The sequence below is a fragment of the Lagenorhynchus albirostris genome, chromosome 19 (genome assembly GCF_949774975.1).
Source record: "Lagenorhynchus albirostris chromosome 19, mLagAlb1.1, whole genome shotgun sequence".
NCBI lineage: Eukaryota > Metazoa > Chordata > Mammalia > Artiodactyla > Delphinidae > Lagenorhynchus > Lagenorhynchus albirostris.
In genome coordinates this window covers 59,334,592-59,472,278 of record NC_083113.1, presented here as the reverse complement: position 1 = coordinate 59,472,278, position 137,687 = coordinate 59,334,592, and the positions used below count along the sequence as shown (strand labels likewise).

Sequence of the window (137,687 nt, the reverse complement as noted above, 5' to 3'; positions counted from 1 at the left end):
AGGGGTGATGAGTGGTTACTCTCGCAGTTCTCAGAGTTTGGTCCGTGGAACCCTCAAGGTCTGTGACGTCAAAGGCACTCAGACGCCACTTGCCTTAGTCACAAGGTGACGTCTGCTCTGATGGCCTGGCCCGGGCTGTGCTCACGGTGTCCCCACAGCTGACGCTGTCCTTGATGAGGCAGCAACAAGATACTAATTGTACTGAATCTCGGCTCTTGAGTTTTGTCTTTTTAATGGTCTTGGTATGAAACGGGAGGAGCAGGTGTGTGAGCCGAGGTGCACCGCACGGGGCCAAGTCTCCTGCAGGACGCGCCCACGAGACCAGCTCAGAGTCTGTGCTGGTGATAAAGCTGGGGCTCTCACGTGGAAATCAGAATTGTGCACAGCTTGACAGCTTCACACGGTTTGACTTTGCTGACAATTGGTGGTGACGGGGCGGAGTGCTGTGTCTGTGTTTGATGTTGTGGGAGGTGCGTCTCCACTGGGAGGTCCACTGGACCCCATGAACTTAGATTTTTCCAAACAGCCTGATCATGCCTGGGTAAAAATCCTTTCAGTGTGCAAAACAGACCAACGGATTTTAATGTAACAGCGGAGGAAAGGGTCGGGGATATGGTAGCAGAGTCCACCTCGAAGCTAGTCTCTAGGGCCTGCTGGGGGGTCCGACAGGGCTACTAAAATGCCTCTGCGTTTCCAGCCACACATGTATGGGGCCAGATTTTCGTCGCGTACTTCAACCAAGATAATGTATTGACACAGGTGCGAATCCCATTGTCTGCCGTTAAATAGCCAACAGTAAAGCAATTGAAGCGCTACAGTATCCTTCTCCTTACTTTGGAAACTATTATTTTTCATAAAAACATTATCTCTGTTAACATGTAATGGGTTTATTACTGTTATTTTTAAATAACGTTAATTTAAAAATTCTCAAGTTTTTTTTTTTTATGTTGAGCCTTCTTTTAATTTATTTTATTTATTTTTGGCTGTGTTGGGTCTTCGTTTCTGTGCGAGGGCCTTCTCCAGCTGTGGCAAGCGGGGGCCACTCTTCATCACGGTGCGCGGGCCTCTCACTGTCGTGGCCTCTCTCGTTGCGGAGCACAGGCTCCAGACGCGCAGGCTCAGTAGTTGTGGCTCACGGGCCCAGCCGCTCCGCGGCATGTGGGATCCTCCCAGACCTGGGCTCGCACCTGTGTCCCCTGCATCAGCAGGGAGATTTTCAACCACTGTGCAACCAGGGAAGCTCTCAAATGTTTCTTTATTTTTGGCTGTGTTGGGTCTTTGCTGCTGCGCGCAGGCTTTCTCTAGTTGCGGCGAGCGGGGACTACTCTTGTTGCGGTGCGCAGGCTTCTCATTGTGGTGGCTTCTTTTGTTGTGGAGCACGGGCTCTAGGCGTGTGGGCTCAGTAGTTGTGGTGCATGGGCTTCGTTGCTCCACGGCATGTGGGATCTTCCCGGACCAGGGCTCGAACCCGTATCCCCTGCATTGGCAGGCAGATTCTTACCCACTGCACCACCAGGGAAGCCCCTCAGGTATTTCTAATACGGTAAATACCTATAGATACAACCTACATGGATCAAAGCTCTTTGGGGTCCTCAGTAATTTATGAACATAAATGGGGTCCTGAGATGAAAAGATTTCAAGTTACTTAGACGGGAGGTGTGGATTAACGTAGTACCTGGCGAGTCCTGTTCCTGATAAATGGTCAGTGTCCTTTCTTTGGGTTTACTTTTGGGGAAACTGACGTTCAGAGAGGAAAGCTTCACCCGTGACACAGGCAGGGCCAGGTGCCTGCCTTACTCCCGCCCGGCGATGCCCCCCCCCTCCTCCTTCCTGCTGGTGACTCCTGAGCCAGAGCAGGGGTGCAGCTTGGAGCCCTCCGTCAGAATCAGCCCCCGCCCCTCCGGCGGCCCACATCTGTGAGCCCCGCGAGAGGAGAGGGCAGCTCACTGCAGTGCCTGCAGAGGTGGAAGGAGCCCTGCCTGCCTGCAAGGGACCTGCATCCATGTCCCTAATCACAGAAAATCACTGCCGGTGCTTAATTCTAAACAGTGAGTGTCCGCTGCAGAAACCTAAGAAGGTGGAGAAAAGTGAAAAGAGCTCCTTTTCACACACAAACTACCTTCAACGCCATCACCTGCCTGAGTTTCCCCGACGGCCTCAGAGACAGCTGCTGGTACTGTCCTGGGAGAGTGAGGACCTGTGCGGGGCTGTCCTGGGCCACAAGTGCCCGGCGGGTCCAGACCAAGGCTCACCTATACCAGCTGTCAGGAAACCCAGGCAGAGCTCGCTTTATGGCGCTGCCAATTGCAGGTCTGTGGTGACCCTGCGTCGAGCAAGTCTATTGGCGCCATTTCCCCAACAGCATTTGCTCACTTCGTGTCTCTGTGTCACATTTTGGTAATCCTCGTGATATTTCAAACTTTTTCATGATTATAGTTGTTGTTGGGATCTGTGATCAGTGATCTTTGATGTTACTCTTGCACAAAAGATTACAGCTGGCTGAAGGCTTAGAGGATGGTTAGCGTTTCTTATTAAATTTTTTCCTTTTCTTTTTTTTGAATTTTTAAATTTTATTTTTTATACAACATGTTCTTATTATCCATTTTATACATATTAGTGTATACATGTCAATCCCAACCTCCAATTCATCACAGCACCCCCTCCCTCGCCCCCCTCGCCACTTTCCCCCCTTGGTGTCCATATGTTTGTTCTCTACATCTGTGTCTCTATTTCTGCCCTGCAAACTGGTTCATCTGTACCATTTTCTAGGTTCCACATATATGCGTTAATATATGATATTTGTTTGTCTCTTTCTGCCTTACTTCACTTTGTATGACAGTCTCTAGATCCATCCACGTCTCTACAAATGAGCCAATTTCGTTCCTTTTTATGGCTGAGTAATATTCCATTGTATATATGTGCCACATCTTCTTTAGCCATTCATCTGTCAATGGACACTTAGGTTGCTTCCATGACCTGGCTATGGTAAATAGTGCTGCAGTGAACATTGGGGTGCATGTGTCTTTTTGAATTATGGTTTTCTCTGGGTATATGCCCAGTAGTGGGATTGCTGGATCAAATGGTAATTCTATTTTTAGTTTTTTAAGGAACCTCCATACTGTTCTCCATAGTGGCTGTATCAATTTACATTCCCCCCAGCAGTGCAGGAGGGTTCCCTTTTCTCCACACCCTCTCCAGCATTTGTTGTTTGTAGATTTTCTGATGATGCCCATTCTAACTGGTGTGAAGTGATACCTCATTGTAGTTTTTTTTTCAATTTTATTTTATTTTTTTTAATATCTTTATTGGAGTATAATTGCTTTACAATGATATGTTAGTTTCTGCTTTATAACAAAGTGAATCAGCTATATATATACATATATCCCCATATCTCTTCCCTCTTGCATCTCCCTCCCTCCCTCCCACCCTCCGTATCCCACCCCTCTAGGTGCTCACAAAGGACTGAGCTGATCTCCCTGTGCTATGCAGCTGCTTCCCACTAGCTATCCATTTTACGTTTGGCAGTGTATATATATACATGCCACTCTCTCACTTTGTCCCAGCTTACCCTTCCCCCTCCCTGTATTCTCAAGTCCATTCTCTAGTAGGTCTGCGTCTTTATTCCCGTCCTGCCCCTGGGTTCTTCATGACCATTTTTTTTTAATTCCATATATATGTGTTAGCATATGGTATTTGTTTTTCTCTTTCTGACATACTTAACTCTGTATGACAGACTCTAGGTCCATCCACCTCACTGCAAATAACTCAATTTCGTTTCTTTTTATGGCTGAGTAACATTCCATTGTATATATGTGCCACATCTTCTTTATCCATTCATCTGTCGATGGACACTTAGGTTGCTTCCATGTCCTTGGTATTGTAAATAGAGCTGCATTGAGCATTGTGGTACATGACTTTTTTTTTTTAAAACATCATTATTGGAGTATAATTGCTTTACAATGGTGTGTTAGTTTCTGCTTTATAACAAAGTGAATCACCTGTATGTATACATATATCCCCATATCTCTTCTCTCTTCTGTCTCCCTCCCTCCCACCCTCCCTATCCCACCCCTCTAGGTGGTCACAAAGCACCGAGCTGATCTCCCTGTGCTATGCGGCTGCTTCCCACTAGCTATCGGTTTTACATTTTGTAGTATATATATATGTCCATGCCACTCTCTCACTTTGTCTCAGCCTACCCTTCCCCCTCCCCATGTCCTCAGGTCCATTCTCTAGTAGGTCTGTGTCTTTATTCCCGTCCTGCCCCTGGGTTCTTCATGACTTTTTCTTAAATTCCATATATATGTGTTAGCATATGGTTTTTGTTTTTCTCTTTCTGACTTACTTCACTCTGTATGACAGACTCTAGGTCCATCCACCTCACTACAAGTAACTCAATTTGGTTTCTTTTTATGGCTGAGTAATGTTCCATTGTACATATATACCACATCTTCTTTATCCACTCATCTGTTGATGGACACTTAGGTTGCTTCCATGTCCTGGCTATTGTAAATAGAGCTGCAGTGAACACTGTGGTACATGACTCTTTTTGAATTATGGTTTTCTCAGGGTATATGCCCAGTAGTGGGATTGCTAGGTTGTATGGTAGTTCTATTTTTAGTTTTTTAAGGCACCTCCATACTGTTCTCCATAGTGGCTGTATCAATTTACGTTCCCACCAACAGTGCAAGAAGGTTCTCTTGTCTCCACACCCTCTCCAGCATTTATTGTTTGTAGATTTTTTGATGATGGCCATTCTGACTGGTGTGAGATGATATCTCATTGTAGTTTTGATTTGCATTTCTCTAATGATTAATGATGTTGAGCATTCTTTCATGTGTTTGTTGGCCATCTGTATGTCTTCTTTGGAGAAATGTCTATTTAGGTCTTCTGCCCATGTTTTGATTGGATTGTTTGTTTTTTTGATATTGAGCTGCATGAGCTGCTTGTAAATTTTGGAGATTAATCCTTTGTCCATTGATTCATTTGCAAATATTTTCTCCCATTCTGAGGGTTGTTTTTTTGTCGTGTTTGTAGTTTCTTTTGCTGTACAAAAGCTTTTAAGTGTTATTAGGTCCCATTTGTTTATTTTTGTTTTTATTTCCATTACTCTAGGAGGTGGATCAAAAAAGATCTTGCTGTGATTTATGTCAAAGAGTGTTCTTCCTATGTTTTCCTCTAAGAGTTTTATAGTGTCTGGTCTTACATTTAGGTCTCTAGTCCATTTTGAGTTTATATTTGTGTATGGTGTTAGGGAGTGTTCTAATTTCATTTTTTTCCATGTAGCTGTCCAGTTTTCCCAGCAGCACTCATTGAAGAGACTGTCTTTTCTCCATGGTATATCCTTGCCTCCTTTTTCATAGATTAGTTGACCATAGGTGCGTGGGTTTATCTCTGGGCTTTCTATCCTGTTCCATTGATCTATATTTCTGTTTATGTGTCAGTACCGTACTGTCTTGATTACTCTAGCTTTGTAGTATAGTCTGAATTCAGGGAGTCTGATTCCTCCAGCTCTGTTTCTTTCCCTCAAGACTGCTTTGGCTATCCGGGGTCTTTTGTGTCTCCATACACATTTTAAGTTTTTTTTATTCTAGTTCTGTAATAAATGCCATTGGTAATTTGATAGGGATTGCATTGAATCTGTAGATTGTTTGGGGTAGTATAGTCATTTTCACAGTATTGAGTCTTCCAATCCAAGAACATGGTATATCTCTCCATCTGTTGGTATCATCTTTAATTTCTTTCATCAGGGTCTTATAGTTTTCTGCATACAGGTCTTTTGTCTCCCTAGATAGGTTTATTCCTAGGCATTTTATCCTTTTTGTTGCAGTGGTAAATGAGAGTGTTTCCTTAATTTCTCTTTCAGATTTTTATCATTAGTGTATAGGAATGCCAGAGATTTCTGTGCATTAATTTTGTATCCTGCTACTTTACCAAACTCATTGATTAGCTCTAGTAGTTTTCTGGTGGCATTTTTAGGATTCTCTATGTATAGTATCATGTCATCTGCAAAGAGTGACAGTTTTACTTCTTCTTTTCCAATTTGTATTCCTTTTATTTCTTTTTCTTCTCTGCTTGCCATGGCTAAAACTTCCAAAACAATGTTGAATAAAAGTGGTGAGAGTGGACATCCTTGTCTCGTTCCTGATCTTGGAGGAAATGCTTTCAGTTTTTCACCATTGAGAATGATGCTGTGGGTTTGTCATATCTGGCCTTTAGTATGTTGAGGTAGGTTCCCTCTGTGCCCTCTTTCTGGAGAGTTTGTATCATAAATGGGTGTTGAATTTTGTCAAAAGCTTTTTCTGCATCTATTGAGAGGATCATATGGTTTTTATTCTTCAATTTGTTAATATGGTGTATCACATTGACTGATTTGCATATATTGAAGAATCCTTGCATCCCTGGGATAAGTGCCACTTGATCATGGTGTATGATCCTTTTAATGTGCTGTTGGATCCTGTTTGCTAGTATTTTGTTGAGGATTTTTGCATCTATATTCATCAGTGATATTGGTCTGTAATTTTCTTTTTTTGTAGTATCTTTGTCTGGTTTTGGTATCAGGGTGATGGTGGCCTCGTAGAATGATTGTGGGAGCGTTCCTTCCTGTGAAATTTTTTGGAAGAGTGAGAAGTATAGGTGTTCACTCTTCTCTAAATGTTTGATAGAATTCACCTGTGAAGCCATCTGGTCCTGGACTTTTGTTGGTTGGAAGATTTTGAATCACAGTTTCAAATTCATTACTTGTGGTTGGTCTGTTCATATTTTCTGTTTCTTCCTGGTTCAGTCTTGGAAGGTTATACATTTCTAGGAATTTGTCCATTTCTCCCAGGTTGTCCATCTTATAGGCGTAGAGTTGCCTGTAGTAGTCTCTTAGGATGCTTTGTATTTCTGTGGTGTCTGTTGTAACTTCTCCTTTTTCAGTTCTAATGTTATTGATTTGAGTCCTCTCCCTCTTTTTCCTGAGTCTGGCTAAAGGTTTATCATTTTTGTTTATCTTCTTAAAGAACCAGCTTTTAGTTTTATTGACCTTTGCTATTGCCTTCTTTGTTTCTATTTCATTTATTTCTGCTCTGATCTTTATGATTTCTTTCCTTGTACTAACTTTGGGTTTTGTGTGTTCTTCTTTCTCTGGTTCCTTTAGGTGTAAGGTTAGATTGTTTATTTGAGATTTTTCTTGTTTCTTGAGGTAGGCTTGTATTGGTATAAACTTCCCTCTTAGAACTGCTTTTGCTGCATCCCATAGGTTTTGGATCATCGTGCTTTCATTGTCGTTTGTCTCAAGGTATTTTCTGATTTCCTCTTTGATTTCTTCAGTGATCTCTTGGTTATTTAGTAATGTATTGTTTAGCCTCCATGTGTTTGTGTTTTTTATGTTTTTTTCCCTGTAATTTATTTCTTATCTCATAGCGTTGTGGTCAGAAAGGATGCTTGATATGATTTAGATTTTCTTAAATTTCTTGAGGCTTGATTTGTGACTGAAGATGTGATCTATCCTGGAGAATGTTCCATGCACACTTGAGAAGAAAGTGTAATCTGCTGTTTTTGGATGGAATGTCCTATAAATATCAATTAAATCTCTCTGGTCTATTGTGTCATTTAAAGCTTGTGTTTCCTTATTGATTTTCTGTTTGGATGATCTGTCTATTGATGTAAGTGAGGTGTTAAAGTCCCCCACTATTATTGTGTTACTGTCGATTTCCTCTTTTATAGCTGTTAGCAGTTGCCTTATGTATTGAGGTGCTCCTATGTTGAGTGCATATATATTTATAATTGTTATATCTTCTTCTTGGATTGATCCCTTGATCATTATGTAGTGTCCTTCCTTGTCTCTTGTAACATTCTTTATTTTAAACTCTATTTTATCTGATATGAGTATTGCTACTCTAGCTTTCTTTTGATTTCCATTTGCATGGAATATCTTTTTCCATCCCCTCACCTTCAGTCTGTGTGTGTCCCTAAGTCTGAAGTGGGTCTCTTGTAGACAGCATATATATGGGTCTTGTTTTTGTATCCATTCAGTGAGCCTGTGTCTTTTGGTTGGAGCATTTAATCCATTCACGTTTAAGGTAATTATTGATATGTATGTTCCTATTAACCTTTTTCTTAATTGTTTTGGGTTTGTTTTTGTAGATCCTTTTTTTCTCTTGTGTTTCCCACTTAGAGAAGTTCCTTTAGCACTTGTTGTAGAGCTGGTTTGGTGGTGCTGAATTCTCTTAGCTTTTGCTTGTCTGTAAAGCTTTTTATTTCTCCATCAAATCTGAATGAGATCCTTGCCAGGTAGAGTAATCTTAGTTGTAGGTTCTTCCCTTTCATCACTTTAAATATGTCATGCTACTCCCTTCTGGCTTGTAGAGTTTCTGCTGAGAAATCAGCTGTTAACCTTATGGGAGTTCCCTTGTATGGTATTTGTTGTTTTTCCCTTGCTGCTTTCAACAATTTTTCTTTGTCTTTAATTTTTGCCAGTTTGATTACTGTGTGTCTCGGCGTGTTTCTCCTTAGGTTTATCCTTTATGGGACTCTCTGTGCTTCCTGGAGTTGGGTGGCTATTTCCTTTCCCATGTTAGGGAAATTTTCGACTATATAATCTCTTCAAATAATTTCTCAGGTCCTTTCTGTCTCTTTTCTCCTTCTGGGACCCCTATAATGTGAATGTTATTACGTTTAATATTGTCCCAGAGGTCTCTTAGGCTGTCTTCATTTCTTTTCGTTCTTTTTTCTTTATTGTGTTTCACAGCCGTGAATTCCACCATTCTGTCCTCCAGGTCACTTATCCGTTTTTCTGCCTCAGTTATTCTGCTATTGATTCCTTCCAGTGTAGTTTTCATTTCAGTTATTTTATTGTTCATCTCTGTTTGTTTGTTCTTTAATTCTTCTAGGTCTTTGTTAAACATTTCTTGCATCTTCTTGATCTTTGCCTCCATTCTTTTTCCGAGGTCCTGGATCATCTTCACTATCATTATTCTGAATTTTTTTTCTGGGAGGTTGCCTATCTCCACTTCATTTAGTTGCTTTTCTGGGGTTTTATCATGTTCCTTCATCTGGTGCATAGCCCTTTGCCTTTTCATCTTGTCTGTCTTTCTGTGTGTGTGGTTTTTGTTCCACGGGCTGCAGGATTGTAGTTCTTCTTGCTTCTGCTGTCTGCCCTCTGGTCAGCTTAACCACTCTGCCACCAGTGAAGTCCCTGTAAAGTATTTTTAATTACGGTTTGCACATCATTTTTTATACATGATGCTACCGCACACTTAACAGACTACAGTGTAGTGTAAACATCACTTTCATATGCACTAGGAAAGCAAAGAATTCATGTGCCTCACCTTATTGCCATGCTTGCTTTACTGCCTGTGATGGTCTGGACCCAAATCCGCAGTATCTCTGAGGTGAGCCTGTATGATTAGAACAAAACCTCCTGCCAACCCGAAAACCTCTCCACAGGGTACAATAGAGAGGACAGTTTCATGATTGAATAAGCATGAAACTGGAATGGGCTGCTCATCACACCCACTAGGCTGTTGCACACACGAGGGAAGCTTACCCTTTCATTTAGCCAAGAAGGTTCAGCCCATTAGACACACGTTCCCAGGACAGACAAGAATTAGTCCTTATGTAGGAGGCCTTGACAGTGCCATTTGTCACACACAGTTCATGCCAACTCCGCCTCTAACTGGGGGCATCTGTGTTAGCTAATTGCCTTTATCTAAAGGGACAAGAAAAGTTCCGGCATCTCTCAGGAATGGGGTTTCAGCCTGGAGCCAGGCTCCTGCCCCCATGGAAGCTGGGGGTAGATAGGGAGCCACCTTCCTAAGGCTCACATTCAAAGAGGCAGCTCCCAGGTGCTTGAGAAAGATGGTCCTGGGTCGTAAAACCTGCAAGAGGCTTATGTAACTGTTTATAAAACGACATCCATTTCAGAAGAGGCAGAGAGAGAATTTACAGGATTTTAAAAATGCTCTAAGGAAAGAGAGGGGATGGTCCCATTCCCTTTTTGCACCCGGAGAATTAATTTTTTCCCTATTTTAATCTGTTTGCCCTCACACAGCGCCCCCCAGGTGACCTGAGAAGGGTTAGGAAGTGACATTCCCACTTGCATCACGGTGTAATTGGGAGCAAGGGGGTAGTGCAGAGGAACAGGGGCATGAAGTGTGTGTAAGAGCAGGAGTGTTAAGCCTGCGGGGGCCCGGCCAGTGTTGTCTGTCTGTCTGTCTGTGAGCAGTGGGCCCCCCGTGATGGGGGCTGGGAGCCGGGAGTGTCTTGTGGAGCTGGAGGGCCACTGGGTTGTGCAGGGGGGAGTCGGGAGTGAGGGGGGATGGGGCAAAGCCCACAGCATCAAAAAGATACCTGTTCCCCAATGTTCACTGCAGCACTATTCGCAGTAGCTAGGACATGGAAGCCACCTAAGTGTCCTTTGACAGATGAATGGATAAAGAAGATGTGGTACCTATATACAATGGAATATTACTCAGCCATAAAAAAGAATGAAATAATGTCATTTGCAGCAACGTGGATGGACCTAGAAATTATCATACTAAGTGAAGGCAGAGAAAGGACAAATTTCATATGATATCCCTTATATGTAATATCTAAAAAAATAATACAAATTAACCTATGTACACAATAGAAACAGACTTACAGACATAGAAAACAAACTTATGGTTACCAAAGGGGAAAAGAGAGGGGGAGGGATAAATTAGGAGTATAAGTTTAACAGATACACATGACTTCGTATAAAATAGAAAATCAGCAAGGATTTATTGTATAGCACAGAGAACTACATTCAATATCTTATAATAACCTATAATGGAAAACAATCAAAAAAATGTATAGCCAAATCACTTTGCTGTACACCTGAAAGTAACACAATATGGTAAATCAACTATACTTCAGTATAAGTATCTCTTACCCTGTGTTTATTCTGATTATATTGTAGAAATGTATTTTGTCTTATCAGTTCTTATTTTTCTCATTTTTTAAATTGAAGTATAGTTGATTTACAATGTTGTGTTAATTTCTGCTGTATAGCAGTGATTCAGTTATACATATATATATTCTTTTTTTAATATTCTTTTCCATCATGGTTTGTCATGGGATACTGAAATATAGTTCCCTGTGCTATACAGTAGGACCTTGTTGTTTATCCATTCCATATATAAAAGCATACATCTGCTCACCCCAACCTCTTACTCCACCCCTCTCCCTCCCCCTTGGCAACCACTAGTATATGTGTGAGTCTGTTTCTGTTTCATAGATAGGTTCATTTGTCGTATTTCAGATTCCACTTATAAGTGATATCTTATGGTATTTGTCTTTCTCTTTCTGACTTCACGTAGTATGATCTCTAGTTGCATCCACGTTGCTGCAAATGGCATTATTTTGTTCTTTTTTATGGCTGAGTAGTATTCCATTGTGTGTGTGTATGTGTGCTTGTGTATGTATGTGTGTGTATATATATATATATGTATATATATATATCACATCTTCTTTTTCCATCTGTTGTTGGACATTCAGGCCATGTCTTGGCTATTGTGAATAGTGCTGCTATGAACATAGGGGTGCGTGTATCTTTTTGAATTAGAGTTTTGTCTCGTTATATGCCCAGGAGTGAGATTGCTGGATCATATAATAATTCTGTTTTTAGTTTTTTGAGGAACCTCTATACTGTTTTCCATAATGGCTGCATCAACTTACATTCCCACCAACAGTGTAGGAGTGTTCCCTTTTCTCCACATCCTCTTCAGAATTTATTTGTAGAGTTTTTAATGATGGCCATTCTGACCAGCATGAGGTGATACCTCATTGTAGTTTTGATTTGCATTTTTCTAATAATTAGTGATGTTGAGCATCTTTTCATCTGCCTATTGGCCATCTGTATTTCTTCTTTGGAGAAATGTCTATTTAGGTCTTCTGCCCATATTTGTGATTGGGTGGTTTTGTTGTTGTTGTTGTTGAGTTGTATGAGCTGTTAGTATCTTTTGGCAGTTAAGCCCTTGTCGGTTGCATCTTGTGCACATGTTTTCTCCCATTCTGTAGGTTGTGTTTTCGTTTTGTCTATGGTTTCCTTTGCTGTGCAAAAGCTTGTAAGTTTGATTAGGTCTCACTTGTTTATTTTTGTTTTTATTTCTATTGCCTTGGGAGACTGACCTAAGAAAACAGTGGTACAATTTATGTCAGAGAATGTTTTGCCTATGACCTCTTGTAGGAGTTTTATGGTGTAACGTCTTATGTTTAAGTCTTTAAGCCATTTTGAGTTTATTTTTGTGCATGGTGTGAGGGTATGTTCTGAGTTCATTGATTTACATGTGGCTGTCCCAGCACCACGTGCTGAAGAGACTGTCTTTTTCCCATTGTATATTCTTGCCTCCTTTGTTGAATATTAATTGACCATAGGTGTATGGGTTTATTTCTGTTCTGTTGATCCATATGTCTGTTACTGTGCCAACAGCATGCTGTTTTGATTACTGTAGTTTTGTAGTATTGTCTGAAGGGTTATGCCTCCTGCTTTGTTCTTTTTCTTCAGGATTGCTTTGGCAATTCTGGGTCTTTTAAGGTTCCGTATGAATTTTAGGATTATTTGTCCCAGTTCTGTGAAAAATGTCATGGGCAGTTTGATAGGGATCACATTAGATATGTAGATTACTTTGGGAAGTATAGCCATTTTAATAGTATGAATTCTTCCAATCAAGAGCATGGGATATCTTTTCCTTTCTTTGAATCATCTTCAGTTTCCTTTATTAACATTTTATAGCTGTCTGCGTAAAAGTCTTCCACTCCCTTGGTCAGGCTTATTCCTAAATATTTTATTTTTGTAGTTGTGATTTTGAGAGGTTTTTAAATTTTTGTTTTACATTCCCTTCTGATCTTTCATTGTTAGTGTAAAGAGATGCAACCGATTTCTGTACATTAACCTTGTATCCTGCCACCTTGCTGAATTCATTTATCACTTCTGATAGTTTTTGTGTGGAGTCTTTAGGGTTTTCTATATATAAAATTATGTCATCTCCATATAATGACAATTTTACCTCTTCCTTTCCAATCTGGATACCTTTTGCTTCCTCCTCTTGTCTGATTGCTGTGGCTAGAATTTTCCAACTCTATGTTGAATAGAAGAGGTGAGAGTGGGCCTCCTTGTCTCGTTCCAGATTTTAGCAGGAAAGCTTTCAGCTTTTTACCATTGAGTATTATGTTGACTGTGGGTTTGTCATAAATAGCTTTCATTATGGTGAGATTTGTTCTGTCTATACCCATTTTGTTAAGAGTTTTTATCGCGAATGGATTTTGAATTTTGTCGAATACTTTTTCTGCATCTATTGCCGTGATCATGTGGTTTTTGACTCTTGTTCACGTGGCGTATCATATTGATTTTGCGTATGTTGAACCATCCTTGTGAAACTTGTGATGAATCCCACTATGAGTGGGTGGGCATGTGCTGTTTTGAGCCATAGGGGACAAAGTCCCCGCCTAACCAGGGCCTCCCAGTGACCCCTTCAGACACCTGTCCCTCTCTTAGCTGGAATCATCAGTGACAAGACCACCAGCAAGAGCTGGAGGGCTTTGCTCCGCGGTGGTGGAGTGGCCGCGGCCAGCCCGGGCCGAGGCTCTGGAAACACTCGCGCTTTCACTGAAGCCCTGTCGTTTTCTCTAGACCGATTGATGATCCTGCCACCCCTGCCCCTCACCCCACCTAAGGGTGTGGAGGAGACAGCTCCGAATGCCAGTGGGAGTCCCGGGGGTGCCCCCTCCCAGAGCGGCCACCCGTGCCGGTTCTGCACGGCCTGGGTCCTCCCAGCCAGCCCGGGGCCTGTGCACCCCTGTCCAGGGAACGCTGACCGGCTGCGCCCCTCCTCCCCAGACCCCGCTCGATGGGGAAGTGTCGTTGGCCAGCACAGCAGCCCCGACGTACACTGCCTTTAACTGAGCGTTGATACGCTGTCGCATCTGGCTCACTGCAGCTAACGTGCGGCCTGACGGGATGACGGACGTGTCACCTCCCAAATGCCCATTTAACTTGCTTTTCACGGCAGGTTCGGGGGAGGAACATGAACGCACATCACCTGCAATGCTTCAAACCTGTGGCTTTAGGAAAAAACACAGGAGTCCCCTGGTGGCCTAGCAGTTAGGACTCGGTGCTTTCACTGCAGAGGCCTGGGTTCGAGCCCTGCTCAGGGAACCATCCCCCATGCCGCACAATGTGGCCAAAATACAAATAAGTAAAAAGGAAATATGCTTTAAAAAAATAAAGAAAGCACTTAAAAAAAACAAAAAAAAAACACGGAGATGCTGACGGCTGTTGACTCTTGGGGACTTGGGGACACTGGCCTTTGAAGGGCCTTCCTCATCCATGGGGCAGGGTCCAGGAGGAGCTGCCCAGCTGTCCACCGCACCCCCCACCCCATCCTCCAGCCGCTGCCGAGTGCCAGGCTGTGGGTGGAGCGATAATAAATGCGGGCTTTGTCTTCAAGGAGGCTTCTGCCTGACACAGCAGGTAAATCCACTTATAAAGGATGATTATTCACGGTATAAATTATAAGGCCCCACATGAGCTTCGCACAGCTGACAGAGTGCCACACGCCGGGGGCTTAAAACACAGACGTCTGATTCTCTCCTGGTTCTGGAGGCGACAAGTGCGGAATCAAGGTGTCCAGAGGCCCCAGGGGTGGGTGCTTCCTTCCCTCCTCCAGCTTCAGAGATTGCTAGAGTCCTGGGCTTGTGGCTGCATCCCTCTCGTCTCCGCTTCTGTGCCTCCTGGCCTCGCCCTGTGTCTCTGGGTCTCTCCATGTCCCGGTCTCTTCTTATATGGACACCAATCCCTATACTGAATTCAGGACACACCCGAACGTAGAATGACCTCAGTTTAACCTGCTGACATCTGCAAAGGCCCTATTTCCAAATAAGGCCACATCCATGGGTGCAGGGGGTCAGGACGTGGACATACCTTTCGAGGGGACATAATTCAGCCCACGACCGGCCCCAAGGGAGGGCGTTCCGAGGAAGGAGAGGTTACTCCGGTCCCTTTGTGAGAGCAGTGGGTAACAGCACTTGGGTCCTGAGGAGGGAGCAACACTTGGGGGTGGGGAAGATCAGGAGGGGTACCCCAGCCGGAGGGGACAGCACACAGGAAGGCGTGTGGAAGTGAGGGGCGAGGCTCAGGTTCACGCGGCTGGGGGCAACCAGGGACAACTGCGCCGGAGTCTGCCTTGCAAGAAGCCAGACCCCAGGGGCGTGGGGATGCAGCTGGCCAGGTGTCACGCGATGGGCCCCTGGGCAGGGTCACTGCTTTCTGGAGAGACGACGGCCATGACTCGTGTCCCTGGGGCAGGCAGGGGCTTTCCTGGGCGTCATCTTAGGGACGGTGAGAGGAAGCAGGACAGGCCACTCAGTGGGGCTGACAGGGTTCAGTGCTACCAGCCTCGTGATTCAGAGCTGTCGCCTCCCAGCTGCCACGAACACACGTAAAACCTGACAAGTCAGACGTGCCTCCCGGGATCGTGGTTGCACAGAGCTCAGCCTACACATGGCGGCACGCTGGCCAGCCTTAAGGCGGGGGTTTGGACACGCGCAGCAGTGCGGACAGCCCCGGGTGTGTGCCAAGTGAACCAAGCCAGGTGCCCGAGGCCCGGGAGGAGGGATTCCACTTCTAGGAAGCGCGCAGAACAGGCAAGTCCTCAGAGATGGAGCAGATGAGAGGCTGCAGGGGTGAGCGGATTGGGGCGTGAGTGCTGGTGGAGGGGGTCTCCTTCGGGGGTGATGCAACGAGCTGGAAGTGTAGAGGGGGTGTCTGCACGTCGGGGTGAATGTGCAAGCTCGGTGTGGATCCTGGCTAAGTGCAGCCCGATTTGGGTCTCTGTGCTGTGGCACGGAGCAGCGGGGTCCTGCCTAGCACTGCCAGTGACAGGCGTTTAACCCCTTGGACCCTCTGTTTCGTCCTCTGTAAAAGGAAGTTGGGGCAGGAAGCTTCAGATGGGAACAGAGTTCCCAAGCCCTGACCCAGGGACCTGTGCTCTGTGGCAGAGTTTCTATGAGTCTGCAGTGAAATTAGAGCAAAATTGGGGATTTCATGAAGTCAAATTTGCTTCACGTAAAAGACTGTTTTGTTCTGAGATTATGTCCTCCTCCTAACATTTTTATGTTAAAATGTGTTTTTATGAAATACTGAGATGATTAAACAGTAGTTTTAAAAAATGAATGTATCTGGGGAAGGAAGGAAGGAGAAGAGAGAAGGAGAGAGACCAGAGGTCATTGTGAACAGTTTTTGGTTTGTGAATTTCCAAAGCCTGGGGGCCCTGCTCTGGGGGCCTTGTCCTCTCCAGCCTGCAGCTCCGAGACCCACCACTGACCCTCTCGGATGAGCCACGTGCCAGGCCAGGTCGGAGGGGGTGGACCTGGTGGGCAGAGCAGGGACCCTCAGCTGGGCCACTCAGGGGCCCATGGACAAGCAGTCCAGCCTTGAGCTTGGGCTGGAACCAAGGAGGTCCCTGGGATTCCCTGAGTGACACCCTGTGGAAGGAAGGGCGGCAGTGGCCCCGCCAGGTGACACGGGTCCCAGCCTGCCGGGGCTGGGGGCCTGGAGCCCTTTCTGACTCCTGTGGGGTGAATGGGACGGTACTGCTGGGAGAGTGGCGTCTACCCCTGACCCTTGAGGGTGTGGTGGGATCCTGCGAGACCTTCCCATTTCACAGACACGGCGAGGCGAGCTCAGGGAGTGAAGCTGGGCGAGCTGGGCCTCTCACCTGCGTCGTCTGCGTGTCCTCTGTGTCCTCCTCCTATTCTCCCTCCCCAGAGCCCACCTAGAATCTGTCGGTTCAGGACAAGCGTTGCCCCCAGCTCTGCTTCTGTCCCCTTGGGGACAGGGTTGTTCATTCTCCCCACCACTCCGCCTCCACCTGCTGGCTCAGGGCGCCCGACTGCTCTTCTGCCTGCAGAGGTGGGACATGGTCACGCCGCCTGCCCTGGAGCTCGGGTTCAGAAGGGCTCTGCCGTGGCGCTCTGTGAACTTCACTACGGAGTTCCTGCTGTGGGCATGCCCTCACCCCGTTGGGCTGGCGAGGACACCGGGGGTCCTGGAGGTGAGCTGCTCATGGCCGTGTGGCTGGGAGGCACCAAGGTGGGATTGGGTGTCTGAGGCCAGAGCCCGTTCCTATCATTTTTAGACTCGATGACCTCCAGGTTCTGTTTTTTCACTTCAAAGTGAACATAAAAACCTTGTAGGAATGGGCGAAGGGTCTGAAGAGTCACTTCTCCAAAGAAATACGAATGACCAACAAGCACAGGAAAAGATGGCCAACATTAGCCATCAGCAAATGCAGATGAAACTGCAGTGAGGCACTGCCGCACACCTGGGGGACAGGACAGCTCAGGAGAGTGTCAGAGACAGCGAGTGTGGATGAGGGCGGGGAGAAAGCAGGCCCTGTCGCTGCTGGGGCGGGCGGAAACCGGTCTGGTGTTTCCCCAAAAGGTTAAAGACACGGTTAGCGCGGGACCCCGCGATTCCACGCCCGGGTGTCTGCCCAGAGAAATGGACGTGCACATCCACACAGACACGTGCGCGTGGATGCCGGCAGCAGCGTCGTTCACGTAGCTAAACAGTGCGCGTCACCGAATGAGCAGCGGAATGCGGTTCAGGCACGCGGCGGAATACTACGCTGCCTTAACGGGAGAGCGGCACCGACACAGCCTGGACGCACCTGGAAAACGCGCTGAGAGACAGAAGCCAGACACGAGGACACGCATGAGTGATTCCGTGCATGTGAAACGGCCGGGACGGGTGAATCTGCAGAGACAGAGTCCATCCGTCGTTGCGGGGGGCTGGGGGGGCGCCGTGGAGGTTGGGGGTGATGAGACTGTTCTGAACTTGACGGTGGCAGTGGCTGCACACCTCTGCGCATCTGTGGCAAACTGGTGAGTGGGGCACGTAAGCGGGTGAGTTGTATGGCATGTGAGGTGTACCTCGGTAAAGCTGCTAGAAAACCACTCGTGGCGGACCCCCCCGGCCCTCCTGAGGCCGGCTCGGCACAGTCCGCGGGGCGCCGGCGTGGCCTGGGCGGAGCAGGGCGTGGGTGCTTGGCTGTCCCTTCGGAGGGTGGGCGAGGCGGCCAGCGAGCCCACAGCCCTGGAGGTGGGGGGCTGCCCAGGATGCTGTGGACACGGGCGGCCCTGGCTCCTCCCCCCCCCCCCCCCCCCCGCCTTCGTCCCCTTTTCTCTCCATCTCTCTGGCTCTTCCTGTTTACCCTGCTCTGTTTTTCTCTCTTGGGCTGAAGAAACGGGCTCAATCTCCCCCCCACACCAGGGCCTCAGGGTGGGTTTGCTGCCAAGGTCACAGCCAGGGTCGCTGCTAAGCACAGAGGTGGCTGAACTTGGAGCCTGGAGGCCCAGCTACACGCATGGCATGGGAGCCCACGCGGGGCCCAGCTTGGAAACAGGCCTATGACACGCGGTAGCCGTCATGTCATCGTCGGGCGACAGAGCGCCTGGCCCGGCCCCAGCTTCCTCGGCTGCCGCGGAGCACTTCCCTCAGGGGAAACCAGCGCAGCCTGGAGTAGCAAAGGGATTAAATGGAGCTGTTTTCATCCGTCCATCTGTGTGGAGCCGGGTGATGTGAAGGAGGTGGCAGCCCTGACTCTTCAGGAGCTCCCAGGGAGGAGGGAAGGCCACGTCTCCCTGAGAGCCTCAGGGGGCATCGGGTTGGAAGGTGTCCCCCAAGTTCACGTCCACCTGGTGCCTCAGCCTGTGCCCTTGTTTGGGAGAAGGGTCTTACAGATGGGATTAAGGTGAGAATTTCACTGAAGTCATCCTGGATTAGGGTGGCCCTAAACCCCGTAAGGGTGTCCCTAAAAGAGACAGAAGAGGAGAGACACAGACGCAGAGGAGAGAAGGCGGAGGGAGGGCTCGGAGGGAAGTGCCCACAGCCGGGGACCCTAAGACCTGAGCAAGACCAGCATGGGGGCGAGGCCGGCAAGACACACGCTCCCCAGAGCCTGCGGAGGGCGTGCCCGCCCACAGCCTCACCTGCCTTGAGGCCCCCAGCCTGCGGTCCTCTGCTCTGGCCGCCCCAGGACACTCTATGCAGGTGGGCGGAGCGGACCAGGGTTGGAAGCAGGCGGAGGCAGACCCGGGGAGGCCTGCCGCTCGCCGCTGCACCGAATACCGTTCAGACACCCCCATCCCAGAGCCTCCTGGGGCTCAGTCCTCGGGGGGCGGCCCTACACGCCCCTGCGCAGCTGCCCTGTCCCGGGAGCAGAGTGCCCGGCCACCGTCGGTCCTAGGACACCCCAACCACCAGGCCCCTCTGTGTCCCGCGTCCTCACAGGCGTCCGGCAGTTTCTCAAATGCCCATCAGCACCTCAAGGCTCCCATGACTCAGCGCCTCGGCCCTTAAGACGGTCTGGTCGTCTCTCTCCCGAGCGATTCACAGCCGCTTACACGGGGCTCCTTTGCTCTGAGGGGGTGCTGGACAGTCTGCCACCAACGGGCCGTCTACGGGCGCTGCTGCTGGGCACGACGGCACCAGTGGCCTGTGTGCGAGGGCACTTATGCTCCCGGAGAGGTGTCGTCGCAGAGGCGGTGGCAGGGTGCGGTTTCTCCACGGGCGTCCCCCTCCCCAGGCACGGTCCCTTGTCTGGAGTGGGAAGGGCGCCCAGAGGTGGTGAGGCTGCTCTGAAGGTCTGGGGACTGCGGCTTGCAGGTGTGCAGTCAGCATCTGTGGGACACACACACACACACACACACACACACGGGTGCTCAGGAAGAAAGGCACAGGTATGACGGGGCCACTGCTCAGAGACCCTCACAGGACGCAGACCCTTGCGGGGAGTTTCAGGTCCCATGGGGCTGCTGTGCCCCAGGTGTCCCCCCTTCACCTCAGTATCCTGCTGTGAGCTTTTTAAATTGGGGTGATTTATACACAGTAAACGCAGTTTCACCTCTACACGTTTTTAAACTCTGATACCTTGCTGTCATTTTCTTTTTTTTTTTTTTTTTGGCGTAAGGCGGGCCTCTCACTGCTGTGGCCTCTCCCGTTGCGGAGCACAGGCTCCGGACGCGCAGGCTCAGCGGCCATGGCTCACGGGCCCAGCCGCTTCGCGGCATGTGGGATCTCCCCAGACCGGGGCACGAACCCGTGTCCCCCGCATCGGCAGGCGGACTCTCAAGCACTGCGCCACCAGGGAAGCCCCATCAAGGACATTGTTAATTTAAACTGGTTTCTGTTGCTTTCCTGTGAGACGGGGGTGGGAGGGCCAGGGTGCCCATTGCCGTATCTGCCAGTTCTGCTGCCTCGGTCCGTGCTAAGGTCCACTTGTCACACCCGCCTTGGCTTTTGTGCCACTCATGCAACTTCGGTCAAAGGAGGACCTTGCTGGCCCTCTGGAAAGGTTGGGGGCGCCCCTGGCGCACACTCAGAGCCGCTGGTGTCAAAGCAGAGGAGGTGTGTGCGTGTCCTTGCTCCTTCCCAGCTGCCCTCTGCTGGGTGGCTGGAGTGTCATGGAAGGCGAGCGTCATTAGGGAGATTTCTCTGTGCTGACTCACGGGGTCAGCCCTGTCACCTGGAGTGCTGAGACGTGATTTCCATGGAGCTCAGAGTGGCCTCGCTTTCGAGCAGGACCTAATGAGGTGGCAGGTCCAGCTTTGACTACCCTCTGCGTGATAAAGGGCATTCGTGTCAGCTGCAGGGGGCCTGCAGGAACTCTTTAACTGTCAAAGACCAGCCTGTAAGGGATGTCCCTGAAGAGGCCCTGGGCGGCGTGAAGGTGACATGCAGGGAACCCAGAGAACTGGGCAGAGTGGTGTGTCCCGGCCACGCCCGAGGGGCTCCTGTAAAGGTGCTCCGTCCACGAGATCACGGCTCACCCACTGCAGACGAGAGGCTGGGAGCATGTGCATGAGTGTACGAGGACCGTTCGTCTGGCTAGAAGCTCTGCTCCCACCCAGCATCGAGTCACAGCCTCAGAAAACACCTGACTGTGGACAGGGGGCGGGGGCAGCAGGTGTGCTTTCGGTCTCAAGCGCCGGCCAGCTGTGCTATCCCTCTCTGCCCTCCGCCTCCCCGCCCCACACTACGTTTTCCGCCTGGCCCTGGTGGGTCCGCCTGGCCCTGGTGGGGCGGGGCCTCACTGCGGGCGGTGAAGAGCAGCTTGAGTCCCCTCGGCAGGCCCGCACGCGGAGCGGAGCAGGGCGTGGCCACGCACGGAGCGGGGCGTGGCCACGCACGGCCCAGGCGGAGGCGGGGACGCGTGGGGAGCAGGCTTCGTTCCTCAGCTTCCGTGGAGAGGTTGGCGTTGTCGGCTGCGTTTCTTGCCGTGGGCCTGATCAGAGGGCTGTTAACGACAGAATTCTAAGAGTTGCACCTGGAAGTCAAGAAGGGGCTGCTGGGATCATCTGGATTCGGGGTCCGCTGGGGCCTCTTCACATTGTGGATGGAATCAAGCCATCGGGGCTGCCGCGTTCAGAGACGTTACAGACCCACCAGCCCGGGGGGTGGGGAGTCGGGCTTCATGCAGCGTACCCCGCTCCCCGCCCCCGGCTTTCTTGCGTCCGAGGGGCGACCCCAGTGGCAGAGGTGGCTGGGCTCCCGCGTGTGCAGGGGCAGGACCTCTCCCAACCGAGCCTGCGGGGCGGGGCTGTGGGCGTCGTCTCCTGTCCTTCGAGCCGCCTTGTGGTGTCGGGATCCTCCCTGGCCGCAGCCTTTGCTTTGATTCCCACTGAGTTAGTGGCGTGGGTCCCGGGGTGGCCCCTCCTGGGTAGGGGCGGGGGTCAGGTCACATGTGTGTCCCTCAAGAATTTGGTCCTCAGACCCTGGGTGTCTTTTAAAGCCTTTGCATTTTGGGGTTCTTGGAAATACTGGCTAGCGGCCCTGTCTCGGGGGCGGTGAGTAGTAACTGAGAGCTGGTGTTAGACTCGTGACACCCAGTCAGCCCTGTCCTCTCTTGCCGTGCAAAGTCCTATACTATTTTGAATCTCCAGACACGTCTGCATCTCAAGCTTCTGTTTTGAATTATCTGTTGTCGCCCACTGATGCGACCTCACAGTGTCATGGGGACGTCCCGGTGGCCGCTTCCCTCTGCAGGTGCCCTGGTCGGCTTCCCTGGGACGGGTCGGCCGCAGCAGCACAGCGGTGGCAGGATTCCAGCCCCCAGCGCCCAGCCCCTGAGCACAGCGCCTGGGCTACTGTGCGGCAGTTTGCACGTAGGGAGGGGCTTGCTCGCCCCCTGGGCATGTTAGGTGCGCAGGGACCCGATGCTCAGGCTGGTTCCATCGGGGCATTAGTTCTCGTGCTGCCAGGCTCTGGGGTGAGGGTGGGGATCAGGGGCGAGCGTGACGGTGGCAGCCGTGTGGCAACAAAGGAGCCTCGGGCCTGGTCGTGCTCCCGGAGCGAGGGTGCCCCGTCACACCGGTCAGGACTCGGGGCTGCGCCGCCCGCAAGCACAGCGTCAGGGGCGGGGTCCCCTCCTTTCCTCGGGGTGCTGCCTGGCACTCCTCTCTGGGACGGCGGCTGGGGGCGGTTCCCACCCGCGAGCCCCTAGTTAAGTAACGCGGCCGGACTCCTCGGAGTCCCAGCTCGCTCTCCCAGCCGTGTGCCCTTCGGACTCTGCCCAGGGTACCTCCGCAGTCTGGGCATGGCTGCCGCCCTCGGCAGCTCTGCTCAGCAGCGTGGCCTGGACTTAGCGGGGCCGGGGCTTCCGAGGATCATCTGGTGATCAGTGAAGGTAGAATGGTATTGGGACGGAGTGTCGGAACGTGCGGTTCTGAAGGGCTGAGGTCTGGGCTCAGCCCCCTCCTCACTGCGTCCTGCCCCAGCTGACAGAGGCTCCTCGGCACGGCCGTCCTGCGCCTGCTGGGCTGACCATAAAGGCATGAACAGTGTCTGACCACCTGCCCTGCAGGTGTTTCTCAAACTGGCCAGAGAAGAATCTGCTGGGACCTGATCAAGGCCGATTCCCAGGCCCTGGCCTGTTCAGCCCGTCCGGGGCCCCTGGAATGTGTATTCTCCACTGGGGCTCGGGTGATGCGACGTGGCTGCCCCAGAGAAGCGTGCTCTCGGGAACGGGGACCAACCGTGTCCCAGGGAACTGCTCTCCTAAGTCGTCCCCCGCGGCTGTCCCCACACGGAGGCGCCGAGGCCGGGCTTGGCCGTGCAGTGGGGGGCCTGGGCTCTGCTGCTCAGAGCTGCTACCCGTGAGAGGCAGGCGAGGGCAGGTCTGCGAGCAAGGCTGGGCCGGAGCCTCAGAAGGGAGGTGGCCACGGCAGCCGTGTGCGCGCTCAGCGGTGGTGCTCCCAGCACCGGCTTGATCGATGTCCTGTCGCGCCCCCTCCCGGAGCCCACGTCCTCCTGTGAGGACGGTGATGGGGGAGGAGGGTAGAGGCTGTACCTCCAGGGCTGCTGCACGGGCAGCTGTATGACCCGCCTGATGCCTGCCGGGACTCTGCCTGGGCCCCCCGCCTTCTCCCGTGCGCCCCCGCACCCAGGGCCCTGCCCTCGGGGCTCCTCCCTTGCTCGCCGGTCATCTCTGTTGCGCCTTCGGTGGAGACCACGTGGCTCCAGGTCCTCGGGCTGCAAGCCGCCCTCCTCCACGTTCTCCTTTTGCGTCTGGGACCCGCCTCCGCCTCCCACCCTTTCTGGGTCCTCAGGAGACAGAGGGCGGGTGCCCTGGCCGGCCGAGAGGTCTTGGCACCTGGCGGGCCGGCCCATGTAAACGAGTCGCTGCTGACCCCTGGTGGCAGGAACGTCTACCTGCAGTGATTCCTAGTGCCAGGGTTTCCCCAGCGGTGGACGGGCAGCACAGGGCGCAGGGTGCGCGGGGCTGCAGAGCCCTGGATGAGGTTTGCACACAGGACTCGGGGTGGGGGGGGGCGACCCAATTAGGAGGAGTTGGGGTTGGACAGTGGCCTTGAATGTGGACCGAGTGCTGTGCATGCTGTGTGTACAGTGTCACCTGATAAGAGCTGGCTTGGGGAGGTGCAATTGGCACAGCGTTGGGGGGCGGCCGAAGGCAGGAGCCCAGCAGAGAATGGGATGGAGGAGGGAACCCAGGAGGTGGGCAGGCGGGGCTGGCTTTGCAGAGGGCTGTGACGACTGGGGCGTGGTGGGGGGCTGCAGTGACCACGTGCCCCTCCCCGGGCCGTGGGCCAGGTGCCCTGGAGGCAGTGGTCAAGGTCGGCGAGGCCCGTGGGGCAGGGAGAAGGGGGTAGGAAGAGTGACCACTATGATGGGGAAATGAGCAGGGTGTTAGGACGGAGGGTCAGGGAAGGTCTCTAAACAGCGTGAGAAGGGCAGCCCCTGCAGGGAGCAGGCGGCGCCGAGACGCTGGAGCAGCATGAACAGGCCATGGGGCGACGACCAGGGCCTGGCGGCCACCTCTGTGCCGCAGGAGCCGCTGTGACCCCACCTGGTCTCCCAACCACCCGACCTGGCGGTGAAGAGTCGTGTTGGCGGGGGACAGTGCAGTCCATCGGGGCGGCCATCCCCGGAGGCAGTGAGATGCGCTGAGGTTTGGAATCGGCCTGAGAGAGAAGTGAGGCGAACTTGTGGACCTGGGGGCCAGGATGGGCAGAGGCGGGTTTCGTGGTCGCAGCTGCTGTGACACTGAGGGTTGATGGCCACGTCTGCGCAGGTGTGGGGAGAAGACGCAGCAGGGAGAGCGCAGCCTTGGACGTGTCAGGGCCCTTGAGGGACATGTAGTGGGTGCACTGGTCTGGGCGGGGGCCATGGCTGGGCTAGAGAGACATAGGGGCCCTGGTCTGGGCGGGGGGCATGGTTGGGCTAGAGAGACATAGGGGCCCGGGAACCCGTGTGGCTGCCCAGGACCGTAAGTGGAGTGAGCTTCGGGGATGGGGGCGGGGGGCTGGTCTGGGAGCATCAGGGCTCCCAGAGAGGTGGGAAGGAGGCCAAGCGCTGTCCCTGGGCTGCAGCTGGGACGGTGGTGGCAGGTTCTCGGGGAGAACATGGGGTGGCATGAGAGGAGGCAGTGTGTGGGAAATGGGGGTCTGAGGAGGGTGAAGGTGGGCTCCGGGCTGTGGGTGGAGAGCCTAGCACTGGGGACCTTGAGTGGGGCAAGGGCCGCAGGGTGCTGGCCATGCACCGGGGTTGGGGGGAGAGCAGGGGGCATGTGACCCAGGACCCAGCTGCAGGACCTCCCTGGCACAAAGCTTGGCCTGGCCAGCAGTTCAGGCCTGGGGTGGGGGTCGGGTGGGTGTGGACACCGAGGCCCTTTTCTGTGTGGCGCTGTCCTCCACTCACGTGGTGCAAGGGTGGGGGCGAGCACAGATGCTTCCCCTGCCTTCCCGTGTCTCCCCCATCCTTCCCCTTTGAGCATCTGTGCTTATCAGCACACAGGGACGTTCCCCCTGCCTTAGGGTGAATGACATCTGCCGCACTTGGTGGTGGGACTCAAGAGGCGGAGCCTCAGACTCTCCGGGGTGCAACAGTGAGCAGAGTTGAGGGGTCTGGGAGCCTCCCTGCCCCAGTCCAGGAGAGCAGAGCCAGGAAGGTCTTCACAACGTGGGGCATTTACCAGGAAAGCAGCTTGGCTCCTGGGGCCCCCGACTGTCCAGCAGCCCTGGTCACACCCTGGTACTCAGGGCCAGCTGGGGGCAAGCGGGAGGGGGCCGTGTCCCATGTACCTGTGGGCGAGGTGTGGGGACTGTTCCTGTCCGAACACAAGCTCCTTAGCCTGTCACCCCTGAGGGCTGGGCGGGAGGAAACCTGCCTCGATCGAGCAGGTGAGTGAGTCTGGGTGGGTGGCAGGAAGCACATCTGATGTTCAGAGGCAGAGAAAGGTGAGAGGTCAGGTTTCACTTTCATCTGCAGTAGGCGGCCTGGTATATCGGAAGAGACATTCTGTACTGCAAACAGGGACACCAGGCTGGAGGGTGCCCACAGCCCCCCAGCTGCCACGTGCCAGGACCACAGTTGGGCTCCTCCTGCTTGGGTTTGGCCCAGGTCATGGTCAGCAGCAGCAGGGCAGACTGGGGGTGGTGTGGCCCCAGCCTCGTGCCCACCGCAGCCCCCAGGTCCCAGGGGTCGCTCGCTGTGGGCCCCAGTGCCCGCTCGCTGTGGGCCCCAGTGCCCGCTCGCTGTGGGCCCCAGTGCCCGCTCGCTGTGGGCCCCAGTGCCCGCTCGCTGTGGGCCCCAGTGCCTGTCAGCGGCTCACTCTCCCACTCTCCCTTCTCCCGCATCAGCCTCGGCAACTGCAGGGCTTCATCCTCCCCACCATGCTCCCCTCCCTGATTCCTTGGTGGCCTGTCACTGAGCAGGTGGAAGAGCTGTCCGCTGGCCAGGATTAAGCTCCTCCCTTTGGTGTCTGGTGGCCAAACCAGAGCTTCTGGCTGGATCCTGGAGGGCACAGTGGACCCAGAAGGGCAGTGCCTGCTCTCCCCGTGCCCCAAGGGGGCCCAGAGCAGTGCCATCAGCCCCGGGTGCGGGGCGAGTGGCTCTTAGGGCCACTGCGGGACTCCGGCCTGCAGTGTCCTGTGTGTACTTACAGGTGCTGCTGGCCCTGCCTGTGCCCTCCCCGCAGGGCCCCCCCCCCCCCCCCCCCCCGCTCAGAGAACTAGACTGCTCCACCACTGTGCTCAGCAAACTGAACTTCTTTATTAAGTGCCAAGGTCCAGGCGGGCGCTGCCCCCTGCAGCCTCTCGGACGAGGTCTGGGCCTGGAGCGTCCCGGGTCCCCCTGCAGGGCAGCAGCGCCGGGCGCTCACTTCACGTGCTCGGCCGCATGCGAGGAGCAGTAATACTTCTTGTGGGCGATGAAAGTGGACAGGCTGCTGAACCTGATGTTGCACAGGCGACAGTACCTGTGGTTGCCGTTGGGCACGGAGGCCGGCGTCCCCTGGCTGGGCGTCTGTACGCCTTTGTCCGAGTGGGAGGGGGGTGCCGGCACGGCCTCGGGGGACGTGGCCGGGGGCGGGCCGGGCCGGGGGCTGCCGGCGGGCGGCTCCCAAGGGTCCTGGCCGTTGAGGCCGTCGCGGGGGGCGGCGGGCGAAGGCGTCCGGGCCTCGGCGCCAGGGCCGGAGCCGGCCGGGGGCTTGCCCAGCAGCAGGCCGTGCGCCAGGCGGAAGTGCTCGATGAGGTCGCCGCGCACCACGCCGTTCGGGGGGCAGTAGGGACAGACGATGGCGGGCTGGTCCTCGGGGGCGGCGCGCAGGCGGCGCGGGGCAGAGGGGCACGAGAACTTCTTGTGCGCCAAGTACGCCTCGAGGCTGTGGAAGCTCACGCGGCAGGCTGTGCACTCGTGGTAATCGGCCAGGGCCGGTAGGCCGGGCGCAGGGCCAGGGGCGGCGGCGGGAGCCTGGCGCCGCGGCTTTTTGCTCAGGTCGATGGGGCCTTCCGCCGGGTCTTGGCCGCTTCCACCTCCGCCTCCATTTCCGCTTCCGGGCCGCGGCGCCGGCGACGCAGGCGGCGTGGGGGCGTGGCCTGGCGCGACGGGCTGGGCGGGTCCGACCGGGGACGGGGCGGGTCCGACCGGGGGCGGGGCGGGTCCGGCCACGTGCAGTTCGTAGAGCTTGCGGCGCCTGCGCGTGCGCACGGGCGGCGCAGCGGGCGCGGGGGTCCCGGCGGGCGCAGGCCGGCGCGGCGGCGGGTCGTGACGAGAGGCGCAGTAGTACCGCTTGTGCACCGTATAGGTCTCGTGGCGGCTGAAGCGGATGTTGCAGGCCTCGCACAGCGTCCGGCGGGGGTCGTCGTCCTCGTCTGCCCCGCTGCCCGGGCTTGGGCTGCCTTCGCTGCCCCGGCCGCCCGCCTCGGCCTCGGTCTCCGCCTCGGGCGTAGCCGCGCCCCCCGCCTCGTCCTCGCGCGCCCCGGGGCCCGGCGGCGAGCGCTGCTCGTCGGCCTCGGCGGGCGGCGGGGCGGGGGGCGCGCGCGGCGGGGCTGGGGCCGCCTTGGGCCGGCGGGCAGGGGGCGTGTCGTCGGGCGGGCGGCGGCCGGAGCAGTAGAGGCGCTTGTGCACATAGAAGTTGTTGACGTTGTTGAAGGTGATGTCGCAGTCAAAGCACGTGGCGCCCTTGGGGGCCCCCGTGAAGAGGCCAGCCGGCGCGCCCACCCCCGCGCCCGCCTGCAGCCGGCTGTGCACCAGCTCGGACATTTTGGCCAGGATCTCGGAGGCAGGCGGCGCTGTGGGCAACTGCGGCAGGAAGAGTGCGCCGGGCCCCGGGCTGGAGCCGGGCGTGGGGCTGGACAGCTCCGCCTTCACGCGGACGGGGCTGGGGCCGGCGCTGGGCGGTGATGGCGTCCGCGACAGGGCCTGGGGCCCTGGCTCCGCCTCGGGCTCCTCTGCCGCCTCCACCTTGATGCTCCTGGGGGTCGCCGGGGGCTCGCCGCCACCCCCGTTCTGGGGGCCCGGTCTGGTCTCTCCGTTGGTGGCCTCTGCCAGGGCCTTCCTGTCCAGTCCCGGTGATGGGGCGGGCACCAGGCTCAGGTCTGCAGAGGCCAGGGGGCCGTGCAGCGCCGTGTGCTGCTGGAAGGCGGCCAGACTGTCTGCGGGGAGACGCCAGGGGCCACACTTCAGGCCTGGAGCAGGACCTGCCTGGGCCAGACCTGAAGCTGGGGAGGGCGGGAAGGGAGAGCTGGGCTGGGCACAGAGGTGGTGGAGCGTCGAGGCCGAAACCGACACCCCCCCCCCACCCCTCGTGGCCGAGCCTGCTTCCCCCTTCCCAGTCCGCAGGGTCACCAGGGGCTCACCTGCGGGGAGCTTGGCAGTGGGGTGCCCAGCTCCTGATGAGTAGATCTCAACCTTAGAGCCCGGCTGGCAGACCATGTGGTTGGTCACTAGGTGGCTGTAGAGGATGTCCCGCGTGGTGGAGATGAAGCCGCAGCTGTGGCACACACCTGCAGGTAGGCTGTGGTGTCAGAGCCCTGCCGGTGGCTGCGTCCCGCAGACCCCGCCGCCCCCTTCCTGGCCCCGCTCACCCGTCAGCGTGTCTGTGTGCACCTTGAGGTGCCGCTCGCAGTTGGCCTTGGTGGTGAAGGCGGACAGGCAGATGAGACACACGAAGGGGCGCTCTCCTGGAACATGGGGCCCGGTAAGGGAGCCTGGCCAGCCGAGGACTACGGCACGGGCACGTGTGGAGGGCCCCTAAGCTCTGCCTCCTAGGACCCCATCGGGGGCCCAGCCCCCAGCCGACCACCCAGCCGGTCGCAGGCGGGGCAAGTGGCCTGGGGCCCTGTGGGAGGCTGCTCGGCGGGGTGGGAGGACCACTCGGGCACGTCCACGGCAGTTGTGCAACCCCAGGAACAATGCAGTGAGCATGCGTGGCTTGGGCGGGGAGACACGCCGTTGGGGGCGGGGCTCACCGCTGTGGCTGCGCATGTGGATCTCCAGGGAGCTGGCGCTGGGGCAGCTTTTGCGGCACTGGGGGAAGGGGCAGACCCGCTCGTTGGGGTAGGTCTCCTTGGGCTTCTCATCGGGGGCGGCCACAGCGGGGGAGCTGGTGCCTTGGCGGCTGGCGCAGTAGTACAGGAGGTGGGCTTGTAGGTTCCGCTCGCTGCGGTACCAGATGCCGCAGTCCTTGCAGGGAAAGACGTCTTCTGCGGGCGGGAGAGGCGGGTGCAGCCTGAGGGGTGCCCCGGCAGCAGCGCTGGCCGCCTAGCACCCGGGGCAGGCCCTGGGCCCTCTGCAACACGAGGGCTGTGCCCCGGCGTCTGCCAGCTTGGGGGTGGGGTGGGGTTTGTGACCTGGGCTGTCCCTCTTCACTGCTTTGCCTTCTCAGGTGTCCCTTGGTAACTCCGTGTCCCCTCTCTACGGATCTTCAGGATGCCATGGGGACTTGCATCCTGGGGTGGGTGGCCCCTGGGCTGCGTCTGGACAGGGAACCCCATAAGGAGACACTGTGGTCTCTTGGGGGCGCCCACGGAAGAAGCGAGGCTGGGGTCCGTGACCTGATTGTCTCTGTGACTTGGCGGGGGCGATGGGACTTGCGGGCTGGCGTGGAGCTGGGTGCCCGTGGAGGAGGACGAGGAGACAGGTGTGTGCGTGTGAGCAAGTGTGTGGGCCGCTGGGTGCCTGAGTCCCCAAGCACTGGGGCAGCAGGGCGAGAGGTGAGCGTGGCTCTGGGTAGGCAGGGGGCTGAGGCCAGGAGCTGCAGAGCAGGAAGAGCCTCCCGGTGCACCGCCCTTCCCCGCCCCCCCCCCATACACCTGTGTTACTGGTCAGAACTTCCTGAATTCACTACATTTAACCCAAGTACCTTTGCGGTTGGGGGTTTGGATGGCGGGGGTGGATTTGCCAGCTGGTGAGCATTCTCTGGTGGGTGCTTCAGCAGAATGATAAGGAATGTTTTGTTGTTTCTGTCCCTGCTCCTTGGCCAGCCACCCCTAGGCTGAACCCAGGGCAGGGGGGAGACCTTGTTCTGGGTCTCGACCTTCACACGGAATGGACACCTTTTGGGGGTCGTGTGCGGGTTGGGACGTATTTCTCAGCCCGCTGGTTGGTAGTTACTGAACACGTGGTCTGCCTGCCCCCCGGGGGCTGCCAGGTTTCTACCTTCTGCCTCTCTTAAGGAATTTAGTGCCTGTCTGTCAAGTGAGGTGGGCCCTCCTCATGCCCCTGTGCCTGAGGTGTTTCCGGCTCAACTCTTCCTACTGTGTTATTTCTGGTTTTCAAGTTCCCTTTTATTTGGAGGTTGAGGGGCAGCGCTGAGGCCTTGAGCTGGGATCCGGGTCTGAGGGGCCAGCTGTGGGCTGCTGTTGGTATCTGCAGGGTCAGTGCTGGGGACTGCGCTGCTGCTTGCGGCACAGCGAAGGGACTGGGAGCCTCGGAGGCCCGTGTGGGCCCCAGCCCCGGCCCTAAAACTTAGCAAGGACGGTCGTCGCCCCACCAACCCAGGGCTGACCTCGGGCCAAGTCCCGGGTGGATGCAGCCCAGGTAACCTGCACAGACACCTCAAGACCGGCATTACCTTTACTGCTTCCACAGATGAGAAAACAGGCCCAGAGTGGTGGAGTCTCAAGAATTAAACCGGGTCTGATTGACTTTGGAGCTCGGGTTCTGAAAGCCCTTCTAGACCACCAGTAGGGGAGGCCCACGTGGGGTTGGTATAAACAATGCTAGCCCACCATGCCCTCACAGACCAGTGTCAGACCCGAGGGGAGGGAAACCGAGGCCCAGAGAGGCTGCTCCTGGGCGGGCTTGAGAGGAAGCCCTCCAGCACCTGGGGCTCCCTGCAGCACCCCCCCCCCCCGACCTACCCATCCAAAAGAGACAGAGAGGCAGCCCCCTGGGCACCAGATGCCATTCCCTGCCCTGGTGGGGTGGCCGTCCTGGCCTCTGAGAGACCCTTCTATCCAGCACCCTTCTTTCCTGAAACCTCAACGTCAGACAAGACCCCTGTTTGCTCACCACCACCCTCTCAGCTCCCCTGCAGGACCCCGTTCTCCCTGAGGCAGTGGCCTTGCCCTGTCCGGCCCACCCACCTGTGCTTGTCCCCACCCCTCTGGTGTCACCCTCCTCACTTGGCTGCCAGTGTCTGGGTCACGGTGACCTCCATGCTGCCTGCCTTTGCTCTCAACACAGCTGGGACACGGCGGGCCTACCCTCACCCCTGGCTCTAGTGTCTTGCAGGTCCTGTCTCTCCCTGGGGCCTCGTCCTGCCCGGAGCTCCCCAACTCTTACCGCACCCTGAGCCCCAGCACGTGTCCCCCAGTCGCCTCCTGGGCTCCACTTAGTGCCCAACAGGCGTCTTGGGTCAGGCTGCTCAGAACGGGCCCTCCATCCTGACTGCGATGGGACGGACAGTGTCCGCCCCGCGGCCGTGCTGCAGCCCCGGCCTCACGCTGCCGCTTCCCCCCCCGCCCCCACCCCCGGCAGGCCCTGTGCCTTTGCTGCCTGAAAGCCCCCTGCCGCGGTCGTTTCTCTGAGAAGGAATCCCAGCCCTGGTCCGGGGCCACCCTCGGAGTCTGGCTCTGGCCACGGTGGCCGTCTCGCTGGGCCTGGGCTGTCCGCTCAGCTGCTCTCCCCGGCGCGCGTGTCTCCCAAGCACCCCAGCCACTGCCCACATCACCACTTGCCCTCCTTCGTGGATGTGCCGCCTGCCCCCTCAGGGCGGGCAGCTGTCCCCACCTCGCTGACCCCAGCGCCTTGACCGCCTGGTTCGGTGTGGACGTTGAACAAGGATTTGAGAAACGGTGAATCTCATCGGTTCTCAGACCCTCTGCTGCTTGTAGGGAGGAGTGACAAACGTGGTCCCTCCACTGCAGCTCTCCACACTGGCGGCTCTGCCCCAAAGGGACACTTGACCACGTCCTTCACAACTGGGAGGTGGGGATGGTACCAGCGTCTAGTGAGCGAGGGCAGGGCTGCTGCTGGGCACCCCACGGTGCATGTGTCCCAGACTCCACCCCTGCCCTGCGCGGCCTCTCCAGCTGGCAAGCTCGAAGGGCCTTCCGGACCCCGCGGAGCGTGTGCTAGAGGCGCTGTGGTGAGAAGCCCGCTCTGCTGCAAAGCCGCCTCCCCGTCAGCATCTGGGAGCTCACCACGTGGCCCCCTGCACGCTGACTGCACCCTGGAGCCCCTCCTGGAACCCCACTGCTAGGCCCCCGTGCGTGCCCCCGGGGCACACCTCTGCTCAGGTGGCAGTGGTGACCAGTCTTTGCAGATCCTGAGCTGGGCACCGCCTGCAGCTCTGAGCCTGGGGTGGGGGCGGGCAGGCAGCGGGTTACTCACTGTTGACAACTGCAGTTGCGAGGATGGATGCCATGCCCGCCTGCTGGGGCAGGAGCTGGATGTCGGCGGCGGGGGAGGGGGCCAGGCCCTCGGGCTCCACCGGCTCCTTCACAGGCTGGCTGGGGGCACTGTGGGGCTCGGCTGCGAGGAGCACGCTCAGCCGTCCGCCCGCGGCCACTGGCCTGGTGAGCCTGCACCAGAGGGCGCCATCTGCGGGGGGGAGGGCGTCTGTGACGGGGCGCCGGCAGCCCCAGGCCACCGCGCCTCTGCAAAGACCCTGCCCATCTTATCCTCCTGATGCCCGCTGCGCCGCCCCAGCTTAGGCATGGGGGTTCCGAAGCCGGTGTGGTGGCCGGGGCGAAGCCACACCCGGTTCGCAGCTGTGGCCGGCTGGTTTCCGTGGCGCACCTGCCTCCTCAGGGCGACTAGGTGTTGCCTGCTCTTTGGGCCTCCCTGCCTGTGTCCGTCGGAGCGCGACGGCCCTCTTAGGGGAGAGGGGAGCAGAGCGGCGGGGAGGGCTTGGGAGCTGCTCACCCACGCCCTAGAAAGGCCTCCCAGCTCCTTGCTACTCAGCCAGCTTGGCTGTTGCCACGGTGGCCAGTGGGGGGCAGCCTTGGCCAACAGGACCCGGGCTGAGCTGCCCACGGGACCAGGCCACCTGGCTAGCATCTGCCCGGGCAGATGAACCCTGTTGACCAGGCGAGCAGGGGGGACAGGCCAGGCACTGCTAACTGGGCCACGTCCCCGCCAGGTGTATGTACCCCCAGCTGGGCACCTGCTGCCAACCTGGGCCCTCCCGTGCTTTCCAGCTGCTCTCTGGGTCCTTAGAGCACCCCAAAGCAGGGAGGGTGGGCCAGGGGGTGAAACAGGCACACAGGTGCTGTGCTAGCCAGGTCCTCGGGGCCAATGGCAGGGCAGACGGAACGCGCAGGGCCCCGGATGCTGACCTCAGCACCTGCTCTGCCCTGGAGGCCCCCAGGTAGGGAGGGGCTGGGGAGGTGCTGGAGCAGCAGCCCAGCTTGCCCCTGCCCACCTCCAGGGGCCTTTGGCTCTGTCCTGAAACAAGGCTAAGGCTGCCCACAGGACATTTAGTCCAGTGTGCTCAGGAGGCGATGGTGAGGGTGACACCCCCAGAACATTCTACCAAAGCGGAGCCCCCCCCCCCCGCCCCAGAAGAAGGAGGTGGATTTCCCGCGGCCATGCTGTGGTGTTTGGCTCCCCACATCCTCCCCGGGACCTGAGCTGCCTCATCTGTAATGGGGGGGTCCCCCCACCCCACCCCGCCCTCCCAGGGCCACTCCTGGAAAGTGCAGGTTTGCAGGAGGGACGTGGAGCTTTCCTCGGCTTCACAAAACAGAGGCCCCAGAAGGTGAGGGGACCTGTCCCAGGCCCCCCAGCTGGGTTTGGACATGGCCCTCCTGACCACTCCTGGAGGGAGTCAGGCCGCACAGGGCCCTGGTCCAGTGGGCACCCCCAGGTGGGCCCACCAGGCCCTGCCAGTGTCCACTGTCCCTGTGGTCTCCCAGAGGCCCTGAGGGCAGTCCTGGCCTGGGCCCGCTCTCCCCGACCCCCGGGGCCGACGCCTGTCCAGCCCTAGGCAAGCATTAATGGGGGCACTGGGCGTGTGGTGGCGGCGGTGACCAGGCCCTCGGCCCGGCCCAAGCAGGCTGGTTTCCCTTTAAGAGCCGGCCCAGGGGGAGCCGTGACCCCCCACCCTCCGGAAGGCAGTGAGGGAAACGCCAGGATACCAACCCTTCCTGTAGATCTCCGAGTTGGCTTCGGCCGCGGTCAGGGCCCGGGGCAGCGTCCTCAGCCAGCAGGCCTCGTCCTCCAGCAGCAGGGTCAGGGCCGGGCTCTGGGGGCAGGGAGGGGGGTCAGCAAGGACTCAGTCACGCCCTCGGACACAGTCAGCAGGAGAGAGGAGAGGCTGGCCGGGGCAGCGGGGGGCTCCCTGTGAGGGATGCCTGAGAGTCTGCCCCGTGGGCGCCCTGTCCAGGCTGCGGGTCCTCGCCAAGCGCTGGCGACACGCATGCATGCAGCAGGGATCCAGTGCCTGCCTGCCGCGGGTCAGGTGCTGGTTTCCCTTGGAAACTGAGGCCCAGAGAGGTGGAGCAACCTGCCTAAAGTTACACAGCCAGTGAGTGGCAGAGCGGGGAGGCACACCCGGACCTCCGTTCTTGCTGCCCCTCCCTGGTGGGGCACTGGACCGGACGCAGGCTCCTCCCACACACAGGCCCCCAGAGACCTACAGAGTGAGCTGTGGGACTGTCTCAGCACCTGGCCTCCCTGCGGCTCGCAGACCGTGGTCAGCCCCTCGCCCAGACACGCTGTCTCCTGGTCTGCGAGCCAGGCCTCTGCAGCGCCCGGAGTGGAAGAGCACTCCTGAGCTCGGTTCTCACTCGGGGCTGCCAGCGGCGCCCAGAAGGGGTGGCCTGATTTCCGGCACCCTCCCCCACCCTCCCCAGGCGGCACTGCAAACATACGTCCCCTGTCCTACATGGTTCTGGGAGGGGGCTGGCCCTTGCCACACGGAGGCGATGAGGTACAGACCCTGGCCCTGACTGGCCGCAGAAAGTTAGGGTGATGACCGCAGCCGCCCCTCAGGCCACAGCCCCAGGGCTGGATGGGTTGTGGACGGCTCCTCTCCTGCAGGGGGTCCCCAAGCTCCGCCACTGGGCGCCGTGTGGAAAGGCACAGCACATTCGTGTCTGAGTATTTTCTTTGTTTTATGCAAATAAAAGCTTTTTAGTCAAACTGTGTATCAGAAGCTCTAACTCAAGGCCCAGTGTCACTCGCCATCACCTGCATGGGGCAGCTGGCCAGGAAGCTAGCGTGATGGGATGGCTGGAGCAGTGACACATGGGAGGTCCCCTGACGTGTTCTGGGCATCTCCCCGCCTGGTCCAAGACCACGGCTTTACTGAGCTTTGCCTGCAGGGAGCACGTGGGCTCCAGAGCTGGGCATCGGGTCCAGTCCAGACTCCCTGACTGTGCCCAATAGCACCATGCCCGCCCTCCCTGCAAACGGCAATGCCCCGAGCCCGGGGGCTCCCTCCGCCGTCCCTGTGCTGCCACCTGCTCTGGGGGTGGGTCACATCCCTCTTTGACTCAGTCTCCCTGGGGCACTGGGAAGTGGAAGCCTGTGTGAAGCCGCCCAGCACGTGACAAACACAGGACAAACAGGAGTCCCGCCACCCTTGCTTCTCCATTCCCTTTGGCCCGCAGGACACAGTGGGCAGAGGACAGCCTTCGGACCTAGGAGGCTGATGTCCACTGGGGCGGCAGGCCAGCAACCGCCAGGTATCAACTGGGGGCGAGTGTCTCCACCAAGCAGCATGCTTTAACGGGCAGCTGCAGACCTGGGGGTCCCCGTCACCCACAGCTGCGGACAGGCTGGGGGGCCAAAGCAGCTGCAGACCTGGGGGTCCCCGTCACCCACAGCTGCGGACAGGCTGGGGGGCCAAAGCAGCTGCAGACCTGGGGGTCCCCGTCACCCACAGCTGCGGACAGGCTGGGGGGCCAAAGCAGCTGCAGACCTGGGGGTCCCCGTCACCCACAGCTGCGGACAGGCTGGGGGGCCAAAGCGGGACCGGGGGGGGGTGCTGGCATAGCAGCGACTGACCGGCGGCGCCCACGGCCCAGCCATCCTGACCTGGGCCAGCAGAGAGGCGGAGGCCGGGGTCTCCCTGAGTCTCTAATGAATATTAATGAGTGGAGGAGGGAGAAAAAAATTAATCTGCCTGATCCTCCGATGGGTGCTGCGGTAACGATATGAAATCTAATTATTCGTCCCAATATTTCTAAACCCTCAAACTGAGACTGACAGCCTCCCGGTCGGTTTAATGCTTATCACTCCCGGGAGCGGCGTGTTCGCGGCATGATAAAAGCGCCCGCGCACAGCTCTGCTGACGCTGCAGAACCCCTGAATTTTCCGTCCATCTGAGTGGAGGGGAGACGGCGGCGCTGTGTTCCCGGCTGTGTGCCTCCTGCTGGGAGCGGCCCCTCGCCTGGTGGCTGCCCTGGGCGGGTGAGGGGCAGGGGACGTGGGGACCTGGAGGGGGCCTTGCATCCTGCACCCCGCGCCTGACTCACAGGAGGGAGAGGGGCCAGGAGATCCAGGCCGTATGACCACCAGACCCTTCACCCTCGTTCCCTCAGCCCTTAACACTCTGGGGGCCCCTGGCCCCCACTTAAATGAGGCAGGCTGGGCCCACCATCACCAGCCTCCCTGCCTGCGCACGGACCCTAGGGTGCAAGAGCTGGCGCCCCACGGCTCCGGGGAGAGGAGCACGGCCATGCCCAGTCTGCCCCTGTCCCCGTCCCTGTGGGGTGGCAACGCGCACTGTCCCGGGCAGCTGGACCCTGCCGTGCGCTAGGGCTACAGCTCGCCCCGCTGCCCCGTTATTTATTTTCTCCCCCCATCCCCCAATTCCAAGCAGCCCTGGAACAGAAGCCCTTTTCTCTGGTGGTCGGAGGCGCCAGGCTGAGGCAGGTTCCCTTCCTGGCCCTGCCCGTGGGCAGCGGGGTGCGAGCCTAAAACGATCAGAGATGTGTGTACTGCCGGCCACCTCCCCTCCACTGGCGCCCCAGGCTCACTGCTGGGTCTGGGGTTCACCCCAGACAGGCCGGGTGCGGCGTCTGAAAAAAGCTTGGCCCCTACCCTGCCTTAGCCCTGGGGGTCGCCCTGTCCCTCCCTCCTGACTCCAGGCTGCCCCACCCAGCCCCGGGACAGCGGACGGCCACTTTAAACTCTCTGGGTGCATCTGAGAACCCTCCTTGTTCCCCCAACAAAGAGGTCAGTGTCTGGGTTCTGTGCCCGCTGATAGCCATCAGAAACCCCATCTCTACCGCATCCGCTGTGACAGCCGTATCTGAGGCTGTTCCCAAACTCGCCATACAGCGCGTGAAGTAGCGTCGAGGGGAGGTGGGGGCCTGCAGAACGCCTCCCCAGGGCACTGCGGGCAGGTTCGCGGGAGGTCGGGAACCTGGGGCAGGCCCTGATCGGGGCCTGCACTCATCTCTCCCTTTCAGCGTGTCCTGAGAAGCCCCCGCCTGAGTCCCACTCACCATCGCCAGAGGCAATGGCTTTCCACCCTTGGCACCAGACGTTTCATGAGGCAAGAGAAGCACGACACGGGCGGCTCAAGGCATGGCCCCATCTGGCAAAGAAAGACCCATGATGCACCACGCCTGGGCTGAGCGCCTTCCCTTGGGAATTACTCCCTATCACAGCCAGAGGAAGAGGGGCCTCGCCAGGAGGGCACCGGGCTCGTGCACCGCAGCCCCGTCACCCCCTGGCCCGGGATCATCCTGCTGGGAGTCGGGCTGTGCCAGGCAATGACCGCTGGCAGCGGCCTTTGGAGGGGCCCCACCGCTCAGAGCCCATCTGCGTGCGGTCAGCTGGCGGCTGGGCCTGGATGGTCCCACGTCAGCCTCACAGGCAGGCTCAGACCTGCTGCCCTGCGTGCCATCCAGGGGGCACCCTCCCGGCTCTCACTGATGTCACGGTGGCCTCGTGGCTAAAGTGGGTGAGCCGTGGGAGGACAACTGGACAGACGGATGGGCCGAGTGAGTGAGGGCCCATTTGTTCATTCATCCATCCATCTACCCATCCTGCCAACATCTATCCATTCACCATCTACTCATTCATCTACCTTCTACCCATTCATCCACCATCCATTAACCCATCAACACATCCACTGACTCACCTATCTATCCACCATCCACCCGTCCATCCACCATTCTTTATCCGTGCACACATCCCCTCACCCACCTGTCCATCCACCTGTCCACCCACCATCCAGCCGTCCATCCACCTTCTGACCATCCATCTAGCATTCAACCTTCCATCTACCTGTCCGTCCATCCATCCACCCAACTATCCACCTGCTACTCGGCCATCTACCATCCACCCGTCCACCCACCATCCACCTGTCCATCTATCATCCATTTATCCATCCACACATCCATTCACCCACCCACCCATCCACCATCCACCCTCCTCTTACCATCCACACGGCAATCCACTCCATTTATCCATCCACATATCCGCTCACCCATCCATCCTCCATCCATCCGTTTATTCATCCACACGTCCACTAACCCACCCGTCTACCCATCTCTGCCCATCGTTCTACCTTCCACCCATCAGTATACCATCTACCTGTCCACCCATCCACCATCTACCTATGCATCCATCCATCCTCCCATTCATCCACTCACCCACCCATCCATCCACCTTCTACCCATCCTTTCATCATTCCCCCCGCCATCCACCCATGTATCCACCTTCTACCTGTCCATCCACCATTCACTACCTGCTACTCGTCCATCTACCATTGACCCATCCATCCACCATCTATGTGTCCATCCATACTTCCACCCACCTCCCATCCATCCACCATCTACTCGTCCATCCACCATTCATTTATGCATCCACGTATCCACCTGCCCACCCATCCATCCACCCACCTGCTACTCGTCCATCTACCATCCACCCATCCATCCACCATCAACATATCCACCATTTATCCATCCGTCCATGCACCATCTACCTGTCCATCCACCATCCACCAACCATTTTTCCATCCAATATCTACGCACTCCTCCAACAACCATCTACCCGTCATCCACCACACCCTTCCAACCACCCTCTACCCGTCCATCCACCATCCATTATCCATTCAATATCCACTCAACTGATCCTCCACAACCATCCACCTGTCCATCTACTATCCACCGTCCATCCACTATCCCCTGCAATCCACCTTCCACCCATCCATCTACCATCCATCCATCCACCATCTACCTGTCCATCCATCCACCCATCTATCCACCATTCACCCATCCTTCCACCTTCTAATTATCCATCCACCATCCACTCTTCCATCCACCCTCCACACGTCCATCCATCATCTTCCTGTCCATCCATCCATCTACCATCCACCATCCTTCTTCTACCTGTCCATCCACCATCCCTCCTCCATCAACCATCCACCTGTCCATCCACCATCCAGCCATCCATGCACCTCCTGCCCATCCATGTAGCATTCAGCCTTCCATTCCCCATCTACCTGTGCATGCATCCATCTACCCATCTATCCACCATCCACCTACCCATCCACTGGCTACTCGTCCATCTACTGTCCATCATCCATCTGCCATTTATCTGTCCATCCACCATCTATTTATCCATTCACTATCCACTCAACTGCCCCTCCATAACCATCCACCCATCCATCCACCCATCCCTCTACCATCCATTGTCCATCCACCTTCTCCCAGTCCATCTACCTTCTCCCCGTCTATCTGCCATCCATTTATCCATCCACACCTCCACACACCCACCCATCCATCCACCATGCACCCTTCCATCCACCTTCTACCCACCATCCACCAATCCATCCACACATCCAATCACCCACCCATGCAGCCACCTTCTCCCCTGTCCATCCACCCGGCCATCCAACTTCTACTTGTCCATCCACTATCCCCCGCAGTCTACCATCCACCCATCCATCCACCCACCCATGTGTCCACCATTCACCCATCCTTCCACCTTCTAATTGTCCATCCACCATCCACACTTCCATCAACCATCCACCTGACCATCCACCTTCTACTCATCCATCCATCTACCTGTCCCCACCGACCCATCCAACATCTACCTGTACATATATCCACCTTCTACCCATCTGTCTACCATCTTTCTGTCCACACATCCATCTACCCGTCCATCCACCGTTCACCCATCCATCCACCGTCCATCTGTCCATCAAACATCACTCATGTATCCACCATCTTCCCATCCACCATCCATTTAACCATCCACGCATCCACTAACCAACCTATCCATCCACCACCACTCATCCATTCACCTCCATTTATCCATCCACGCATCCACGCACCCACCATCCATCCACCATCCATTTATCCATCCGTACATCCACACATCCACCATCCATCCACCACTCACCGGTCCATGCACCATCCACCCACCTTTACCTATCCATCTGCCATCTACCGTCACCCATCCATCTTCCATCTACCTGTCTCTCCATCCATCCATCCCTCCCTCCACCATCTACCCCTCCACCCACCACCCATCCATCCATCCTGAACATTTCCTCTGCAGCTGGGTACAAGTTTTAGAACCGCTGCACCTCCAAGCCCTGGGTTTCTGTGGTGGAACCTGGATCCTGGGGGACCTTGAGGTCCCACAGCAAGTTGGTGTCAGAACCAATTCTCGACTCCTGGCAGGCTCTGCGTGCTGTGTCCTTTCTGGGGTACCGCCCCCGACGCCCAGTGTGTGCAGGGACTGTGAGGGGAGACTCCTTGCCTCCCCTCTGGCCTGCAAGCAGCCTGGGCCTGAGGAGACCAGTGGGAAAGGGTTGCCACACCCCAGCGTCGCCCCTCTCCCGCTTCCCTCTCCAAACAGCGAAGACAAACTGCCTGGCGGGTGACAGGACGATCAGGGGCGGGAGGTACACGGGGGAGAGAACCGGGGCCCATCAGCTGAGCTCGATAAGGGGCCTGCTGAAATGTTAGCGAAAATATTTAGACAATAAATGAAGTATCGGAAAGGCACGCATATCTTTAAGAAATCAATCATCTTGTACGTGTGTCTGGACACTCGGCGCCAAGGCGGAGATAGTGCCTGCTGGGGAGATAAGGGTTAATCAAGGATTTAATTCTGCAGGAGATAAAGCTGCAGGGAAGAGCAGGCAGCTCCTTCCTCCCTGGGCCCCTCTGCAGAGCCTCAGAGCCTCAGAGGCCCGCTTCTCTGGCGCACTCCCTGGATTATCTCTCCGCTTGGAGAGGGTTTTCAACCTCACGCCAAGTCTCCCCAGGCTGACCTGCGCCCTGGGCCCAAGGAGGACAAAACCCCTGGAGAGGAGGCTGCAGGCGGGAGGGGAGGGCCTGGGGGTGGGGGTGCGGGCCTCTCCAGCCCCCCATCCCCGTCCTGCAGGGGTCTCTGTGGTTAGGAAAATAGTGATTTCCCCTCTGCTGTTTGGTCCTGGTGACTTTGGCAAGTTACCTAACCTCCTGGAGCCTCAGTTTCCTCATCTGGGAAATGGGAACAGCAGTACCCGCCTCATGGTGGGTGGAGAAAACGAGGGGCCGAGTATAAGGATGGGCGCACAGCAGTGCGTCTCGAACACGCACTTGGAACTGTCCATCTTGGAAGCGGTTGACTGTCCCCAAGGAGGGAGCAGAGGAGAGAGGTGCAGGCCCCGCTCAGGACACACTGAGCTCCCCAGTCCTCAGCCATCCCGGCTTTGTCCCATCACCGCTTATGGCTATTCTCTGAGAGTCCAGACACGAGAGTCACGGAGCTCCTCTTAACTCCCCCCAACGGCCTACCCTCTCTCTTAAGAGTCGACTGCTGCTTGTACACCTCCAGTGACGGGGAGCTCATTGCCTATAGAGACTGCTGTAAATACCACAGCCTTGGTCACACAATGGAGCCAAAATGTGGCTCCTTCCAAGGAGCTGAAGTCCACACTGGCGCTCCCACTGCTTTCTCCCTGCTTGAGCTCCCACTGCTTTCTCCCTGCTTGGGGCCACGGGGCAAGAGGGTCATCCCTCCCGCAGGGCCGCTGGCCGTGCTGCCTGCCAAGCCACGCCCTGGGGTAAGCACCACACGTGGATCCCTGCGTTTAACCCGCCCGGCTGCCCTGGGAGGCCACCACGTCACAGAGGAACTGCTGCTCTGCCCACCCTCTCCTCTGCGGGGAGGCTGCAGGGTCTGCAGGACCTTGCAGGTCTCAAGGACCCTTCAGGGCTCCCCTGGGTCCCCCCGCTGAGGTCCCAAAGGCCGAGGAGACAGAAGCTCAGAGAGGTGGAGGCCTGCCTGGGGGCACACGGCAAAACAGCCACAGGGTAGGAGACCCCAGGACCTGGACCCTGTGCCATGGGGACGGCCTGGCCTTGAAAGTGGGGGCCCTTGGTCCTGGGCCGGCTCCCACCCCCTGGCTGAGTGGTCTGGGTGAGCACCGCCCCTCTGAACCTGGCCACTCAGCTGGGAGAGGCAGCGTGGGCAGCCCAGGGGCCTCAGCTGAGACGTCTCCAATCTCCCGAGGCCCGGGCCCCAGCGCTGAGGTTCTGAGGCAGCGTGACCCACGGCTCAGGGTTCACTGCACACGGGAGTGGGTGCGGGCTGTGAGCTGTAGTCCGAGAGCTGCAGCTGGGGATCCTGCCCACGGCTCTCTACCAGCCCTGCTGCAGGCCAAGTCCCAGCTGTTAAGGCAGCATTTGGCCTCCAGGCGCAGGGCTGGCGGGAAGCCTCCCCACAGCCCCGCCACTGCCAGCGAAGGCCCATCAGAGGCCCACGAGGCCCAGCATCACAGGGCACCTGCCACACCTGAACGGCACGTTAGGCATCAGAAGGGCCCAGGCCATGGCTGCGCCTGCACATTTGGGGCACCTGAGCCTGGGCTTGAGGGGACCAACCCGGGTGCTGCCCCGCCTCCCAGGCAAGCGTCACCATGAACTCTCATCCAGCACAGGCCCCTCCCGGTTCCCACCACACCGTACGTGCCCATTCCACCGCCCCACACTTGCTTCCCATACGTCAACGCCCTTGCTTAACCGAAACGTATTTTAAAATGAGCATTTGTACCCTTTGCGAGAGGACGCCACACCGACTTGCCCACAACTGAGAGCAGCTCAGCAGCAACCCCGAGACAAACGACAGCCCAGTGGTCGTCGGCACGCGCTAGAGACGCTCAGGCAGCGCCCTCTCCCTGTCGTCTGGGGGCCACAGGCGCGGAAACGCAACGAATAACCACCTCGCTTACCACGAGGGGTGGCCCCACCCGTGAAGCCCAGTGCCGGGGGGCAGTCCCTGCCTGCTTCCCCAGCCACAGGCCACAGGCCAGGTCCAGTCCCACCGCTTGGTTCCTTATTGCTTCCCTCCCTTGAAAGCCCTTCTCTTTCTCTGCCTCGCCAACGTCTACTCATTCATTAAGTGCCTGCTGAAAGAATCCCTCCTCCAGGCAGCCCTCCCTGTGTCACCCCGAGGTCGCAGAGGCCCCGCCTCACCTCCTCCAGGCAGCCCTCCCTGTGTCACCCCGAGGTCCCAGAGGCCCCGCCTCACCTCCTCCAGGCAGCCCTCCCTGTGTTCCCAGGCAGTTAACTCCTCCCTGCATCTCCTGACATGTTTCACGTGGAGTGGCAGTTGCTTCTGCACGGGAGTCTAGCCCGGGCCTGGCTCAGGGGGCTGACGGGGCCCGTGCCCTGGGCCAGACACTGTCCTGGCCGCTGCGGCCGGGGTCAGGGCTCCTTACCGGTTCCGCCTGCCCGGGGGACGAGGCTCTGGTCTGGATGCTCCCGCGGAACGGGCCCCAGGACAGGCCCTCGGCGAGGCTGCGCCGAGCCCGCACGCACCTCTGTCCGTCCTGCAGCAGCAGCTTCAGCTCATCTGCGGGGAGAGAGGTCAGAGGTGTGAGGAGGTCCAGGTCCCAGGTCCAGCCCGTCCTGCGGCACCCGCCCCCCCAGGAGCAGTTGGGGGGCTGAGGGCAGAAGCGGGAGGGTGGCCCTGGCCCAGGTTACGGGGATGGTGGCTGGTGCCGGGTCCTGGGGGCCAGGCCAGCCCCTGAAGTGAGACCTGTTCTGGGGGACAGCAGGTCGCAGAGATAGGACAGCAGGGCGCCTGCAGCTGCACTGAGCAGGTGGGCGCACCGCTCGGCGGGACCTTGGCGGCTGCGTTGGGACGCGCGTGCCTTGCACAGCCTAGGGCGCACACACGGAGCCGGGTCACCCCTACTGCCTCACGTGGGGGCAGGCAGAGTGGAGGATGATGACGCCGCTGAGACCGCCTCCCGTCCCCTCCACACGGTCCTCCCAGCCCCTTCCCATCAGCTTGAGCCCCAGAATCCGCAGAGCACGACCGTGTGGGCAGCTGTGAAATGCTGGGACCCCGCACCTCCCAATCCTCTTAGCATCTCAGCACAGGGCCCAGCATGGGGAGCCAGGCCTGGAGCCAAGTGTTCCTCCCCTCCCCCGCCCACTGCCGGCCGAGGCCCTCGGCGCAGCCGGACTGCGCTCGGGTAGCGCCAGCATCACTCCCTGCAGGACCCCCGCCTGCTCTCTGGAAAGGTCTGGACCCAACTCCTGCCGAGGCCCTTGGTCGGCGGCTGCCTGTCCGAGCGGCCTGTCGCCCGGCTGAGGGCCTAAGGCTCGCGGGCCGCGGCCACCTGTGCTGTGGTCAGGGCCAAGCTCCCGGACTCTGCCAGCTTGCGTGGCCCGGGCTGTGGCTCCTGTGTCAGCTAGGGGAGTGGCCTCTGTGCCCGGCCCCCGGCAGGACTCGGTTCCGTTGACGTGGACAGACCGGCCTCTGCCAGGAGCCCCACCACAGTCCTCCTCACGGGGAGGGAGCTTGGGGTCGCACAGGGTCTGCAGGTGGGCTCCCAGGTTCAGCCCGGCCTCAGCGCACGACCCACGTGACCTGTGGGGGGGGCTGGACGTGGCCCGCAACCTGGGAATGTTCCCTTGTTTGGACAAAGGGTCTTTGCAGATGTGACTGAGATCGGATCTCAAGGTGAGACCATCGGATTATCCGGTAGGCCCTACGGCCAATGACAAATGTCCTCGTAAGAGACACACAGAAAAAAAGAGACACAGGAACAAGTCCACTTGAAGACGGGGCGGGGACTGGTGGGATACAGCTGGGGGGACGCTGCATCTGAGCCTCTGCGGGAATGCGGCCCTGCCCACGCCGTGATTCGGGACTTCCGGCTCCAGAGCTGTGAGAGAGTAGACTGCTGATGCTTCGAGGCAGCAAGGGTGTGAATTTGCCCGGGCCGCCCTGGGAGACGCACACCTGGCACGTTACCTGCCGTCTCGAGCCTCAGTGTCCTCAAAGCCGAGGGGATGATGGTGGCCGTGCCCTCCCAGGGCAGTCCCTCCCCAGGCCACGCGCCCTCTGCCCAGGAAGGCGGGGCCGCCTTGTGCCTCGGGTGCCACCTGGGCTGCCTGGGCCCACAGAGGCCTCACGTGGCCTGGCCTGGGCCCCGAGCAAGCGCTGCTGCATTGGCCCCGCTTCCTGGATCCCCGATCGGGCGGGCTGTGGCCTTAATGGGCCCGATTATCAGATAACCGCCGGCCTAATGGCACAGATAACGTGTAAATACACCAGGAGGCCCGGCTACAATGTTCTAACTGGGTCCTTGTCTTCCCCAGGGCAGATAAGATGGCAGGGGACCAGGACGTGGCCAGGAGGCGGCGCCCTTTATCGGCCCCGCGGCGAGGGGGACAGAGGCCGGCCATGTCACTCTGCAGCCCGCCCACAAGGGGCCGTGTCCTCTACCTGTGCACCCAGGATGCCAGGGTCCCAGCCAGGACTCTGCGCATGGCGCCCCCCACCCCTGGGCCTGCAGGGTGCCAGCCGGCATGCAGTCACCCGTTCCTGCCCGAATGGCCCTATGATGTCGGCCCTCTCCTGGCCCCCCCATACGGATGAGGAAACTGAGGCCCCGAGAGGCCACATAGCTGGCAGTGGGATGCCGGGATCTGAGCCCGGGCCGCTGCTGTCCTGGGTATATTTGGGTCTCTGGTACCCCGCCCAGCTGGCCCCAGGGCGTGGGCGTGTGGGCAGAGGCTGTCTAAAGGCAGGTTTGCTGGGCATTCACTTGTCCATCCAAATGGCCTGGCCAGCCATCCGACGGGTCCACGCTCTCCTTCTGAGGCTGGCTGGGGAGCCCACCGTGGGCTGAGCTGGGTACCACCTGCCCCCTCCCATCCGCCCCCTCAGGACGGTGGGGTCAAGGCGGAATCATCCCGCTTCCCAACACAGGGTGCCCGTCCAGACAGCCAGACCTGCGCTAAGCCGCATGGGGTCGGCCCACACCCTTTCTGACTGCAGTTGTGTTGCTGGGGCCACAGACGAGCCAGGGATAGTGGCCACGACTCCCTCTGTTGCCGTCACATATTTTCCTTTCAGTGTCCAGGGCCTGTTCCTGGCTTGTCAGGCTTGGGCCCCCCAGTACGAGACAGTGCCGTCCATCTGAGGCCGGCGCCCACCTTCCCGGGGGTCAGAGGAGTGGGGAATTCAGTCCAGTCTTCCCCAGTGCGGGCCAAGTCCCACACAGACTCAGGGACACGGCGGGGCCGGAGGTGGCTGGCCCAGCTCACTCCGCGGGCAAGCGGGGGTGGGGTGCAGCCCCAGGCCCCCAGTCTACCCCTGGCTCGCTGCACCTGTGGGGTCCTGAGGCCCCTCTCTCAGAGCCCTGGCCCTAGCTCATCCCCAGTACTGGTAGCCCCCCAGAGGAAGGGGCAGAGCCAGTGAGCCCCCACACCCGCCCACGCTGCACCACAGACAAACTGCCGTGGCCCCTAATCGCGCCCCAGGGCTGGCAGCCCCGGCTCCCAGATAACAGCGTGGCCGGTGCTTCCGTGGCAGCCACTCCATCTCCTGGGTATCACGCACCACCAGAGGGAGGACGGCTCCTGATAAAGGCGGCCGTTCTGCACGACGGGGCAGAACCCACCACTCAGGGCTTGCTGGGGGATGGTCGAGGCCTGGGAAAGGCAGGGAGGCCAGGGATCTGAGCGATGTGGGCTGAGGATCGGGCAGTGGTCGCCATTGGAAGCCCCCTCCCTGGTCCAGGGGAGGCCGTCCCTGAGAGGCTGGGCATTAGAAAGGGTACCCCATGTGGGTGGATGCAGGGCCATAGCAGATGCCTGGCTCCATGGTGGGAACATGGCTGGATCTCAGCCCCAGCTCATTCAGTGCCCTTGTGCAGTGCACAACCTGTGAAACTGTCTACGGTGGCCCTGGTGATGTTCAACATCCATCCACTCAGATAAACTATTTCCAGCTCCCAGTTCCTGCCCAACCCCTTGCACAGTCAAGCAGGTGTTAAAGCCCAGTTAGCACCTATCAGAGACCCTCTCCCAACAAGAAATAAAACTGTATCCCAAAGAACGGGGGTCAGGAGAGGCAAGGCCACCTACTCCTCGCAGACTGGGTACCTGGTGGGGGCTCAGTTCAAGGTTGAGAATGAATGAAAGTATGAATGAGTGAGGAAGGGGCTGGGGGCAGGAGATGCTGAGCTGGGGATGGGAGCTGGCTGGGAGAGTGACAGACAGGAAGACACAGCTATTCTTAAACGGCCTCTGAAAGAGCTGGAGGACCTAGACAGTGGTGGCCATGGAAGTGGTCAGCTCCCAACCACACTGACAGGAAACTTGGGGCCCAGGGAGGCCCAGGAGTGCTCAAGCCACACTGCGAGCCCGGGCCGGAGGTGGGGCCAGAACCCAGCCTCTGGACTCACAAAACCCGACGTGGGTACCTGGGGCAGAGCTGAGGGAGGCATGGCCTCTGCCCTCAGGGCTCCCAGGAAACATGGGTGGCGGCAGCTCCAATGGTGGGCCAGTCAGGGCGACTTCCAGGTGGAGATGTCCTCTGCCCTGGCAGCCTCCTGTGACCCATGTCTCTGTTTCCTCCTCCCAGCTCCAGAGCGGGCCACAGAGAACTCCAGCTCCGGTGAGGTCGTGGCCGAGTGCTCCCTGACCTCTGTACCATGGCCTCCGTCCCCACAGCTGGACAGCAGGGGTGATGCCATTTGCCCTGGGAACTCCCAGTCCTAACACAATTCCTGGCTTCTGTTTATCGAGCCTTGGTCAAGCGCTTGGCGTAATTCACAGGGATTCCTCCCAGCCGTGCCGCAGTTATTCCCCCCAGCGTACGGAGGGAGAGGCCCAAGGTACACAGCTGGCAGGAAGGATTTGAACCAGAGCCCCAGCATGCTCTTGGCCAGGGCCTTGACACCCTTTTCTGGGTCTTCCTAGTCATAGGCAGGAGGCGACAGAGAAGAGGGCGGGGAGAGGCTGCTGCAGGGGAGGTGAGGGGTGGCAGGCGAGCCCCCGCTCTCCCGTTGCAGGGCTGACTCTCCCTGCTCTGCCCTCACGTTTCCCCATCCGCAGCCTGGTCTCCTCTGGAGGAGGGGGCAAGCCCTGCGCTGCCTGGGTGGACCTCCCCACGGGGGTCGGGCCATCACTACCGGCACAGAGTCAGGACAAAGCCTAAGTTATTCTGTCGTACAACCCCACACACATCGTTTCCAGAGCAAATACGCCGCGCTGGGATTCAATTTCACCCCCGAGCATCTGCGAGGATCCGGATGAGAAAATTCAGCCTTTGCACATTTCTGCGATTTAAACACCTGTTTAGGTCTTAAAACCCTTCGACGGCGTCCCGAGGGGCCAGGGGAAGGAGGCGACTGGGCATCGCTGCCCCAGGCCAGGCTCAGGACCCCATCCTGGGAGCCCAGCAGATGGGGTGGCGGCTGGCAGAAATGGGGTCTGCAGCCAACAAGCGGGCTGAGTCCTGCCTCTGCCCGGCTCTCGCTGAGCCTCGGTTCACCTGCTGGGCTGGCGGCTGCGACGAGAGTCGAGACAGCCTGTCGGTCGGCGCGGCTGGCCCCGCGTTTCCTCTCCCCCGGCGCCCGGGTGTCCCGAGGCCTACGGCCCCGCCAGGGCTGCACGGAGCTGCCCTCAGACTTGGCTCTGCCCCACGCCCTGGAGCCCTTGGCGCCCTCCTTCAATAACACCCAGAGAGCTCGAGACCTGCTCCAGGCTGCGCAGCAAGGGCTGCAGTCACCCCACCAGACCTGAGCTCCTTTCTGACCGAGAATCTAGGGCTCCAACCCGGACCCATCTGGCTCCGGGGCCCACCAAGCCCAGCCCCCTAGGCCCCAGGTTCACCGAGCCATGGCCCCGCAGGCGGGCTGGCAGCGCTGACCGGGTAGCCTTGCTGTTTGCAGGAGTGTTGGTGAGCTCAGGGAGGCCTCCTGCGCCCTGCCGGCGGGCCCCTCCTTCCAGGGGCCAGGCTCTGTGCTAATGGCCACTGGCCTCCAGGGTACAAAGGCCAGCCGCCTGGCAGCCCCCGCCCTGGACAGTGGGCTCTGGGATCCGCGTGTGGGCGCCCACCCTGGGGTCACTGCCAGCACCCACTTATCTAATCCCGCCCGGCCCCACCCTGCGGCTCCCTGGGGCCAGCTGGCCCTGGCTTTGTCGGGAGTGGCCCTATCTCAGGATCACGCTGTTTGCCTTTGATAAAAGTCACAAAAAAGGGAGAGAAAAAGGAGAGAGGGAGAGAAAACGCCAGGGGTGAGCAGGCCCCCCCCCCGCAGGGTTCTAGAAGTCTCCAAGGGCCTGGGCCCAGAGCAGGGCAGGCTGGGAGGCTGTGGGCCCCGAGGGGTTCCACCAACGTGGAACCCGGCCCAGAGAGGGCAAGCACCTCACTCAAGGTCACGCAGCAGACCAGGCAGCGGGGTCAGTGGGGGTCTGCGGGGCGGGGCGAGCCACCTCGCTGTCCCCTTGGCCTGCTCACTCATATGCTGGCTCAGCCCCTCCCACTGCAGATGCAGCTCACCGGGCCCCCCATGGTCCGGAACTGAGGGTGGTGGGACCTGCCCGTGGTCACCAGCTCTCAAGCCCAGCCGTTTTGCTGCCCCCAACTTGACCGTCCTGACTGGGTGGCAGCTGAGGCCCTAGGAAGACAAGAGAGATAAGGGGACAGGGGGTGGAGGTGGTGTCTGTCCTGCAGCTCTCAGCAACAGGGCTGTCCCTGCCCTTCTGGGACTGAGATGCCTGGCGGGGGGAGGGAGCTCCTAGTAACCCAGCTGCCAGGGGATGAGGCCTGACCCCCGTCAGCCCCGAGGCTCCAGGACCTGGGTCGGTACCAGGGCGTGTCCCTTTCTGCCCGTGGCTTCCTCTCGTGTTAAGTGGGGGATGAGAGTGCCCACCTCCCAGGTCGTTGCAAGGTCACATGACACAACAGGTGCAGGGCCAAAGGGCAGGGCCCGGCAGGGTGGGTGCTCGGTGACCACGGGAAGTTGGCAGGGCGCCGGCTGGGCTGAGCTGCGGTCCCTGCACAACCCTGGCCAGGCTCTCAGCCCCTCTGGGCCTGGGGGGGACCCATCCCCAAAGCAGACACCAGTGGCTGCTCTCAGCGCTGACGGGGCTCCCCGCAGCCCAGGCGCGGTGCCGCGTGACCACCGTGCTCGCCTCCACGGCAAGTGCCGCGGCAGCCGTCTGCCCGGGTGTCCCGGCCCCGGTGCGCTGTGGGGTTGCTGCCCGTGGCGGGGCAGAGCCCTAATCTCGTGGATACACCGAACAGGGCTCCCGGGCAGGCACAGGAGACCACCTCCTGGGCGGCACGAGAGGCGAGAGCCCGACCACGTGGGGCGGGCGCCCCCGAGGCTGCGGGGGCCCGTCTGGACACTCAAGGCCCGGGGCTGCTCTCCCTCCCTTCTGCTCTGTGGTCATGGAGCCTCTGGGCTGGGAGGGGAGGGTTCGTCTGCGTGGATGCGAGGCCCTGCTCGCGTGTGACCCTCCCGTGATCCGGCGGGAGGGGGCAAATGGGGCCTGGAGAGAAACGGCCAGCAGACAGCAAATTCCCATCAGCTCCTCGGGACACCCCCACTTCTGGGCTCCACCCTGTCGGCCCGTTTCTGGTCCTGTTTACAGACGGGGCAACAAGGCCCCGAGGAGGGGGAGACCTGGGCCCTGGGGCATGCGGAGGGCTGCGGGACCGTGCGTGGTGGGCAGCCAGCTGCTCCGCAGGCGGCCCGCACATCTGCCGGAGCCGTGCAGCTTCTCCCATCTGGGCTGGTTGCCCAGGCCCAGGCCCTGGTGAGACTCCCACCCTGGCTGCCGACAGGCTTTTCTCTGCGCTGTGCCGCCTTTCAGGGCAGGAAGAAGGCTGACAGGCCCATGCAGCCTGGGGCTCCAGGACCAGGAGACCCAGGGCCATGGGGCACTGGCCCGTCCCCTGGATCAGGCCACACCTGAATGCCACATCAGGAAACAAAAAGGGGCGGAGCTTGATCCTAACCCTGGGTGTCACCAGTGACCACGGCGCCTTTGGAAAGACTCCGGCTCTCATGTGTGACTCATGGGGACAAAGTGTCAAGGGAACACGGTTAAAAATGCTTGGGGTAAAAATGGGTGCGGTCCGTTTCTTCTGCTCTCTTCCAGTTGAGAAAAGCAGTTGGAGAGATCAAGGGACCGTCTGAGGTCACATGGCCAGCAAGTAGCACAGGAGAGTGAAGCCCAGATCCCTCTGACCCCAAAGCCACGACCCCAGTGCGGGCGTTGTGCCGTCACTCACAGCAAACCTGGCCCATCAAGGGGCCGGACGCTCCGACCCCAAGCACAGTCCCGTCCCCATTTCACAGGTGGCAGCAACGGAGCTGAGTGGGGCAGGAAACACTCCCGACGCCAGCCCTGCACACAGGCCCGGCCCCAGGACCCCGACCGCACGGCAGACAGCACAGCCTAGATGGCAGGAACAAGCTGACGTGCACCCTCCAGGGAAGACGGGCTGAGGGAGCCGTGGGCGCACGTGAGCGCTGGCTCAGGAGCAAAGCCACTCGAGCTGTTAATCCTCCAAGCGCTCTCCGGGGCTGGGTGAGGGGCTCCACCAGCCCTGGCGTCCCCACAGAGCCCCTCGGAGGGCCCGGACCCTGGCAGGAGGGCCAGAATTGGGAGAGGAAGCTGGAGGGGGCGGGGAGCTATGAGTTGAGGGCACACATGAAAATGGGGATTGGCTGTCACAGGTTAAATACCCGATGTCACGTATGGCCTGGGATCTCTGGCCTCGTTGGGGGAAGCGGACGCCACGGCCGAGCCAGGCTCTGGTTCCTGCAGGGCCGCGACCTGCTGCTGCCCTCGGACGGTGAGCACCTCTCCCTAGGACGCCGCCCCAGCCCGCGCCCGTCCTGCGGCCAAGCTCGCCCCATCACTGTTGTGCTGTTTATGTTACTGAGGGCCCGGCTCTGGAGCTGTGACCGTGACCAAGATGGACGGACGCCCATTTCCCTGACGGGGAACGTTAGAGGAGAGGACGTTCCTGGGAGCTGCCCCCAGCGGCCCCTGGATGTCCCTGGTCCTACCGCCGCCTGGGGAAGTCTCCCGCCTCTCTGCTGGCCCTGGTGCCCTCTGCCGGCACCCAGCCCCCTGAGTTCCGGGCCGGGCAGGCTGTGCAGAGCCTGAGCCTGCCTGGACGGGGTGGCCTTCTCATTCCAGGCCAGAGGTTTTCAAAGGGCTTCGAGCCCAGAACGTCCTTCCTAAGAAGTTGCCCACAGACCCTGCACTCACAGTGGCCGGTGGCAGGGGCTGCACTGCAGAGGGTTCCAGAGCTCAGACCCGAGAGAGCCTCTCAAGGCCCTCCCTCGGGGTGGGACACACCTGCCCCCACACCTGCTGCCTGTCAGCCTCCCCTCTCCTGCCAGGCTCTGCCCGGTGGCTGCGTCACACGGGGCAGCCCGAGCGTGGGGTGGAGCCGGCAGGCAGGCGAGGTTCCTGGAGCCGACGGCAGAGGGGGCTGGCAGGGCGGCACTGCGGCCGGCCCAACGTGGGCCAATGGGCGCTAGGCACGGTGCCTGTCACAGGGCCCGGGCTGGGGAGGGCCCTCTGGGGGCACGCCCTGGCTGGACCTGTGTTCCCGAGTCCCCTCACGCGTGCACTGGGGCGCCGCCATCGGCTGCCGAGCCCTCCCCACCTCTGCCGGCTTGCGGTGCCCTGAGCTGCTACCGCGTCCAGCACCGTGGAGCCCGCGTGTGTATTCTACTGACTCCCAGTCTCTCCGCTAGAATGTCAGCCCCTTGGGCCAGGGTCGCTGTCAGCCGGCTGTGTCCTAAAAGCGCCTGGGCCCAGTGGACCCCCGTGAGCACCTGAGTCTGGAGGACACTGGCCAGACGCGGAACTGGGGCTGGACGCCCGGGCCCTGCTGACGAGCCACAGGCCTGGGAGAAGGGGCATCTGGTCCTGCTGGGCTGGGCAGGGGGCGGGCAGGGGCGGTCCTCCTCCTGTCTGCTCTCACCTCCCCTGACACCGGGACGCACAGAGGCCCAGAGCCTCACCTCGGGCTCCAGCTTCCCATCTGCAAAGAGGCGGCATGGGGGGTGGGCAAGGAGGAGGACACGCTGCGCCCTGGGCCTGGAGTCCACCGTGGCTCGGCCCCACCAGCCAGCCGGGTAATGGCCGGGCAGGGCGGGCGGCCCCCAGGTTCTGGAGCCCTGGCCCTGCCCGCCCCCCTCCGCCCCCGCCAGCTGGTGCCGTGAACTTCTCCTCCTATCACTGGGACATCGCCGGGGATTATTGATTTTTTGACACAGAACAACAGCCTGTCTTTATCGGGCTGAACCCTGGCCCCAGCTAATGGTGGAGCTGGGACCGCCTGGGGATAGCCAACAGCGCAGCATGGGCCCAGCCCCACACCAGGTTTCTGACGGCCCCTTCACCATCCCCACCCGGGTCAGAGCCTTGCCCCCCGTCCCACGGAGCCTGAGCACCGCGGCTCCTCGGGGGCCTCAAAATGGGAGGCCTTGAGGTCTCTCCAGCCTTCTCAAAAAGCTTAAATAACAAAAGGCGCCCTGGGTCCCTGGCCTTAGCCTTCCCACCTGTGAAGTGGGCGGAGGGCCCTGCAGCCCCTGGCCCTTTGGTCTTGGGAGACCCTGCGGACTGAGAACAGGGATGGGTGGGGGCCCCTGGCTCTCCCCAGCCCAGCCTGGTCCTGGAGGGTGGGCTGGAAGCAGGACCGGTGAGATAAGGTAAAGAAAACACCTCCTGTGCAAGTAGCTTATCAGGCTCCTATCAGCCTGGGCCTCCCGGCCCCTACCCTGTTTTTCCAGGAGCCAACGCCACCGCCACCGCCACCGCCACCGAGGGCCCTTCCTTCCGGTCAGCCTCCAGCTCACCGCCTCCCAGCTGGCCCGGCGGCCCACCCTGCTCCCTGTGTCCCCGGGCCCCACCCTCCTGTCCCTCGGAGCGTCGTCTCTCTGCTGCAGATGGGCAGGAAGGGTGGGCATGAGGGCAAGCGAGGGTCTGGGTGGAGGCCGGGTGGTCAAGGGGGTAAAGGGAGGGTGCCCCGCCCTGCCGCTGCCAGGACCTCGGCGCTGCCCCCAGCCTCGGGCCAGTCCCGTCCTACCCCCGCCCAAGGGGCAGCAGCGGGCACTGCGGTTGGCCAACACCATCGAGAATGTCCTGCCACTGCACCACCCCGCAGGACCGGCCCTTGAGGGAATAAGAAGCTCCTTCCAGAGAACGTGATGGGCCCTGAACTCCTGCGGATCCTTTATGAGCACGCTGGCTGCTCCACCCACAAAGGAGGCCGAGCCCGGCGGGCGCTACGTCCTGCCCAAGGTGCCACGGCTCTAACTGGGCCCCAGGGCCCCTGAGGAGGACCAGCACGAGGGAAGTGCTAAAGCCCCTCTCGTAAGCCGTGCGCGCTCACTGTAGCGTGTGGAACCAGCAGACACCTGCTCTCAGGGCACTGATGACTTAGTCCTCAAACCACCACATGCCCTAAGGGGTGGTTATTCCCCGCCTTCACAGACGAGGAGACCGAGGGTCAGAGGGGACCTGGCCACACAGTGCGATGGGGTGACTGAGTTCAAGTCCAGGCCCCCGACCCCTGTCCAGTGCTCTGTCCTTCCTGCCCCTTCAGGGGGAGATAAGGAGGAATAATGCTTGGGCAGGGGCCCGGGAACAGGAGGCTTGGAGGACAGACCGGGCCCAGGCTGGTCCCCACCCCAGACACAGCTCCCTCCTGCCCAGGAACACCCAGGGCTCCCCCACTGGGCCCTCGATCGAGCACTGTGCCGCCACCGCCAGGGTCTCAGCCTCGGGACCCGGTGCTGTCACCCGCCAAGGTCACTGCTCCTGCCCTCTGGGACCCAGCAAGGTCCCGGGCCTTCAGGGGCCAGGGCCCAGGAACCAGGGAAGGTGGTGGGCGGCGGTGGGGCTGCACCAACGTCAGCCCCGGATCTGGTGTTTGTGGGAAGGCGCACGCACGCGCAAAGCAGCACGGGTATCTGCGCGCAATTTGCTTCCTTTAGAATCATTTCTCCCCTTTCTTGGAGAAATTCTGCCGACCAGAGCAGAAATAAAAAAATAAATGGCTTGCTATCTTCCACACGGCTGTGATGTCCGTCCCCACCACCCTACGCCTGTCCGCGCTGAGATGATTTTTCGGGGGTAAATTCCTAGAAGCTGAACTGCTGAGTCAAGGCAGGGGCATCTCAGCACCCTGAGGGGCTCGGGCAGCTCCAGCCTGAGCACCTGGACGTGTGTGAGCGCTCGCGGGGCTGGGGGTGGACGGCCTGGTGCCTGTTGCACCCAGCAGCTCCCAGCCCCACAGAGACCACGGGTGGACCTGGGACAGCCGGGTGGATGCCAGGGCCATCTGCCCGAGGCACGGGGGCTGGGGCGTGCTGTGGGGGGATGGGGCCAAGGAGGGGTGGCCACAGAGGCTCCGCCTGCAGGGGGAGGGGGTGGCCAAGGAGGCAGGACGCCCCCCCCGCCAACACACAATAAGCCCCCGATAGCATCGCTCATTTCAGGCCCCGCTCGGCCCTTTCGGGCAGGATATGACCAGCCCTCAAGCCGATGGCGGCCCCTTTGTCCCATCTCCAGGGACCGATCTTATCGGCTGCATCCACCGCCGCCGTAATGGAAACATGCGGTGAGGAAATAAGAAGTTACGCGCAGAGATAGAGGCCTAATAACAAATAAATAAATAAATGAGGAGCCCAGCGCCGCACGGGGTGGGGGCTCAGGGGACAGCATCACATCAGGGGCCGGGCCGGGCGGCTCCCGTCCCGGGTCTGGGAGACACTCTCAGCTCGCCCAGCCTCGGTCTCCTCACCTGTCAGGTGGGCCCGGCAGAGCCGCCCGCGCCCTGAGCTTCAGGGAGATCCCGTGACAGACGGAGCCCAGAACCCCGGCGGTGGGCCCCGGACCCCGATACGCCCCAGCTGGGGCTGTGGGACCCCGCGCGTGCTTGGAGGGGGCCGCCGCAACGCACACGCTGCCACCCCCCGTCCCCCCGCTGCCCTGCCCATCCGGTTCCTCCAGACAGCCTGAACGTCCTGTCCCCGTCCCACAGGAGAGCAGCCCGAGCCCAGAGAGGGCGCCGCGGCCCCGAGGACCCCAGAGGGAGCGGTGACAGCTAGAAGCCAGGTCTGCCCCGGCACCAGTGGCGAGGGCCCTGCCAGCCCGGAGTAGCGGGACGGTAACAGTGCTGGGGACGGTACCAGGGGCAAGGGTGACCGTACTGGCCCCAGTAACCGGGACCGCGCAAGCCCTGGGGACAGCGCCAGCAGCAGTGCCCGCCCTGGTCCTGGGAAGAGAACCCGTCCGCACTGGCAACGGCACCGACAAAGGCGACAGAGCAGAGTGGCCGTGACCACCTGCCGTGAAGGCCAGCCTGTCATCCCAGGTCCCCCCACGTGTGCACCCGTGGGCTTTCCACCAGGGAGGCAACGGTAGGGAGGGACGCCGATGGGTCCCAGGCCGCACGGCCGGGCCACGGTGAGTCTGAGCTTGGGCCCAGGAGGACGACTGGGAAGGAAACTTCCAGAGGGGGCGGCCATCTCCAGAGGCTCCCAGGTGGGGCTGGGCAGACCTGCACCCCCTGATGTCTGGGAGGCCCTGGTGGGGCAAAGGCGGACGCTCAGACGCCCAGCCTGGGGGGGCGGCCCGGGCAGGAAGCCGGTGGAGGGCGGAGGAGGAAGCGGCTCGATTAGCGCCCACGGCCGCAGATAGCCACTCCCGGAAGGCGGTGAGGTCAGCGGGCAGCGCGGGGCAGGAGGCCAGGCATCGGCCCCCAGCCGCCGCCAGGACAGTGGGGACCCGGGAGAACCCCGTGGGGCGGGGCTGGGGGGCGGGACTGTGGGCTCCGGCCCTGCTCAGTTGCCCCGAACCTCTCTGGGCCTCAGTGCCCACATGTGAAATGCGGTGAGCACAGCACCGGCTGCCACGTTCCCGTCTCACCCGTTTCACAGGTCCCAGGTCCACCCTTGAGCCCCTACAGTCCACTCACCATGCGGCAACCAGCCCTCCCGCTGCCCCCAGGTCACCCCCCATGGTCTCACCACTGGGCCTTTGCGCTGGCCATGCAGGCAGTTTTCCCAGGTGTCCGCAGGGCTGCCCCCCCCCCCGCCACTGAGCTCTCGGTGCAAATCCCCGAGGGGGAGGGGCTCGCCACCCCCTGCACTTCTCAGTCACATTCCTTGCTTAGCCTCTGTGCCCCGGCTGACCATTCTCTGCTTGGGCCGTGGCTCCTGGAGGGCAGCGGCTGGCTGCATCCGCAGGGACCAGCACACAGTAGGTGCTCAATAAATGAAACTGCAAGTGAGCGAGCAGAACGGGCTCCACGGCAGGGGAGTCTGACAGGACGGCGGCTGAGTGTCGCTGAAGAGCGGCCCGCTGACCACCTGCCCCTCTCATGGGTCCTGGCCCCCACCTGACCCCGACGCCCAGGCCTTCGTCAGGGGCAGACGCTGAAGTCAGAACTGGGCCAAAGGGCGGCTCCCCACTGGCCAGGCTGATGGTGCCGGGCGGTCAGCACCTCCAGGGTGAAGAACTGCTAACCGCAGCGAGGGGACTGCCCAGGGCTGAGGGGTCAGCAGCCCGACCACGGGGGAGGCCACGGCTTCAGCAGCCCCTCAGGGTACAGGGAGCGGAGGCCCCTCTGCTCAGGGCCCTTCTGGGGTGCCGTGTGTGGCCCGGTGCCTGGGCCCCTGGTGCCCACTGGGCAGCGCAGGACATGGCATCCGTGCAGGCCAGGCCAGCCGTGAAGGAGAGGCCGCGGGCTCTCGGTCCCCACCTCGGCCTCGGCCTGGGAGCTCTGCCCCACACGGCCCTGCTCGGAGAGGGGGGCAGCTCTGAGCTTTGGTGGTGGATGCTGGCCGGGGTTTGGGCCCCTACCCTGGCCTGGGGACCGACGCTCCGGGGAGGGGCTGGAGAGGGTGTCATGGAAGAGCTCAGGGCCCAGGAGACAGCAGGCAGCCGAGGTATCCGTCGCTCACCCTCGGCCCACGCTGGCTGAAGCCCGTAACCCCCGAACCCCACTTCCAGGACAACCACCTACAGACGGGATCCTCCCCTCTCTGAGCCCACCCCCTCCCTCCTCGCCCCAGCCGGGCCCACCCTGGCCTCAGGGCTCTCGCCTAGGCCGGGCCCTCGCCTGGTACACTGTCCCCAGGAGGCAGCTGGTTCCCCTCCCTTTTCTGGTCTTTGCCCACATGAGGCTCAGGACACCCTACTCAGAACTGCCCCCCTTTATTCCGAGCCTCCCCTCCTCGGACGGGGGACATTTTCACTTCTCTATTACTTAGTCTCTGTCCCCCTGATGAGAACAACAGCTCTCTGGGGGCCTGGACCCTGCTGGTACCGAGCAGGCGCTTAAAACACAAGTGTTTATGGAGTGAATAAACGACCTCCTGCTCTTGCCCGCCCCTGGGCTGTACACCCCACACTCCTTGTTTCTACGGCCCGTGCCACCACACAACACACCTGCCACTTCCGCCCGCAGTAGGTGCTCAGTAAACACCTGGGAAGGAAGGCCGACTGCGGGCACACACGGCCCCTCCCTAGGACCCCCCCAGCTCCGGGAGTCTTGGTCTGCTCAGCTGTCGGGGTGGGGGGTCAGGATGCGCGGAGGGCCCCCTGCGGGTTTTCAAGGAACATGGCCCTCGGGGGACATCTGGGCTGGACCCCCTTCCCTGGGGTACCGAGAAGAGGTGGCTCCTGACACAGCTGCTGGGTCTGACCCCAGGCTGAACCCTGCCATCCACCATCGCCCCCTCCTGTGCCCCTCACCGCCCCCCCCCCCCGCCCGCTAATCTAAGATAAACAGGCCTATGGGGCCGCAATGCCAGGCCCAGTGATAACGTGAAATAGCTGAAATGATTTTTCCCACCCACACATGCTGAGCTGGCGGGAGGGGACGCGCGGCCAAGCCGTATCGGCCCATCTCCCCAGCTGTCCATCAGGACAGGCCGTCCTGCCTCAGCTGCCCGCCCACCGCCCGATAACAAACCTTGAGGTTTGCATAGAAACACCAGGCGGCGAGATTAGTCAACCGAGTGCAGCCCAGATAGCAGCCCATCGCCCTTGCTCACGCTCCCGGCGTGAGGATCCCCAGCCTCCAGCAGGCCCTCGGAACCCGGAACCCCGGCGCGGGGGGCGTGGGGGGTGGAGCGGGCGCCAGTCCCCAGGCAGGAAACGGCGCGGATGCATCCTCTGGCCCCTCCCACCAGCTGCCCGCCTCCCCGTGCGCCTGGAGGTTCTCGCCCACTAACCCACTCTCTGCAAGGCAGCTGACCAAACGTCCCACTTAACACCCCACGCCCCATTTTACAGCCAAGAAAACGGAGGCGTCTCCCTACGGTCCATGGCATTGAGCCCAAACTCTGAGCCATTTGTGCCCTGTCTCATCTCTCCCCAACCCCGTTCCAGCGTCTAATGGTCCAGCCACGCCCATGCCGTCCAAACCTCAGGGCCTTTGCGCCTGCCAGCTCCTTGCCCGAACACCCTTGGCCCACTCCAGTTTATCCTTGGGGGTGGGGGGGCCCACCTACGGTGCTGTCCTGGCCCGACCACCTGGCTGTCCCCTCTGCTGACGTGCAGTGAGTGGGGACATGGCCAGCCTTCCCATCTCTGCCTCTAGGGCCTAGGATGAAGCTGAGACAAAAGAAGGTGACACCTAGGGCTTCCCTGGTGGCGCACTGGTTAAGAATCCGCCGCAAAATGCAGGGGACATGGGTTCAAGCCCTGGTCCGGGAAGATCCCACATGCTGTGGAGCAACTAAGCCCGTGCGCCACAACTACTGAGCCTGTGCTCTAGAGCCCGTGAGCCACAACTACTGAGACTGCGTGCTACAACTACTGAGCCCACATGCCTAGAGCCCGTGCTCCACAACAAGAGAAGCCACCGCAATGAGAAGCCCACACACGGCAACGAAGAGTAGCCCCCACTCGCCGCAACTAGAGAAAGCCCGCGCACAGCAACGAAGACCCAACACAGCCAAAAGTAAATAAAATTAAAAAAAAAAAAAAAGGTGATACCTGATGTTCAGTCAGTTGAAATTTGTTCTGTAAACAGTGGTCACCAGGAAAGAGTTCCAGGCCCTGAGACACTTACAGGTGAAGGGGACCCCAGTCCTGGGGCTCTGATCACACAGCCAGGTCACAGGACTGGCCACCCCCTTCTTTCCTGGACCTGTGGAGCCCAGGCCACTTGACTAGCCCTCAGAGCCAATGGAGAGCCCCTGTGGGCCCCCTGGGTTCATCACCTTGCTCCCCAGCTCCGCACGGCACCCCCAGTGGACAGCCCTGAACTCGGGATGTCTGAACCACGTTGCCTCCCAGACAAGCTGTCAGAGACCTGGATGGATGTGTGCTCGTTCCCACCTCCCCTGTGCGGGACACAGTGGGGTGGGGAGGGCAGAGGAGTGACACCTGCTTGGTCCACCCCAGGCAAGTCCCTGGGGGAGGGGACCCCCCACGAGATCTGGCTGCAGAGGAGGCTCCCGGACCCCTGGGGCCCCAAACCCAGGCCTGGGGCCCCAAACCCAGGCCTAGCGTCCATTCACTGCCCTCCCTCCGTTTTCTCATGACCTGGCCAGGAGCCTGAGGTCATGGTGACTGCCACTGGACAGAGGCTCCGACGGGGGTCATGAGGTAGGTGACAGGCTCAGGACCCCACAGTCGGAAGGGACCCTCAGGGCTCTCAGCCCTTGTGGGGGCTGCCTGTCTGCACGACCCTCTGCTTTTTCTGGATGTCAAGTGTGGAGACAGAGGGGGCAGCGGGTCACTGGGGGCCGCGCACCCTGATGGGCAGAGGGCACCGGGGACCACAGAGCTAAGGCAGTGGCAACTACCCTCCCAGATGCGCCTTGGGGATTTCAGATTCTAGCTCTCAGCCATCTGCATATCAGAATTTTAAACAGCCAGCCCCTCGAGCGCACAAGGTCATTTCAAAGATAAAAATACCCAGCTCTCCGGGTCCCTGCTGCCCAACCCCTCTCCCTTCACACTCCAGCCAGCGGCTCAAGGGAAGATGAGGGCCGGGTAGGGCCGGGCAGGGCAGCCCCCTGCCCATGGCGGGCCATTCCCCACAGACCCTCAGCCGGGGGTGGGTCCCCCGCTCTGCTCTCATCCACTTTCCCTGAGGCAACCCGAGGGGACCCCCATCTCCCTCGGGACCAACCCCCCCGCCCACCTGGCACCCTGCTCAGTCCCCCGGGAGCCTGGTGTGGGCTGTGCTTCTGCCCGGCACTCTCCACGCCCACGTCCACGCGGACCTCGTGCCCTCAGGCCCCTCAGGGTCACCTTTCCGTCTAGGACCCCTGCCTTCCCACCCAGTCCACGGTTGGCTCGCCGGTGGCGTTTGGGCTCCATGAGGACGCAGGGCGCCCCGGCCTCTCCCGAGGCAGCAGGCGTTCACCCTGCACCGTAGCCTCTGCTCCAGCCTCACCCACCCACATAGCGGCTGCTGCCCAAACTGCTCAGAGGAGGGAGGTGACATCTCCGAGGCCAAGCGGTCTCTGACCCAGCCTGGATCCCGGGTTCCTGACCGTCAGTGGGGACCCCTGGGCCAAGGTGCCCATCACCAGTAGGGGCATGAGAGGCGGACCCTCCCTTCCCCGCTCCATGGCCACGTGCTCAGCTGGCCAAGGGGCTGCGGTGCCTTCCTGCTCGACAGCGGAATTCTGGTGTCAGAGAGCAGCTTCTCCCTGGAACCTGCCTACACGTCCCCTCCCCTACCCACAGGCACCCGGGCCACCAGGGCAAGATGACGGGACTGAGTGGGGAGCTGCTCTGCCCTGCGTCCCATTTGTACAGATGAGGAAACTGAGGCCCAGAGAGGTCGAGTAACCAGCCCACAGTCGCTCAGCAAAGCTGGACCCCAGCCCAGGCAGGCAGGCAGGCTGGCTCCGGCCTCTCAGCACTGCTGGGGTGGGGGTGGTTCCCACTTGAAGTCACACTTGAGAACTGGCCGCCGGCAGCTCGTGACCTGATGATGGTCACAACGTCCAAAAGTGACCACGACACTGACCACATCCCAGCCTGGGTCGGGAGCTCTGGGGTCGCCGGGTCACAGGTGGGAGGAGGGAGCTAGCGTGGGGACAGTAACAAGGCCCGGAGAGAACAGGCCCCTTGCACACCCGCACTCTCGTGTTTACAAAGCCCTCAAGGGTCCAGGACCTCGCTGTGTCTGCAGCGCGTGTCGAGAGCCCCCTGGGAGGACAGGGGCTGGGAGGCCTCCCTGCTGCCTGGTGCCGTGTGGTATCTCCTGGGGGTCTTTGTGGCCACCTGCTCGGGGCCTTGACTGCTGTAGGCAGGGCAGCTGCGCTGCACCCACCATGCAGCTGCAGAGAGGCACTGAGACCCAGCCTCTCTGCCGGGCTGATGTCACCTGCCCCTGGGACCCTGCAGTGTCAGCACCCTCCCCGGGCGATGGGTCTCACTCACAAGCCAAGTCTTGGCCAGCAGACAGTGGCCAGAAAGGCGAGATGGGGGCGACCAACTGCAGGGGCGGCACAAGGTGTGTGCGAGCCCTGGCCTCCAGGGCCTCCCCTCACGCAGCTCACATGGGAAACCGAGGCTTGGGGCCCAGTCACTCCTCAAAGCCAGACGGCACAGGGTGCCCTGTGGTCCAGACCAGCCCGCCATCCCAGAGGGAAAGGTGGGGGTGCCCCCAGGCACAGGTCGGGTCCCCAGGGCTGCACTTTTCCCCATGGGGGACGGGGCAGGAGGGGCAAGTGGAGATCAAAAGACAAACTCAGAGGGTGGGGTGGGAGGAGACACGAAGGGGCGGGGCCCAGAGGGACAGCGAAGGGAAAGGGGCCGGGGAAGCTCGCAGGGCACCAGGACCTGCAGCGAAGGCCCCGCTGGACACCCCTGTCCCCCCGCCGGTTCCCGGGCTGGGCACTGCCCTTGGGGACGGCGACCCAGGCAAGCCTGCCACCCTATCGCCAGCACGGCGGCCCCTGTGAGATAAGAGCCCACGGGGCCTCTCTGGCTTCCCGGCCGGGTGATAAGTGTGGCCTGTTTGGGGTCTGATAGGGGGCGGCCACCACGGCGGTTGGCCGGAGGCTGCTTATCGGGCCATCGCTGCCCACTGCACAGAAATTCCTATCTGTGGGGGCCGATAGGGAGCCCCCCAGCCCCCGAGGACGCAAATAGCGCAGGAAGCTCCTGGGTGCACCCACCCAAGCCACGGCCCCCGCGGCCACTCCGGGCCCAGGTTCCAATCTCCAGGGGCCTCTGCCTTCCCATCTGTAAAACGGCGACGGTGATACTAAGTCCGCAGGGTGGGCGGGGACCGACCGGAGGACAGCTGAGGCTGGCGTCTACACACTTGCTGCCTGAGCTCCAGAACCAGGCGGCGGGTCTGCATCCTGGCTGTGCCCCCTCGCGGGTGGTGACGTGGACAGACCCTTTAGTTGCTCCGTGCCTGGATCTCTCCGTAAAGGGGAGGGTCGCCTCACCCCTGCCTCGAGGGGCTGGTGTGAGGACCGCCTCGCACATGCCTCCCCACGGTCACCCTATCCAGCAGCTGCTCTCTCAGCCCCCCGCCTGCCCAGCGGCCGATCAGGGCCCACCGGCACCAGGCGGTCCCTGGAATGTGCGCGCCACGGGCCGAGGCAGCGCTGAGCCAGCGTCTCTGGGTGCTTCCTCGTTACCCTGTCCTAGAGCTGGGGAAACGGAGGCAGCAGAGCGGTCTGACCACGGGCACCAGTCCCACAGCACCGTCCCCTGTGTGCGGAATGGCCCAGCCCCGGCAGGTGGGTATCTGGCTCAGCTGTGCCCGACCGGGCTGTGAGGGGCTGGCTCATACACACATGACCTGTCCCTGGCCAGGTGCTCCTTGTGAGGAGAGGACGTCCCTGCCAGGGCCCTTGGGGCCCCTCCCCTGCCTGTCACTGAGTCACTGAAGTGGGGTGGGGGGCGGCCGAGTCCATCCGGAGGGCAGCGGTGTCCCTGTGCTAAGCCCCACTCCCGTCCTGGGGCAGCAGAGGGGACCCCCAGCCTGTCTGACCCAGGATGCTGCACTCCCAGGCAGCACCATGGCCCATGCAGGTGGGAGACGCTGGCAGTAGACTGTTTCCCAGTGGTCTGGGGTCACCATCTAGGCTGGGACCACCAGGCCCATCCCTCCCTCTCTGGGCCTCAGACACCTACCTACTGTAGGAAGAGGTGTGTTAAATCAGCAGGGGGACCAGAAGGCACACGTGCCACCTCATCTCCTTGGTGCCACGCAGACATCACTAATCAATCCCAGCACTCTTTCCTTGACACTTTGGGATCCTGATGAAGGGTCCACATGGCCACTCAAATTGAACCTGGCAGGAGGCCATCTCTGACACCCCTGGGAGACCATGGGGGTCCTCTCTGCCCTGGTGTGGTCTCCCTGACCCCCCGGCAAGATGAGGCCCTTGCCACGTGCCTCCTTTCCACTGGCCACTGACTGCATTTGTGTCATCACAGCTCTCTGAGGACCCTGTTTGCTCAGAGCTGTACCTCGGGGACACAGCAGGTGCTCGATGTGTGCTTGCTACGTGCACGTGCGCCCGGCCTGAGTGCGCAACCTCCATTCTCTCCCTCTGTTCCCGAGGACCACGCCCTCCCTCCTTCACCCAGCAGCTCCCAGGACCCCTCCGAACTGCCCCGGTTCCCCTCAGCCGCGTCACTTGTACTTAGGAAGCATGACAACAGCCGACACGCCCAGCCTGCCCTATACTCACACGTCGGTGGAAGCGGGGAGCCGTGGGCACAACACATCTGGTGGGCCCTCCAAGGTCAGAATTCCAGCTACAAGCGGGGGTGGGGCAGTGCTGGGAGCACGAAACCGCCTTCAAAGACACTCCTGATCCAGGACCCGGTGGCTTGGAACGGCCTCCGGCCCCCGCCACGCACTGCAGCCACCACAGGGGTGGGTCCTCTCCACCCACACAGGCTTGAGCCCCTAGCTGGGCTGGGAAGGCGCAGGTACTCGGGCCGCTCCAGACTCGCATTCCCACCTCCAGGGAGGCCTCAGAGGCGTATCTGCTGCTAGGGGCCTGGGGTTTAGCCCTGAGCACCGGCACAGCTTGGCGCCCACCTCCAGGGAGGCCTCAGAGGCGTATCTGCTGCTAGGGGCCTGGGGTTTAGCCCTGAGCACCGGCACAGCTTGGCGCCCACCTCCAGGGAGGCCTCAGAGGCGTATCTGCTGCTAGGGGCCTGGGGTTTAGCCCTGAGCACCGGCACAGCTTGGCGCCCACCTCCAGGGAAGCCCACAGGCTGGCTGGACTTTGCAACAGGACAGACCTGGGCCTGCTGCACCCGTGCTGTCAGGGTGGCCAGCTCCCAGGACCCCCAGAAGGCTGGGCCCCAGGGCTGCCCTGGAGAGACAAGGCCGCCAGACCCCGGACACAGGCGCGCTTACCTGGCCCGCTCCAGGGGCTGCTGGCCTCTTCCTCCTCCAGCCTCGTCTCTGGCTCCGGACCCTCCGTCTCCTCAGAGCCTCCTGGGGACGTGGGGGCGGGTGGTAGCGGTGGGGGTGGAGGAGTAGCATCTGCAGGAAGGAAAACACCAGAAGGTTCTACTGAGCCTCGGGGCACCGAGTTGCCCGCCCACCCCAGCCTGTGGCCGGGAGGGATACTGAGGCCCAGGTGGGTGAGCACGTGGCACAGTTCCGGCCACCACCCTCCCCCCACCAGCTTGCTCTCAGGGGGCGCCGTCAGACATCTCCGTTTCTCCCCCTTCATTTTTGGCCGTGAAAAGCCCTCAGCCCCTTATTAACTGCGGCAGCGATAGCTGCCCGCCCGGCACGCCCAGGCCAGTAGGCACACGCGTGGCCCGGATCCCTGGTCTCCTCGGCCGGCAGCTGGGGGCTCCTCCGCCAGGCCCCGCACCCAATTCCAGCCCAAAGGGCATATTTGCCTTCCCCGCTGGGCCCGATAACCACCACGGCCCCCAATCGATGAGCGCCCGTAAAAGCCCCCCCTTGGTGACGTCACGTGCCCGGCAGATTATTAATACCCGCGATAAGGGCCGTGATTAACATCGAATAAATCAATCACATGGTATAAAAGTCCTATTATTTTTGGCTATAAATCAACGCGGCTGGCATCCGAGCTCCAGCCACTGCGCGGGAGCCGCACCGGGCCCGCCCGACAGGCAGACATTGCTCCTGCCGTCTTATCGCGCCCATCGGCGCGTTATCACTGAGGCCTGTGCCAGGTGCAACCCCGGCTGTTTTTTTCCAGCTCCTCCCCAGTCCCGCCCCCGCCCCCACCCCGTGCAGCCCAGCTCCCAGATCAGATAAGAGGCCCGGCTCCCCAGGGCAAAGTCCACCAGTAACCAGCCGCTAGCCCTTTGGAGAGCGTGGCCCCCATTAGCACGCAGCACCCGATGACGGTGGTGGTGATGGGGGGCCCCTCGCCACTCCCTGGGCCCTCGGAGGGGCTGGCGCCCCGTTACAGATGCGGAAACCAAGGCTCAGAAAGGGCAGGAGCCCGGGCGGGGACAGGCCGGGGTGAACGCTGGCCGCAGCACTAAACACTTACGGTGACGGTGAGGGTAGAGACAGTAACAGCTGTGAACAGAGCGCCAGAGCCCAGGCCCTGAGCCTCCACCCCGCCTGCTGCCCCGGGGCACCTGCGGGTGACGGTAGCCCCTGCCTTGGTTTCAAGTCCTGCTAGCCTAGCCTCCTCCTCACTGCACAGCCCCGTGACCCCAAGGGGCTGCCGCTGGGCAAAGGGACACAGGCCAGCGGGTCTCAGAGGACGAGGCTTACTGGGGGCTTGTGGTCAGCCGGGGGGGACGGGCACATTCTGGGGATGGGGGTCCACAGTGAGGAGCCCCCCACCGTCTGTGTAGGATCTCCACCCCCCAGTCCCAGCCCTGCAGGGCTCTCCTCCTGTCCCCTCTCTGTGCCACCCCAGGGCCTTTGCACGTACAGGTGTGCGTAGCACGGGGAACTCTACCCGTCCTGCAGGTTTCTGCTCACTGCCACACCCACCCCATCTTGCCTTCAATCCTGGTCACACCACCCACTAAAACGGCCCCATTTATGGCTACATCTCCCCCATGGGACTATTGTCTGGGGGTAACTAGCCTCTGTGCACAGGGCTTCGTGATATGGAATGGGAATGTGAGTGAGATTGCTGTCCACGGCCGGCAGGGTGGAGGGGGGCGAGGGGGGCGAGGGGAGCGGGGCTCAGAGCAGGGGCCAGGGCAGAGCCCACCCCGCCAGTCCTCCCTCCGCTAACCCCCCAGCCTCAGCTCCCCCTTCTGGAAAACAGGGGTGAGGGCACTGACCTCCCCCAGGGCCTCCACCGCAGTGAGGCCCAGACTCTTGGGGGGGTCTTTGGGGGTCTCTGAGGGCACAGCTGGCCTGAGAGGATGGCCCGGCTTTGAGGCCCCTCCGGGGACCCAGACAGAGAAGGCCTCCTAATGTCAGGTTAATTCAGCCCTGGGTGTGTGTGTGGGAGTCTCTCCTTCCGAGTCCTGTTCTCAGCTTCAGAAAAGTGCCCCAAAACCTTGGGGAGACTGCCAGGAGGGCCCCAGGAGAGGTTCCAGGTGTCCAGGGTGGGGTAGGGTGGGGAGCAGACAGAGGGGACGGGAGAACCAACCTGAACCCGGACTTAGGGCTGCATCCCGCTCAGGTGCTTACAGGCTGTGCGACCCTGGGCAAGTCACTTAACCTCTCTGGGCCTCATTCGCCCGTCTGTAAAATGGGGTGATTTGCCTTAACAGGAGAACCTGCTCGGTACCGAGCCCCACGTGTGCTGAGGCACGCAAGCCCGTTTCATCGAGGGTACACGGAGGCCGGGAAGGGGTGTGGCTTTCCCCAGGTCACTCAGTGCCCATATGACCCCCTGCCTCACCCTGGACTAGACCTTCCCCACCGGGGCCTCGCTCTGCCCATCTCTGCCACTAGGGCTGGGCTTCCCAGACCCTCTGCAGGTGTGTGCATCTCGTCTACCCGGACCAGCCCCTCCAAGCCCCAGTGCGCACGGGCAGCCCGCAGACACCGCTCGGTGCAACGCCCATTTCGCAGGTGTGAGAACTTGAGTCCTCAGCGGGAACTGGCTCCCGTGAAGTCGCAGCGAGGATGCGGACGCGGGGAAGGGTGCCAGGATGCCAGGGCCCAGCCTGCCACGTCCACCGCCCGACTCACCTGGACTGGAAGGGCTCGGGGGCTCGGGCTCCAGGGCTGTGGCCTCTCGCTCCGGGAGGCCGGTGTCCGCGGCCTGGGCCTCTTCTCTGGCCTCCATGTCTCTGAGGGAACCTGCAGACACAGCCCCAGGGGAGTCGTGAGGCGCTGCCCCCCACAGCCGGCGTCCTGACCCCCCCGGCACAGGCACAGCCCCGGGGCCGGGCGCAGTGGGGTCCGAGCAGGGTCTCGGCCCCCCAGGCAGTCAGAGGCCTCGAGGGAGCGGCCGTCAGCACGGGGGCTCTCCCCCAGGTCCCCCATGAGTAGATGTGCGAGCCCCACCCATGTACCCACCCCAAGCCCTGCACCAACGCCTGGGGGCCACCCGGCCTCCTGCTCACCTCGCCTGCCCCGCAGCCTCTGCCGGCCCCACAGGCCGCTCTTGCCGGGACGCTGGCCCCGGGCAGCCCGACCCCTCCCCTCTCCGCGGCTCCACGCGTGAGCGCAGCGCTGCGCTGGCGTCTTCTGGGCGGGGCCTCTGGGGGCTGCCGAAATGCAGGCGCACACGCTGCGGGGTCCCAGGGTCCCGGCGCACGTCCACAACCCCCGCAGGTAAACATCTCCCGGGGCTCTGCACACCTGCCCCCCGTGCCTGGGACCCCTCCTCCAGGAAGCTGCCACACTCAGGTTCTGAGGTTCTGAGGGTACGTGCAGAGCGCGGCCCCGGTGCCTGGCGCACAGGAAGAGCTCGTCAGCCTGATTAAGGGGGTAAATGGCTGATGGGACACAGGTGGGTGCGCAGCGTCTGCAGTCCAGCCTCCGCGGCCCACTAATCCTCCCTCAGGTCTCACGCGGGGGGTGCCCCATGGAGCCCTCCGTACGGGTGGGAAGGCAGACTGAGTCCCCAGACCACCTAGGAGGGTGGCGAAGCCAGACCCACAGCGTGTCCCGGAGCGCAGGCCAGGGTGGCAGCCTGTGCCCCCGAGGTCAGAGGGGCAGTGCCAGCGCTGTGGGCGGAGAGGACGGCGGGGAACAGCCGTCCCGCTTCACACTGCTCTGCGAATGCCCCACAGGCCCCCTCCACCCTGTCTCAGCTGGGCCCTGGGGCCCGAGACAGGCGCCCGGGCAGCGCTGCCCCTGCCCCACCACCTTCCCCAGCTCCCCCTGTGCAGACACCTGTCCGGCTGCACCCTCTGGATTCTAGCTCTGGCCCCACAGACCCACGGGCCCCGGGCTCCCCGGGACCCCTCAGAGCTGTACTGATAGCAGGAGCACAGGCGCTCACCTCCCGTCACTTCCCGTGGCCGAGGCCGGGCTCAGACCACACAGAACCAGCCCTGGGCTAAGCCTCACGGTCTCCCATCGACGCGCCCGCACGGTGGGCTCTGCGGCGGGCTGGGCACACCCGACTCGTGCCTCTGGGACAGGTGAGAGGTCTGACCCCCCGTGACCTCCCCTGGCAGACGCCGGGGCAGGAGAGCAGAGGCTCCCCGGCCCGTGGGACTGGCCCCCAGCCCGCACTGCCGGTTGCCCTGGCGGACAGCTCGCAGGCCTGCTTGCCTAACGCCTTCTAGAAGCCCAGGTGCTTCTGCGGCTCCTTCAGAGCTGGAGATGGTGCCCCAGAGCTGTGGTCCCTCCTGCCGACGCCGGGACTCCAGGGCCTCAGCGGCCGGCTCTGGAGAATGGGTGTGAAGCCTCTGCTTTCGGGGACTGCAGCGACCAGAGCCCTGCACCCGCCCGGGCACACGCCTCTCCCGCCCAGGTGGGCCTCAGCCACCCAGGGAGGCCCTGAGCTCCTGGCGGCTCCATTTGTGGGAGAACAAAGGCACCCGCTCCGCACAAAGCCTGACAGGAGCGTGAAGAAAGGCTGCGGCTGCAGCAATTTACCCTAATGCGCTAATTCATTCCAGCACAATTAACACGCTGATAACACAGCAGACAGTCATCAACCAGCGAACGGCTCCAGGCCCACAGCGGGATGCGACGCTGCGAATCCTGCCCCAGCCCTGCCCCACATCTGCCTCGGAGCCACTGCTGAAGCCCCCCGACACCCCGGGGCCACCTGTGCACCTGGGTCCCACTCCACCTGGGAGGAAGCTTTCTCCACTGGCTGGGGTGAGACGCAGCTGCTTCCCGGGGTGCCCTGGGCTAGGAAGGACCCTGCTCGACCCCTGTGGGGCCCCGTATGGTCAGACACCCCAACTACGGAGCCAGGCCGACCCATGGCCAGGCAGGCGGTGTCCTTGTTGTGTGACTACAGGCAAGTCACTCCACCTTCCTGTGGTCGGAAAGCAGAACGGCTCTGGCCCCGCAGGACGAAACTCGGTTTCACCTGTGTGGAGCCGCGGTCAGCGCCTGGCGCGTAGTAAGTGCGCAGGAAACACCACCCGTCACCGGCGTCAGCTGCTGCCACCCAGCACCCAGCAGGGCGCTGCTATTATTAAGCGCCGCCTGTATGTTAGCCCTGTGCTCAGCCTTCTACAAATGTCTTCCCTTAAGCCCCCTGCCCACCTCGCAGCCCGGGGGTGGAGGGCCAGCAGGAGGGAGGGGCCCGCAAGAGGCAGGCCCTGAGGCCAGGCACGATGGGCGAGTGCCTGGGAGCCTTCCGACACCCCAGAGGTGAGGCCGAGTCATGCCCACTTCGCAGATTAGTCAACGGAGGCCCGGCCACGTGGACTGACCTGCCTGTGGCCCTTGGCAGGAGCCCGACTCCCCCCACACACCACCCACGTGGACGCTGCTGAGGCCACGGCCCTCCTCTGCTGCAGGTGTGGCCCCATGCCTGCCCCCGCCCGCTGATGACCTGGGGTGAGGGTGACGCTGGCCCCATTGCCCGGCGCGAGGAGAGGCCTGCGCCCAAGGCCGAGCACCTGTCTGGGGGCGTCCACGGGTGGTGACGGTGGTCCCCAGCACCGGGTACGGCCCCCGCTGCCCGAAGCCCCTCAGTTATCACGGCGAGCAGACGCCCCGCCAGCCGATCCGTCTCCTGCTCATTAAGCCGGACGCCGAAATGGAAATGAAAACATAATAGCTATTTGATTGGGGGTGAGATATTTTGCATATTGGCTTGGCGCTGATAGCGGAATTTCATCAACTCCCTTTTTTCATGCTTTAAAACTGAATTACGGAGACAGGCTCTGTGCAGCGGGATGACCCGACTCCCTTCCAAGGCCCGGGCTGCCGATGATTGATGGCCCTCCCGGCTGTGATGTGGAGGCAGCTGGGGGGCCTTTGGATGAGGGGTCCTTTGGATGACTGCCCCAAAGAAAGCCGGAGCTGGCAGCCGAGGAGGGCAGAATCGCCCGAGGTGGCCCTGGGGTGCACCTGCCAGGTGGCGTGCAGCGCGGGGTGGCTCAGAGCACTGGACAGGGAATCTGGAGGCCCCGGCCGAACCCCCGCCGGCCCCTGCAGGCTGTGCCCGCCCCCCCAGCCACTGGAAACATTACGAGGAACAACCAGAGCAAAGCCCCACGAGCCTCCACCTGGACTCCGCGCTTGACCTCGGGCGTGGGGCTTTCCTGCGGCCCCGCTATGTGGCTGCCATTACACAGCCATTTATGCCTCTGTGGGGAGATCCTTTGTGTTCCCAATGCAGAGGAGGAAGGAGAGGTGGGGGCACCTGCCAGGCCCCCTTCTGTGTCAGGGCCGGAGCATGAACGCAGGCCCGATGGCCTGGGGGTGGGGTGGACGCTGGTGGGCACGCGGCCCTGCTCGTCCCCCCGACATCCCCACCTGCACAGCCTGGGGTGCGGTGGACCTGAGCGCCCACGGCCTCCTTCTCAACTGCCGTTCACTCCCGCGCTCTTCATTCACTCATGAAACCTCCCCCGAGTCCATCTCCCTGCACAAGTTCCTGGGGACCCTGCAGCAGCCAACACGTACCCCCGAGGAAAGAAACGTGAAAAATCCAAGTGTGGTCATCGCCACCAAGGAGAGGTGGAGTGACAGTCAGGGAAGGCTTCCTGGAGGAGGCGACGAGTGAGTGGAGATCTGGGATGGGACAGGAGGCTGCCTGCGGGCGGGGCTGGGGAAGAGCACTCCAGGCAGAAGGAGGAGCGGGACGCTGAGGCCTGTGGCCTTGTGCAGGCCACGCCTCCCCGAGCCCAGCTTCCTCACGGAAAGCTGTGGGTTATAGCAGCCTCGAGTCATGGGCTGGGCTCAGGGTTCAGCAATGTGGTGCCCGTGGGTGCCGAGCACAGACCTGGGGTTATTATTACAACTGTCGTTATTGTTTCAACTCTCCGGGGAGGTGCCACACCTGCCCCTCTGGGGGTGCGATGGGGGGCGGGGCATGGACAGGGGCGTGGGGACCAAGGGGCACGGCTGGAGGGAGGGGAATGAGGGTCTGGGGCCTGAGGAGGGCAGTGTGGGTGGAAGAGAAAGACCTCCCCCTAGGCTGGCGGACGGCCCAGCCTCCTGTCCCGCTGGCCCTGGTCAGCCGGTGGGCGGGAGGGGGCATGGCGCTGCCAGGGAGAGACCCTGGCCTCTGGGCGGCACACAGCAGCCAGATAAGGGCCCGATAACAGAGAGAAAATAGCAACAGATTCAGACTTTCCCACCGCCGGGCAGTGGGGCAGCTCGGGCCACGGCAGGGACAGGAGGCGGTGGGGACAGCTCCGTTCTCCCCGAGGGCGGCTGCGCTGTGTCCCGGGGGCTTGGGCCCCTCCAGCCAGGACGGGCTCTGGTCCAGCTGGGGCTGGGGGACGAGGAGACAGAGGCCCCGAGCACAGAGGCGGCCCCAGCCCCTCGGGACCATGTGACTTGCTCTCTGCCCCCAGTTCTAACGAGGAGCTGGGCTGATTTCCAGGCTGAGCTGGATGGAGAGAAGCGGGCGAGAAGGGGAGCCCCCAGCAGGGACGGGGCGGCAGGCGGAGCCCAGCGAACGGGGCTCTGGTGAAGGGCAGGGGTGGCCCACGCCTCAGAGCCCAGGGCTGCCAGGAAAGGGGCAAAGGGGGGAGGCGGGCAGACAGAGGCAGGTCCTCGGCTCCAGGGAAGGTCATCAGGGCCTAGCAAGGGTCCCATTTAAGCAGAACATCTTAAAACTTCTGCCAGCACTTAGAAGGAAGGTGGGTTCCGGCCCATGGTCCCTGAGAAGCTCGCACAGCACAGGGGTGCAGGCATCGTGGGGGGAGGCTGACGATCTGGGAGGCCCCCTGGGCGCCTGTGGGTCCTCTCGTGCCCACCCTCCCGCTAGGGTACCAAGGCCCAGCACGGATGCTGGACACCCTCGGAGGGTCCACCTCATGTCCACCCCCCAAACGTGGCTAGAAGCTGCCCACTGCTCTCCGGGCCGCTCTGGCAGGAGGTCCAGGCCCATTAGCACAGGGCCGTCCTGGCTCCCAGCTCCTCCCCGCTCCCTCCACCCTCACTCCCTGGATGGCAGCCAAACTGCTTCCGCTGTCCACGCCCCTCCAGGCCTGGGTCCTTAGCCCACGCTGTCCCTCTGCCAGGACAGCTCCCCTGCCTGGTTGGGGCCTCCTCCTACCTCTGAAATCTCTCCCACACTCGGGTCATCCCTGGAGCCTTACGTTGGTTCGCATTGTCCCCTGGGGTGTTGCTCTGATGCTTTGCTGCCCTCCCCCAGTGCCCAGCGGAGGACGGAGGGAGACCCCGCCCCGCAGCCCACGCCATGGGAGGTGCTGCCGGCGTTGCCCCTAGCGGGCTGCACCCACGGCAGCAGGGACGAGATGCGGGCCCCCCCGCGGAGCATAGAGGGGCCTCTCTTCCTCGGCAAGCTCAGGCTGGGAGGGGCCCACAGGCCTCCACTGTGACCCGCCAGCGGCCCTCATCAACCCAGGATCAGTTCCTGCTGACAGCCAGGGCGACCACAAAGAGGATGTCGGCGAGATAATGGCTTATTCGAGTGGGCAGGCTGCCCCGCGGAGGGGAGGGCGAGGGTCTGAACCTCCGTGTGCGCCGGGGGCCTGGGTCCAGATGCCCTCCCACGCTGGTCCTCCCCCGCCCCATACCCGGTGGCAGGCATGGCCCTGGGACAGAGGAGACGGGAGGGCGCTGGGGGGCAGCCTGGCTCCCCGCCAAGGGTGGGCTGGGTGGTGCGCGGGCGCACCCTGCAGCAGGGGGCTCACTCCTCCTTCCAGAGGAGCAGACCTGAGCCCGGACCCTCGGCCTCTCAGGCTTGGCCCCCGCCTTGGGTGGGCAGGTCCCCAGCACGGCTGGGGCTGAGTGGCCGTGGATTCACCCGCCTTTGCTGCCAGGCCGAGGAGAGTGGCCAGCCACTGGCACAACACACTCCGGGCCATGGAGGGCAAGGGGAGCCCTCGGCGTCGAGGAAGAGCTTGGGTGCTCAGAGCGGAGGCCGGCGGAGGCCCCACGCGCTCCGGGAACAGGGACCCCGTACTCTAAGGAACACGAGTGCTGCACCCTACTTCAGCTTTGAACGCATTAAAATATCGCAGGGAGATATCAGTGGCATACAATAAAATCCATCCTTTAAGTGTCATTCACCTTTTGGAGGCATGTTCACTGAAAGATGAGCAGGACAGTCCTAGGTAACCCAGACAAAACCCAGGGCCCCCTGCAGCCCAGGCTCAACAAAGAGACACTTCAGCAGCCCAAATCCCCACCCGCTTCTCTCCAAAGCTTTGCAGGGGTCAGTCAGGATCTGAGACTGCCTTTCCCAGTCACTTCTCCACACCCCCGGCTGACGCAGCGCCGGGCACCCCCGCTTGGCTGTGCACTGTCCTGGCTTCCCTGTCCCTCCCCCAGACCCCTACTGTTCGCACCTGTGCTCTCACTTCCTCACAGGAGGTCTGGCAACTGGGCTGCAAGGGTGTGGAGTGCACCTCGGTTCTCCGTCTCTGAAGCCCTGACCGTGGGCTGCGGCCACCCCGACCCACGCCGGTGCCCGCCCTCCCCTGGCTCTGGTGAGGCCGTCCTGGCCTGAACTGTCCCGGCTCAGAACCGCCCGCCTTCTCGCTGCACACTTACTCCATCACTGCCTTCTCCGTCTCTGTACCTGGAGACTGGGGCGTCCCCAGCTCTGGTGCACAGTAGGTGCGCCGGGAACTCTGGTGACTGCGGGACAGGTGGGGGAGGGGAACAGGTGGGCTCAGAGCCGGGCACGGCTGGGGGCCACCCGGGTCCACAGTGGTGGCGGTGGGGCCAGAGGGGAGCCTGGGGGCTGAGCCTGCTTGTTGGGGGTGGTGTGAGCAGGGACTCAGCCCCGGGGACCCTGAGCGGGCCCCCTGCCCCCACTGGCGGAAGATAAGCTGGCTGGCCCTGCCTGGGGCTCTGAGGCCTGGGTGAGTATGGGGCTCCACAGGATGCAGGGAGATGGGGCGCTGACACCCGGGGGTCTGCACCACATACCAGCCCCAGCCACCACCACTTCCCCCTGCGGCCAGCCTGCAGCTGACGGGCGAACCTGGGGGGCTTAGGTGCCCCGGCCCCAGGGCCACGCCCGGACCCCCGGCACGCATCACCCCTCGAGGCCGCCCAGGGCAGGAGGGACCACGGGCAGCGCTGGGCCTCTCCCAGGCAGGAGTAATGCCACCATCACCGTGACCACGACGACGGTAGCAGAGCAAGCGCTCGGGCGGCCTCTGCGGCAGGCCGGGCTCTGGACTCACCACAAGGGGCTTCTGATCCTTGTAACGACCCTTAGTGTCACCCCATCGTCCAGGTGGGGAAACCGAGGCACAGAGCGGTAAAGAAGCTTGCCCAAGGCCTCACAGCTACGGGAGCGACGGGCTGCCACCTGCTCTCTCCTCCCGAGCCCTGCATTCTCGCCGAGGCCCCCCAAACCCACCGTCCCTGTTTGTAGAGACGGGGGCCTGCTTGGGGGGCACTTGGACCCAGGTCTGTGTGGCTCCCAGGCCTCCTCTCCCCTCACTCAGCCTCAGTGTCCCTTCCTGGCTCCCTCCCCTGTGGGCAGCCCCCCTCCCTGGTCTGTGTGACTGCTGTCTGCCCCCTCGGACTGATCCCTGAGGCAACGGGGGTGTCCGCCTGCTCCCCTGGCTGTGGTAGGGGGTCAGCAGGGGTGTGGCGCAGCTGGTACCCAGGGCCCCTCCCTCCAGGAGCTGTTGCTCCCTCTGGCTCAGACCCGAGACAAGTAAGCACAGCCCTCGACAGTTTACGAAGCTCTGCCAGGCCCTGCACCAGCACCAGCCTGTGGGGCAACCGGCTCCACAGTGCAAAGAGGGAAACGGGCCAGGAGCAGCCGCCCTCAGAGCGCAGGACCTTGGGCCACACGGCTCTTCAGGACCAAGCAGAACCGAGACTGCGCTGTGCCCAGGGAACCTGCCCAGGCCTCGGTTTACCCATATGGGAAATGGGTATCGACCCACCGACCTCACAGAGCCGCTGTCAGTGTGGACAGGGAAGGGCTTTGCAGGAGATAAAGATGCCCCCGGATGGGGTCCTTCGCAGGAGCACCGTGATTCCCTCCACCAGGCCTTCCATGTGCTGGGTCAGCCGTGAGCAAACAGGTCCAGATGGGGGTAAACAGTCTGGGTGGGGCGTGAACACACACCTTGGGTATCATGAAGGGCCAGGATGGGTACAGGACAAAGAATGGTGGGTGGGTGTGGGAGTGGTCACTGAGGGCTCCTCGGAGGAGGCGGTATTTAAGCTGGGACTGTGAATGGGGAACTCCAGACAGAGGGAAGTGCCAGTGCAAAGTTTCGGAATCGGGAAGGAGTTTGGTGGGTTTGGGCCGCTGAGGAAAGAGCACCAAGGCTGAGAGAGGCAGAGAAGCCGGAGCAGCAGGGTGGCCGGCCGGGGTTTATTCTCGGCACCGTGGGAAACTAAGCGGAAGAATGTGGATGCTGGATTGCAGGAAGGACTCCAGCGTGCAGCTGCCGAGGCCCGGCCACCGCCTCCAGGCAGTCCCCAGTTCTCTGCCACCTCCTTGGTCTGGCTCCGCATCCTCCCCTGCCCAGAGCCTGTCCCGTCTCTCGGGCTAGGGCCAGCGGGCTGGTCCCCCACCTCGGTCCCTGGGGGCAGGGGCCCAGGCGGGCAAGGTGGAGAGAAAGGGGAGCAGAGGAGGCGGGAAGAAAGAGCGGGGCCTGAGAAAGCCCAGAAAGCCCAGCCCGGCTGATAGGGGAGAGATTGGTTTCAGCCGGAGCCGCAGGGCTGCCAAGTCAACATCCTATCGGCGGCCTGCACTTACTCAACATTCATCACTGCTGAACTCGGAGACTTTATCAAGGCTAGAGGTTGGCGCCATCTCCGGGCCCGGCCACTCCCGGCCTCCGATGGGCCCGATAGCCGCTGATAGATTACACGAGATTGTTTCACTCTGGAGAACCGATTACGAACGCTCCTGGGGGAGGGGTGCAGACCACGTGGCCTGGGTGGGGCGGGGAGGGCCCCGAGGCCACTTGTGGGCCGACGCGGTTGTCAAGAACGCACTCGGAGCATGTGACAGAGACCCCACGTGTGACTGGTGGGGAGGGGGCGGGGCGACGCCACAGCGCCGGGCGGGAGCGGTGGCCAAGGCCACGGCACGTGGCAGGGTGGCCGAGGCCACGGCATAGAGCTGTGAGTATGAAGGAGGCCCGTGGAGGAGGAGACGGGAGTCGTGCCCGAGAACAGGGGCCGCAGGCTCTGGAGTGGTTCTCTCCGGATGGGCCGATAAGGACTGACAGGTGGGAGTGGGGCCGCAGCTCATGGAGCCATCCGCGTGGCCTGCCGTCAGATGGACAGAGGCAGACGGCTTCCTGGTAGGGAATGAGGCTCCGGTGTGACAGGGCCCTGCCATCTGATAGGCGGGGTGGGAGACCCCGAGGGGCATGGGCCAGGCGCCGAGCCCTCCTCAGCTCTCACCCCTGGGGCTGCAGCCCCTTGGGGCCCGTGGCCAGGTGCCAGGAGGGCAGGCCTGCCCGGGCTCATCTGCAGACCCAGCCCTTGGGCACGACTGCCCCAGGTCCCACACTAGGGCCCCCGTGAGAGGGTCCTCTTGCCACGGGGACTCCCGCGCCCACTTGGGCTCTGGGTTTCATTCACACCATGGTGCCACGGCCCTGGGGGGGTGGCTAGCTCCTCTTCCTCCAGGCAGGCCCTCCTGATGCTCTGCAGATCAGCAGCGGGATGTACACCGGGCCTGGGAGACTCTAGTGTCCAGACTTGGGGCCACACTACCCCAGGTGTCTCTCCAGTGCCCCGGGGATGGCGTGCAGCAAGAAAGGAAGAAGCAGGGTCCTTTGGCCGGGCCTGTATCCCTGCTGGGTGCGCCTGGGTCATAGGCAGCCAATCTACTCTGCTCCCACTGAGGTCCCGAGGTGCTTCCTGGGCCCACGGGGAGGTGGTGGTTGTGCAGGGCTGGACCCCAGACCTCCTGGCCCAGTGCATCCCTCGTCTCCACGGGGCCCAGAGCCACAGTGTCCAGGAAGCTGGGCGCGGCGGTACACCTGGGCTTAAATCCCACCGGCAGGCCCCTCACCTCCCTGAGCCAGTTTCCTCAACTGAAACGTTGGGAGTTAAAACAACAGCTTCAAATTCATGGATGAAAGTGGAAGGAAGGTTGCCCAGGGCTGGAGGGGGAGGGAGCCAGCGTTCCACGGGGACAGAGCTTCTGTCGGGAAGACGGAAAATTTCGGGAAATGGATAGCGTTGATGGCCGCACAGCCTCATGAACGCACTTACTGCCACTGAGGTACACACTGGAAATGGCTAAACGGTAAGTTCTGTGTTATCTGTATTTCACCACACACACACACACACACACACACACACACACACACACACACACACGAGTCTGCCGCCCAGTGCCGTGGAGCACACAGCAGGTGCTCCCTGAGTGCCTGTTCCCTTCCTTAGGGATTCAGAGACACACAGCCCTCCCCACAACGCTGCCCCAGGCCACTGCTGAGTGCAGAGATAGGCCAGGGCTTGCCGGGGTCTGGTCCTGCGTCCATGGATCGGGGCTGGAGATGCTGGGGAGCATGTCCATGACGGAGGTCAGATGAGCTGACCGGTCCCGTGAACGGTCCCAGGCAAACCTCTGCTGCTCTCCCACGGAGTGGGCCAAGGCTTCCCTGGCCTGGCTCCAACCCCTGCAGCCCGGCGCCTCCGCAACCCCCCCGCCCCCATCCAGGAATACCCAGTGAGCCCAGACCGAGCACCAGGCCTGTCCCAGCTGCTGTCCTCTCTCCCCAACCGTCACGCCTCTTTCCCGGTTAGGGCTCTTGCCTCTGCTGTTCCCTCTGCCAGGAACGCTCTTCCCCCAACACGTCATCTGCCTCTGCCTAGTCTCTCGTCCACCCCGTTCCCAGGCAGCCAGCCCCGGAGCAGCGAGGCCAAGGCTCTGCGCACGACCCCCGTGGCCGCGGGGGCTATTCCCCTTCCAGTTCCCTCTGCTCCCCTGGGACAGGGCCCAGGGTGGGGAGCAGATTTAGAGCCCGGTCCAGGGAGTATTCATGGAGCACCGGCTGTGTGCCCTGCGCTGTGCTGGGGAAGGCAGAGCTGCTGCCCTGCCGTGGTCACCCAGCGGCAGTCTGGTTCTGGTCTCACGGCCCCCTCCCCGTTTCCTTCCCCTTGATCTCAGCCCGAACTCCTTCCCTCCTCGCCCCTCTGCTACTTTCCACTTATGCATTTTTGAAAAACGCCCACGCCTGTGGCTGCGTTTCAGGTCGCAGAGCCCTGTGGGTGCCATGGGAGCTGGGGGGGCCTCTGGCTGGACTCTGGGCCCCATCTTGCCAACAAGACATCCCAGAGGTGCAAAGTGCCTTTGAACATCGTGAGAATCCCCCCAAGTTTCTTGAACGCTTCCTATGGACATGGCCTCTTGTCAGATAGATTTCTGAAATGGGAGCTGTGGAGAACCCTGTTTCCAGAATACACCACAGCCACAGATAGAGGAGGACGCCCCGGAGAACCTCCTGTGTGAGCCCTCACTGTGTGAATGGGGACGCAGGCCCAGGGAGCACACAGAAACCCTGGAGGCAGACAGGCCAGAGCCTCCCGTCGTACAGACCGCGACGCAGGTTTGCGAGGCAGCTTTGGCAAACGGGCTGGACCGCGACTCCCTAGGATGGTGCGGAGGCCCCGCCCCCAGCCTGGTGCTCCACGGGGCGGCAGAGGGAGGGCCCAGGTGAAAATCCCAGCGGGGGAGGGCAGAGGGGGAGGCGACAGCACGCACAGGGGCTGGAGGTACCCCAGACACGTGGAGTGGGAGGGGGAGCTGGCCGCACTGATCTCGGGAGTGCCCAAGTCCTGGCCTCCCAACTCAGGCTGTGGGGCTCTGGGCTCTGCAGGTCAGCAGGAGGTCACCCAAAGGCCCGCCTGTCCATCCCCCTGCGCCCAGTTTTCCATCACTGGGGCAAGGTCCTGCCCAGGACAGTGTCTCCCCACACTAAGGGCCCGCCTGCAGGAGGCCCGCCCCCCCGCACAGTGCTCAGCCAATCCCTAGGCCTCACTCCTGCTCATTTGCATGCCCGTTTCCATTGGCTGAGGACACACAGGTTAGGCCCTGGGTTCCCTGGCTGTGGGGGTGGGGCGTGGGGGGCTCGATTCTGGGGAGACCATGCTGGGTGGGATGGGGGGTGGCACTGGGCTCTGAGGGCCCTGGGCTGGCTCTCGGGGAGACTGGCTCTGCTGGGCCATTCCGGGGAGCCTGAGGGCTAAGGGGCTCTGGTGGGAGGACCAGGTTCTGGGGGGTGGCTTCTAGGGGTGCCAGGCTCAGGGTGACCCGTCTTAGCCCCAGGTCTGCTGCTCGGGGAGAACTCTGGTTAGAGCGCAGGTACTTCCTTAAATCCTCCCCTCTCCGCCACTATGAATGACTCAGAGCAGGAAAGATACTGACCCAAGGTCACACAGCCAGGACGCAGCAGCACAGCTGGGACCTCGCCTCCAGTCCTGGCTCCCCACCCCAAGCCTGGGTCCTTCCCTCCAGGGAGGGCCTGTAGGGCCACTTCTTATTCTTCGCTGCCTCGTCTCAGGGAGGGCTATTTTTCCCCTTTCTTTGCGAAGTGATGGAGACATTGATGATGATTTTACGAGAACCCGGCCCCCCTGCTTTCACCTTAGATCTAGTGGCACCATTTTCGCGGCTCTGAGTTGCAAGGCGGTGGGCTCGCGGGTGTGTGAGTGTGTGAGTGTGTGTGAGCGCGTGTGCACAGGCTTTGTTCCTGGCATTTTGGTGGGTGAGATAAGAAGAAACAACAGAACCGCTCGGAGAGGCAGGCAGATAGATAACAGCGATAGGGCTGCTCCACCACCAAGCCTATCTGCTCTTTATCGCAGTTCCCTTTTCTTTCTTTCAGGTTCCGGGGGGAGGGCGGAACACACCCCCCAGCCCACCCCCACACCCGGGACCCGAGCCGAGGGGCCTCCCTCTCAGGCTCCCTCCCTCTGTGTCTAACACACCCAGTGTCCAGGCCCGGAGCTCCTGGCTGGAAAGGGCAGGGGTCCCGAGGGTCGGTGTCACCACTGAGATGGGTGACAGCGCAGCGGCGGCAGGGGAGCATCTGCGCCCGAGAGAGAACCCAGATCCCTCTCACCAGCCCTGCAGAAGGGCCCTGAGGAGGGCTGACTCCCGTTTTAGGACGAGGGCAGGGAGGCCCAGAGAGGTGACACCGCAAGGCTGTGCGGGGCCCGGGATTTGAACCTGGGCCTCCCTGGCCTTGAAGGTGGTGGTCTGCAGAGCGGGTACTGAGCTCCTTCCTTGAGAAGTCCGGTGCGCCCCGGGAGGGCACGGCTGGGCGGGGACAGGGAGGCCCCAGGGGAGATGACCAGAGGGGCCACTGACTCCCAGCCTGGCGCCTGTGGGGCAGGTCTTAGTGTCTTCAGCCCCGTTTTACAGATGTGGAAACGGAGGCTCAGAACAGGGAAGTGCCTGTGAGCCACAGCGATGGGGGCGGACCCCCTAGCCTCCCTCTGCACTCTCTCTGGCTCTGGTGAAAGCAGAGGGTCCAAGAGGAGGGCTCCCAGAGCCACAGGACTGATGTTCCAGAACCACCCAGGTCACTGTGTGAGAGCACAGGGGCCTGGGCCTCTGCAACCTGGAGCCATTTGCCACCAACAGCCCAGGAAGAATGCTGGTGGGCTTCGAGGAGGAGGTGCAGCAGGCATCCCTGCAGGTGCCCTGAGAGAACCCCGCGTCCCCAAAGCATGTGTCCCAGGACGCTCTCCCTGCTTCTCTCCCGTCTCCTGCCTCAAAGGCCGAGGAGGCCGGAAGTGCAGTCACACCCACTGCACAGGTGAGGAAGCCGTAAGTCACTTGCCCAGGCGCCCTCCCCAGGCGGCAGGATTCAGACCCAGTCACCCCACCCTATGCTGGTCCCCCTCCGCCATATACGCACCCACTTTACTGGAAATAGCTGACTTCCTTTAGAATACTGAAACAAAATAAAACCCCAAAGACAGAAAGAAACCAACTTTATCACCAAAGGGGCCCATTTTCTGAGGACAGATGAAATGACCTCCAGACGCAAGCAGGAGCAGCCGCCCCATCATCCATCGCTCTTGGACAGGGCTGTGTGGCCCTGAGAAGTCACTCACCCTCTCTGTGCCTGGGCATTTTCCCCCAAAACAGAGAGGGCAGTCCTCTTAGGGCAGGTGGAAGCTCATGGCCGCCAACATCCCCAGAGCCTGCAGCCAAGAGGGAGACCCAGACCTTGACCAGGCCTCTAAGTCAGGTCTCTACGGCTTCCTCCCATGCTGTGTGACCTTGGGTGGGTTACTCAACCTCTCTGAACCTTGAGTCCCCCGAGGAGAAATGAGGTCAGAGGTGCCCCTCCCAGGATGCCGGCAGGACTCTAAAGGATAACACAGGTCACGCCCAGGCCTGGCATATAGCAAGTGCTCAGGGAAGGGAGCTATCAGCTAACAATGGCTCCATTCGGATTTTAAGCGTGGAGTCCCAGAGCCACCCAGAAATGTCACTGACTGTCCAGTCAGGCCTCCTGTCTCTGGGACCGCAGAGAATCTCGTATCTCAAGAGTTGCTTAAAAAATAAATGCAGAAAGCAAGGAAAATGGCCGGCTGCCCTGCGCCTGCCGGGAGCCCCAGGCAGCTCCTCTGCCGGGCTTTCTGCATCGAGGGGGCGAGGATGCCTAGTTTCCCCTCTGTAGCGTCCCCTCGCCCGTGGCTGCCGCACCTGTCCCTCAGCGGGGAGGATTAGTCCCACGGTGGCCCTAATCGCACTCATCGCACCATCAGCACCGGATCTCATCAGCTGAAGGAGGCAGCTTTACCCAGACAGACGCGGAGATGGTACCTCAGTCCCATCAGGGCGCCAGCCGTCACACGTGGCGGCCGGGCGGGCCTCCGAAGGCAGGGTGGCTGGGGACCGGGCAGGGAGAGAGAGCTGGGAGCCCCTCCCTTTCTCCAACTAACTGGCAAGTGGGGCTCCGCCGGGCTCCTTGACATCTACCGGGCACCGACTGTGTATAACCAGGCACCGCTCGTTCTAGGGGTCAGGGAGGGAGAGGAGAGACCCAAGCCTGGGCCCATCTGACACATGAGGACACCGAGGCCCAGAGATACGTCCCAGGAGACGGAGGCGAGGCAGCCGGGTCCACACACCCAGCTCCGGTGAGCTGGGGAGGTTTAAATCTCCCACGAGGGCTCAACCCTTGGCCCTCGTTCCCTCCAACACGGTCCCCGCCGCTGCTGCTGCCTTTCCCAGAGGAGGCCTCTACCTTTCCTCCCCAGCCCGGCCCGCGGACACTGCCTTTGTGCAGAGGCCTGGGAGGTGCAGGCTGGACGTGCCAAGGTTGATGGCCGGCCCAGGGGGACAGGACAGGCCGGGAGAGACGGCCCCCACCCTGCCCACCCTCCTCCCTACCTTCTTTTTCAAAAACATAATTTATCTGTGTATTATCAAGAAATCCAGACACTTTAATCAGTGAGCTATGAAGTCAGAATTTCCATTCTTATCTGCGGGAGGAGTGGAAATGGAGGAGATAGCGCGAGGGATCGCTGGTGGGGAATGTTAATGGGTGGAGAGGCTGGGCCATTGGCCACGAGACGCCGTATCTCCCCCATTATCAAGGCCGTATCTCGCCAACCATCTCGGCGCGGTAATGGGGCCAGTTCAACTTTCCGAGTTATCACGGGAGCTGAAACCTGCGCCTGCCAGAGGCCTGGACCGGGGAGACAGTTCGGGCGGACCAGGCCCCGGCGGGCAAAGCCAGGATGGAGAGGAGGACCTGGCCGGGGCCCATGAGGGCCTGGGTGCCCACTGACCATCAAGGCCACTGCAGCGAGAGTGTGTGTGTGGCGGGGCGCGGTCCCTCTGCTCTCTGGGAAAATGTCTGGTTTGGGCGGAGCTGGGTGTGTGCATGTTGTGCAGGAGGGGAAACTGAGGCAGGAGGCCACCTCAGAGCCCCAGTGGGGCTGGGGTGGTCCCAGGCCCTCCCGAGCCGTGCCAGGCCCATGAAGTGGAAAGGGTGGGTGGTGTGGGGGCATGGTGGGGGGACCGGAGTGTGGGCGGCCTGCCCTCCTGCCCTGTGGCCCGCAGGGTCCCCTATCACCTCTGCTGGAAGCCTCTTCCAGGCCCCAAGCCCCAGGAGCAGGGTGGGGACATCCTGGTGGGCTCTGCGCCCGCAGGTCCCGACCTGAGGCTCGGGGTACGCTCAGTGTGGCCCTAAAATGCTGGGGCTTCCTGCCTGCCCTCAGGGCCCCGGCATGGGATGCCCCAGGGGATGGGGCACCCAGGGCCCATAAACAGAACACATCTGCCCATTCAGAGGAAAGGGCGTCCAAATCCACTCATTCCCCGGGAGCACTTAAGCTGAGGTGCGGAGCGAGAGTCTCACCCGAGGACACCCCCCACCTGCTGCCTAGAGGTCCCATGTGACGAGGAACTGCCCCAGGAGGGCCTGGCCTTCGTGTGCCGGTTCAGCTGTGGCTCTGGTCTCTCTCCTGAAGCTGGAAGGCTGGGCAGTGGCCACTTTGGCCCAAGAGGGGTAGGGACTTGCCCAAGGTCACACAGCCACCAAGGAGACCACAGCTGGACGCTGCCTGGAACCGCAGGAAAGCCTCAGTTTCCTGGATGTAAACAAGGGTGGCACCAAGCCCCGCAGGGAGAGCTCTGGCCCTGGACACCACAACCGTCGCCATCCTCTCCTCACTCCCAGGGTGGGGAGCTCGAGCCGCGGTCCTGAGTCTGACCTTTAAACCCTCTAAGCCTCAGTTTCCCCTCCATGCACCGGGCTAACTGCTGAGCCCCCCTCACAGGCTGTGAGGGGAGGACGTGCGCTCACGGCTGTAAGTGCTGGGCACCCAGCAGGGGCTTAGTAAATGCTCAGCTAACGCCTGGTCTAACGGCCAGTGACCATGAGCTGGGGTTAGTCTCGGGATGAGCTTGGGGCCCCAGTAACCTCGGGTCAGATGGGGGAAGCCTCAGCTTTGTCTCTCGTTGCAAGGGGCCGAGGGCCCGATGCCAGAGCAGCCCGAAGGGCAGCGAGGGGCTTCCCCAGGCCCACCAAGCCCTCCCTGGGAGCTGAGAGTCCAGCAGTGCAGCATGGGCCCGCTGTTCCAGTGGAGGGCTCTCTAGCAGCTCTCCCCCGCTGCCCACCGCAGGAAGGAGCCGAGACCCCTGGCCCTGTGGCCCCCTGGCCTCCCGCTCCCCGGGTCTGACTTGCAGGGTGGAGAAAAGGGAAATGAAGGCAGGAGGCTGTGGCAGGTGCAAGTGGCCAGGGCAGATCGGGAAAGCTGCAGGGCTTGAAGTGAGACACCAAGAGGAACTGACAGGAAGCAGTGCAAGGGAGATGGGGGAGGGGAGAGGTGTCCCCCTTCCTCTTCATTTTAACTTTGACAAACGACAGACGACGCAGAGGCTCTGGCCCAGGCCGGACCTCTGCTGTAAGGTCTCAGCAGCCTCGCTGCCTGCGAGCTCAGCATCACAGCTGTACTTTGTAGGGGAACCCACTGACCTGCACCCAGCCCGGTGTCCCCAAGGCATCCCCGTCCTGCAGAGGTGGAGACTGCGGCTCAGGGAGGCCAGGTGAGCCTCCTGGCAGAGCCCAAGAGCCCCGCCGCAGGGAAGCTCCGGCAGCCACCCAAGTGCAGAGCCCCCTCCTCCCAGGAAGCAGCCCGCCCGCCACTTCTGGGGGTGTCTAGCAGCTGGTACAGGGTTGCACAGACCACCCCATCAACCCCATCTCCACATCGTTCGAGTGCTGTGTGACCCTGGTGCAACCACCCACCCTCTCTGATCCTCTTTTTGGGGTGCAAAATGGTTTGAGAACCCCAACCTCAGTGGGTGTATGGAGAATCACAGGAGGGGATGCCAGCGAAGTGCTTACAGGGGGTAGGCTCTGAGGCTGACTGGCTGGGTCTCTGTCCCTACTCCGCTCCAGCCCTGGGGTGGGGCCCGTGGGAACCAGGAGCACTGGGGCCAGGGCCAAGCTCGCCCCACGCCGGGGCTCGCGGAAGCTGTACACCAGGGCCCCATCACCTCTTTTACGGGAGGGGAAAACACGGCTCCACAGCCGTGTTTTCCCCTCCCGTAAAAGAGGTGATGGGGCCCTGGTGTAGCCGGCAGGCCCAGGGGAGGCAGATCGAGGGACAGGAGGTAGAGGGGAGGGGCCTGCCTATCTGTGCCCCAGCTCTGGCCCAAGGTCAGCCACCACATTCCTGCCCCAGCGGGCACTGCCTTCTCCCAAACAGGAGACTCGGGGGGAGGGAGGAGGGAGGGGAGGCGGGGAGGAGCTGGGCCCAGGAGGCCCTGGGAGGACACAGGATGACTCAGGAGGGCAGGACAGGTGACTGGGGGGCCGAGTGGGCACTGCCCAGAGAAACCTCGGCCCTCCTCTGGGGTCCACAGACCCAGCTCCTGGATCACAAGTTCCTGAGCATGTTACTGTCTCCCAGGGCCTCAGTTTTCTTGCCTGTAAAATGGGTCAGTCAATAACGATGATAATCGTAACAGCAGGTAAGACCCTTGGGCAGGAAAGGGACTGATGGGGCCTGGGCCCGCCCCGCCTAAGGTGCAGTCAGGGCACCCAGCCTACGACTCCCTCCCTCTTCAGAAACTAACACATGAAGGGGAGAAGGGTGGGAGGCGGGCCTCTGTGTGAAGCGTCCAGCCCTCGGGGCTTCTGGCAAAACGTCAGTAGTGCAACCAGCAGCTCCCAGGGCTGCCACGTCCGCCAAGGACCTGCCCGCGGGACCGCACTTTACAGTTTGTATCTGGGAATCTCACGGACCCCACATGCAGGCCCCAGGAGGGAGATGCTCTTATTAAGCTTCTGCTCCAAAAGCAGGAACCGAGGCAGCAGAGAGGCCACCTGCCCACAGGGTCACAGCAAGGCCAGGACTCGAGGCCACGTGGCAGCCCCCCGCTGCAGTGGCCTCCCGCTCCGGAGACAAGGGCTGGCCTGCAGCCCGGAGCCCTCGGAGGACGGTGCGGGCCCCGATCTCTGAGCTCCCACTCCCCGCTGTGGGGCACCGGGTGGGGATGGAACCCCCGGGCCCGGAGGCAAAGGTCCCTGTCCTCAGCCCGCCCAGTGGTCCCAGGGACAGCTGGGGTGGGTGGGAGCAACACGCCACCCATCAGCCAACAGCCCAGCCCCTATCTCACCTGGGATCCCAGGTGTGCTCTGCTCATCACCTTCTGTGTCCCAGCCCCGCGTGGGCACCGGACACAGCCTCTGGGGTAGATGCCGTGTCACGTGTCACCCCTGTTCTACAGACGAGAAAATAGGAGACGCTCCCTGAGGCCACTCAGCTGGGGCTGTGGTGCTGGAGCTGAAAGTTGGGGGGCGGGGCGGGGCGGGGGGAAGAAGGGCGGGGCGGCCTCTCAGACCCAGACTGCCCTCATCGCCTCCTTGCCTGGAGGCAGGACTCTAGTCCCGGCCTCCCAATGTCTTCAAAACCTCATTTGCAAAATGGGGCACTGGACTGGGATGTGCCCATTGAACCAGGGGGCAAACTGAGGCAGAGAGGGGCCGCCCACACTGATGCTACCCGGGGACCCTCGGCAAGCCGCCGTTCCTTTCCAGGCCTCCAGCTCCTCCTCTGTGAAATGGGCACAGGGACACAGGAGGCCCTGGGGTCCTCTCAGTGGGCTGCCCGACCCCACAGCCCCTCAACTCTGGGCTGGCTTGGTCCAAACCCATCCAGAGCTCAGGCGGGGAGGTGAGGGGTGGGTGGGGGACAGAGGAACCTCGCTGACAACTCCCCAGTGCAGCCCCTCCTCTCTGACGAGGAAACCGCAGCCTGGAGAGGGCAAGCAACGTGTGCAGTGTGCACAGCCCGGGCACCTGCCTGGCAAGTTGTAGCTGGAACGGCTGGAGGCGAAGGCCAGCCACGAAGAGGAGAGACGGGAGGGGGGCAGGTGCGGGCCCCACTTCCTAGGCAGGGTCTTTGCATGTGTTTCACTCTCTGGGGACAGCTTGGGAAAAGGGATTTGTCCATCACAGATAAGCTGGAAACCACAGATCTAACTTGACCGATGGACCACAAAGATACTGCGGGGGAGGACGATGGGGATGCTGGCAGCTGTCTGAGAAGACGTGTATTTCCCGTCTGTGCTCACAGCTGTGCTCAGGGACCACCAGTGTCGGCATCCCCATTCTGCAGATGGGGAAACCGAGGCGAAGGCACTGAGGCTGGAAGGGGCTGAAAGAAGCCAGAGAGAAATCCTCCAAGTCTCAGCTTGAACCCAGGCTCCGCTGAGGGGGCAGCCTGACGGGAGCCTGCCCTCCCCTCCTCACAGGGACACGTGCACTGCGGCCTGAAGGCGGCTGAGCCCTTGCCCACGGGTCGGCCCGCCTCCTGCTGCCAAAGCGGAGGACACGGAGGCACAGGGGCACGCTCTGCAGGTGTTGCTGCCCCCTCTCCTGCCACCCTCTCGGTCCAGGCCACTCCTGCCTGGGTAGGGAACAGCAGGTGAGGTTCAGGGAGTGAACGTGTGATGGCGGCCTCAGTCTCCCCGTCTGTGAAACGGGGACAGGGGCCATGGGGCAGCGCCAGGAGGATCCAAGGGTATGGGGGCCGGTGGCAGGAGCCCAGCCAGGCACCCGGGCCCGGGGCTACGGGGCTGGCGACAGCGGCCGGGACGCAACAGCTGCCTCCAGGAGAGGGCCTGTCGATGGTAGATAGTCCGCCCGGGAGTGTTATTCCCGAGCCCGGCAAGCCCCAGGAACGTCTGGTTGGCATAGAAACAGGAGATAAGGGGTACAATTAATGGCATCGTGTTCCCTCCTCCTTTCTTCCCCAACTGACCCATTTAAATCCCTGGCGGTGCTGGTGCCATGCTGGGCTCCCAGTGACCTCTGGGGAGGGGCTGGCTAGGTGGGCGGGATGAGACTGGGGCTCAGGGCACTGGCAGGGCTGGATGAAGCCTCCTGGGACCCCATCCCCCTACCCTGCGCAGAAACATCTCCGGAAGGAGGTCACAGGAGACTCGGCAAGGGCAGGGCTGGGGAAAGACCCCTGGGCACCTCTGCTCCCAGAGGCCCATTTCACAGGTGTGGAGACTGAGGCCGGGGAAGCCCAGAGGCAGACAAAGGCAAGAGACTGTGGGAAAGCAGTGTGATGTCCACAGCGGGGCCAGACTGCCTGCCTTCCAACTCTGGCTGTCATTTTCTTGGGTGAGAAACTTAACTTCTCTGTGCTTCAGTTTCCCCAAGATGTAAACGGTAAGAACAGGACCTGCCTTCAGATAACACGTGGCCTGGCACAGAGTAAGCCCCGTGAGTATTAGCTACTATAGATATCATTATTACTATCTAACGAGCAAATGAGCCGTCTGTCTTCCCTCAGGCCCAGGAATGCAGGAAAACCAGCGTGAAGGCCCAGCCCCAGGGCCTGAGAGATCGGCCCCGGCTGCCGCCCACCAGAACTCTGCTCAAGGCCAGGTTCAGGGAATGGGGGCTGGGAGCCAGTCTCTGCGTCTCTAAGGCCCGGGTCCCTGGCTCACTGTAGCTTGGCCCCCATGCCCCCAGGGCTCTGAGGAGGGCGCGGAGGCCAGCTGAGGGCAGCCACGGTGCCCGTCCACCCCCGGTTGGCAGGCAAGGTCACACCTGATTTCCAGAGACGGGAAACTGAGGCTGCAGAAGGCACAGCCACCTGCTCATGGGGCTCGAGTTACGGGCAGCCAGGCTGCCAAAGCCCCGTGTTTCCTTGCTTCTCTGCCGTCACAGTGGGGTGGTGGGTACTGCAAGGTGACCCCTGGGAACCAGGCAGCTTCCCAGGAGCCTCCCACACCTGGCAGGGGGAGGTGCATCGCTCTGTGCAGATAATCCTCTCAAGTTCATCAAAACTGAGAGACCACCTCACCCCCCTTCCGGCCCAACTCAGTCTCTCTCCGGAACCGGCCCTCACCAGAGGCACGGCCAGCCTCCAGGTGGGCGTCTGCCTGCTGGGGAGAGCGGGCAGGTGGCTTAAAGCTCGGAGTGAATGAGTCATCCTGTGGCCACCAATAATTTGCTTAACCAAGCTCCGAGAACGTGTGAAAAACACCTCCGTCTGCAATGGAGCAGCTGTTCGGGCTGGGACTTCTTCCGGGAGCCCCTTGCCTGGCTGGCCTCGACTTCCACTTGGCATCTGGAGCCATGGTCCGCAGGGGCCCTCCCACTGCAAAAGGGCTCTGTGGTCCCCTCGGCATCCCCAGTGTGACCGGGGGGCTTGCTCCTGTCCCCACTGTCCAGAGTTGGAAACTGAGGCTAGCCCACTGTCCCTGGAGGCACCCCCAACAGCTGGCCTCTTCCTGACCCCCTCTGGAGGTCCCCCCTTGCAGGCAATGCCCCACCTGCCCCCATCCACCCCCACCTCCCCGGTTTCCGTACTGCTCTCTGCCGGCCCCTGGTCAGCTCACCCCTCCCCTGGCTCCCCAGGGCAGTGGCTACGACCCAGTACTCGCATTCAGCAAGCGCTCAGTGAAGACCTCCCGAGTGAATGAAGGCAGGTCTGAGCAGACCTTCCCTTCTGATTTGGGGGACCTGCTCAAAGAGATGCCAGCACGCTGTGTTCCCCCCAACCTCGGCTCGGCAGCAGAAGCCACTTCGATTCTTTTTTCAAGAAAACTCCACGCAGGTCACACTTACCACTTGACAGGAAGAACACCAACACCAACTTGATTCAAGGGGGAAAACACCCTCTCTCCTTCTGGAGGTGACACCCCTGACTCTGCTATCTCACACCATCTAATAGGAATCAGGGCTGGGTGTCCTCCCTCCCCTCCTCCCCGCTCCTGGCCGGTGCAAAGTCAGTTTTCTTTCATTTTGACGGACTGTACCACCCGCAGGGGGAGGATCAACTTCCTGGCAATGAAGTGTGTTTGGGATGAAAACTCGCCCAAACGGACCCAGGCACGCACGCCCCTCCACCCCTCCCCGGCAGGTCGGAGGCCCCCCACTCGCCCCAGCCGCGACGCCCCCGCGCTGTTGTTGCCTCGAACCCGGCGAGGCCTGGTGGCCATAGATAAGGGCTCTTATCGCTTTGGGAGATCGCCATCCGGCCGACCGGCCCGGCGCTTATCTGAGCTCACATCGACCCGGGCGGGAGGAAACCTCGGCGGGCCAGGGCGCCGGGGGTCCCGAGCTGCGCTCCGCCCCGCGCTCCCCGCCAGCGCGACCCGGCCTATCGTCGCAGCCATCTGGCCGGCCAAGGCCGCGCTCCCGCCTCGCCCTCCCCCGCTCCCACGTTTGAAGTTAATAAATGGGCGCGCCTATCGCCGCCGCCATCGGTTGTGCGCCTTATCAGCGCGGCACATCTATCTCTGCGCGGAACAAAAGGCGCACAGAGGCGCGGGCAGCTGCGCCCCGGCTTTGGTGGGGGCCCCGGGGGGGGCGGCGGCCCAAGCGCTCGGGCCCCTCCCCTCCACACCCGCGGCCTGGTCGCAGGTGAGGCCAGAGCGGCGGGCACACAGCCGCCAGGGCCCTACGCACAGCCGCAGGCAGAGGGCGGGCGGCAGAGGGCGGGCGTGCGGGCGCCGCCGCTTGGTGACAATCAGCGCTCGCATCTTAACGCGCCAAGATCTGCCAGGGGGAGGAGGCGCCCGGGGCCGCGGGCTGAAGGGAGGGTGCCCCGGCCCCGCCTCCCAGGGCCGGCCCTCTCCCCAGCCCGCTTACCGGGCGCGCTGAAGGTGGACAGCGGGGGCTCGCCCTCGCGCCCGCTTTGGTCCCTGTCCCCAACACGCACCGCTCGGTCGACCCAGCTGAGCCCGGGCGCTCGCTCCGCTCTGGGCCTTATCGGCTCTGGCGATCGGCTCCCAACCTGCGATCTCCCTGCCCGCGCTATCTGCATTTCTCATCACGCTGAAACACATACACACGCACACACGAGAACAGACCGAACAGAGGCGCACAGGGGAGGAGGGGAAAAAGAAACCAGAGAACCAGCGCAGATCGGGACCTGTGGGTGGTTTTAATACTTGAGTTGACTTGATAGAAAGCGACTTTCGGAAAACAGGTCCCGCTTGCACACTGAGGAGTCGGGTTACGGGAACCCGGATTCATGCTTGCCTTCCCCCTCTCTGGGACCTCGGGAGTAGACACTCCCCCAGGAGCATGCACACAGGGTTCTGGTGGCAATGGTCATGTGGACAGAAGAGGCAGTGCGGGGGAACATGGGGCTGGGCAGTGGTCTGGCCCCCTCTTCGCCTCCTGGGCAGCCCCAGCGACCTGCTGATCTGGCCGGGGAGATGTGGCCCCGCACTCTGGCCCTGGCAGCAGAGGCGCGAAGTTATTACTGGCGTGGGGTGGGGAGCCGTGCTTCCTGTGCACTGCCCTCTCTCTCCCTGCTCAGGCAGCCGAGGGGCCCCAAGAGTACGGGGCGCTCTTATCTCCGGGAGGCATCATCAGTGTGGACACAGCAGCTGCCTGCCCCCCCGCCCCCACCGGGGGAGTGGCCTGCGGGCCAGACGGGTGAGACACTTGGACGCGTGCGGAGGCGACCCTGGCCCAGGACTGAGTCCCAGGAGACCCCTCCCCGACCCCTCGGCTAGAGGGTGTGTGTGACCGCAAGCCACCCAGCGCACAGCGCCCCTGCAGTCCTGGCTGGGACACAGGGAGGGGAGGACCTCCAGGAGGCTGTCCCCGGGCAGGGAAGGCTCGAGCTCGAGACCCAGAGACAGGGCTGGAGCCCAGCGCGTGGGCTGAGGTAGCTACACCTCCATCCTCCAAGCCAGGCGGCTCTGCAAGCCAGCGGGAGTGGGGGTGGGCGCCGGCGGGTCTCCGCCTCTTGGCCGTGCACTTCCACGCGCCCCGGGTGCCCCCTCTCCCTCCCAGGTCTCTCTCTTTCTCCCTCTAGATACAAAGCCTGGGAGAGTCAACCGCGCGAGATAAGATCACAATTTCAGCCCGTCCCGACAGAGCGATCTTATCAGGATGGGACTTGCAGAATGGAATATTTTAAACTTTATCTGAGCCCAGATCGGGCCGCCTTATCGCCGCACCATCTCGGGGGATGCGGGGGAGGGGCAGGCCGCGAGGTGGCCGCGCCCCCAGCAACCCCGTTCCGGCTCTCTGGGCGGACACCCCCACCAGGTGGGACCCCCGGTGCCGGTGCCGAGACGCGGGGGACCGGCCCGCCAGCGGAGATTAGATTACGGCGCGCTTGGCACACAGCGTGGGGGGCGCGGCGCGGGGTGAAGGTCGCGGGCGCCGCGGGCAGAGCGGGACGGACCGGGGGCGGACCGGCGGGGGTCGGGGCCGGCGGGCAAAGTTTGACTCACGCTTGATCTGCCGGGGGTTGCTCTGTTTCCTCCTGGACATGTCTCCGGCGCCGCGCGCCCTCGTGGCGGCCGCCTCTAGCCCCTGGCGGGCGGCGGCGGGCGGCGGGGGCGCGGCGGGGCCGCGGGGCGGCTCATGCCCCCGGCCCCTGGGCTCCGCGGCCGCCCCGGCCCGTGCCCCCAGCCCGCCGCGCCCGGCCCGGCGCCGCTGCGGAGGCCGGAGGCTCGGCCCTGCTGTGCGGCCGCGCGGACCGCCGGGGCCGGCGGGCGGCGGGCTGCTGCCGGCTCCTCCGCCTCCGCGCAGACGCCGCCGCCGCCGCTCGGCTCTTCTCAATGGAACCTGCGGGCAGCGCGCGGCGAACCGGGCGGCCTCGGCCCGGGCGCTCGGGGCGTGCGGGCGGGGCGTCCGCGTCACGGCGCCGCGCCTCCGGGCCCGCCCCCACCGCTGGCCCCGCCCCCAGCGCCGCGGCCTCGCCCCGCCTGCACCGAGTTGGCCCGCCCCCGGGCGGATCTTGTTACCTCGCGGCCCTGGCCCCGCCCCGCCCCGCCGCCCTGGCCCGCCCCTGGACTGGCCCTGTTTCCTCGCCGCAATGGCCCCGCCCCGCCTTCTGGCCCCGCCCCCAGAGAGCTGAACCCGCCCCCGGCCCTGGGTAGACCTGTGGCCTCCTCGACTACTCCTTCGGCCCTGCCGCTTTGTCCCCCAGACCCGGCTCAGACTCGGCGACCCAAGGCATCCCGCCGCCCCGCGTCCGGCCGGGCTCCAGACCTCCCTGGACCCGCCCCCTCGGCGCAGCTGCAGCTCCGCCCCCCAGCCTGACCTGACCTGGTTCGGTTCCTGGACACCGAAGCCCCGCCCAGACCACGCCCCCAAACCATGGCTCCGACCTCCACCGCCCATGACTCCGCCCCCCGCTCTGTAACTCCGCCTCCAGGGCCTCGGTCCCGCCCAGAACCTCTGGGCTCTGCGACCACCCTCCTCGGCCCGCGGGATGGGGGACGGTGAGGGCCGGGTCAGGAAGCCCGAGGCCTTGACGCTCCACATTGCCTTGGACCAGATTTGGGGTTTGGAGCCGGCTCTGACAGGGTGGGGCTTCTGCCCAAGGCTGTGGTGGAAGAGCGGCATCCCTGGGGTTCGCCACCTCCGGTGGCTGCAGCCCCAAGTGGAGAGTGGGGGACTTCGGGTCCCCCTCCCTTGGGCTCAGATATGGCTGGAGATCGGGGGCGGGGGTGGTGTGGAAGCCAGCGGCCTGTGCCTGCTCCCCCCGCAGCTGCCCCCAGGCGTTGCCCCTCTGGGCCTCTCCTCCCCCGGCCGTGCCTCTAAAGGGCGCCCCTGCTGGAGGCCCAGGAAGAAGACCCTTCGCGGGCTGAGCGAACCCCTAAGCCCCCTCCCCGCCTGGAACAGTCAGAAGGGAGCGAGGTCAGTACTGCCTGTTCCAGCCATGGAAACGGAGACCGAGCCTTCTGTTCTTTGGGATATGTTCATGGGATCCCAGAGGCCCCCCATTTTCCAGGGAGGCTCAAAGTCATACACCATTAGAGTTGTCCCTGGGGGCTCAAGTGTATTCTTTTAACATTCTTGGCCTGCATTTGGTGCCTACCCCCACCCCCCATATTCACAAGAAATAGGAAGTTAGCAGGGCCCAGGGGCTAATGGGAAGACCTTTGCAAACAGGACACCTGGATGCCTGTCCAGAAAGCTGGGCCCACCCATCTGATGGCATCAGATAATCATCACAACTGTCACATATGGAGGCTGGCTAGGTACTGAGTACTCTGCCCGTGAGACCCCCCCCCTCATTCTGACTCCTGTTACCTTTGCCCCTGCCCCACGGAAGAGGAAAAGGTTGCCCTCAGAACCTGGGCACTCTCCCCTGCCCTACCGCTGCTCCCAGGAGGGCAGGAGATTGGCAGGCAGGGCAGAAGGTTGAGGTCTACCCCAGGACCTGCCACTGCCAGTGGACAGAGAAGAACACTAAGGCCGGGAGGCCAAGAGACCTGTCCGGGGTCACGTGCTCACCAGCTCTTCCTACTCCAGGGCCAAGGGGTACAGCCTTCCTAGAGTTACCCGGTGCTGCACCCCTCCTCTGGGGAGCATGGGGCCCATGGATGGCTGGTTCACTCAGCCCAGGGCTCCCACATGTTTGTCAACTGGACAAGGGGCCCCACCTGTCTGGGTTTCTCATTGGGCCTGCTGCCTTCCCCAAAGGGGGCCTCTTTACAGGATGGGAACCTCACAGTCAGGCAGTCAGGGGGATTCTTGGAGGAGGTGGCCACGGGCTGGACCTGTGCTGGGTTTGAGGCTCCATGCATAGCAAGTGACGCCCAGGTTGGTGCTGCTGGAATGCCTGGAGGTCTGTGTTGAGGAGGGTTCTGAGGGTCAGCACGTGGAGGAGAACCACGGTCAATTAGTGATGTCTGTCTAGGGTGCAGGAGGAAAAGAGTGGCAGGACTTTGGCCACTTCAGGTTCTGAGAGGAGAGACAACCCCAGTTGCCCAGGGACTTAGAGGCAGAGGCAGGTCCTGCTGACCAGGATCCACTAAATCATTCTCAGGGCTCAGTGAAAAATGAAAATGTGGGGCCCCTTGTTCAAAAATTAAGAATTTCCGGGCAGCAACAGAAGAGCCTTAAGCCAAGTGCAGGGCTCTGTGCACCTGCGCGGGTCAAGTGCCCATCAAACGCCATGACAGGGGACTTCCCTGGTGGTGCAGTGGTTAAGAATCCGCCTGCAAATGCAGGGGACACGAGTTCGAGCCCTGGTCTGGGAAGATCCCACATGCTGCGGAGCAACTAAGCCCGTGCGCCACAACTCCTGAGCCCGTGAGCCGCAACTACTGAAGCCTGCGCGCCTAGAGCCCATGCTCCACAACAAGAGAAGCCACCGCAATGAGAAGCCCGCGCAACGCAACGAAGAGTAGCCCCCACTCTCCGCAACCAGAGAAGCCCTGCGCGCAGCAACAGAGACCCAACGCACCCAAAATTAAAAATAAATAAATTTATAAAAAACAAACAAAAGAACCTGCCATGACAGCCCTGACCCAGGCCCGTGATGTTTCTGGGGCACTTGGCTTCCATGCTTTGCCCCCTCTGTCTGCCCTGCACGGGGATATTATTACCGCCACCGTACAGATGAGGAAACTCCAGCTTGCTTGTGACCGATGGCGGTGTCACAGGACCTTGCTCACACAGGCCACTATACCCTCAGAGGAGGTCTGTTGATACGGACGATAAACTGAGGAAAGAGGAGCAAGAAATGCTGTGGAAAGGCAGGCCCGGCTCAGCCCAGAGCAGGAGCGACCGCCTCTGCCTGGGGAAATCAAGGAAGGCTAACTGGAGGAGGTGCCATCTCTGTGGAGTTTTGCAGGGATCCCTGCTCAGATGGGAGAGGGTTCCATCTGGCCACCTGCATCCCCTGTGGGAGTGCCAAGATTCACATCCAAACGTCACTGGTGAAGAAAACAGAACTGCATTCAGTCCACTTGGGGGTTGGCAACACCCACTATGGAGCTGAGAAGGGCTTGGCGTGGAGCTGGGCTGCCCTGACCACGGCCTGGATGTTGCCTGCTTTGCTGGATTTCAAGGTCTAGTAGTCTGGAGGCCTCTTGGGAAGGCTCCAAGGTTGTCTGGGCCTAGGGAAGCCTCCTGGGGATGGCTCTAGGGGCGATGTCATTGTCGGCATCACCAGCCTTTTCTGAGCCCTTCTTCTGGGCTGGTTCACGGTCTCTCATGATGTCCTTGACCACCTCTGGTGGTCACCCAGGCAGAAGGTGGCAGAGCTGGGCCTAGGACACAGCTTCCAAGGCTGTCGCGGTGGTGATGAAGACGCTGAGGTTCCGAGTGGCCCTGCAGCTCAGAAGTGGTGACCCCAGGCAGTCGCGCTCCAGAGCCCGGGTTCTTAACCCTGGCTGTGCCCCAGGAGAACTGGGTTTGAACCTTGGCTCTGCCACATTGGAGGCTGCGACCCTGAGCAAGTCCTTAAGCAGTTAGGTCCTGGCTTCCTCATCTGTCAGTGGGGGTGGGGGGCATGACCCTCAGGGCTCCCCTAGCCTTGGTGCCACTGTGGCTCTGGGCTCACGTCTGCTCCACCGCTGCCCTCTGCCCTGTGGGTTGGCACCCGTGGGCCTGGCTCTGCTGACGGGCATGCTCCCTGCTGCCCCAACCCAGGAGGACCACCTGGGTCCGGGCAGTGGCTGCCGGTGGGGAGGGGGCTGACTGTGGCGCCTCCCACATCCCAGCTTCTGCACTGGTTGCTAGGTGATGACCAAGGGAACCACAGAATGTTCTAGACACTTAAGCTGGACACCGAACGATGAAGACTGTTCAGGAGAGAGTGGTGGCAGAAGGGCGTTCTCAGCTGAGGGAAAGGCTGGGAGGGCTGGACAGACCGTGGGGAGCGCGTCCCAAGCCCAGGTCAGGTGAGGGGCCTCTGATGGCCAGGCCACACCGTGAGCCCTCTTTCTGCTTCACTGTGCCCCCAGTGTCCCTGACTTCACCTCCGTATAGCTCTGAGAGGCCCTGTGGGGACACTGTTGTCAGCCCAACCCCCGCTCCAAGCTTCCCTTACCTACCACCCTGACCACTACCGGATCCGCACAGCCACTCCTGGCCCCACTACAGGCTGAAGCCAGCCGGGCCTTCCGTTAAGCGAATGATAACCTCAGGCCCTGCCCTGCCCTTACCTTCTCCTCTGAACCTCCCTGAATGTGGGTCCCGGTGGCCTGTGGCCACAGGGCCCTTGCACAAGCTGTCCCTGCTGCCCGGTGCACCCTTCCCTCCCACTGCCTGGCCCCCCACCCTTCCTCAGGGAGCTCCTGACTGCTCCTCTCTGGTCCAGCTTGCAGGGCCCAGGTGCCTTTTCTGTGGTACTCAGCACGCTGTTACCTTACGCTTGCAGTGGTATGAGCGAGTTGTGGACGGTTCCTCAGTGCCAGGGCCCGTGCTGAGCACGGTCTGCTCCCAACAGCTCTCTGAAGAAGGGACGGTTAGAATTCCCATTTGCCAGACAAGGAAACTGAGGCTCAGAGAAGTGAAGTCACCCCCCCAAGGCCACACAGCAGGTTAGCAGCAGAGCGGGAGTCTTCCTAGGAAACGCACGCCTGCTGCTCCAGAATGGGCCCTGGTGGCTGCGCTGGGGGGAAGGGGACCCAGGCCTCGCTCCCACCGCTGCTGGCCAGCCCAAGGCCCTGGAGCCGCTCGGCCGTCATGCCAGGGGCCCTCACCGATGCTTGTCAACACCGGCTCTGTGAAGGGTTTAATTAACTTCCTGTTTCAAGGGGGTATAATGAGTTCTAAGCACCACGTGACTCCATAGGGAGGTCAAATGGCAGCAAGGATGTCAAAATAAATTAAGTTAGGGATCAGAGGCGGCCTGCAGGAGGGGCAGGGGACAAGCCGGGTGATGCCAGTGACAACTGGATGCCGCCTGGGCCACCCTGCGGGGAGGGGAGGTGTACGGGGCGGTGGGCTGCTGCCCGGGCTGCCCCCGTGGTGGCTCGGACTGGCTCTGGCCTGGGAGATGGGCTCAGGTGGTCCCTGTTTGATATCCACCGCCCACCCCTCAGACATCTTGGGGGAGCAGAGACAGGGGAACGAGTCTGGTCTCCTCCCGGCTCAGCAGTCCTCTCTGAAACCAGCACCTCTAACAAGCTGCACCCTCTGAGAGCCCGGGACGCAAAGGTTCTTGCCGGGAAACTGTCCTCTGGTATTAGTGACATCCACTCCTTCACGCAGCTGCCCAGGTGTGGCCCATTTACCCGCCAGGCTCAGACAGGAAATATTATCTGGACATTTCCCAACCAAGAGAGTGGGGGTCACGTGGGTTACATCACCAGATAGGAAGCGCACACTTCCTCGTTCGCCCTCCTTCCTTCCTTCCCCCTCCCCCTCCCCTTCCCCCCTCCCCCCACAGACGTGGATTGCGCTCCCATACTGGGCACTGGAGGTACAACTGTGAGCAGCACACAGGACGCGTCACTCAGGGTCCAGCGGCAGGACAACAGCCAGGACTAAGGAGCGGGCTGTGGGGCACATCAGGTCTAAGTACAGCAGGCCGGGGCCTGGGGCAATGGGGGTGCAGCTGGCATCTCAGCAGGTGGTTAGGGAGGCCTCAGAGAAGAGGTGCCACCTGAGCAAAGACCTCAAGGAGGGGAGGGAGGGAGGGAGCCAGGTGACGGCGGGGGGCAGCGTCGGCAAAGCCAGGGAGCCCCAGCACTTGGCCCTCGGAGGGAGCCCCGAGTGCCAGGGCCCATTCAAATAGGCAGGAAGGGACTTGCCTGGTGGCGCAGTGGTTAAGAATCCGCCTGCCAATGCAGGGGACACGGGTTCAAGCCCTGGTCCGGGAAGATCCCACACGCCACGGAGCAGCTAAGCCCGTGCGCCACGTCTACTGAGCCTGCGCTCTAGAGCCCGCGAGCCACAACTACTGAACCTGCGAGCCACAACTGCTGAAGCCCGCGCGCCTAGAGCCCGTGCTCCGCAACAAGAGAAGCCACCGCAATGAGAAGCCCGCGCGTCACAACGAAGAGTAGCCCCCACGCAGCAACTAGAGAAAAGCCCGTGCACAGTAACGAAGACCCAATGCAGCCAAAAATAAATAAATAAGTTTATAAAAAAAAAAAAGAAAGGAAAACCGAGGCCCAGAGGGCTGGTGACGAGCCTGATGTCTCTGCCCCTGGTGGTCGCCCTCCTGCCTGGGCCCAGAGGGCTGGTGACGAGCCTGGTGTCTCTGGCCCTGGTGGTCGCCCTCCTGCCTGGGCCGCAGCAACGGTCCTGGGTCTCTCGGCAGCTGAGACCGAGGCGCGGTGTGTTCAGGCCCAGCTAAGCCCTGGGCCCCGGGAGGGCCATCGGCATCCTCTCTCTGCCTGGGGCTCCGGGGAGGAGGCCGGTGGCCTTGAGTTGCAGCCCACAAGGCCACGCCAGCCGGTCAGCAAGGTAGACATTACCCTGTGGGAAGGGGCTGTGGCCTTGAGCTCCCAGGCGGGCGGAAAGGAGCAATGCCCCGAAGGCTCGGCACGGCCATAGCATTGGGACCTCGGGCCACTGCCCACCCACCAGGCAGGCAGAGACACGGGGTCTGGGGAGACACAGCCTCAGGCTCAATCCTAGAGCCCACCCGCGGCACGATCGCAGGTGACGTGGACGGGACCCACGGCCTCCAACTCCTGTCCCCGCACAGGAGGTGCTAGGATGGACCCCGGTGACGAGGATCCAGCCCTTCCCTGGAGGCCCTTTGCGCCTCTGAGGCCTTCTCTGTGGGACCCTGCACATGCGGATTCTTCCACCTGTGTGAGTGTGGCCGTCTACACGCTCTCCCTGGGAGACCGGATTCTCTGAGCCTAGGGAAGCCCACTTTAATGACATTCTCCAGCAGGGTCCCGGCGAATGTGCCCTCTGGCCACACGGGCAAGCCTCCCCCTTTATGGGGCCTGGGGATGGAGCCTGGCCTGCCCGCTCCACCACCAGCCGTCTCCCTCCTGCTGCCCTGTCCACCGAGTTCTGGCAGACCCCCACCCGCTCCCCCCGCCCGTCCCCTCCACCTGGCCCTCCTTACCTGGTCCCAGGCACCATCTTCTCTCCTGCCCCGTCTCCAGGCTGGGGGCCGAGGGGTGGTCGGGGTCAGGCTTTGGGGCCTGGGAGGGTGCAGTTGTACGATACAGCGCTCATGTGACCTTGCTACTGACCCTCTGTCTCCCCGGCCCCCTGCCCTGTGCAGGGCAGCCCCGGGGGGCCTGCAGTCTCAGGGTGAGGGGCACTCTGGCCTCCCAGGTGGGGAAGCCAGGCCCAGGGGTCTCTGCCCGAGGCCAGCGAGGGCAGTGGGGTCTGGGCTCCGCTTTCTCAGGGGATCAGGGAGCCATGGCCCCTGCACAGGCCTGTACCCACCTGGCCCCTCTCCCACCCTGTCCGGCCCCCTCCCTCGGCTCACGTGGGGCCCTTCGGGATGCCCACCCCGGACACCTCGAGGGTTGGGTCCCACGGATGTGCCCCACAGTCACTCACGTGGTTGTGTGTGGGTGTGTGTGTGCGAAGCCGTGGAGGACTGCACCCCCGTGTGAAGTGTGTGTCTCCGGGCCCGTCGGTGGGGACGGGGGTGCCCAGTGTACCTGTGATGTGTGAATGTGGGGCTTGGAGGCCGGTGCCCACTGAGGCCCGGCAGCCGAGCTGCCCCTTCCCCGCTGAGCCGGCGAATGCTGCCACCTGCTGGCCAGGTTGGCGCTGTCCACGCCACGGGGCTTGTGGCTGCAGGGTGGGCTCAGGGTCCAGCAGGGTGGGTTTTGCTCACGTCCAGCCCTGAGAAGACTAGAGCTGCGGGGGTCCCCGACGTGGTGAGCCTCAGCACCCGAGGGCGCGGAGCGCCCGGCTCGCCCCAGCCCCGGATTCACAGTCTGGGGCAGGGCCTGGACGCCCTCTCATGTTTCTGGGGATGCAGACGCCAGCCCCAGGCCGCCCGAGGCGTGGTGAGCCGATGGCGGGGGGCACTCAGTGCCGTGGACCCAGCCGGCCCACGGGCATCCACCACCAAGTCCCCAGATAGCCTCTCCCCGACGCAGCTCCAGCTCCACCCACAGAAAGCGCAACTCCCAGCCTTCACCACTTGGTAAGCCGCTGGCTAGTTCCCGGCCCACGGTAGGGGTGGAAATGGAGGCAGCCCACCTGGGCGGGGGACTTGGTGGGAGCGGCTGAGACCGAGAGAGAGGACAGGGCAGGGCGTCCCTGGCGGAGGGAATGGCAGGGCCGGGGCCTGGCAGGACAAGGGGGAGTGCGTAGGGCGTGGGGGGTGGGGGGGCGTGGGCTCGGCAGTCTCGGGTCACGTGCAGGATCCCTCCCTGTGGAAGGGCTTGGCGAGGCCCCCCCACCCCCGGCCCGACATGTGTTGTTTGAGGCCTGCTCTGAGAGACCCCCGTGTCCAGGCAGCTGTCAGGGGCAGGATGGGATCAGGGCTGGTGCCCGACTCTGGACGGGCCCTGCCTGCCATCCGGGTGCTTGTCCCGGACACGGGGGTCTTCAGGACACGTGGGCCCCAGGGGTCTGAGCCTGCGGTGGGAGTGTGATCCCTCCTGCTGCCTTTGCTGCCCTCTGGGTCCCCTAACCCAGCTGTGCTAGTGCCTTCCTGAGAGGGTCCCGCCCAGCACTAAGGCACTGTCTGCACCGTGTCGACAAGTCTGGGGGCTGGTGGGACCACCCTATGGCTGGGGCAGCTCTGCAGGGCCAGGTGGCCCTGGGACAGGATGGACGAAGCGGCGGCTCGGGGGGGCAGGCAGGGTGGGGCTGGCGGGAGGACAGAGGCCACAGAGGAGGTGCCCCGTGAAAACAGTGGACATATATTTGACAGCATGGATGCGCTAAGATGTTACAACCTCAGAGCCCCCGGGTTTATTCATCAGCACTACAGAGGCACTCTGAGTGGCACACGTACCTTCTACAAAGGCAGTATGGGCCTGATTTGGTTTCTTTCGAAATATCAAAATTAAAACTTTTGACATACACATTGCACCCAAGGCTAAAATGAAGAAACAGAACAAAACAAACCGCAAACCTCAGAGACACCTAAGAACAGGAGGAAGCCTCTCCCTGTCTCCTGCCCCCGCGGAGACACGATTCTGTAGAAAGGACACGCGAGCCAGCCCTGGGTCGTGAGCTGCCCGTGGGCTGGAGCCTCCCACCGACGGCCGGGAGCCAGCGAAGGGCTTCTCAGGCCACTGGTGCCTCGGGCCGACCGGGTGGCACGTTGCGCCTCCTGGCCCGACCCCACCCCCCAGGTAAAACAAATCAAGGAAGCCTGTATTCACATTACAACATGAAAATAGCACCAGGATCTTCAGAGTAAAATTGCTGATACTTGCAGCAGAGAGGTCCACGTAGAAGGAAGGCTCTAGAGAGGGCAACTGCGGAGGCCGGGCTGGGGGTAGCGCGGGTGGGGAGGGAGGACCAGGGGTCAAGGTGCACTGGAGACCGGCGCTTCCGTCAGTGGCACGGACAGTGGCCGGCACGACCCTGTGGTCAGAGAAGGCCTGTTGTGCTTGGGGGTGGTGGTGGTGCGGGGGGCGCTGGGCAGCTCACGGATGGCTCTTCTGCCCCCATCTGATTTCTAGGGTCGCTTTGGAATTCCAGCAACAGCAGCAACGACACTAAGACGGAGGCTGCCGCCACACGACCGGCGGCTGCCTCAACTTACTTCCTGCTAGACGACACAGGTGGGGCGCCCTGTGCAAACCTTTAGAGTGAGGGGTTCCCTGGCGTACCGGGCCTTGGCTGTGGGCCACACGGGGCTGGGGTGAGTGGCTTTCTCTTTAACGTCCTGGCACTGAGAAAACAGCTGCATGGTCTCAAAGAGGCTGCAGCTGGCCCGCCCCTCGCCCTCACCTTCCAGGTAGAAAGGGATTGCTGTCCACCCCAGGCCCTGTTCAAGGCATCAGAGTCGCAGGTCTAACACCAAAGTCTGAGTACCTGCACGCTACGGCAGGTGGGTTAAGATGTGGCCACCAGGTAAACTCTCGGAGGGCTGGAGCTCCTCAGCATAGACCGGGTCCCCCGTTTGCCAGTCCGTCCCCAGCCCCACTCCCGGCACGCGCTGGCTCCTATAAATTACTCGGAAGCATCCTTTTTTAATGGGATCTTGAAGCTGGTTAGTCTCTGCCCAAAAAGCTGGCTGAGGAGGTGGCTCTGGGACTCGGCTGTCCGGCAGGCCCGGGAGTTGGGGGGTTCAGCACCGAGGACAGCCCCGCCCCTCCTGGGGGGCCTATGCAGGGGTCTGGCCTGGGGGAGGGCCTTGCCCAGCGCCTCCTTGCCGCGCCTGCTGCTCCCTTGGGCGTGGCCGGGCTCCCCCTTCCGCGGCTCTGAGGGCTGGGGCGGTGTCGTCCCGTTCTGGCTACAGGCCTTGGGCTTGGCAGGGAGCACGCGGCTGGGAGTCGCCTGCTTTCGCGGGGCCCGGGGGGGTTTGTCAGGGACCGCGGGGCCTCTCCCTAGGCTCCCCACGGCTTCACTCCTGGTTGGCCCCGGCGCCCGGCCCTTCCTCTTCTTCTCACTGCTGTCCCCGTCCTCCCTGGGGCCCAGGCTCCCTCGCGGCCCCTGGTCACTGGCTTCCCTTGGTCCCTTGGGGTAGCCCTTGGCTGGGGCTCGAGGGGGGGCCTTGTCTGGGGCGGGGCCCTGGCCCCGGCCGTTGGGCTTGGCTGGGGTGGTGGCTGTCTCACTCTGGAGCTGCCCGCTGGCCGGCTGGGGCTGGCTGCCGCCCGCTGCCTTGGTGCCCTGCCGGGGGCCTCCAGCGCCCTGGGAGCCGGAGCCCGGCTTGACTTTGAGGGTGGTGGGCTTTGGCCTGTCCTCAGTGCCATGGGGGAGCTCTGTGGGCACTGGGCTGGGCACCGCCTTCTTCAGTTGTACTGGGAACTTGGGTGCTTTGCTGGCGGTGGATGAGGCTGACCTGTCTTTGGACGAGCTCTGGCAGCCCCCGGGCTTGTTGGCGCTGCCTCTGAGGGAGGGGCCTCCTGCACCCCCGGCAGGCGCCACGTGACACGTGGACACCTGCTTCTCCTTCCAGAGCAGAGAGGGGGCTTCTGGGTGATGGTCAGGGGCACATTTGCCAGGGGCGCTTGGGGTCCTGTGTTTCCCTGAGAGCGGGCCAGCTGCCCTCTTTTCCTCTGCGTCTTGGCCTCCGGCCCCCGGCTGGGGCAGAGAGCCCCCCAAGGGGAGAGCCTGCTGGAGGAAGCGCCCAGGGCTGCCTGGGGAAGCCTCGTCCTCGGAGCTCTCCAGGGCCTGGTCCGGCTCGTGGCCATCTGTGCCATCAGCCGAGGCCGCCGGGAAAGGAGACAGAGACGGGGGCAGGAGCTCCTGGAGGGCAGAGGGCAGATCGCCGCCGCCGACCGGGTGGCCCACCGGGTCTGTGGGCCTCTCTGGGGTCCCGGGCTGCCCTGCTGTGGTGCTGGGAGCTGCCTCCGGGCGGGGCTGGGGCAGGGCTGGGAGGGACCGCTCGCTCAGGGTGGGGCCGCTGTCCCGGGACAGAGGCCCGTCCACGCCGGACCCGGGGGGGCTGCTGGACGTGGCCACCCTGCGCCGCTTGCTGGGAAGCGAGCCCTCTCGGGCCAAGGCCTTGTGCCCGGGGGCGCCGGGCCTCCGCACGCCGCGGAAGGTGAAGGGCTGCTGCCCCCTCCTCCGGTGTTTGTCCATGTGCCGGTCGAACTGTTCCTTTTTGGCAAAGGTGTAGTTGCAGGAGCTGCAGACGAAGGACCTCTTGCTGATGTGCGTGACGTTGGCGCAAAGCTCGCAGGCGTACAGCGGGGTGTGCTGCAGCTCCAGCTCCCCGCTCAGCCCGTGCTCGCCGCCCAGGTGCACGCGCAGCTCCTGGTGCTCGGGGTACACCCGCGGGCACTGGGGGCACAGGTAGACGCGCTGCGGGCTGTGCACCGCCAGGTGGCGCTGCAGCTTGAACGGCTTGGGGAACCGCTTCCCGCAGTGGTGGCAGTCGCGGGCGGGGTCCTTGCAGTCCTGGTGCACCGGGACGGCTGGGGGCGGGGACTCGCTGTGCGAACGGCCGTCGGGGGACGAGCCGCCGGGCGGTGCGGGGTTCACGCAGGCTGACGGGCTGCCCTGGGCCGAGGCGCTGTCCGGGTCTGAGCCGTTGGCGCGGGCCTTGGGTCTTCGTCTCTCCCCCGGGAATTCCTTCCCAGCTCCCACATCCGCCCCTGCCGCCTCCGCGGGGCCCCCGCCTGCCTTGCCGCCGATGGAGCGCTTGCCCCGGTGGGGTTTGGAGACCTGTCCCACGATGCCGCTCAGGAAGCGCGTGGCCACGCCGTCCCCCTCCCAACATCCGGGCAGGTCCCCCAGGGACCTCCGCGCCTGCCCCTTGCGGGCGAAGCGCACGGCGTGCTCTCGCAGGTGCTCGTTGTACATCCAGACGCCGGCGACCTCCCGCCGGCACATGCCGCAGGCCCACAGCCCGGCCTTGCTCTGCACGTGCTTCTCCTGTAGGTGCTCCCTCAGCAGCTCGCGGGAGCCGAACCTGCGCTCCACGCACATGTAACAGGTGGGGGGCGGCGAGGGGCTGTGGGCCAACTTGTGGAGGTCCAGCTCTCCCAGGCCGTGGAAGCGCTGAAAGCACACCCGGCACTTGTAGGACGCCCTCCTGGCCTTGGTGGGCCGGCCTCCGCCTGGGGCCCTTCTTGCCCCGGCCGCCCCCTCTGTCCTGCTTAGTGGGCCCTGGGAACTGGCCGTGGCCTTGAAGTCCAAGAAGCTGGTGCCGGGGAGACCCGCGGGGTCTTCGCAGGGTCCTAGGAAGCACAGGTCCTGCACCTGCAGATCCGCGACGCTCCCGGGGACGCCACACTCGTGGTGCTCTCGCTCTAGGTTGGGGGGCTCGGGGCTCGCGCCTCCCGGAGAAGAGGTGGCCCCGTCGGCGGGGGCCTGCAGCTCCAGGCCTCGCCAAGCTGCCGGGACCATGTGCAGCTCAGGGATGCTTTCTGACGGGTGGTCCTCGGCGCAGCAGGGGTCCGCCTCCGCGTGGGGCTCCAGGGCCCACAGGCTGGGGCCCATGGCCCAGGGGTCAATGCCAGGCACCTTGCTGCTGAGGAAGCCCTCCAGGAGGAAGGACTCCGGCAGACCCGCAGCCTCGTCACCCCACGGGTCCTCGTGGGACAGGCAGAGCGAGCCAGAGTCACTGAGGTCTGTGGGCAGGCGGAAGGAGGACAGAGTGCCACTGCCGCCTGCCCGGTTGCTGGGCGCGGGCTGGGGAGGTGGCTTCGACTTTTTACAGCGCTTCCCATAGACACGGGGGTTCTTCTTCCGAACCAAGCGGTCTCCCAGGGGGAAGAGCTGGGAAAAGGAGGCCTCATCATCAAACAAGCTCAGGGGGTCTCCGAGATTCGGGCTGGGGGCTTCAGGGGCAGTGCTCTCCGGCCCCCGGACCCCCTCTCCTGGACTGTGCAGGGGGTCCCGCAGGCAACTGCTGACGGTGCCGGCTGCTTCAGCACCACGAGTCTCGGGAGGGCCCTGGGGGTCCCAGGGGGCCTCGTGCCCCTCCCGGACACCTTGCCCTGCTCTGCTCTCGGCCACTCTGCTGTCCCCTGCAGGTTTATCCCCAGCTGCCCTCGACGGCTCTCTGCAGATGCCAGACACCCTGGTCTCTCGGGGTCCCCCGCACCCTCTTGCCGAGGCTGCTTTCCGCCCCGCTGGCCCTTCTGGCCCAGGAGGTGCTCCCTCCACCATCCCTGGACAGGCCACCCGATCCCCGGGAGGCTTCCGTGCAGGCGTCTCCTCCAGGTCCGTGGCGACGAGGGGCGGCTGCGGGGACTCGGTCTCCTGCTCTGCCTCTGGTGAGAGGCGGCGGCTCGGGAGAGCTGGGCGGCTGGCAATGGCAGCCGATGGAGTCCAGCCTCTTCTCCCTGAAGTCACATCTGCGGGGCCCTGGAGACCGCTCTCCTCCCGGAACCTTCTCGCTCTTGGCTTTCTCGCCCTCTTGCTGGCTTTCCCCTCTGACTCGCTGGGGAAGTCTGCGGGCGGCCTGCCCCGCCTCTGGCCCCCGCCTCTCTTTGTCTGTTTGGAACGGGACTCATCCCTCTCCAGCTGGTCCTGTCTCCTGGGCTCTGCAGGCCTCACGTCCACCCCTTGCTTGACCGTGTCTGGGGGATGTGGTTCCCAGCGAGGGGGACAGCCCGGTGCTCCCAGAAGGCTGAGCCCCCGCCTAAGCCCCCTGGACATCCCGGGACCCAGGGCACCCTCAGGGGCCACAGAGCCGCGAGCAGGGCTTAGCCTCCCGGCCTGGCGGGGGTCTCCCGCCAGGCGCCTCGGTCGCTCCTTCCCCGGCGCCCCGCGGCTCTTCTTTCCCGGTGGGTGGCACGTCCGGGGAGCAGGTGGGGCCGCCGGGCTCGGCTGGGAGGCAGTAGCCCTGTGCAGCCCGTGCTTCCTGGCTCTGTGGCGGCTCAGGCCCGGCCCAGAGCGGAAGGAGGCCGAGCAGACCTCACAGGTCACGGGCTGCCCGCTGGGGGCTCTGCCCCTCCAGTGGCCGTTCTCAGTGAACACTGGCTTCTTTTTAAAGCCACGAGGCTTCTGTCTGGGGTCCTGGGGACTGAGGGGATCCCCCTGGGGTCTCTGGTGGAGGGTGTCCCCGAGGCTTTGGGGGGAGCGTGGCCTGGAGTCGCTGGCTGTGCCGCTCGGAGTTGTGGTTCTGCCTGGGTGGGGCTCTGTGGAAGGGCAGGTGACCCTCAGAGCCCTGGTGCCGGCTTCGGAGGAGTCTGTAACGGCAGGGCGCCCAGCCCCGGGCATCTCTAGGCCCTTCTGTTCCTGGAGGCTGGCCTCTGCCTCACCTTCCTGGCAGGCGTGGGGATCTGGCCCCACGGCCCCCTGTGTGGAAGGGTCAGTGGGCACAGCGGTGACACCGTGGCTTTCCCTGTTGCCTGGGGGTTCTGAGGAGGGGCCCTCGGGCACCCCATCGGGGTGGGTGCTGGACAGGGCTCCCCTGGGGTCTGGCCACTCGGCCCTGGGGCCTCTGACTGCCCCCAGGCCACCAGTGGTAGGGATGCCGGACAGGGCAGCGGCCGTGATGGTCACTCTCGGGGAGGTGGCCCTCGCTGGTGGGGGAGGGGTGGCACAGGCAGGAGCTTCCCTGGGTCTCTCCTTTCTGGAACCCTCTAGGGTCCTTGCCACACGACCTCCAGGGCAGTCCCCTCCACGGGCGGGAGTGAAGGCACCGACGAAGCTGGGCTCCTCAGGAGGGTCTTCCCGGGGGCCACAGTCCCCCCGGAGAGGGTGGCGAGCTGGGCCTTCCGTGGGGCCGCAGGGATCAGGGGTGGCTGCAGAGGTGGGCGAGGGGGTGTGGCTGGCCGGGTCCCTGGTGGGGGGCACTGGGCTCCCGCCAGTGAACAGCAGATGCTTCTGAAGGCCTGGGCCAGCTACTGCCTCTGGAGTCTGGTCCTCGGGCCCATCTCCTGTGTTGGCTGCTGCCAAGGCTGGGACTAAAGACTCCGCCTCAGAGTAGGCGGGGCCTGGGGTGGCCCGTGCCCCATCCCGAAGGCCCACGGCCGCCCCGCTTCGCTGGAGCTGCCCGGCTGGCTGGGCCGGCCGCCCCGGCCTCCTCCGGTCATCTGGCTGCGGTTGGCTGGCTCCAGCTTGGCCCTCGGGCTTCTCGGCCTGGCCGTGTGAGCCTGGATGTCCACCTCCCTCTGGCCCCAGCTGGCGTCCGGCCACAGCAGGGACGCCCCCCGGGAAGCCTTGGGCGGGGCTGCAGGCCATCTTCCCACCTTCCACACTCTCCTCTCCCGGATCTGAGGGGTCGCTGTGCTGAGGGCTCCGGGTGTCATCAGGCGGGGGCCCCTGTGAGCCCCGGGTGTCATCTTCTCTCTCGGCCGCTCTGGCCACCAGGAGCTGGAGTTGATGAAGGGGGCTCGAGGCTGGATCCTGGGGCCTCCTGCCAGGGCTGGGGTCGGGCACAGAGGCACGACTTGGGGAGGCCCCCGCTGGTACAAACCCCTCATTACCCTCAGGGCCAGGGCCCCCTGCTACAGGGGACAGGAGCCTTGCTCCTCCTGGCCCACCTGTGCTGCTCACAGAGTGTCCCTTGGGGGCACTGTTGTGACTGGCCCCAGAATGTGGGGTGGCACCCAGGGGCAGAAGCTCGGCCCCCCGAAATGCCAAACCAGGTGCAAGAGGAGCAACAGGGCCGCCGAACGCTTCCAGCTCTGAGGGGTCTCGGCAGGGCCCAGGTGCCCTGTGGGAGCCCGGGGAACGCCCCCCTCTCCGTGGGCAGAGAAAGAGCAGGGGGAGGTCTTGGCTGTGCTGTGTTCTGGTGGCCCTGTTACCCCTGGGAAGTGAAGGCTCAGGGCTTGGGCTGCACTTCGCTAAACTCCCCATGTCCCATGGGGGCTCTGGTAAACAGACTTCCGGGTGGGCCCCGGGGAGCCCCGTCTTGGAGACCCTGGCTTTCTGCACTGGCCGGAAACTGAGGCTGGCCCCAGTGGGCCTGAAAGGACCCCCAGGAACCACGTCCTTGTGGGCGCTGGGGGCCAGGGCTGCTTCTCCAGGGTGGAACGAGGGCCACTCCTCCTGGGGGCCCCCTGGAGTGCCCCCCGTGGTGGCCACAGTTGTTTCTGCCCCCTCCGGGTGTGGACTCAGTTCCCCAGGACTGGTGACGCTGGCTCCGCACGGCTCTCCCGGGCCGTCCTGTGCGCCTTTGCTTTGCAGCTGACTCTCCAGTTCGGTGACCAGCCTTTTGATCTCGAGCTCCTCCTCTGACAGGTCACCACTACAAGTGGTGCTACATTTGATAACCTTGCCGGGCGAAGTGGGGAGGCTGGTGGCCACAGTCCCTTCACTGGGACACCTCTGACTGAATGCCTTTTCCCCTGAGAGGCTGGGAGAAGGGCGCAGATGGCCAGGCGGCACGGGGGACACTTCCTCCAGCAGGGACCAGCCCATCTTGGGCAGAAACGAGGGGAACGGCGGGTCTAGCTGAGGTTTCCTCGGGGGAGGGGCAGCACACGCACGTGGCACCTGGGTGTCCCCGTTCCCAGAGAGGCTGACGTAGACTGGCGGCTCGAAGCCGTGCCCAGGCAGCCCCGAGAAGAGGGCCGCGCGCTCCAAGGCCGGCGGCGGTTCAGCTTTGCCTGGGCCCGTGACGACTGTGTAGGGTGGGTTCCTGGGCGGCCTGGGCTCTTGGGAACTGGCGTCCTCGCCACCCTGGCAGAGGCCTGCCCTGATGGCCGGTGGGCTGTCTGGGGCTGAGGACTGAGAGCCCAGGTCTTTGTGGAAACAGCCAGCCAGGTCTTTGGGTCTGAGGAACAATCCGCTGGGAGGGCTGCTGTAGGGCTGAGGCCCCTTTTTGGCGGCTGGAAGCCCCACGGAATCTCCAAGACCAGGGGTCTTCAAAACGAGGGTCCTGGGCTTGGGGTGGGCCGTGTCGGCTGCGTTAGCGACGGGCACCAGTGACTCTCCTGGCGGGGAGGCAGGGGGCTCCGAGCACCGGGGGGCACCCAGCGGGGGCGAGCTCGCGCGGGGCGGCACTGCGCCCTCCTTGTGGAGCTGTGGTCGCTCTGGGGTTGGGGGGCAGGGGTCTCCTCCCCCACGGGTGGCTGGAGAGGAGCTCAGAGCCTCTCTGTGAAGCTCTGTGGCCTCAGGGGGACGGTCTTCAGCGATTTCAGGGCTCGCGGTGTCTCGGGGGAAGTCCAGAGAGGGGTGGCTCTCCTCTGGGGTCTCGGCGCCCATGAGACCCTGCAGGAGGCGCTGGGGGCCTCTCTCCTCAGGGCCCACTCCAGCCTCTGAGCCGTGCGACGGGCCCTGGGCCTCGGGACTCTTGATGGGACCCGGCCACGGCCTGCCCGGCTCCTCTGGGCCCGGGGAGCCCCCAGGCCTCACGGCCTCCTGCCTCACGGCCTTCCTGGGCTTCTGCTGCTGCCCGTCCTCTCTGGGACCCGGGGCCACGTCCACTTCCTTCCTCTTCTCGCCCCGGCGCCACTGCCGGCCGCTGGGGCGGGGCCGGCCTCTGGGGCGTGAGCCTCGCAGCCGCGGGCCAACCTCCTCCTCAGACTCAGAGGCGCCGTCGCAGTCGGGGGGCCCGCCGTCCACGGTGCCCGGGGCTGGGCCGTGCTTGCCCGCCCGGTTCTTCTGCTGCACGATCTTGTGGATGAGCTCCTTGCTCCAGGTGCCGCCCCGCGGCCGCCTCCGCCTGCAATCCTGGCCGGGGGACAGTCGGAGGCGCCTGGAGCTCCGGGTCTCCACCAGGAGGGCCCGTCCCCCCGGGTCCGCGTGGCTCTTGGGGGCCTGGGTTCTGAGGTCCCGCGGGCGTGACAGGGCCGGCTCAGCCCGGCCTTTCCTCCTCGGCCTCAGGCGGCTGGCCCTGGAGCCCCTGCCCGGCCTCTTGGCGGTGCTGACCGTGTCCAGCTCTTTCCGGAACAACTTAAACCGCTTTCCTCTTCTCTGATGGCCGGCCAGGCCGGCCCCGTCTGCCTCTGAGGGCACTGGGCCCAGGGAGCGGGTTTTGGGCCTGGGGCCGGCCGGGGAGCCCGTGTCGCCGGGCCGGGTCGGCGGGGGCTCCAGTGGGGCAGCCACCGCCGGGAGCGGGAGCTGGGCTTTGTTCTCTGGCGTTGCCCCCAGCCTGGTCTTGGGGGGCTGCCCGGTGGCGGGGCCCCGGGGGCCGGAAGGTTCCTCGTCAGTAAAGACGTCGATGAAGCTGCTGTCGATCTCAGGGTTGTCTGACTGGTACTCCAGGCCGTTGAGCGCCTCCGTGATGAGGCTGTCCAGCTTGGCGGCGTCGTCCAGGTCCAGGTCCCCCGCAGGCAGTGGGAAGGGGGCGGCGGCCGGGCTGGGCAGGAAGCTCATCCTCAGGGGGTCATCTCTGCCATCGGGCCGGACGTCCCCACCCAGCAGGAAGGGCGCTGTCCTGGTGTGGCTGAGTGGGCTCGGGGTCCCGCTGGCCGGTGCTTTGGGGGCAGCCAGTGCAGAGGGGGTGACGGGGGGTGTGGGGAACCCGGGGGGCTGCTGGTGGCCATCCTTGGCCCTGGCCGGCAGCAGGCTGCAGAACTGCCGGTGCCCCAGGAAGGCGGCTAGGCTGCTGTAGTTCCGGTCACACTGCCGACAGGTGAGCAGCACGTCCAGCTGGTCCAGGCTGGCGCTGCTGAGGGGGAAGTGGTGGGCAGAGTAGGGGGGCGGCTCCTGGGGGAAGCCCTCCAGGCCCACGCTGCCCACCTCGAGCCCCGAGCTAGGGAACGGGGGCTCCTCCAGCCCCTCTGTGGGGAAAGGGAAGGCCTTGACTGGCTCCGGCTGGTAGTGGATGGGGAGGGCGTGCGAGGGCTCGGGGGACGGGAAGGGGCTGCCGGTGTCCTGGGGGTGCGTGGGTGGGTGGAAGAAGGCGGACGGCCCGAGCGGCGCGGGGAGCTGGCCCTCATCCGAGCTGGGGTTGGCTGGGCTGCTGGACAGAGGGGACAGCGACGAACAGGTGCTGCTGGCCGTGTGGGTGGCCGGCGAGGGCAGGGGGGACTCGCTGGGGGAGGCTCCCACCACCCTGGGCGGGGGCGGGCCGGGGGGGCCCCGGGGGGAGGCCTGGGGCTGGGCCGCCCCGAAGAAGGGCAGCTGGGCTCCAGGGTCCTTCATCCCGTTGTAGGCGAACAGCCCAGGGGAGCCACTGCTGTGCTGGCCCGGGCTGTTTCTCAGGACCGCCAGTTTCTCGCCCGGCCCGGGCGTCTTCCCTGCGGCAGCAGCCAGGGCTCCCTGGCTACCCCCCTGCCACTCGGGGACTTCCGGGGGGAAAGGCAGCTGGTTCAGCATCTCCATCTGGTGGGGGCTGGGGCCGGCGGCCGGGAGCACCTGGGGCCAGGGCAGCGGGGGGCTCTGGGGGAGGCTGAGCTGCTGGCCTGGGCCAGGCTGGGCTTCGAAGAATGCGCTCCTGGTAGTGGCCAGGGGGCCCAGGGGAGGCGTGGGGTAAGGGGCTGGGGCGGGGTCCCAGAGCGGGGGCAGTCTGGCGGCGGGGGGCCCGGAGGCAGTCAGCTCCGTGTCCCGAGGCCCTGGGCTGGCGCCCACCCCGCCGGCTCCGGGGCTTCCATACGCCTGCCCGGGAAACTGCCTCTGGGCCAGCGAGTTTGGGGGCCCCCTGGGGCTCCCCAGCCCATCGTGGGCCGAAGGCGGTCTCTCAGGGAGCACTTTGGTCATGCTCTCGTGCAAACTGTCCCGGAAGGTGGCCGTGCTCTCCGAGAAGGGGCTGGGGGCCGGGCGAGCAGCGCCAGGGGGAGGGAGCGCACCACCAAGGTCGCTGGGGGCGTTGAGGCCGCCTGGCCGGCCGGGATAGCAGGGCGGGGCTGGGGGGCCCGAGCGGGCGGGCAGGGGGTAGGCTGGGCCCGTGCCCACCGGCTCCTCGGGCCACGCTCCCCGAGGCTGGTGGAAGGCGAACACCAGCGTCCTCTCGGCGAACTCGGGCCCGGCCGCGTCCTCGGGGAAGGCTTTCGGGCCGGCTCCGTGCAGCTCTGGGAAGGGGTACTGGAAGGCAACCACCCCGGGGCTGCCGCCTTCGGGAAAGGGCTCCGGCTCAGCGGGCGGCACCCCGAAACTAGCACCTGGGAAGCTGTTCTCAGCCGTGGGAGGCCAGGCATCGGCCCTGCTGGCCTGGAATTCCACGTAGGAGGCCGGCCGGCAGGGGCTGGCGCCGCTGCTCTGGGGGGCCCTGAGGGGCGGGGGCCCAGGGGTGGCGCTCGGTGAGGTATAGTTGGTGGAGGTAAAGCTGGAGGGGGTCTCCTGGAAGCACTTTTGGAAGCTGAGCTCTTCCGGGCCAGGCGAGGCCTCAGCCCTGGGGGGGCCGGGCCTGAGACGGGCTCTGGTTCCTTGGCCCCGGGGGGCCTCGGCCTCTGGGGGCCGGGGGGCCTCTTGCTGCGGGCCCTCAGGGGTCTTCTCGTCCAGGGCGGGTTTGGGCCTGGAGCTGGCGATGCTCAGACCGTAGAGCTGCTGGGGGCCGCTGTCCAGCCTGCTCGCCCGCCGTGTGCGAGCCTGCACCAGGTTCCTCCCTGCTGGGGCCTGGGGGCTGCTTCCCTTCCCAGGGGCGCTGCTCAGGGACTGGGCTCTGGGGAGTGGGGCCTTGGGCCCCGCCTTCCCAGCCTGCCGCACCTGGGCCTCAGGGCTGTCCATGGCTTGGGCCCCGCTGCCCGTGGTCTTGGCGGTCCTGTTGGCTGGGGCACTGACCTCGCTGGGAGGTTGCAGGGGGCCCCCCCCCGTGCCACTGGCCGCTGGGCAGGGCTGCAGGTCTCCGGTCATGGTTGGGGGTGGCGCTCCGAGGGGCTGCTCCCCAGGCATGGCCCCTCCGTCCTGGGTGCTAGGAGGATGCTGTGGTCTGAGGCGGGCCGCAGAAAGCGGGCTGGGCGGACATCCCCGCCCCTCGAGGGGCCCTGGAGGGGCCTGCTCTCATGGTCCTGAGTGGAGCCTGCAAGGAAAGGACAGAGTGGGTCGGGGACCGTGGGGCTTCGTGGCTCCCACGGTGGCGTGGCAGGCTGGGAGCAGAAGCGGCGAGCACGTAACCTGTACTTTTAGGGGAGGGGGCTTGGCTCCGTCGGCACCTTGAGAGATGAGAGGGGAAAAGAGTTGCTGCCAGACTGAGAAAGGGCTTAGTGGGGGGGCGGATTGGGGTTGGAGAGGAAAAGGAAGGAAAAAGAGAGAAAATACTGTTGGGGCCTGAGACCTGAGAAGACCCCTGGCCACCCCCAAGCAAGCCATGCGAGGCACCAGCCGGGCCCTGAGCAGCAAAGCCCCAAGTGGCACGTGGCTCCCAGACCTGCAGTGGCCCCGTGGTGGGTGACGGGCACCCGACGGCCAGGGCGGAGAGCCCAGGAAGGACGGAGGGGGCGTCTGGCGGAGGCTCCCACCTGGTCCTTCACCTGCCCCATCCCCTGACCCTGGGATCACACAGGACGGCCTCCAGGCCCTCGCCCTGCGGACCCCCCGTCTCCGGAAGGTTCCGGCTCCTTTCTTGGGCCCCTGAGCTGAGCTCCTGTTTGGGGGCACACGTACCTGGCCTGTGCCCGTGACCCTAGCCCGGAGCACAGCCCCACAGGCCTCTGGAGAAAGGCCCCACCCAGGACACTGAGCTTTAGGAGCACTGGGTGAGGGGAGCCTCCGGGGGCATGGCCCTCACCCCTTCCTTCTGTCTCCATGACCCCACTCCCATCCCCCTAGCGGCTCTGGGGGTCTCGTCCACAGAGCAACCCCGCGGCCGGCTGTCAGCAACGCTGATTTTCTTGGCTCTCCCCAGACAGTCGTGGGAGCTCAGCCCCATGTGAAGGCCACCTGCTCTGAGGTCGGGGCAGAGGCTTCCTGACCCAGGTTGGGCGTGGTTCCAGTGCCGGCCAGCAGTGGGCGCCACATCGCCCCACCGCCGCCCCCATCCTCTGCCAGGCCAGCCCCGCCATTGGACCCTCCCCATCCCATCAGCCTGGGGGCACCCTCCCTCCTAGGTAGGGACCTCCCCGCTCCTCTGGGCTCCACTGCCTGGGGCAAGTCCTCAGCTTCCCTTTCCACATGTGGACTGAGAGCCCTTGGGGCAGGGCTCGTGGGTGAAGTTTGCTGAATGAATAAATGATGGCAGTAGCAGTAGCTTGAGCTCCTTCTGGGCCCTCACTGGGGGCCAGGACACTGAGTGCTTCCCAACCACTCCTCTGGTCCTCAAAGTGGCTCGAGAGGTCAGAAGCGCTACTGTCATCGCTGATTTTCGGTGAGATTATGGAGCACAGGGAGGGGCGTAACTCGCCCAAGACCTCAGGGCTAGTGAAGGACACCAGGGGTTCCTGCGGGGCCTCCTCCCAGCCCCACATGTGGTCCGGACACCTGTTCAGAGCCGGGCTGTGCCTGATGTAGGGGCAGCAGCAGTCAGGGCCCCCAGGACGGCCCCCTCACGAGAGAGCCGTGGGGGCCAAGGGGAGGGTGGGCCCCCCGTGACGCCGCTGGGGCAAGTCCCTCAGTCGCCGTGTGCCTGGAAAATGGGTATCCCAGTGGAGCCCCCGATGGGGCTGCTGCAGAGATGACCCTCTGCCAACTCTGGGTCAGGCCCTTGTGGGACGTGTGCTGTTTGCGGGGGGGTTGCCGACTCGCTCTGTTGCCGCCTGAGCCTGGGCCCTGAGGGCGAGTCTGCATCTGCTCCTCTGCCCGCGCCCCTGGCCTGGAGTCTGGCGCACAGTAGGCGCGCAGGGCTGGGGAAAGTGGGTTTGCACGCCCTCGGGGTAGCGATGGTAACAGCCTCCCTCGCAGGGCCGTCCTGAGGCTCAGCAGTGCACAGAGCCTGGCTGGCCGCTGGCATGCAGGGGCTCCCCCGGATGCCAGCGCCTCCCGGGCCTCCGTGTCCCCGTCTGTGCACGGGCTGCCGAGCTGCTTCTCCCCCGCACTGCTTGAAGCCACGTGAGAGTCGGGGTCTGTCGGGGTCACCTGGGCCGTCCCGCCTGAGTTTTTAAGGAGGAGCGGAAGCCCTGAGCCCAGGCGCCCCTCCCCAGCTCTCGGGCACCTGCGGCCTCGGGCCCGCACACTCGTCACTCTGAACGCCAAAAGCCCGGGCTCTGCCCAGAGGGCTCCCCGTTGGGCTCAAGGTGGGGAGACTGCATCATGACCCACAAGTGTGCTGCGCCCTGCGGAAGGACCGTCCGTGTGTCCCGCTGCAAGCAGCACAGGCCACGTGGCTCCTTCTGGCCGCTAAGCTGTGAGCAGCAGTGGTTCATGCTTCTTTCAGGCAGAGACATTCGGAGCCAGGACTCGGGAATCGCCTTGCTGCCTTTCAAGGGCCGAGGTCACGGGCTGCGGTGGGCTAGCTGCCTGCCTGCCAGGAGCGCCGCCCATCTCCTGGCTCCCCTTCTCCATCGGCGGAAGGGGATGGTCGGACCCGGTTGTCTGAAGGGCCCTTTCAGTTCCAGCAGCTGTGAGTTAGCTGCTCCTGGTGGAAAGGCCCCATATGGGGGCCGACCCCTTGTTCTCAAGTTCAGGTTCACATGGCGCTTCTGGACATCTGCCCCATGCCCAGCGTCCAGGGGAGCAGACACAGCACAGCCGTGGACACCTGACCCTGGCTCAGAGCTCCTGGACAGCCCAAAGAGGCTGGGCGTGGGGGGCAGTGGGCAGGCAGCACCTACTGCATGCTAGGTGGGACTTAACTCAGGGCCTGGAGGGTCAGAGGAGGGGGCTCCCGCGTGGCAGGCATCAGGGGCTCTGAACCCACTTGGGGCTGGTGTCCGTCCCTCCCTAGGAGCAAGGACGGGCTCTGGTCTGTGGGGCCTCTGCTCCTGAACCTGCCAGGCAGTGAGGCCCAGGGGCCAGGTGGGCAGATGCGCAAGGGCCCCTGACCTCCAGGGGCCTTCCTCACCACCTCTCCGCACACTGCCCAGGCGCTGCTGTGAGGAGCGGGGAGGGCCCAGGGCTTGGCCTCCCCACAGCTTCTGGAGCCTTCTGGGGGTGGCCGGTCACGCCCAAGTAGCTGTCAGGCACCGTGGAGGCCCCGCAGGTCCAGGCTCCGAACTGCGCCCCCTGAGAGGGATGGGTGGGTGGGGCTCGGGCCTGGGCGGCTGGCGGCCCCTGCTGGCTGTGGCCCCGGCCCCTGCCCCGCCTCCGTGGGCTCAAGGTCTCCACCCACGCCCCGGGACTGATGCTGCCCCTAAAGAGGGCAGGGAACAAGCTCCTCACCGGGTGTTGAGCAGACGGTGCGGTGGGAACCGAAGTATTTCCCTGTGAATACCGTAACCGCTACGTCCCGTCACCCCCTGAGTCCTGTTCTGCTCACGGACACAAAGCAGATGTAGGGCGGCTTGTGCGGAAGGCTGGGCAGGGTCTGAAAACAGGCGTAAGAGGCTCATTTGCTGGTTTGAATCAGCTGTGCTGCAGGCCCCTCAGGAAAGGAGGGGTCTGGCCCGAGTGGCCTGACGAGCTGGCCAGGGGACAGAGCGTCAGGTGACAAGCCCGGCCCAGGGCTGCGGTTCGGAGCGGAGGGCCGGCCCTGACACCCGGCCCCGGAGGTGGCTCCGGGGAGGCAGCCGGCAGCCCCCATTACCGCCTGAGCGAGCAATACGGAAGGAGACACGGGTGGCAGGGCGGGGACAGGGCAGCTCCGGCCGCGTGCGGCCCGCCAGCCTCCACTCCAGCGGTGCCCTCTACGTACCTGGGAGTCGGCCCTCAGCTGGGTCGCCGCACAGCTTCCACAGGGATGGGGATTTCTTGGCTGCAAAGAAAATGGGAAGCATGTCAGCATCAATGTGGTGCTTGGCCGCAAGCCCTGGGGGGGCGGGGCCCGGAGAGGACGTGGAGCCTGCAGAGCCCCAGGAAGCCGACGTGGACTGCGGGGAGCTGGGTGACCACAGGAGGCCCGTGGGCAGCTCAGTCCGGCCTGGCGGGTGGGGGAGCCCTGCAGGAGTGGGGTCAGCTGGTCGCCTTCCCGCTGGGTTGGTGGTGATTTCACGTTTCTTGTCGTGGTATTTCGTGTGCACAGATCACACGTTCCTGTGGTTGAAGTTCTGCAGTGAGAGGTCTCCCCCGCCACGGGCTCCCCCGGCCCATGGACCCTCTTCCGCTGCCCTGCTGGGTCAGCACACGGGGCAGCTTCTTGTGTTTCCTTCCAGAGTTTCTTGATGCAAATACCAGAAAATATGAATAAATATTCCCATTCGCCCTTTTCTTCAACAAAAGATAGTCTACTACACGCACTGTACTTTTTGCATTAAACGGTGAATCTTAGAGGTAATCCCACAGACCCTCACAAAGTGACGTCTGGCTGACGTCTGCCTGTCCGTTGCTCCACCCACACGCAGCTACGGAATGTTCTGCGGAACGGCTACTCGTATACCCAGATCCCTCCGGACGGGTGGATGCTAGGTTGTCCTATTTGGGCCTTTACAAATAGCAGAGCCACGAGTACGTGTAAGTGAGACCAGCAGGATGAACTCAAAGAAGAAATGGCAAATGCATTTGTGATCTGGAGAGAGATGGTCAAATTAAGCACTATTGCGGTTTTAACATTTGGCCACAGATTCTTTCATCTTCCTCCCTCCAAAAGGTGGAGCCCAAATCCCTCCCCTTGAACTGGGGCTGGACGTGGCGACTCGCGGCTAACGCACAGAACACACGCCCAGATTCGGAACCCACGGCAACGGTATATAGCGGTTCATTGTTTCAAGCTGCTACGTGTCACACAGCCTTAGGGAACCACGGGGACAACTCTCGGGGGTTGTACTGACGTGCAGCCCTCCTGACAATGTGGAGACGCCAAGGCTTTCAAGTGAGTCCCGGCGTCACAGGGCGCGAAGCGTGCCCTTACCTGGAGGTGGGCAGGCTGAGGCCTGGGGAGGGCCCTGCCTTCCCTGCAGCTTCCCAGTTACTCATTCACTCACTCACTCACTCACTCACTCAGGGATCTCCACGTTTCTGCTGGATGGTGGGCCACACAGTGGTGAGCAACTGATCCTGCCTCTGCTGTGAAAAGTCAACAGGAACTATGGATGAGGAAACGAAGGCTCAGAGAGGTTGTGTGACTTCGCCAAGTCACACAGCATGTAGTGCACACGTAGGGGTGTGAGGCAGGCCCCTGGGGACCACGCTTGCCCCGTGCAGGACAGCTCTGCACCTCAGCCCCCGCCTCGGGGCCCCCTCCTCCCTGGGGCGGCCCTGCCTCCGCGTGCTGACCTGTGGGTGGGGCTCAGCCACCCCGTCGGCCTCTGTCCTCTGCCTGCAGCACCCCATGCTGGCTGCCCCTCCGGGGGCACAAGGGCCCATCTTGGGTGCTCAGACTGTGGGGCAGGTGGGGGACAGCGTGCGCCCGGGTCTCGGGTTCCCACCCCTGCCCAGGCTCTTGGCAAAGCCCCTTGGTGCTGACTGGTGTGGGTTTCAGCAGGCCTGGGGCCCCTTTGAAGTGGGGAGATCCAATCCCCCAGATCCCGGCCTGCCCCCAGGAACCCCACGAGTTCAGGCGTCTCCTTTTCGCTGAGAAACACCACCTGGCCCCAGCCTCTGGGTAACTCAAGCCCACGGTGGTGCTGGCCGGCTCCAGCTGGGGTGTGGGCGGCAGCTCCTGGTGAGGGGCGTCCCGCCATGGGCCTTGGGCCCCTGCCCTCCGGTGTTCCCTCCCCACGGACCCCAGGCCCTGTACAGTGTCCGGCCTCTGCTCCCGACCCTCTGCCCTCACCTCCCCTTTCAACCTGCCTCGTTTCAGCCCGGGCCTCTCCGTACCCTCCTCTTCCAGCTTCCCGATTCTCACCCACTTCCAGGGAGACCGTGAGGGAGGGGGGGCGCGTCAGCTGGGCCCGGGCTTGAATCCTGGCTCTGACATCTCCTGGCTGCAAAACGGGGTGATCACAGCTCTGGTGTCAAAGGGCTGTGGCCAGGGGTTTGGACGGGACAGCAAACCATTCACACGGCCCTGCATGCACTGAGCCTGCGGATGTTAGCTCCGAATGTGCTCACTGCTCCTCCAGGCTCCTCTCCAGCCCACCTCTTCCAAGAAGCCCTCCCAGTTATGTGTGTGTCCACCTGCGAAGCAGGTGTGATCTCGGGAGCCCTCAGGGGTGGCACTGTCCCCCCACACCGGGGGACTGGGCAGCTCAGCACACAGATGGCCCTGTCTGGTCAGAGCTCTGGGCCTCGACCCCACACGCACCCCTGGGCCCCCCGGCCTTAGTTTCCCCAGCTCTAGACGAGGGGCTCGAGCTGACTACCCCTCAGGCCGCCCCGGCCCCCATCTTCCATGACCCGGTGACATGGTCACTTGGGGGCCCGGCCAGCACCGGACCTCGCTCTCGCCCTGCGGCCCCCTTGGCCTCCCTGCTGCTGACGTGCCCAGACGTGGGAGGGTTTAATTTTCCTGTTATGATGCTTTCTCAGCAGGGGGGGGGGGGGCTGTACCTTCTTAACCGGCAGGGGCCCGGCCTTCCGTTTCCCATCCTGCCAGAGAGTGAGGCCACACGGCTCAGTGGGGTAGAGGCGTCTGCCCTGTCCCCTCGTCCTGTCCTGGCTTTGTCCCAAATGTGTGCTGAAGCCCTAGCCCCCAGTGCCCTTGGAGGTGCTCAGGCTTGGACGAGGTCGTGAGGGTGGGCCGTGTGCTTGCTCTAACCCAGCCTCGGCCCGGCGGCGCCCGTGTGTGGCGTGGCGCTGGGTGACAGGACGGGTGTGCGGAGGAGGGCGTGGACGGGGGAAGGCCCAGACTGCTGGACCCTCTCCTCCACCAGCCGTCCCTCCCCGAGGAGCTCACAGCTTTAGGGGACGGCGCCGAGGCAACAGCAAGGACCACAGAGGGCGGCGTGGACACCGCCTCGACCTCATGGCCTCCCTGCAAGGTCAGCGCTCACCCCCGCTACAGCCGGAAACAGAGGCTCGCAGAGGGGAGGTCGGGCCTCAGAGGGGTGTGGGCAGGCACAGGCATCGTGACGCCCGTTAGGATGGAGCTCACAGCAGCCGGGCGTGAACGGGGCAAAGGGAGCGAGAGGGGTCTGGCCGAGGGGGGCGGGGCATGGGGTCGGAGAGGCCCCCCGGGAGGAGGTGGCCCTCAGCGGCGCACGGCCGGGCCTCGGGTGAGGCCCCTCTGCCACAGCGTCGGGGACGGGCGTCCCGGGTGGGAGGCTCGGTGAGGCTGGGGCGGTGGGCGCACGGTGCTGGCGAGGAGGCGCGTCAGCGCGGGTTTTACTGGCGGGTCAGGGGTGCCGTGGACACACACCCACCCCAGGCCCCCGCCCCACTTCCCGGATACCCGTCAGGAAGCAAGACGTAGGTGCTGTTGGGTGGGACCAGGCTGTGACGGGCAGCTGGGCTCCAGCCTGACCGGATGCAGACGGGGAAACCGAGGCTCCCAGGGGACTCCAGCCTGTCCGAAGAAGAGCCTGGAGCAGGACCCTGCCTTCCCCACCACAGTGGGAGCCACCAGCCTGGCCCACTGCACTGATTCCCCATCCTGGCCAAGCCTCCCGAGCTGCGCCTCCCTGGGCGCTGGCCTGTGGCTTGGTCCAGCCTCCCCCGCTGGCCCGCTCCCCGATGGGCGCCCTGCATGCCAGCTCTCCCAGGCAGGGGCCTCCGCTCCAGGTCAGCTCTGACTAGCGCGGCTGGGAAAGCGTGAGGGGCACGGCCGTGGGCGCCGGCCCTCGCGGCTGCACCCACAGCCTCCCCCGCCGGCCCGCTCTCTCGGTGCCCCTGAGCCCATCCCTTGAGCCCATCTCTGCCCCTTTCCCGGCCAGCCCCGGACGGCGCGGGGTCTCCGTTCGCTGACCCTGAGCTGAGGGGCTGTGACGGCGGCTCGTTCTGACATTTATTTTACAAACATTCCCTTTTCCTTTCGCTTCAAAAGCTGCCGCTTTGCTTAAAAAACTATCTGTTACTCGAGCGCTCAGATAAACCTCTGCAGGTAAAATTATATCTGAGATATGGCCCGAGGGTCCGTTTAAGAATACCAGGCAAATTATCAGCTGCATTTATCTTAATTACTTTGGGGGAAAGTGGAGGCTGGCGTTGGACGGGGCCGGGAAGCGGGGGTGCGTTCCGCCTTATCGGGGTGCATATTTGAGATCCTTTAACAGGAGGGAGATAAGAGGAGCACGTGGGGAGAAAACGATGTCTTCGAAATTGACAGGGAGGCGGCCGCGATTCGTGCTTAAAGGCAGGACCCGTCGCCCGCGGAAGCCGCCGAGGGCCGGCGCCGGGTACCGGCCACTCGCCTCCGTCCTCGTGTTCCTCTGAGACCAGCGTTGGGAGGGTGTGAAAAGGCCCCCGACTCACATCTTGGCCGAGTCCTCCTAGAACAAACCCCACGACCTGCCGACACCACACGCCCTCACTCTGGACACGACGCAGAACCAGGGCCTTAACTCGGAGGGTGCCGGGAGCCCTGGAATTTCAAGCAGGGCCCGGAGGGTCCGGCGGACGCTGCACAGGACGGAGCTGGGGGTGCAGAGCGGCCTGGGGCAGAGTGGACGCGGCAGGGGAAGGGGCTGGCGGTCCACGCCTGGGCTGCCCAAGAAGCTGCTCCCTGACCTCAGCCCCCAGGTGGCAGTGGCTCGCCCGGCACATCCCAAAGACCCCTGTGGATCCGGAACGCGCTTGCCGGCGCTGCTGACCGCCGGCTGGCATCAGAAGGGCCGCCAGAAATCACAGGCAGGATCCCCGCCCGGCCACCCCCCCGCGAGGGACTGCCCCCGACACCTGTGCTGACCGGCGCCCTCTGGTCCCCTGGACACCAGCAGCTCTCCGGGGGCCTCGGTGCCGGAACTGCAGAATGGGAGTGACCACACTGGCCCACACAGGCTGAGCAGGGAAGGGCCGAGGAGTGAGACCGGAGACTTCAGGGGAAGAAAGGTGCACAGTCTGCGGAGGTCGAGATGCTGGGGACGCACGCTCGCGTGGGGCCGCGGGGAATCCTGCGCCCTCGTCCCTGAGCGCCTGCTTCAGTGCCCACCTGTGAGACGTCTCAACCTGGGCTGCCTGGGCCCTCCCACCCCGCTGCCCTCTGCCCTCACCTGCCGCCACTCGCCCAGGCACCTGCTCGCCTCTGCCACCCTCTGCGTTGCCGCGGGCCAGGCGTGCTCCTGCCCGGGCACCTGCACGGGCCGGGCCCTCCCTGGATGCCTCCTTCCCTCCTCCCCGGGGCAGCCCCAGTGCTGCCTGCGCCTGGAAGGCTCCCCGAGCTGGGGGCTGCCACAGCCTCTGCCACGAGGCCTGTCTGTCAGTCGCTTGGGGAATGTCCTTTTTTGCTCTCTGCCTCCTGCTGCACCGTCCCCCGCTCCGCACAGCTGCCGCTCGAGGTGGGCCCAGGCTGCAGTGGCTCAGGCCCCACTCTCTGCCCCTTCCTGCCCAGGGTCCGGCCCAGGCTGGAGAGGAGCCGGGTCTGCCCAGCCCTGCTGCCGACCTCACAGGGCGCCTAGGGAAGCGCTGCAGCCTCTGTCGGTAAGGGGGCACGCCCCCGACCCCTCAACACAATGCCACGGAACAGGATGAAACGCGCATCAGGAGCCTGGGGATGCTCCGCGCACAGCAGCCAGTGGGCAGGGGGCTGTCGGGGCAGGCATGGGGGTACGGAGACCGTGCCCTGGGGCTCCCCATCTCTCCACGTAGCGCCCGAGTCCGGGAACGTGTGCTGGCAAGGTGTTCTGGGAACTCGTCTCACACCCTTGAGGGTAGCAGTGTACCAAGCTCAGCCTAGCACACTCCGGCTGCCCCTCACCTGGCCCTCGGAGGGTCCTTCTCCCCTGCTTAGAGGGACCCCCTGGGTCCCGTGTGCAGGGAGCACACTGGGACTCAGCGGCCCCGGGAAACCCCCAGCCGAGTCCGGGGTGAACGAAGCCGACGGTCCCAAAGCCAAGAGGCGGCTCGTCCGGGGCAGGCTGGTCGGGGCATGGAGGGCAGCGGGGCTGTGAGGACCTGGGACGGCGGCTTCATGGAAGCCGCTTGGAGAGCCACAGCGCACGGGGCGTTTTCTTCAGGGTCACCCAGCGGGCAGTTTGGCCTCGGAACTCCAGTACCAGGACCTCTGGGGCACCTCGTCCAGTGCGCTCACTTCACAGACGAGGAGTTGCCCAAGGGCACACAGTGGCACAGCCAGGCCAGGGCAGCGGCCCAGCGACGCTCAGACCAGACGGCAGCAGAAGCTGGGGTGTCGGTGGGACCAACCCCGGCCTCCCGGAGAGGGGGGGGAGACACCACTCTGCATGCCGAGTGGCGGTTCTGGAAAAGCACGAACAGCGCCCAGGCCTGCCCTTGTCTCGGAGCTCCAGCGACACAAGCCCCCATCCCGTCCGCAGAGAAGGGAAGGGTAGGTGAGAGGGAGGGGTTCTGAGGACCCCGGAGGGGAAGTTGGCGGGTGGAGGCTGCTCGGGCCCTAGGTTGGACCCGGCCCCCGGTACGGCTGCAGACCCAGGCCTCGGGCTCTGTCCGGAGCAGACGTCTCCTCTTGGAGACCTGAATCCCTGTTGTCCGTAACTACCCTGCCCCCACCCGAGGGCCCCAGCAGAAAGGCAGGAAGCCCAGCACCCCAGCCTCAGCGGGCCCTGGACCTTGGGCTCAGGGTCAGGCTGGGAACACCCTGGAGGGTGAAGGGTGTTCAAAGCTCCATGTGATTTTGATTTTGTGGGAAAGGCTGTCTCCGTCCTTTCCCCCAAACGACCCACACTCCACTGTTGATTATAAACATCGATGTTGTCCTCCATCACTTTAACCGTTCAACATGGAGTCCTGCGGGCACCGTCGTGACGGCACTGGCATCTGGAGCGGCTCTGACCGTGGCCCTCTCAGGCTCCACTACCCTTGGGTGACAGAGGGACCTCCAAACCTTTGCTGCCCAGGGTAGACCAAGGCCCAGTGCCCAGAGGCCCAGTCTGGGTCTGAAGCCTGAGTCTGAAGCCTGGGCTGGGGTCAGAGTGTGCGGGGAAGTTTACGCGCTGTCACCCTGTGACCCTGACGTGTGACAGAGAAGAGCCGGGATCCAGGCGGGAGGAGGGAGAGGTGGGAACGCTGCAGAGCGGGGCTGGGGAGCCCGGAACGCGCCGGGCCTCCCTGCGTGCTCTGCGGGCTTATCGGGCCGGGCTTGGTTCTGGCTCCTCCAGGCCTCAGGACAGGGTGTGCCGGGCAGTCCTCTCACCCGCCAGCCCATTTTACAGGAGAAGAAGCTGAGGCTGCGGCAGGTAAATGAACTGGGACACGGCTGTGGGATTCCCAGCCTGCGCTCCCCAGACCCCCGGCTGGGGTTTGGAAACCTCCTGGCTTTTGGAAGCAGCCCACCTCGCCCCGAGCAGGCCTCCACATGAGAAACGGGGCCCGACGCAGAGGTCACTGTGCTCGGCGGGGCCCGGGGACAGCGGGCTTCAACGAGCTGTCTCCTGAGTGACAAGATTAATGAGCTTCCTTGGCTGCGTTAATTACTGTCCCGTCAGGTTCAGAATCCTATCGGCCTCTTTTGTCAATTAAAAGTGATGATGATTTCACATCCTCAGGACCAGAGATCAGTGAATGCCCCCACGTGGGGTTCTGAGTTGGGGGCTTGGGGGAGGGCAATGGGTCCGACGAGACGCCTGCCGCCGGCCGGACTCAGGGCTGTACCCCTGGGAAGCAGGCAGGCACTCAGCCCCCGTTACAGATGAGGAAACTGAGGCTCAGCATGTAGGGGCCGGGCTGGGATGGGCGCCCCCTCTGGCCACTTCCAAGCTCTGTCCACTCTCCTGCTGCCTCGTCCTCCACGGACAAGCCGGGCCCGTGTGCTGAGAGGGACACAGGGGTTGGGGTCCTGCTGCAGGTCCCCGAGGCTGCAGGGGCTCCCTCGGCTGCAAGGGGCGTCTGCCATCACCCCAGTGCCCAGACGGGACACCAAGGCTCTGAGAAGGGGTGTGATCCACCCACAGCCACACACCCCGACGTGGCCCTGGACAGGACTGTCCCCCGGTGTTTCCGGCGAGGCTGTTCTCTGGCAGTGCAGCCTCGGCCAGTCTCTGCACAGCTGGGCTCTGAGGGCCTGGCTCAGCTCTCCGCGGGCCGGCCTGATCCAGCTGACTGAGTCCCCCGGGGAGCAGCCCCAAAGGCGCCCTTGCTGTGGGCGGGTGACCCGGGCTTGGGAGGGGCCGAGCTGGGTGGTGGTGGACCCCTGGCTGCGGCGGCCTGGCTCCGAAGAGCCCCAGATCCCAGGAGTGGGAGTGGCTGCCCTCCGTGGGGCGTCCTCCAGGCTTCGCTGCTCCAGAGGGCGGGAGGCCACAGGGCAGGAGGGTGGAGGTGGGTCCGCGGTCAGGCCGCCCTCCCCCTGCAGCCTGGCGGCCTTCGCTCCCTGACCCACAGCCCTGACCCGCCCGAGGGCCTCGCCCCTGTTGCCGTCCCCCTGCCGTGCCCCCTGGCCGGTTCGCTCCCACCTGGCTTTGGACCCCGGCTCTGTGGCCCTCGCAGCCTCGCGGGGCCTCCTCTGGCTGCAGCGGGGGAGGAGCGCGTGTCTCCCTCTCACTGGCGCTTGTCGGGCTGTCCAATGGGCCAGGCCGGTCACCTTTGTTCACATTCATTCCTAGTTCCTGAGGCCCGGTAGGTGCTCACGTCTGGGGAGCCCTCGGCTTGTTGGGGTGACGTCTGTGGGTAGCGGGGGGCATGCAGGCCGGGGGAGGAGGCCAGGCGGGGCCGCCCCTTCCTCCTGGAGACACTTGGGACTTAGGGCCCGAGGGACATGAGGTGTGACAAAGTGCAGGGAGCCAGGGCCCCGCCCATGGCCTCCAGCCCGTGTGCTGGCTGCAGGGCCAGCTTGCCTCACTGCCCACCCCCAGCCCTCGCGCTGGCTCTGCCAGGGCTCAGGGTCACCGTCTCACCAAGGCCCCTCCGGCATCCTCCCTGCCGGTTCCTCCCCTGACGGCACCTGTCACCTCCCCTCCTAGAACACAAAGCCGGGAGGGGGGTGGTGGTGAGAGGGGGCTGGACTGGGCTCCCTCCCCGCTGTCCCCAGAGCTCACCCAGGGCCGGGCTGCAGGGGCACCACTGTCCACAGATGGGAAAGCCAAGGCCGAGGCCACGGAGCCAGGGGCAGCGCGGGGACGGAGCCACGCCCGTGCTAAGCCACCCACCCCTGCCTCGGCCGGACACCCCTCGGCAACCTCGCCCCAGGTCCGGGCAGGGAGCCCCCCCATCCCGGCACCCACCAGCTCTGCGTGGAAGGGAAAACCGAGACCTGGAGGGTGAACGTAGAGCCAGCGGGTTGCGGAACGGGGCTGCAGGCCGACGGGCGGGCGCTCACCCACGCAGCCCGGTGTTGGAGACAACAGGGCCACTGGGCCTCCAGGGCAGCGACGGCTCTTCCTGGAGGCCGCCCCGTCCCAGCCTCTCATCTACCCTCATCTACCGTCTGTTCACTTGCTCAGCGCCCTGCTGTCCCGTCCGCCCTCCTCTGGGGCCGTCGGAAGGAAGGAGGGCTCCGGAGCGAGACCTCCAGGCCTGTGCTGCTGTCCTGCCCCGCCGGTGGGGCAGCCTCCCTGGTCTCACCCGGCCCCACCCTCTCGGACACGCCTACTCAGCCGCTTCTCCTCACGGACAGAGCTTTTCATTAGTTTTATGTGTTTCTGCGTCCCCCAGTGCCAAGGACCCTGCCCGGATGAGCACGTGTTTCTTCAAGGAGGGGGAGGGGGCTGGCACCCGCCCCCACTCTTCTTCCCGCTGACGGGCTCACGGCTGCATGAGCGCCTGGCGCCCACCCCGCCTGCTGGGCTTGGAAACGGGCAGCCGCTGGAGCCAGGAAATGCAGCACAGAGGCAGCTCTCTGAGTTTTTAGGAAAAGCCAGAAATCTAGGTTTTAAAGTGAAATCTCCCCATTTTGAAACTCTGGCAACAAATTCATATAAGACAAAATAAGGACTGTGGGCCGAAGCGCCTGGGGCGCCTGGGCCTGGGGCTGCTCTCGTGCCCTTTCTTTGGGCGGGGTCCCTCCCAGACTGGGCCCACCGTGGGGGGGGGCGGCCAGGTTCACCCAGCCGCTCATTCACTCATTCACCTGGTGGCCAGGCTCCCCTCCAGGCGCTGGGACAGGACCGTGGACAGAACAGGATGGACACGGACCCCAGTCCACGAGGCCCAGTTTAGGGCAGTCAGGATGTGAACACAGGTCCCCCAACGGCACGGCTGGTGCAGGCCTGCGGTACCCTGGAAAGTTCTAGGATTCCCGGAACCTTCACTACGCGTCAGAGAGGTCACTCCATGTGCCCCAGGTCACACAGCAGGCTGCATGGGCTGCAGAGAGGGCCGGCTGGGGGCGGCCGAGCAGACGGGGGGCAAGCTGAGCACTGTGGCCTTGAGCCAGGCCCCCACCCAGGCATGTTCCTGGCCTGAGGCTGGCCTGGGCTCCAGCAGGGACAGAAGCGTTCAGGCTCTCCTCCCGGGTGGCAGATGCCAGCGGCTGCCTGTCACTGCCCGTCACCTGACCACCCACAACGAGCAGGCGGGCCTCGCCCTTTCCAGATCCACTGCCAGCCGCCTGCCTGGTAAGGGTGGGGTCCCTCCCTGGGGAGGGCAGGGCTGGCTGGTGGCACGGCCTGCAAGATCCCCAGGACACTGGAAGGGGGGACGGGGTCCCCTCCCGTGTGTGACAAGCAGGAGAACTTGCTCCTCACTCTGCAGATAAGCCCAGAGGGGTTGAGACAGTTGCCCATGAACACACAGCCGCCAGCTGCAGGGTCCAGAGACCTGGGCTGGCCTCCGTCTGGCTGCATCCCTGGGGCCCCTCTCTCTCTGGACCAGGCCACCATCTCCTGCCAGGTGACTGTGATGCCCCGTCCCTGGTTTCCCTGATGGCTCCTGTACTTCACTCTCCCCAGAGCAGCCAGGGGGTCTCTCCAAGCACATAGGGGGCCACATCCCCCCCTGCAAATGCTCCACAGCATCGCTGGTATTGGAATCAAGTCCCACCCTGGCCCATAAGCCCCTGCGCCATCGGGGTCTTGCCTCCTGGGCCTTCTAGAAAGCCTCGAGCTCACGCACACCTCGGGGCCTTTGCTTTGAGGTTCCCTGTGCCTGGAACGTTCCTCTTAGACCTTCCGTGTCGGCTGCCTGGGCTCTGGACCCCTCAGCTCAGTGCACCTCCTTGGAGAGTCCGAACAGGAGTGATTCACCTTCTAGTCTGTGTCTCGTTGCTTGTGGCTCCTCCACCCCCGTCTGTGCCCAGACAGTGCGAGGGGCGGGGCACACGGGAGCTGTGGGCTGAACTGTGTCCCCCGCCAAAGATATCACCAAGTCCCAACGCCCGGCACCTGTGAATTCAGCCTTATTTGGAAATAGGGTCTTTGTAGAGGTGACTGATTTAAGATGAGGTCATCCTAGGTTAGGGAAGCCCTAAATCCAGTGACACCGTCCTTATAAGAGACAGAAAAGGAGAGACACAGACACTGAAGAGAGACCATGTGAAGACGGAGGCAGAGACTGGAGGGATGTGGCCACGAGCCAAGGACGGCTGGAGCCCCAGGAGCTGGAAGAGGCAGGAGGGACCCTCCCCAAGAGCCTCCAGAGGGAGCGCGGCTTGACCAAGCGTCCACTTCTCTGTGAACAGTCCACTCTGGCCAAAATGCTTGGGGTCATGCTGCCCCCTCCTCTCCACCCCGACATCCAATCCATCAGCAGCTCCCGTCGGCTCCCCCTTCAACCACATCCAGGGTCTGACGTCCTCCCGGCACCTGCACCTCGGTGGCCCTGCTCCCACCTGCTGGACCACTGCGGTCACCTTCCTGCACCCGTCACCACCTCCCCACTGCCTTCTCCCAGCAGCTGCCAGAGCAGGACCCCTGCCCGGAGCCCTCGCACACCCGACCCAGGGCCTTCACCTCGGCCTCCTCTGCCCAGAGCCGGGCTCCCCAGACAGCTACGGACGGCTCGTCTCTGGCCACAGGCTGGCCGCTCAGCGGGCACCTCTGACCACCGGGTCCACCTCAACACCTTGTCCCCAGGACTTGCTATCTCCTTGCCCTGCTTTATCCAGTTTTAATTTAAATTTCAGGGACTTCCGTGACTCCACGCTCCCGATGCAGGGAGCCTGGGTTCAATCCCTGCTCAGGGAACTAGATCCCACCACATGCCACAACTAAGAGCCCACATGCCGCAACGAAGATCTCGCACGTGGCAATGAAGACCCCGCACGCCGCAACTAAGACCCGGCGCAGCCAAATAAACAAATAAATAAGTAAATAAATATTTTAAAAATGTCATCATGAAGTGCATCGTATGTAAAAAGCACATATTTACGAATATCCATAGAGCACGCATGTTTATACAGCGTATACGTGCGCGTACGTATGTGTACACACACACACGCACACACACACAGCACGTAAGGGGGAGTATGTGTACACACACACACACGCACAGCACGTAAGGGGGAGTATGTGTACATACACACACATGCACACACGCACACACAGCACGTACGAGGGAGCACGCCACCCTGAAGACCCCTGCGTCCCCACTGCCCCTGCGGGGCTTCCCCACGCGGGCAGGCCTCCAGCCTCGATTGCAGGCGGCAGTTTTGCCCGGGTTCGATCAGACTCCACGGTCTCGCGTTCCCCTCCTCTGTCCCCCCCTCTGTTTGCCAGCATCCTGCCATTTCACGGCTAGCTCTGCGGCGTCCCCCGGGGCGCTGACATCGCACCTGCAGAGCTGCAGCGGGGGCGGGTGGGGCTGAGCCACAGTGAGGTGGGGGACGTCCTTTCCCCGCACACTGACCTGAGCTCAGGGTTCCTGGGGGACCTCCATGGACCGCACTCTGGGGGTCTCTGGAGGCACGGCCCACGCTGTGGTCCTGGAAGGCGAAGCCCCTGTCCCCTCGCCTCCCTGCAGAGGGGCCCGATGCAGAGGGCTGGCCAGGGAGGGGCCCCGGCCCCACGGGGTGCAGCCCGAATAACGCAGATATTCATCCCAGACAAGCCCTGGCTCTGTTGGCCTCCGAGGGCGGCGCTGGCGGAGGCCCGAGGAACGTCCCTCCCTCCCCAACCCTCTGGCTGTTTTCCTTTCATCAGCTGCAGAGAAGGAGGGAAGAAAGGAAGAAAGTGCAATACTTTGCAGGGACCGAAAAGGCACTGTGACCATGTGCTGCCTTCATGGCCACGGGGTGCCCGACCCAGGGAGTCCTCTCCCTCTGGCCTTCGAGGTTGTGGTGGAGGGGGGCCGGCCTCGAGCCAGCGAGGGTCTGTGGGGACTGGAGGGGACGAGGCCCCGTCCAGGAAGCCTGTGTGAGCCAACCCCTGGGGACCGGAAGGGGGCCTGAGAGAGACACGGAGGAGCGAGAAGATTCCGGAAGGGCAGTGCTGTGCATACAGTTGGTGCTAAATGAGCATCTGCTGGAATGACGTCTGGGTGGCCGGCAAAGCCGTTCTGAGCGCCCTGGAGCCTGTGACCCTGACCTCTCTTTAGGCCTGTCCCCTTACACTGCCCTGATGGCAACAGCCCTCTCCCTGTCTGTCCGCAAGCTTTAATTCCCCTTTGTTTCTGTAAAGCTTGTATTGCTGCTCCAAAAACGGACTAAAGGGGGCTTAGGAAAAACGATGCCTACACCACAGGTGGTCAAGACAGAAACCTAAAGCCAAAAACCTCATAGGAGGTTCAAAGTAAGCTCCGCGCTTCCGGGCCACCAAGGCAAAAAGGGAACAAAGCACGGTGCGCTTGTCTCTTCCGTTATCCGACCAGAGGGGAGCACACGTCGTAAACAGTTTTCCTGCAACCCTGCTAATCAATCCCTACCTCCCAGCATTGTGGTGAGATTAAAAGAGACGCCTGCTAAACGTAAGGTAGATAGCTAGCGGGAAGCAGCCGCATAGCATAGGGAGGTCACCTCGGTGCTTTGTGACCGCCTGGAGGGGTGCGATAGGGAGGGTGGGAGGCAGGGAGACGCAAGAGGGAAGAGATATGGGAACATATGTATATGTATAACTGATTCACTTTGTTATAAAGCAGAAACTAACACACCATTGTAAAGCAATTATACTCCAATAAAGATGTAAAAAAAAAAAAAAAAAAAAGAGACGCCAGGTGTCACACGCCTGGCCCGCAGCGTTTGCTCAGCGGCTGTAAATTCTCTCCTCTGTGTTACAGGTGAGGAAGCTGTGGCTCAGAAAGGCACATGGCATTCGAGGTCATGGTACAGAGAGTGACTACAGCAGGCCAGGTGCTGAGACTGGCAGCCAGGGCTCGTCCTCCACTTTCCCTTCTTGCGGGGGAGGGGAGTCCCGGCCCAGGCGTTGCCTGTGTCTGACCGCGTGCCCAGCCGAGGTCCTGGAGCTGCCATGAGCCTGGAGGGGCAAATCACCAGGGCCAGTCTCTCCCCAAGGCATGCGTGGCAGCTCTGGGGGCCGTGGGCACAGGGACCTGCCACACGTGGTCTGCCCTCCTAGGCCGCTGGGGGCTTCTCATATCGCTAGGAGGGACCACTGGAGACCCAGATTGTCAGAGGAGATCTTGAGTGGGGAGAACATAGAGTAGGGAAGGACGGGGCAGTGCACGCCTTTTGGCAGGAAGGTGACCCTCCAGGGACGCCGACCCGGGGGTGGCCATGACCCGGGGTAACCCTGACCTGGGAGTGCTCTTGACCTGAGGTGACCCTGACCTGGGGGTGACCCTGACCTGGAATCAGGCCTGTGGAGGCTGCAGCCTGTATGTCCTGCTGCTCTGGGATGAGGGGACCAGAGCCTCAGGGGCTGAAGGACATGCTTGCCATGGGCTCCAGCTGACGGGAGAGGAAGGGGAGGCAACGTGCTGTCCCACTCCCTGCCCGGCTGGCGTGTGCCCATGGTCCCCTGGCCGTCTCCCAGGCAGCGGGAGCGAGCCCCACTACACGCACTAGAAAGCCAGGCCCTGCCCTTGACCTGGGGGCTCTGCAGCCTCCCCACTATGGGACCAGGGACCCCGCCCTGGCCATTGTCCGTAGGGGCAGGTGGTGTGAGCGGCAGCCCGGGGCAGGTGGACCCCAGAGAGAAGGGTCCTGGCCCCGTTCATGAGCTGGGGGCCCAGGCCAGTCAGCTCCCTCTCAGGAGAGTGGGACCGAGGCCGTGTGGTGTCGTGGTCACAGCACATGCACCACCATTTCCCTGCTGTGTGACTTCAGGCAACTGACCCAACCTCTCTGAGCCCCATTCAGCCACCTGTCAATGGGTCTGACAATCGTCCCTACCTCACAGGGTCTGTGGGGTTACCTCAGACAGTATTTGTAAAGCACTGAGCTCATTACGTGCTTCAGTGAATGTAAACTGTTATTTCATTACTATTATTTTTGTATTAATTCACCTCTCCCATTGCCCGGAGGATGCACAGACAGGCCTGGGTGTAAGAGATGAATGTAGATATTTTAAAAGTGATGTTAGGAAAACATCTCTCTGGGACCCCATTTCCCCATCAGAAAAATGGGTATGACACCCCCAGCCCTGCCCACCCCCGGGGCTCTGCTGGGAGGGTAGTGTCCCACCCTCGTGACTCCCTCCCACTCTGTGCCCCTCCCCTGCCCCAGGTGTCCAGGAGATCGTGCCTGTCACAAGGTTCCTGCCCAGGCAGGCTCTGAGGCAGGCAGTGTGCATGCGTGCATCTGCGTGCACACGCACGTGGGGAACTCTGGTGTGCACGCACACGTCCAGGCGCACGCACTGGCATACACACACAGGCAGCTCTGGGCCAGCCGCTTCTGCGCAGGGACACCGGCCCCCCAAGGCCCTGCCGCCTGCCCGGCTGAGGCTGGCCGCTGGCTCCCGCTGGGGTCACAGAGGCTGGAGAGCGAAGGCTGGGCGCCATCCTGATCGGTTGGCCTCAGGCACCTGCAGGGGGCGGCCGACAGATGCCACCACTTCCAAGCCTGCAGGCACGGCCTGTTGATCTTTTTTATCCCTAAAACAATGTGCATATGCTAATTTTAAGAAAAAGATTGGAGGAAATAATAGAAAAGCAACTTGGAAGCCCAAAACGCCATCCGTAGGACTCGGTCACCGTGTCACAGCCGCCAGGGGCCCTGGGGAGCCGTCTTGGAGATTAACGGGGAGCCAGCAGGCTGCGGCTGAGACGGCCACCCTGTGCGGCCCCAACAAAGGAGCGAGGTACCAGCGGCGCACGCGGTGTAATCTGTCTCGTAAAAACCAAACAGAAGCCGTCTAGGCACCAGACCCGTGCACACGGAGAGGATTCTGGAAGTTTGCGGAGGGGATTGGAGGGGACTGACAGGGCCTCGCCTGCTCACTTTTTAAACATCTGTGCCTGAGTTTCTGACACAGAGCAGAAATTGCTTTGATGATGAACAGAGTCCAAGAGGCACCTTCTGAGGAAGCCCGTCCCCCTCTGCTGAGCTTAAGAAGCGGGTCCCCGACCGTGGGGGATGGGGGAATGCAGGATGTGGGGTGCTCCTCTGGGGGATGGGGGCTGCACCCCAGAGGCTCTGCAGGGCACCTTCAGGGAGGGGCGGGACCGCCCCTCCGCAGGCCCGGAGGTGAGCAGCCATGCCGGCCCCTCCCCCCACGCCACCCGAATCCCCCCCACCCCTCCCCCCCGCGCTGGAACGCAGCTCTGGGGTCCACGCATGCGCAGTTTCCTGGCTGCTGTGTCCTCTGGCCAGGCCGGGCCGTCGCGGGGCCTGGCTGGGCACCATGGCTGGCGGTGGCAGCGAACCAGCTCCGGAGCCCCGTGGAAAGTTGTCCCTGGCTCCTGCCACCTTCCAGCTTTTCACATCTCAGCTGCTTTTAATTAGTTTCCTTCAAAGTCCCCAACAGCAATGCAGCCACGTTAGCACCCGAGCATCAGCCTTGGGGGGGCGGGGGGAAGGGGGAAGAATGCAGGAACCATCTTGAGCTGTTCAAGGGCAGGGGCTTTTCTGCTGCTGGGGCCAAGAGCTGCGGGCTGGAGGGCGTTTGGGGCCTGGGCCGTGGGGCGGGCCGGCAGGGCTTGGATGGGCTGTCGACGGCCAGGACACTGTGGCCACGCTGGGGCGGCTGGGAGGGGCTGGTCTTCACTGTCCGGACACTCCAAACCTTGTCTGCATTTCCTGGGGGCCTGTAGGGCCCCCCCCACCCGCCACACTCTGCGCTGCTCCCGTTCATGCTGCCGGGCTGGGGACCCAGGCCCACCCTCTCTCAGCCTCTTCCACCCACGATCCCCTCCAGGCCCTGAGGTGCAGATGCAAATGCCCCAAGGGGCGGGGCGAGAACACAGGTGAGGTGGGTGCGCTGGGGGTGGGCAATAGGGAATGGCAGGGACTGTGGCCAGTGGGGGCTTCAGGCCCCAGCTGACTGCTTCCTGGCGGCATGATGGGCCCAGCGTGGAAGCTTCTCCGGGGTTTCCAACAGAAGCTTGGATTTCCTTGTGGAGTTCTATGGTTTTAAAAACAGCTGGGGCCAACTAAATACACAAGGTGGATTTGACCCGGGGCTGCCAGTCTGCAATCCCCATCCTGCTGTGGGTGCGCCCGAGGCTCAGGGCTTGACCCGTCTTGTTCTGCCTTATTTCTACTCCTGGACCCTCCCTGCACCTGCAGATGTTCCCTCTGTGGGAACATCTGCTTCCTGCCCGCCCAGCACCCACCCTCCTGTTCCTGGCAATAGCACCTTGGGTTTCCTCTGGGAAACCACCCTCCCCTCTACTGTGAGCATGTGGTTCCGGTGGGGCTGACC

The 137,687-nt window shown here is 62.6% G+C and overlaps 2 protein-coding genes across 3 annotated transcripts; both read right to left on the bottom strand.

The window, feature by feature from the left end:
• Window positions 1-26,551: 26,551 nt before the first annotated feature.
• On the bottom strand, window positions 26,552-94,282 carry ZFPM1 (zinc finger protein, FOG family member 1). 2 transcript variants are annotated; one of them, XM_060131370.1, is made up of 10 exons: window positions 94,170-94,282; window positions 68,606-68,716; window positions 65,867-65,995; window positions 43,929-44,062; window positions 34,394-34,496; window positions 32,642-32,851; window positions 29,275-29,508; window positions 28,891-28,986; window positions 28,663-28,809; window positions 26,552-28,458 (listed from the first exon to the last, which is right to left on the bottom strand). In XM_060131370.1, exons 1-10 carry the CDS (start codon window positions 94,207-94,209, stop codon window positions 26,681-26,683), a joined length of 2,982 nt encoding a protein of 993 aa, XP_059987353.1. In that variant the 5' UTR covers window positions 94,210-94,282; the 3' UTR covers window positions 26,552-26,680. The 2 variants fall into 2 exon arrangements, with proteins under 2 accessions (XP_059987353.1, XP_059987352.1); XM_060131369.1 differs by lacking the exon at window positions 94,170-94,282 and adding an exon at window positions 88,071-88,175 and having other exon boundaries at window positions 26,552-28,524.
• A 10,459-nt stretch (window positions 94,283-104,741) lies between these two features.
• Window positions 104,742-115,928, bottom strand: ZNF469 (zinc finger protein 469). Its single transcript, XM_060130857.1, has one exon. It carries the CDS (start codon window positions 115,912-115,914, stop codon window positions 104,746-104,748), a length of 11,169 nt encoding a protein of 3,722 aa, XP_059986840.1. The 5' UTR covers window positions 115,915-115,928; the 3' UTR covers window positions 104,742-104,745.
• Window positions 115,929-137,687: the final 21,759 nt, after the last annotated feature.

What these genes read in the sequence shown, in the direction of transcription:
- ZFPM1 (XM_060131369.1), bottom strand. Translation starts at nt 68,702, where the DNA reads ATGGAGGCCAGAGAAGAGGCCCAGGCCGCGGACACCGGCCTCCCGGAG. An exon ending in CAGCCCCTGGAGCGGGCCAG is followed by an intron (nt 44,063 to 65,866) that starts GTAAGCGCGCCT and finishes CTCTCCCCGCAG; the next exon opens with ATGAGCTGAAGCTGCTGCTG. An exon ending in GCACACAGACACGCTGACGG is followed by an intron (nt 28,810 to 28,890) that starts GTGAGCGGGGCC and finishes GCCTACCTGCAG; the next exon opens with GTGTGTGCCACAGCTGCGGC.
- ZNF469 (XM_060130857.1), bottom strand. Translation starts at nt 115,914, where the DNA reads ATGCCTGGGGAGCAGCCCCTCGGAGCGCCACCCCCAACCATGACCGGA.